Source organism: Dama dama, chromosome 12 (genome assembly GCF_033118175.1).
Source record: "Dama dama isolate Ldn47 chromosome 12, ASM3311817v1, whole genome shotgun sequence".
Lineage (NCBI taxonomy): Eukaryota > Metazoa > Chordata > Mammalia > Artiodactyla > Cervidae > Dama > Dama dama.
This window is the reverse complement of record NC_083692.1, coordinates 1,496,445-1,640,623: the sequence shown is the minus strand read 5'-3', so window position 1 is coordinate 1,640,623 and position 144,179 is coordinate 1,496,445. Positions and strand designations below refer to the sequence as shown.

Here is a 144,179-nt window from a genome sequence, read left to right as displayed (position 1 = left end):
GAGGGATGTGGGGGAGGCATGGGAGTTGGGGATTAGAAGGGGAAACTGGAGGCTCAGGCCCTGAGCAGTGGTGTTCCCCTCCTGCTGCTCACCATGGCCAACAGTGAGGCCTGTGCCTTGCTCTTGTCAACACTGGGAGATGTGGCAGCTGAGCCAATCACCACCTACCATGGCCTGGCCAGATGGAAGGAGGGTAGAACCCATCAATACTGCCCACATTCTCCCAGGCAAAGAACTGGTCTCATCCCAGGCTGTTGGGGTCCTTGCCCCAGCAGGATCCAGGGGTACCCTCAGAATGAACGGCGTGGGCAAGACAGAGAGAGAGAGAGAGAGAGAGAGAGAGAGAGAGAGAAAGAAAGAAAGAGACCAGACCGTGATGTGCAGCAGAGTCTGGCAGTTGCTTTATTTTTCACTGTAGCCTTTATACCCTAAGTTGGTACATTTCTAAGGGGGAGATAAGCATACAGACTTAGTTTAACATTACATCAGCTTGTCCTTTACGAAACCAGGTGTTCTCTGTATATTTTTTGTTTATGAGAGTCTTTTCCCATAGATTTTTTATACATTATCTCTAGCCTTGAGCTTAGCAGAAAATAGAAAAGTGGCAGTCTCTTGGTACAGCACGTTGTAACATAGTAGAAATACAATCCTGTTAACACAACAGTCAGTCTTTTTGCAGAAGTTCTCAGCTAAATTTATCTAAGAAGTTTAGCACACAAAGACTCTGCGGCTCCGGTGAGGCAGCCCCTGTTTAGCACTCCTGGTTAAAATTAACAATTATATTTCTAAACTCTTATTTTTCTAGATCTTCAACTATATTAACAATAGTTTTCACTGTACAACCTCAGCACATTAACATCAATCAAACATTGATCCAATACCCACTTTTAAAACAACACTTTTTGTGTTCTCTAATAGGGCTTCCTCACCCCCCAAAGGGCTCTGTGCCTATTAGGGCCTTTTTTAAGGTTAATCTCTATGTATAACTTTAAGCAACTTCAGTAGTCGACCCTGTCTTTTCTGTGGTTAATCTATTTTCTTTCTATTAGGTGTCATCTCCATGGGAACTAGATAGGATTACATTTTGACAGAACAGAAATGCGAAGGACTGCAAAAACAGCAGATATAGCACAAAACAGGCTCTTAGTCTAAAAGTTAACTACCTGCAAGAAGTCACCAGCTAATCTCTTGCAATGGGAGCACACATTTATCAAACAAGCCAGAATGCCAGCAAAAAGGGTTTGAATTGAAGCATTTCTTTCATCCCTGGCCCCTTCATAGGGTACCAGTGTCTAGGAGATTTATTAATTAGGGTTTTAAGTTGGTCTTTATTCAGTGAAAGAGGAGCAGGAGAACTCTCGGCAGGCAACACAAGAATCTGCAGCAGGGCAAACAAGAACAACAGCAGAAAAAGGGGGGAGGATGCAGCGTGGGGTAGAGGCCGAGGCCAACCTGGAGGGTCCCTTGTATCCTGAATGGCCTTGCGTGTCAGTTTTTTTCCTCATGACCTCGTCATGGATGGGATCCTGAATGGCCTTGCGTGTCAGGTCTTTTCCTCATGACCTCGTCATGGGTGGGATCTCCCACAATGGCTCCCGGCACCAGGCTATGCTGGTGAAAGGGCCCAAGGAAGCTGTCGCTCAGTTTGGAGCAAACTGATTATTTGAAGAATTGTTTTGCTAATTGATAAATGAACTTTTTTCTTTCAAGAAATTGATTTTATAATTGTTCTAAAATTGCCACCCTTATCAGGTGGTGCTAGTCGTAAAGAACCTGCCTGCATTGGCAGGCAGGAGACATGAGACTTGAGTTTGATCCCTGGGTTAGGAAGATCCCCTGGAGGAGGGCATGGCAACCCACTCCAGTATTCTTGCCTGGAGAATCCCATGGACAGAGGAGTCTGGCAGGCTACAGTCCACAGGGTCTCAAAGAGTCGAGCACAACTGAAGCGACAACAGACATAACACACACATCATCAAGTAATGAAAATAGAGAAAAAATATTATAAACTTTTGCAATCTCTCATAACAGGATTACCACCTTTTGGATCCCACTGGATTCTCTCAACCCACCATTCTCCATTTTATGTTACAGAACTCTTTGTTAAATAGATTCTCCTTGCACTTCCTTGTAATTTCCCACTAAGGAGAATTTAGAAAGATTCAAGAAATTAGAGAAAGACAGCACAGGACTGGATGCAAGTTTTAGAACTGCAGGGCAGCCTGAGAGAACCCCATAACTTCACTGACCAAAGCAAGTGATACTGAGAAAGAGCTGTAAGGTGGGAGCTGGGACTTAAGGCAGTAAACCACAGTAAAGGGAGAAAGAACACCTGGAAGACAGAGTCTAAGAAATACAGAAATGCAGGTCAGAACTCAACAATCTTAACAAGAGCTGCTCTGTTGACCCAAGGACCCATAAGGAAACATCAAGAGATGAGGCTGTGACAGTAACTTAGCAGTTTGTGGATAATATTCCTCAAGAATGGTGCTCAGATCTTGGCAACGTGGCAGTCATCCTGCTCATTCGTTTCAGAGCATCGTTATTTACTATCTCAGGTATTCCACGCTGAGGTGCTACCTCTTATCCCATTTTACATAGGCTTAAAACCATATTAACCTTTTAACTTTTTTCTCAACCTCTCTAAGCAGATTAACACCAAAAGAAAAGGTCCAGAAATGTATACAACAGTCTCTTAACAATATTTACATAGGGACAGGGGCCAAGATGTCAGGAGAACATGAAGACAGAGTTTTAAAATATAATTCTACATACTTCTTTTATTATTTGAATGTATGTTCATAATTTTTGAAAAACAGAAAGTCTGTTTAGGCAAAAAAATCCCAAAACCAACTTGTGAATTCCACCGTCCAGAGATGATGTTCATTTTGGTATGATTAGTTTTAAAAAATAGTTTTACTTATTTATTTTGCTGCACCAAGTCTTGGTTGTGGCACACAGGATCTCTGATCTTCACTGTGGCATGCAGGATGTAGTTCCCCAACCAGGGATTGAGCCTTGGTGCCCTGCACTGGGAGTGTGGAGTCTAGCCACTGGACCACCAGAAAGTCCCTAGTGTGGTTAGCTTTTCAGGAGATTTTAACTTTTGTTCTATCTTTTAAAAAATGGTCATTGTTATTATTTTTAAATTTTTGTAATAATTGTTATATCTCACTTTTTTTTCACTGCCCCAGTGAAAACATGGCATAAAAGGAAACAGCACAGCGGAGGCAAATGTTCATATCTAGTTTTTGTCAACAACTACTGTCCCAATATGTTTGGGCTGTCACTTTTACTTGGATTTCTTGTACTTTAAACTTGAGGTAAAACTCAAAGCCTTTAATAAAATCAGCATTTTGTCTGTGATGTAGCCATCAAGATTTTGCCTCACCTTTTCCTTGAAGTCTAGGCTTTTACAAAAATAAAAAAACCTAAAGACTAAAATTGGGGTCCCAGATATCTTAAAAGAAATCAAGTTATATGTGAGTACCATAATTGGAAACGTTATGCATTAAAAAATATTCTGATACTGCAGAGAGCACAAGAAGGGTTTAATAGAAAAAAAAACCAAGTAGTAAATGTAATTACAAATCACAGTTTGATCACATATCAATTACGTAAGTGAAAGTCACTCAACCCTGTCCAACTCTTTGGGACTCCATGGACTATACAGCCCATGGAATTCTTTAGGCCAGAATACTGGAGTGGGTAACCTTTTCCTTCTCCAGGGGATTTTCCCAACCCAGGGATCGAACACCAGGTCTCCTACATTGCAGGCAGGTTCTTTACCAGATGAGCCACAAGGGAAGCCCAAGAACACTGGAGTGGGTAGCCTACCCCTTCTTCACTGGATCTTCCCAACCCAGGAATCGATTCCAGGTCTCCTACATTGCAGGCAGATTCTTTACCAACTGAGTTATGAGGGCAGCCCAAGTACTTACTATGCACTAAATTCCATATATCTCCTCTCACGAGTTGGATACAGAGTTATTCATCTTCCTTAGTTCCCCACAACACAGATGATCACAAATTCTACAAAACTACAGCATATTAAAAAGCAGAGACATTACTTTTCACACAAAGGTCTGCCTAGTCAAGGCTATGATTTTTTCAGTGGTCATGTATGGATGTGAGAGTTGGACTATAAAGAAAGCTGAGTGCAGAAGAATTGATGCTTTTGAATTGTGGTGTTGGAGAAGACTCTTGAGAGTCCCTTGGACTGCAAGGAGATCCAACCAGTCCATCCTAAAGGAGATCAGGCCTGGGTGTTCATTGGAAGGACTGGTGTTGAAGCTGAAACTCCAATACTTTGGCCACCTGATGAGAAGAGCTGACTCATTTGAAAAGACCCTGATGCTGGGAAAGACTGAGGGCAAGAGGAGAATGGGATGACAGAGGATGAGATGGTTGGATGGCACCACCGACTCAATGGACATGGGTTTGGGTTGGCTCTGGGAGTTGGTGATGGATAGGGAGGCCTGGTGTGCTGTGGTTCATGGGGTCGCAAAGAGTCACACACAACTGAGTGACTGAACTGCATTGACCTGAAGGAGATGTTAATATTTCTATAGCACACAGTCCCAGCTGAAGACCGCAGTGATGTGCAATCTTCCCCTCCCCCATGGGCCACTTCCTCTTTTTACTGTTTTTCACTTAGAAAACAGAGAGGACTCTTGATGCCACACAATGCCATACTGTTACTTGAAGTGGTTTTCTAGGTATATTAAGCTGTCTGCAACTTTGCATACCATTTTCCTCATCTGAAGAGTCAGTGAATATCTTATGACTTGTTCTTGCAGAAGCGGGCCCTGAGTCAAGGATCTGGATGTATTAATCTGTGATTTAGGGCTTCCAGGAGAAACCAAAAAGGTCGTGGGGATGAAGGATGGGAAATGAGAAGAAGCCAAATGAGGGTGTGATTTCAAAAATCCTACACTCAACCTATGCCCATGGGAGCTCAGAACACAGGAGTGCATGGCAGAGATTGTCCTGCCTTGTAGCAAGGAAGCTGGCCTTTGGTATTCCATATCAGCCTGGCTTTGCTTGGACACAGCCTGGACGATGTCAGGAGTGTGAAGAAGGGTGAAACATAGAATGCCAAGGTACTGCCAGCTCACTCCAGTGCCTGAGGGTAATTTGCAGCCCTAGGGATAATGCGCATGTGCTAACTGATAGCAGCAAAATATGAAAAAGCTGGGGACGGACTCACAGACCATGGGTGGGGCATCAGTTTGCTACTGTGGGTTTCCTGTAAACTTCCTCTGCTGGGTGCACAGCACATGTAATCACAAACTTTCACTGTAAGTTATAAGTTTCTGACCATAAAGAAGGCAGAGTGCCAAAGAATTGATGCTTCCAAATTGTGGTGCTGGAGAAGACTCTTGAGAGTCTCTTGGACTGCAAGGAGATCAAACCAGTCAATCATAAAGTAAATGAACCCTGAATACTCACTGGAAAGAATGATGATGAAGCTGAAGTTTCATTGCTTTGAGGTGAAGAGCCGACTCACTGGAAAAGACCCTGATGCTGGGAAAGATTGAAGGAAGAAGGAGAAGGGGACGATAGAGGATGAGGTGATTGGGTGGCATCACCAATTCAATGGACAAGAACTTGAGCAAACTCCGGGAGATGGTGAGGGACAGGGAAGCCTGGTGTACTGCAGTCCACGGGGTAGAAAAGAGTTGGACACAAGTTGGTGACTGAACACCAAAAACAAAGCATTAAAGTGTGAGTGAATGCCACTGAACTCAGACTTGAGTTTAAATCCTAATTTCACAAATGGAAAGGGAAAAGTCATGTTTTGTTTAAGTTTTAATTCTAACTCCACAAAAGAAATTGGAAAAGTCATTATTACTGTCTTGATTCTTTGTCACCATATCCATAAATGGGAGAATCATCTTTACATCAAACGTTTACTCATTTATTTGGTCAATCATTCATTCAGTGAATATGGAGTGTCTACTCTGAGTCAGGTTCTGTTCCAGGGTTATTCTGAGAAGGGGACTGTGGTAAGAAGAGCTCCGTAAAATGTAAAGCTCTAGGCAACTGCTTTATTTCCAGTGGTTGTTTATTTTCACAGCTCACTAGAACACATAAAATTGCCTAAAACCACAGCAGGAGATACAAGGAAAAACTTCTTCATACTGAGCTGGTGGGGGAAAAAAACAACAACAACTATAGAGTTGTTTCCAGAGTGTCTAGACCTGCCTCTGTCACAGTTCATCCTTTTTCAAATCTCTTAACATTTCTTATGATTGGTTTCCCTATCTATAAAATGAAGAGTTCTCAGCTACTAACCAGTGATTACCTGTTAAGAGCTCTAGGAGAGGGAGTTAGTGGTCAAGTTCAGGGCTGGCAGACTGAGGCGGGCACAGTCCCTAGGACTCCAGTGTGGATTAGAGGCTTCAACTCCAGTCACATCTAGCACCTCCTGTTTATAACAACTGTTTAATGGTAATCTTTTTACTAATTTGATTATGAAAGCTAAGCAACTTAGTACGTGAATGGTCTAGCCTGGCTGCACTGGCTACTGTAATGAAGTGTCAGATGCTCACAACTGGTCTAGGATCTCTGTCGCCCATGACACTGACGACTGAGAACTGCTTTATACGCATGGCTCCAGTCCAGACACGGTATTGCTTGCTGTGGTATGATTCTTTGAAATGGTGAAAAATCTCTAGGTAAAAAACCAAAAGCAAACAAACAAAAACCCCAAATATATATCTTCCTTTGAGTTGCCTAGTAGTTGCCTTCTTGGAAAATTCAGCATATATGGGTCTGGCATAGTAAATGATCAGTAAATAATCAAGGAAAAAAATTAAAATAATTGCAAAACAAAACTCACCTCATCATGTGACTGTAAAGCCCAGATTACAAGCAGGGTTTTCAAAGATAGAGAGGAAGAAAGAAACAGAGTGGGTGTATAGGCTGGGGTCCCTGGCTCAGCCCTTAAATATCTAGAGGGACCCCATCAACGGAACAAGCAAAGGCAGCCCTATTAATTTTCAAAACTTCTCCCAGAGAGACTTACTGCCATTAGGAACCAGTTTTCCGGAAAGTGAGAGTTGCTAATCTAATGACTAGGGGGAAAAAAATACAACCAAGGCAACCAACTTGGCCCCTCCCCTTTCTCAGAAAACGAAACTTCAGAGAAAGACTCCGGACTGCAAAGTCCCCTTTCTAGCCTGAAACAGCGCTTTCTGCCCAGAGACTTGTGACAAGCTACCACGGGCTTGGATTTTGATTGGGCAGTTGATAAACTAAAATAACGGGTTAAAGGGAGAGAAAGCCTGTGATTTCCGCCAGCCGGTTGGTGGGAATGGGGGCCCTGACTCCGGCTCCGTGACCTTGGCTCTGTTCTCCTCTGGGCGCTGCCGCCAGCCTGGCGCGCTCACCGTGAGCCCCCACGCCCGCCCGCCCCGCGCTCTGCTTCTCCCTTCCTGCCCCGACCTCTGGCTCCGTGGTACTCTTTTCCCGCCCCGGGTAGCCAGGCACCCGGGCTCGGCTTGTTCAAGCTCAGTCTTGAGCAGACCATCAAGCCGCGGCGAGCCAGAAACTGGCAGCCGCTGGGGCGCAGGCCTTCTCTTCCGTTCTCACAGGGCCGCTACCCAGAAGGGGCAGGGCGGAGCAGGAGACAGCACCACGGTCGTCGGCAGGCTGCTGGGTGCGTGGGTGGGGGCTGAGGCCGCCGGGCTCTGCTGTGCAGGGCTGCCTGGTGTCACCCCAGGGGTTCTCTTTTCCTGGGCAGAGCGGAGAAGGGACAGGCTAGTCGCGAGGTCGGTGGTCTGTCGAGAGACAGGCGTTTGTGGGTCCAAGATAAGGACCACCTCAGTCAGCAGGTCAGCGCTTTAAGTAGAGCCTTCATCACTGGGCACTGCTCCCTCCTCTGGGCTCCCACCGTTTTCCTCTGGGCACCACACTTCCTCACTAGGTTCAAGGACTTGTATCTAAATCTAAATATCTCACACTGTTGTGTGTATCATTTTTGTGGCATCTTAGGTGTTTTTTTTTGGTTAAAGCTTTATTGAGGAATAATTCACAAACTGTAAAATTCACCTATTTACAATGTACTTCAGGGGGTTACAGTATATTCATGGAATTGTGAAACTATCTTCTCAATATTAAAACATTTTCATCACCTCCAAAAAGAAACACAGTACCGATTAGCCATCACTACCCATTTCTCCCCAACCACTCCCAGCCTAAGGAACCACTAATCTTTCTGTCTGGATGGATTTGCCTATTCTTGATAAATCATATAAGTGGAATCATACAGTATGTGGTCTTCTGTGACTGGCTACTGTCACTTGTTATATAGTATTTTCAAAGATCATCCATTTTAGCAACTACTGGCACTTTATTTCTTTTTATTGCTGAATAATATTCCATTGTATATTGCACTACATATTGTTTAGTCATTCATTAGTTATTGAGCATTTTGGTTGTTTTGATTTTTTGGCTATTAAAAAATAATACTATTATCAACATTTATATGCACGCATGAACTGAACTGAACTGATGTGTGCTAAGTCATTTTGGTCATGTCTGACTCTGTGTGACCCTATGGACCGTAGCCTGCCAGAATCCTCTCTGTCCATGGAATTCTCCAGGCTAGAATACTGGAATGGGTTGCCATGCTCTCCGCCAGAGATCTTCCTGACCCAGGGATCGAACCTGCATCTCTTATGTCTCTTGCACTGGCAGGCAGTTTCTTTACCATTAGCACCACCTGGGAAGCCCCATCAATATGCATGTTTTCTCTTGGGTGGAGTGGAATTCCATCTAGGAGTGGAATTGCTGGGTCATATAGTAACTATATCTTTAAACATTTTGAGGAACTGCCAGGCTGTTTTCCAAAGGTGCCACACCATTTTACCTTCCTACTAGAAGTATATGAGACTCCCAATTTTCCTACATCCTTGCCAACACCTTGTTTTCTTCCCATTTTATTGTGATATAACTGACATACAGCATGTAAGTTTAAGGTATTATATCACAATATGATTATGACAGTAAGTTTAGTGAACATTCATAATTTCGTATAGATACAAAATTAAAGAAATAGAAAAAATGTTTGTCTTGTGATGAGAACTCAGGATTTTCTCTCTCAACTTTTATATATAACATCCTACTGTTCATTATATTTATCATGTACATTTAATCCCTATACATATAACTGGAAATCTGTACCTTTTGACTACCTTCACTGAATTCTCTCTTCCACAACCCCCTGCTTCTGAGTAACCACACATATGATCTCTTTTTCTATCAATTTATTATTGAAGTATAATTGACAATGCTATATTAGTTCCTGTTACACAATGTAGAGATTTGATGTTTCTATTCACTTCAAGATAGTCACTGTGCTTATACTGTCAGCATACAAAGATATCACATAGCTATACTATACATTTTATACCCATGACTTATTTTGCAACTCGAAGTTTGTACCTCTTAATCTCCCTCACTGATTTCTTTCCTCCCTTACTCCCTCCTTTCTGGCAACCACTAGTTTTTCTCTGTAATTAAAATTGTTTCTATTTTGTTAAGTCTGTTCATTTGTTCTGAAGTTTAGATTCCACATATGAGTGAAATCAGACAGTATTTGTCTGTCTTTGACTGATTTCATTTAGTACAACACCCTCTAGGTCCATCCATGCTGTCACAAAAAGCAAGATTTCATTCTTTTTTATGGCTGAGTAATATCCATTATATAAAAATATATGCCACAACTTCTTTATCCACTCATCTATTGATGGGCATTTAGGTTGCTTCCTATCTTGGCTGCTGTGAATAATGCTGCAATGACAGAGAGGGACATATACCTTTTCTAATTAGTTTTCTTTGGATAAGTTTGTTTTCTTTGGATAAATACCCAGGAGAGGAAATGCTGGATTATGAGGTAGTTCTAGTTCTATTTTTCATTTTTTGAGTAATCTCTATACTATTTTCCACAGTGGCTGTACCAATTTACATTCCCAGTTCACAAGGGTTCCCCTTTCTCTACATCCTTGCCAACACGACTTATTTGTTATCTTTTTGATACTGGCCATTCTAACGTGTGAGGTGATATCTCACTGCAGTTTTGATTTGCATTTCCCTGATGATTACTAATGTTGAGCATCTTAAGTCTGTAGCCATCTGTATGTCTTTGTTCGAAAAATGTCTATTCAGATTTTCTGATCATTTTTTTTTTTTAATTTTTATTATTATTATTTTTTTTTTTCCAGTGGGTTTTGTCATACATTGATATGAATCAGCCATGGATTTACATGTATTCCCAATCCCGATCCCCCCTCCCACCTCCCTCTCCACCCGATTCCTCTGGGTCTTCCCAGTGCACCAGGCCGGAGCACTTGTCTCGTGCATCCCACCTGGGCTGGTGATCTGTTTCACCATAGATAGTATACATGCTGTTCTTTTGAAATATCCCACCCTCACATTCTCCCACAAAGTTCAAAAGTCTGTTCTGTATTTCTGTGTCTCTTTTTCTGTTCTGCATATAGGGTTATCGTTATCACCTTTCTAAATTCCATATACATGTGTCAGTATGCTGTAATGTTCTTTGATCATTTTTAAATCAGTTTGTTTCTTTTTTATCTTTTGTTATGTAAGTCCTTTGTATACTATGAATTAACCCCTTATTGGATATAAATTTGCAAATACCTTCTATTCAGTAGGTTGCCTTTTCATTTTGTTAATAGTTTCCTTTGCCATGCAAAAGCTTAGATGAAGTCCCATTTGGATATTTTTGCTTTCATTTCCTTTGCCTGAGGAGACATAGCCAAGGAAATATTACTAAGAGTGATGTCAGACAGCTTACTGCCTTTATTTTCTTCTAGAAGGTTTCTGGTTTTAGGTCTTATATATAAATAAGTCTTTAACCCATTTTGAATTCATTTTTGTGTATACTGTGAGAAAGTAATCCAGTTGTTTTTTTTGCATGCAGCTGTCAAATTTCCCCAACATCATTTACTGAAGAGGCTATCTTTCCCCTACTGTACTATTCTTGCTTCCTTTGTCCTAGATTAATTGCCTATAAAATGTGGGTTCATTTCTGGCCACTGTGTTCTATTCCTTGGTCTATTTGTCTGTTTCTATGCCAGCAGCATACTGTTTTGATGACTGTAGTTTTGTAGTAGAGTTTGAAATCAGAGCATGTGATACTGTCAGCTTTGTTCTTCTTTCTCAAGATTATTTTGGCTAGTCAGGGTCTATTATGCTTCCGTACAAATTTTAGACTTATGTGAAGAGTGCCACTGGTATTTTGATAGGGACTGGACTGAATCTGTATATTACTTTGGGAAGTATGGTCACTTTAGCAATATTAACTCTTCAAATCCACAGACACAGAGTATCTTTCCATCTGCTTATTTCATCTTTGATTTTTTTTTTTATCACTGTTTATAGTTTTCTGAGTACAAGTCTTTTATGTCCTTAGATATATTCTTAGGTATTTTATTCTTTTTGATAGGACTGTAAATGGGGCTGTTTTCTTTCTTTTTTTCCTCCAGCATCACAGCAGGGTTTAATGTTTCTTTGGGACTGTTTCCTTAATTTTTCCTGACAGTTCATTGTTAATGTATACAAATGCAACAGATTTCTGTGTATTAATTTCATATCTTGCTACTTTACCAAATTCATTGATGAGTTCTAGTAGATTTATGGTGGTATCTAGGATTTTCTACATATAATATAATGTCATCTGCAAACAGTGAAAGTTTTACTTCTTCCTTTTCAACTTGGATTTCTTTTTTTTCTTTTTCTTGTCTGACTGCTATAGTTAGGACTTCCAATACTACACTGAATAAAAGTGGTGAGAGTAGTGGTGAGAGTAGGCATCTTTATCCTATTCCTGATCTTTTAGCTTTTCATTAGTGAGTATAACCTTAGTTGTGGGCTTGTCATGTATGGCCTTTATTATGTTGAGCTATATATTCCCTCTATACCCACTTCATTGAGTTTTTAATCACAAGTAAATGTTGAATTTTGTCAAAATCTTTTTCTGCATCAATCAAAATTATCATATAATTTTCATTCAGTTCAGTTCAGTTGCTCAGTTATGTCCGACTCCTTGAGACCCCATGAACCGCAGCATGCCAGGCCTCCCTGTCTATCACCAACTCCTGGAGTTCACCCAAACCCATGTCCATTGAATCAGTGATGCCATCCAGCCATCTCATCCTCTGTCATCCCCTTCTCCCCCTGCCCTCAGTCTTTCCCAGCATCAGGGTCTTTTCAAATGAGTCAGCTCTTTGCATCAGGTGGCCAAAGTATTGGAGTTTCAGCTTCAACATCAGTCCTACCAATGAACACCCAGGACTGATCTCCTTTAGGATGGACTGGTTGGATCTCCTTGCAGTCCAAGGGACTCTCAAGAGTCTTCTCCAACACCACAGTTCAAAAGCATCAATTCTTCTGCACTCAGCTTTCTTTATAGTCCAACTCTCACATCCATACATGACCACTGAAAAAACCATAGCCTTGCTTAGATGGACCTTTGTTGAGAAAGTAATGTCTCTGCTTTTCAATATGCTGTCCAGGTTGGTCATAACTTTCCTTCCAAGGAGTAAGCATCTTTTAATTTCATGGCTGCAATCACCATCTGCAGTGATTTTGGAGCCCAGAAAAGTAAAGTCTGTCACTGTTTCCGCATCTATTTGCCGTGAAGTGATGGGACCGGATGCCATGATCTTAGTTTTCTGAATATTGAGCTTTAAGCCAACTTTTTTACTCTCCTCTTTCATCAAGAGGCTCTTTAGTTCTTCTTCACTTTCTGCCATAAGGGTGGTGTCATCTGCATATCTGAGGTTATTGATATTTCTCCTGGCAATCTTGATTCCAGCTTGTGCTTCATCCAGCCCAGTGTTTCTCATGACGTACTCTGCATATAAGTTAAATAAGCATGGTGACAATATACAGTTAATGATGTCCTGTGAATGCTGACCCATCTGTGCATCTCTGGGATTACCTGATCATGATATATGATCCTTTTAAGGTATTGTTGAATTTGATTCTCTAATATTGTATTTTGTAAGGATTTTTACATCTATGTTTGTCAAGGATTTTGGCCTAAAATTTTCTTTTTTTGTGATATTTATTTGGTTTTGGCACCAGGATGATACTGGTCTTATAAAATGAGTTCAGAAGCATTTCTTCTCCTGCAATTTTTTTCGAACAGTTTGAGAAGGATAGATGTTAACTGTTCTCTAAATGGTAAGTCATCTGGTCATGGGCTTTTTTTTTTTTGGTTGGGAGCTTTGGAATTATTGATTTAACTAATTTCATACTAGTAATTGGTCAGTTCATATTTTCTCTTTCTTCCTGATTCAGTCTTGGGAGGCTGTACATTTCTAGGAATTTTTCCATTTCTTCTAGGTTGTCCATTTTATTGGCATATAATTGTACCCAGTAATCTCTTTTTCATTTTGGTTTTCATTTATTTGGGCTCTCTCTTTTTCCTGATGGGTCTGGTTAATGGTTGATCAATTTCGTTTATCTTTAAAAAAAAAAATTCTGAAGTTTCATTGATCTTTTCTGTTTTTCAAGTCCCGATTTCATTTATTTCCACTCTGATACCTTTATGATTTCTTTCCTTACACTAACTTTCGAGTTTTGTTTATTCTTCTTTTTCTAGTTCCTATATATATAAAGTTAGGTTGTTTATTTGAGATTTTTGTTATTCCTGGGGTAGGCTTGTATCACTATAAACTTCCCCCTTAGAACTGCTTTCACTGTGTCCCATAGATTTTTGGATCACTGCGTTTTCATTTTTGTTTGTCTCCAGGTACTTACTTTAAGATGTGATAATTTTATTTATTTATTTTTGGCCATGTTGCAAGGCATGTGGGATCTTAGTTTCCGGAACAAGGACTGAACCTGCATCCTCTGCATTGGAAGCACAGAGTCTTAACCACTGAACCACCAGAAGTCTTGTCTCCAGGTATGTTTTTAATTTCTTCTTTGATTTCTTCAGTGATCCATTGATTGTTTAGTAGCATATTGTTTAGCCTCCATGTGTTTTTTTCCCCTTGTAGTTGATTTCTAGTCTCATGGCATTGTGGTTGGAAAGATGCCTGATATGATTTCAGTTTTCTTAAGTTTGGTGAGACTTCCTTTGTGGCCTAGTACATTATCTATTCTGGAGAATGTTCCACGTGCACTTGAAGGAATGTGTATTCTACTGCTTTTGCATGGAATGTTCTATATATATCTGTTCAGCTGTTTTAATATAGTGTTTAAGGCAGTGTTTCCTTATTGATTTTCTGTCTAGATGATCTACTGATGTATGTGGGGTGTTAAAGTCCCCTACCATTATTATGTTACTGTTGACTTCTTCCTGTATGTCTGCTTATATTTGCTTTATGTATTTAGGTGCTCTGTGTTGGGTGGACACTTGTTATCTGTTTTTTTTTTTTTTTTTTTTAATTTTTGGCCATGCCATGTGGCTTGTGGGACATTCGTTCCCTGACTAGGGATCAAACCCTGGGCCAATGGCAGTGAAAGCAGTGAGTTGTAACCACTGGAGCACTGGAGAATCCCCATATCTATCTTTTTAATTCTAGTCATCCTAATCGGTGTGAAATGGTATCTAACTATGGCTTTGATTTGCATTTACCTTATGATGATTAACGATGCATTATTTTTAAATTACAAAATAATTTTAAAGAAGTATTTTCATGCTGAGGTTTTGAGAACTTTAACTATCTAGGTCACATGTCCCAATATCACAGAGACTAGACTCAAACCAAATCTTTCTATGGCTAATGCTTGGGCTCCATACCCTCTTTTCTAGAACAGAATCTAGGATAAAACTTCACTAGCTGCCTCTGTTGGAAAGGGAATCCTGGTCAAGATGAACCTCTGCATGGACTAATTGGTTCATTCATTTCTTATTTACTATTAGAAACTCAAATATACAAAGAGCTTTTTAGTCTCTCCATTTTTACTCTGAAAAGAAAAAAAAAGTGTTTTCTTGAGATCCTCATAATGGATCTTGGATGAAGCAGTGACCCTTTCTCGTTGGTTAATGATTTTGTGCTTCTCTTTATGTTAGCGCCGCCTGTGCTGAGCAGCAGGGGAGGGCCTGCAGGGCGGCCTTCTGACGGTCAGCTGCCAGTGGTAGAAAAGAATTCTAATAGTGTTATATCTCCTGCTCCAGTAGCCGCTGGAAGACAGGAATATACAATGGGGAAAAACAGTCTCTTCAATAAGTGGTGCTGGGAAAACTGGAGAGCTAGTGTAAAAGAATGAAATCAGAATACTTCCTAACACCAAACACAAAAATAAACTCAAAATGGATTAAAGACCTAAATGTAAGACCAGAAACTATAAAACTCTTAGAGGAAAACATAGGCAAAGACTCTTTGACATAAATTGAAGCAAGATACTCTATGACCCGCCTCCTACAATAATGGGAATAAAAACAAAAATAAACAAATAAGCCCTGAAAAGTTAAAGTGTTAGTCGCTCAGTCACATCCAACGCTTTGTGACCCACGTAGCCTTCCAGGCTCCTCTGTCCATGGGATTCTCCAGGCAAGAATACTGGAGTGGGTTGCCATTTCCTTCTCCAGGGGATCTTCCTGATCCAGAGATTGAACCTTGGTCTCCTCCATTGCAGGCAGATTCTTTACTGTCTGAGCCACCAGGGAAATTAAACTTAAAAGCTTTTGTACAGCAAAGGAAACCATAAACAAGAAGAAAAGACAATCCTCAGAATGGGAGAAAATAATTGCAAATGAAGCAACTGACAAAGGATTAATCTGCAAAATATACAAGCAGCTCATGCAGCTCAATATCAGATAAACAAACAACCCAGTCAAAAAATGGGTAGAAGACCTAAAAAGACATTTCTCCAAAGAAGACATACAGATGGCCAATAAGCACATGGAAAAGATGCTCAACATCGCTCATTGTTAGATACAATGAAAAGTGAAAGTGAAAGTCGCTCAGTTGTGTCCGATTCTTTGTGACCCCATGGACTATAACAGTCCATGGAATTCTCCAGGCCAGAATACTGGAGTGGGTAACCTTTCCCTTCTCCGTCTCCTGCACTGCAGGCAGATTCTTTGCAAATTAAAAACTACAATGAGGTATCACCTCATACAGTCAGAATGACCACCATCAAAAAATGTACGAACAATAAATGGGGGACAGGATATGGAGAAAAGGGAACCCTCTTCCACTGTCAGTGGGAATGTTAACTGATACAACCATATGGAGAACAGTATGGAGATTTCTTTAAAAACTAGGAACAGAACTACCATATGACCCAGCAATCCCACTACTGGGCATATACCCTGGGAAAACCGTAATTCAAAAAGACACATGTACCCCAATGTTCATTGCAGCACTATTTACAATAGCTAGGACATGGAAGCAACCTGGATGTCCATTGACAGGTGAATGGATAAAGCAGATGTGGTACATATATACAATGGAATATTATTCAGCCATAAAAAGGAACAAATTTGAATCAATTCTAGGGAGGTAGATGAACCTAGAGCCTGTTATAGAGTGAAGTAAGTCAGAAAGAGAAAAAAAAATTCTGTATATTAATGCACATATATGGAATCTAGAAAAATGGTACTGATGAACCTATCTGCAGGACAGGAATAAAGATGCAGACATAGAGAACAGACTTATGAACACAGCCAGGGAAGGAGAGGGTGGAACTAACTGACAGAGTAGCACTGGAACAGATACACTGTCATATGTGAAACAGCTAGCTAGTGGGAAGCTGCTGTATAATGCAGGAAGCTCAACCCAGTGCTCTGTGACAACCTAGAGGTGTGGGGTGGAGCAGGGTGGAGGGTAGGAGGGAGGTTCAAGAGGGAAGGGACAAAAAAAAAAAAAAAAAAAAAAGAGGGAAGGGACATATATATACTTACGGCTGATTGATGTTCTTGTGTGGTAGAAACCAACACAACATTGTAAAGCAATTATCCTCCAATTAAAAATAAAATTAAAATTTTTTTGATAGTATGATAGACCCATGTTGTTAAAAAGATGAATAAGATCGTATCCAAGATGGTAAAGAATCCACCTGCAATGCAGGAGACCCCAGCTTGATTCCTGGGTCAGAAGATCTGCTGGAGAAAGGGATAGGCTATCCACTCCAGTATTCGTGGGCTTCTCGGGTGGCTCAGCTGGTAAAGAATCCACCTGCAATGCAGGAGATCTGGATTCAATCCCTGGGTTGGGACGATCCCCTGGAAAAGGGAAAGGCAACCCACTCCAGTATTTTGGCCTGGAGAATTCTGGGTCGCAAAGAGTGGGACACGACTGAGTGACTTTCACTTTCACTTGTAAGAAGCTCACAACTAGTGGGGAAGAGATGTGAAAACAGTTATAATACAAAGAAAGAAAGAATGTAGTGAAGGGCCCTGCTGGTCCAGTAGTTAAGAATCTGCCCTGCAATGCAAGGGACATTGATTAGATCCCTGCTCTAAGAAGATTCCATGTGCCAAGGGGCAACTAAGCCGGTGCTCCACAATGCTGAAGCTGTGCCCTGGAGCCCAAGAACCGCAACTACTGAGCCCACGTGCCACAATGACTGAAGCCCGCCCGCCTAGAGCCCCTGCTCTGCAACAAGAGAAGCCCCCATAATGAGAAGCCTGAGCATCGCAACCAAGAGTGGCCCCTGCTCGCCACAACTAGAGAAAACCATGCAGCAATGAAGACACAGCACAGTCAGTAAATAAAAAGATCTTTAAAAAAATAAATAATAATGCAGTGAAATAAACTCTATGACAGAAATTTCTGCTAGGTGCTGCTGGGGCATAAAAGAGGAAATAACTGACTTCTCAGTAGCTTCCTTGGAGTCTCGAAGATGGAAAATTGAACTTTCAATTTATATTAAGTTCCACTGGGGTTCTTGAAGATTAATACCTCTTGTTAAGATTAATACCTCTTATAGATACTTATATCTCTTGTTATAGTTCAAGACAAAGTTAATTTGAAGGGGCATTATAAACTATTTTCTGCATCAATGTTAGTGCAATAACAATAACAATAGCTATGAGTATTTATTGGGTGCTTACTATATGCCAGATACTTTACATAAATTATCTCTTCTAATCCTCGAAACAATCCTATGAGGTATGTATTACCGTCTCTATTTTTTTTATTTATTTAAAAATTTTTTGGCCTTGCCATGTGACTTGTGGGATCTTGGTTCCTCAACCAGGGATGGCACTTGTGTCCTCTGCAGCAGAAGGGCAGAGTCCTAACCACTGGACCACCGGGGAACTCCCTATTATCTCCATTTAACATATGATAAAATTGAGGCTTGGAAAAGAAAAGCAACTTTGGCTTATGACTATATTTTCGTTTTCCACTCCCCCCCCCCGCCCCGATTACCAATTACATGGTAAAACCTGGTATGTAGTTTAAAAATTTTTTATTAGTGTATAATTGCTTTCCAATGTTGTGTTAGCTCCTGCTGTGTGACAACATGAGTCAGCCGTATGTAAACACGTATTCCCTCCCTCTGGGGCCTCCCTCCCACCCCACTGCCCCCATCCCACCCTTCTAGGTCACCACAGAGCTGGTGTGCCGTTTGTTAAACATCACTGTCTACTGCCCCCTTGCCCAAAACTTTATTTTTGAATAGTGAAATAAAATCTTGAAATGCCTTTTTGTGAGATTTTGGACCTCTTGCTAAATAGGTTTTGGAATTACAAACTTTGGAGGTGGAAGGGAAGCCTCAGGAATTCATATTTTACAGATGGAAGAACTGATCCCAGAGGAGTTAGACATCTTAGCCAACGTTACTCATCGTTCTGGAGGGAGACAAGGCTTGTCTCTCCTAACCCACTATTCTTGCCCCAGGGCCAAAGACTCAAGAATGTGCTGACTTCAATGTTTAGTACAATCACCTTTACTAAGCATTGTTAAACATTTTAACCAACAACAAAACATTCAAGATGAAACACACTTTTTTTTTTTTTTTAACTTGGGGACATGATTTCTAGGTGATCATCGGCATTTCATAGCCATTTATTTGACAAAGAACTTGCCCCAGTGAAGGTTGTGCACCGCCACGGTGAGCACAAGACTGCACAGCGCAGCGGCTGTTCGTGACTCAGGGAGGGGCAGACGCGCAGTCGGACGGTTAAAATAGTCACGCACAACATGGGCACAGGCCTACTGCGCGGCACCAATGTGTGAAGCAATGGTTCTCAGCTGGAGGATGGGTCCCACTCCCATATCCCCAGCAGACATTTGGCAAATGTCAGGAGATAATTTTGATTCTCACAACTTGGGGGAGGGGGTGGTGATACTGGCATCTAGTGAGCAGAGGCCAGAGATGCAGCTAAACATCCTCAAATTCATAGGTCAGCTCCCCAACAACAAAGACTTAGGCAGCCCAAAATGTCAACAGGGCTGAGGCTGAGGTGGTATACAGGCAGCAAAGTATTTTCTACAAGGGACTGGTTATGGGAGAGTTTACTGAAGAGATAAAAGATTGGGGTGAGGGAGGGAGGGCCCCCAGAAGAATCAGCATGCACACAGCCACAGAAGCAGGCATGCAGGCAATCGCATACACTGGTGGGAGGGTCACGGGCGTAAGGCTGGACAGCTAGGTAGGAGCTGACACAGGAGGAAGCAGGCTGAGTGGGAGGAGCCCCTGTGAGTGAGAACCACGGGTCCTGTTCTGGCGCTTCACAGGTCACTCAGGAGCACAGGCTGGGTGCCGACCGCTGCCAGCGAAAACTGTCAAAGTGTTTAAAATGAGACTTCTATCATCTTGCGTCCTTATGGTCTGGGGTTCTCCAGGCATTTTACTTTCTCAGAGACAGAGTCATTTCAGTGCATAGGTTGTTTCAATGGAATGTAAGCTCTCAGGTGGAACAGCTCTCTACTAACACCACTCAGCTGGGTCTCAACGCTGTAATGAAATCAGGAGCAGGGATGAAGTGGTTATTCCTCACGCATTAATCTTACAGGCAGATGATGACGTTCCACTTTCGGGTAGCAATGTAGGCCAGAAATGGGGATATGTGACCCTTAAGATTAGACTGCCACCTTGAATCTAAATGAGTTGTTTTCCTCTCCCGGCCAAAAAACGGTGGGCAGGGAGGCTGTTTCAATCAGGGTTTCTCTTTCTCTTAACCCAACGATGACCAAAGCAACTGACAAACTGTCACGGAATCAGCCAGACCTCGCTCTGGCCTTCCTGTATCCCCAGTTACTGAACTTTCCCTCCTTCTGTTATCTCTGGGCCCATTCTTAGCAAACTAACAAGTCACAGACTCCTGATCTGCAACCATCCTAGAGGTCTGTTGAGGTCTGGTCCAAGTGTCTATCTCTGCCCCCTGGTGGCCTGATGATAGAGCTTCATGGAGGTGAGCAACCTTTTAAGTTAGCTGGTTTCCTGAGTGTAATGTGGAAAACTGGATCACAGAAGAGGGCATGGATTTTACAGCATAAAAGAAAATTCATGGAAAAAGTTAACTTGTGGCAGTTTATAGCTTCTATATTCTTTCCAGGCCTTGGAATAATTGAGAATTTAGAGAAGAGATTATGGCAGTAAGTATTGAAATCCACCACAAACTTTTGAGAAACATTAACTAAACAAAAATATACTTTCCTTCTTAATGTAATCATGTTATTATTTTATATTGAAAAAATTTAATTTGCTCATTATGCTATCACACTTGGTATTTTACACTTAAAGTTGAATTGATTAAACATATTAAATTGAATTCCTTCAAGATCTCTTCAGAGCTAAAATAATGCAGTTATACTCTGAAGTTAGTGTTTTCTTGATTGTCATATAGATAAAAGAAGATGTTTATTCACTACAACTACAGGAAAGTAAAAAAAAAACAACTCAGATTCATCAACATGAAACTGTGACATGAATTATCATTTCCATTAGTTACCACTTCTTATATAGTTTAAATTATATGTATATTAATCATTAAGATCAGGTTCTAGTTTCCTCTATCACAGGACCTTTAGATTTGCTCTTACCCTTCTCTGTCCTTAGGTGTTGAAACAAAAAAGGTGTAAGTATCTTGTTTATAATTTCTAGAGAAAAAAGCTTCCATTATTGCCTATTTCTACTACATTCTTATTCTTTTACAGTGAGGTCAGTAAAAATAGATACTTTTTTCTAATAAGAAAAAAAATTGTGTAATTGTGAACCTCCCCTTATTTCAAAATTTCAAGCAGAAGCTGGAAAGGAGTGAATTAAATGACTTAAGATCTCTTTCAATTCTGAGCTCTGATAAGTCAAAAAATTCATAATTCTCCCTTCTTATGTGAAAATGGCAGGATTTGTGAAGCATATGTCTTGCTAGTATGGTAACTCTGCCATGTGATTTGTCCTGTACAGATGAATCATATTTCTCTGTGCTTTTGGTTAATTCTTCAGAAAATCTGCCCATCAAAGCTTTAAAAAATTACTTTGAAGTAACAAAAACTGAGAAAAAAATGCTCTTAAATATGCAACAAATGTCCTTACTAAACAACAAATTCCCTTAAATATTTTATTAATTATGATTTCAAAAATCACAATTCAAAAATCAGGAAAAAAAATCTCAGGGAAAAACTAAGTATTTCTTCTGCAAGTTTCCAAGGACTTCATTACTCCTTGCCTTTTCTCTGTTCTAGAAGAATGCGCTTGGTGAGTGGAGAAGGATGGCTTTCTTAGACAGGCTTAGAAGGATGAAATCAATCCCTGACTTGGATTTTATCCCTCTGCCTTAAGGTTAGACTTTCCATAAGGGTCTGTCAGTGGGTGTGATTTCCTAAGATTTCCAGGTAGAGCAATGTCAGAAACTTCTTTGACTTCCAATTGCATTCCTCCCTCAAGAGCAGTAGGAAGTTTTTTATAGGTTTTTTGCCTCACAAATTTGACCCATTTGATAAGTTCAACTGCATAAAACACTGGTTGGCTTTCTGGTGACTAAATGATTATTAGGATAATGGGCTCTTGGTCCTACAAACAGTTCAAACCCAGGCTTCATCACTTAATTACTAGGTAACCTTGGCGAGTCCTTTAACCTCTCTAAGCTTCAATGTCAGTTGGCGCTAGTGGTAAAGAACCCTCCTGCCAATGCAGGAGACGTAAAAGACATGGGTTCAATCCCTGAGTCGGGAAGATCCCCTGGAGGATGGCATGGCAATCACCTCCAGTATTCTTGCCTGGAGAATCCCATGGACAGAGGAGCCTGGTGGGCTATATAGCCCATAGGGTTGCAAAGAATCAAATACGACTGAAGTGACTTAACATACAATCTTCAATCTCCTTAAAAATGGAAAAATATCTATCTCATAAACTTGTTGTTGTGCAGCCACTAAGTCACGTCCAACTCTTTGCAGACTCTATATAAAGTTATATGAGGATTCATTTATACACAGTTATTTTCCACAATGAAAGATCAATAAATATTAGCTAATAAGATTAAGAGAATCCCTTGTTTTATAGCAGTGGCTATACTCTTGAAAGTCAGGATAACTGGCAAAACCTCAATTGGCAAGATGAATTCACATGAAATACATATATTTCATATCACAAAATTCACCCTTCTATGGTGTACAATTCAGTGGCTTTTTTCATATTCACAAAGTTGTACAACCATCACCATTATCTAACTTTAGAACATATTTATCACTCCAAAAGAAATTCCATACCATTAGCAATCACTCCTCATTTCCCCCTTGCTCCAGCCCTAGCAACAACTAGTCTACTTAGTTTTTCAAATTTTAGTGTTACTGGTGTACAGTTGATTTACAATGTGGTGTTAGTTTCAGTTGTATGGCGAAGTGATTCAGTTATACATACATATATATTCATTCTTTTTTAGATTATTTTCTCTTACAGGTTCTCACAGAATATTGAGTAGAGTTCCCTGTGTTATACAATTGCTGTTACACAATTATTGGTTATCTATCTTATATATGTAGTAGTGTGTGCATATTCATCCCAAGCTCTGAATTTGCCCTCCCCTTAACATTTCCCCTTTGGTAATCAAAAGTTTGTTTCTGTTTTGTAAATATGTTCATTTGTATCATTAAAAAAATTAGATTCCACATACGAGTGATATTCTATGATATTTGTCTTTCTCTGACTTACTTCATTTGGCATGATAATCTCTAGGTCCATCCATGTTGCTGCAAATGGCATCATTTCCTCCTTTTTATGGCTGAGTAATATTCCACTGTATATATATTTGGAACCAGTCGGTTGTTCCACGTCCAGTTCTACCTGTTGCTTCCTGACCTGCATACAGATTTCTCAAGAGGCAGGTCAGGTGGTCCCATCTCTTTAAGAACTTTCCAGAGTTTGTTGTGATCCACACAGTCAAAGGCTTTGGCATAGTCAATAAGGCAGAAATAGATGTTTTTCTGGAACTCTTTTGATTTTTTGATGATCCAATGGATGTTGGAAATTTGATCTCTGGTTCCTCTGCCTTTTCTAAAACCAGCTTGAATATCCGGAAGTTCACGGTTCACATATTGTTGAAACCTGGCTTGGAGAATTTTGAGCATTACTTCACTAGCGTGTGAGACGAGTGCAATCGTGCGGTAGTTTGAGCATTCTTTGGCGTTGCCTTTCTTTGGAATTGGAATGGAAACTGACCTTTTCCAGTCCCGCGGCCACTGCTGAGTTTTCCAAATTTGCTGGCATATTGAGTGCAACACTTTCACAGCATCATCTTTCAGGATTTGAAAGAGCTCAACTGGAATTCCATCACCTCCACTAGCTTTGTTCATAGTGATGCTTCCTAAGGCCCACTTGACTTCACATTTCAGGATGTCTGGCTCTAGGTGAGTGATCACCCCATCGTGATTATCTGGGTCGTGAAGACCTTTTTTGTGTAGTTCTTCTGTGTATTCTTGCCACCTCTTCTTAATATCTTCTGCTTCTGTTAGGTCCATACCATTTCTGTCCTTTATTGTGCTCATCCTTGCATGAAATGTTCCCTTGGAATCTCTAATTTTCTTGAAGAGATTTCTAGTCTTTCCCATTCTATTGTTTTCCCCTATTTTCATTAATATGTAAAAGAATGATAAATTTAAAATTCTTTCTATACAACTGTAGGAAATAAGACTAGAAATAAGAATTTGCAACATGGCTGATTCAGGTCAATGTATGGCAAAAACCACTACAATATTGTAAAGTAATTAGCCTCCAACTAATAAAAATAAATGAAAAAAAAAAAAAGAGTTTGCAACATGTTGTAGAGAATTTTGAATTCTGGGGCCCTTAAGAAAACACAAAACTTATTTTGGTAGACTATGGAGAGGAAAAAAAGATTTTTGAGCCAGAGGAGGGTTAGCAATTATCATTTCTATCAGTATTATTAACTAGATCTTGCAGCTGATTAGATGATGGAGAATGAAGAAGAAAACAGCCAAAGGTAATTCAGATTTCAAAAGTGAGATGCTGGTAGTACAATAAATAGAAACAGAGAGGTCAAGTTGGAGAGACTAACATGGAAACGTACATGACCATGTGTAAAACAGATAGTCAATGGGAATTTGCTGTATGTTTCAGGAAACTCAAACAGGGGTTCTGCACCAACCTAGAGGGGTAGGATGGGGAGGGAGATGGGAAGGAAGGAGGTTCAAAAGGGAGGGGACATATGTAAACCTATGGGCGATTCATGTTGAGGTTTGACAGAAAACAACAAAATTCTGTAAAGCAATTATCCTTCAATTCAAAAATAAATAAATTAAAAAAGAAGGAACTGATTGAGAAAGAGAGACAAGTTCTATTTAAGTCATGTTGAATTTAAAGGACACATTTGTGGGTTCAGAGATTCAGATGTGGGAGTCACATTTGTAGAAGCTGTATCTGAAGTTATGGGAACGAACAGCTCACTTGGCAAGACGAGAGTACAGAACCAGAAAAGACTTGAAGACAGTTCTGGTGATTATTACTCAGAGATAAGGAAGAGAAACCAGCTAATGCAGGGGAGTGGTCAGAGGCAAGAGAACTAGGGCAGCACTGGACCACAAGAGTCAAAGGAGAGACTCAATACATCAAGGAGAATGAAAATTAAGTTATTAAAAGAGTGTTTAGTAAATGACACAGCAAGCTTAAAGAAAACACTTTCTACAGGGTGCTGGGGTAAAGGGTCTGTTACAAGAGCAGAGATTCAGAAAGGTTACCTTAAGTAAAGAGTCATCCTGAGGATAAACATCCATCCGTCTAACGCATTTGTTGAGCCCCTACTATGGCAAGGCACTGTGTTAGGTGCAGGAATCCAGGAGAAGCCAAGGGACAGTGCTGTGGTTAATGTAACACAGTCACTCCCCGCATCTGTTTGTTTCTATAGAGTACTTCTTGTCTCGATCATCTAACTGATTCTTTCCTGACCCTACATATCTGCATTCTTTTTTTTTGGCCTTACGTTTAAAATTCATCTTCTAGATTCTGTTTTTTTATGATTCTCCATGACATGACCTTTTTGTCCCAAACTCTCCCTCATGGAAACCTTTAAGCTTCTGCTTCGATTGTCAATTTCCTGATTCTCTCTCTTGTTTCCAGAGTTAAATTCACAAGAGGTTCTGTTTTCCTATACCATCTTTTTTCATTGAGTCACATCTTGGGTTGTTGAACAGCCTATGGAATAGGTCAGAAGCCCACCTGTATTTTAATCACCTGGGAGAAGGAGTGGAGGTCACAAGCTATACGCAGACTTGACCTTTAGCATGGACTATGGGAATGACAGCAACTGTGATCAATATATCTAGTAGGTACTGGGGGTGAATCTTAGTTTAAAAATCTAGCTGTGGGAAGAATAGAGCATAGCCTTTTCTATAATACTGCTTAATATTGACTTTGAGTCCCTATACCTGTTGCTGGAAGGAAATTTAACTTGTAATCTTTGAAGAGAGGCATCCACACTGATGACTGCTGAAAGTTCATTACTTACTCTGATTAAGAAGGTATATGAAAGACATATTGAAATATCCTCCCCCTACCCTCTCCCCAGCCCTTCTCTACATACATAAAAGGACTGGATAAATGGTCAAAAACAATTTAAGTGTTGGTTTTCAAGTGTTAGAATAAAAACAGTGATTTTTTTTCTTCTTTCAGAAATTCATCCAACTCAAAACTATAAAGAGAATGAAAAACAGACAAAATAGACAAATGAAAACAGATAAAAATAGTCTGTAAGCCTGGACTACAGCCCAGTATAGTGAAAGTCAAACAGGAACATGATAATGGATGCCTAGGGATGCAGATTTTATACACTGTGAGAGTACTATTGCTCTCCAAAGAAAGTGACCCAAGACCAAAAAGCTCTTGTACTGAACAACAAGAACAGGCAAGCAGACCAAAGTTGGAGCTTTTTTTTTTTTTTTTTAAAATTTCCATTTGTCACGAAGATTTGAGGTATAGGGAAGGTGAAGCTGAACAAGGACAAATAGTCATGCCTGTAAAAAGCAGTCTGTTGGTAAGGAACAGTGAAGGACGTAGACTCTGCATTGTAAGAAACCCTGAAATGCTAATCATGGGGAAAAGCAAGGGCTGTAAGAACTCATGCACATACTGGTTCATAGAGCAAATGACCTTAAATATGGTCCTGCTTCCATCCTCTTGAAAGTCTCTTGCAAACAGCCGAGGAAGAACTCAGCTCATTTAATGTTTAAAAAAACAAAAAGTAAGTAGCATCCATAAAAAAAAAGAGTGGGGAAAAATGTCCAGAGCAAAGCACTGAGAACTTTGGAAGTAGAGAATATGAGAAGGAAATTAAGAAAAATGTGGGCTAAAGGGAGAGGCTCTTATATTTGTCTGATAGACGTTGCAGAAAGACTGAAGAAAATGGTGGAGGGGTAATATTCCAAGAGAGATGGCTCTATTAGGTCCAGGCAGGCAAGACCCAGGATTGAGGAGATCCAGTGTCAGGGGTAAAGAACACAGGCCACACAGGGCAACCAGGGAGCAAAAGTCTAGGAGCTCAAGCCAAAGCATTTGGATAGAAAGAGGTAAAAATATAAGTGTCGAAAGAGAGCAAAAGAGTCATTGATGAGTATGGAATCTGATGAATGGTGAGGCAAAGCATTTTTAGCCATGTTCTCTTGGCTAGAACAGATCTGAATATGAGTGAAATTAAGTTTACAAGTAGAGGCAAGCACAAAGTTATGACTGGTAATGCAGGGTTAGAAATGAATAGTAAAGAGTTCTGGATACTTAGATTCTTGAGGGGATGTACAGCAGGTAAGAGACAACTGAGGTCTTAGGGTCAGAATCCTTTTTGGACTCCTTTGATTCTACGACTGACTCTCAAGTCAGAGCAAATTCTGAGTTCTAGTTTTCATTTCAAGAGCATGAGAGTAACCTATGGACTAATCGTCAGGGATTCTGCCTCAGAATAAATTTTCCATTTATATTTAAGTTTTTCATCCTGTGGAGGACACAATACACAAATTGAAAAATAGTATATGTACATTTAACATTTCTTTTTCCTCCCATAATAATGTTCCTCACTTCTGTCTGCCTAAGATCTGATCTTTTGAGTCCCGTCTTATATAGCCTATATATTCCCATTGACCACACCCCCTAGTCATACATCAAGGACCCATCTACCATGCTCTCCTAAAACATACTTAGCTCTACTATACAAATTATCCTCCTGTTTTGAGGAGGTTTCATCTCAGTCTCCATTTCTGTACTCCTGAATCAGAGCCTTTCAGCCTTAGCATTTAGGAAAGGGTAAGAATACACAGCCCACTCCAGTATTCTTGCCTGGAGAACCCCGTGGACAGGGGAGCCTGGCGGGCTGCTGTCCACGGGGTCGCACCGAGTCGGACACGACTGAAGCGACTTAGCAAGAACACACAGAGTTGGTAATGGCATACGCTGGGAGCAGCCGATCTTGGCATTTGGAAGTCTAAGCTAGGGGCAAAGTCATTTCAGGAACCCTGGAGGAAAACTCTGGAAGAAGGAGAGCCCTGGGCTGTCAATGGTGACAAGGTCCTCCACACAGCTAAGTCAGACAGATCCCACAGCGCCCTGAGACTCCAGAAGTTCAGTTCTGGTAAAGATATGGCCTGTGAGATGGAACTCCAGACTTGGTTTCAGGCCACCCTCTCCTTGCTGATTCCAGGACAGAGACAGGCTCAACCCAAGGCTAGTGCTCAGATGAGGAAGAAAGAATAAAGGTGAGTGGAGTGGGCAGGGAAGTGCCACTGCTAGACCTGGGCAAGGCTCCCACTCTGACCCTCCTCCAGCTATATTCCTCTTTATAAGATAAAGAGTCCATGTCTGGACACAGAGCACACGCTCCCTCCCATAAATATTTTAAATTACATGCCATGCACCCAGGACTCTTAAAATTCTCTATTCAAGAGATTCTGTGTCCACTGTTAGGACCTCCATAGCTCCCATAGGCAACTGCGTGCCCAAAGGGCAGCCGTGTATAGGGGTGTGTGTGTATGCACGTATGGAGCTTTGTTGTGTGGACTAGGTTGTCCACATACATGCTTATGAAGTATGGGATAGGGTAAGGGAGTTGGGAGGTTAAGAAAAATGGGCCAGGGACTTCGAGTAGTGCTTTGCCATGACCTACAAATGCAAGTGAAAACCCAGATGTGAGCAGTTCAAGGGCAGAGCCTCTATCTTACCCACTTCTATGCCCTAACAAGTTTGGGCATTAGAACAGAGCTGGAATTATTTAATGTTTACTTCATCAGACTCTTAGGTACTGATATCAAATCCACTTCTGCTGGTTACTATTTAATAATAGCAGCTATAATACTGTGAATCATTTATTCTGGGAAACATCTGGCAATACTGTGAACCATTTATCCTGGAAAACCTGCCACTAGAAAACATCTTGAAATGCCAGTTAAAATGTAACAAACATCCTTTGTAATGCATACCTGAGGGTACAAGAAAGTAAAGAGAAATTCCAAAGAATACAGACTGGAAAGCAGTGAGATGGGCTGGAGTCATTGAGAGCTGTATCAGCACTGAGAGTTTTTGTGTATCTCAGGAAAACCCAGATTTAACAATTAAAAAAAAAAATTTATTTATTTATTTTAACTTGTGGAAAATTGATTTAACAATCTTTAGACCCACATAAAGTAGGGAGTTGGACCTCAGACCCTTAAACAATGGTAACACATTTGAAGGGTTACATCCTCAGTGAAGGAGTGACAAAGAAAAATAATAAAGGACCTTTACTATCTTGATCTGGGGTCTGAGTGATAAACAAGAGTGTCCGCGGAGAATTTTTAACCACAAGCTTGCCCTCCTACAGGGTTAGGCTTAAAATTTACAATCCCCTCTATGACCTAGCTAGTGGTACAGAACCCTCCTGCCAATGTAGGAGATGTAAGAGAAGCAGGTTCTATCCCTGGGTCAGGAGGATCCCCTGGAGGAGGGTATGGCAACCCACTTCAGTATGCTTGTCTGGAGAATCCCATGGACAGAGGAGCCTGGCAGGCTACAGTCCACAGGGTCACAAAGAGTCAGACACGACTGAAGCAAGTTATTTAGCATGCACGCTATGAGCTACAGATTTGAAACCAATAATATTAACATAAAATGGCAGAGGGTTGGTGTAATTTGGATCTCCAAGCAGAAATAAACACGGATATTCCCTGTAGGGACTTACCTTTAATCTAGGCAAAATATAAAACAGAAGAGATTTATAAACTAAATTATACTAAATTACACTGCTGCTGCTGCTAAATCGCTTCAGTCGTGTCCAACTCTGTGCAACCCACCAGGCTCCCCTGTCCATAGGATTTTCCAGGCAAGAGTACTGGAGTGTGTTGCCATTGCCTTCTCTGAAATTACACTGAATTACACTAAAATTAAGGACTTCTTTTCATGGCAAGACACTATAACAGGTATGAAAAGACAAGCCATATACCAGAGGTGGGAGAAGATATTTACAAAACAACCAAAATAGAACTAGTACCTGGAATATATAGAGAACTACTCTGAATCAATAAGACAAACAGCTCATTAGAAAAATGAACAAAAGACTTAAGACACTTCTCTAAACAAAAGATGACCCACAAGTATGTGAAAAATGTTAAACTGCATTAGTTAATCACAAAAATGCAAACTAAAGCTATACTGAGGTACCATTACACATCAGTTGGTTTGTTATAAGACAGAAAATATGACAAAAATAGATGTTGGTGAGGATGTGGAGCAACCAAAATGTTCATGTTCTGCTAGTAGAGTATAAATTGCTACCATTGTTTTGGCAAACAGTTTGGTATTATGTGGTAAAGGTAAAGGTGTTCATACCTCATGATCTATCAATGCTATTTCCACATGTATAATGTTTACACATGTCCACAAAAAAATACAGAAAAGACATACAATAACACATGTAAGAATGTTATTAATAGCATTGTGCATTTTTTTTTACAAATTGAAGGCAACCCTGCTCTGTGCAAATATATTGGTCTCATTTCCCCAAAAGTATTTGCTTACTTTGTGTCTCTGTGCCACATTTTGATAATTCTTATAATATTTCAAGCTTTTAATTTAGTATACTAATATCTGAGATATTACATATTATTATATAATATGTAATTATATGTATTATTAAATTTCTAGCACAGATATTATATTATTTGTGATTAGTGATCTTTGATGTTATTGTTGTAACTGTTCTGAGGCCCCACAGATCACACTCGCATAAGACAAGGACACTTAATAAATGCTGTGTGTGTTCTGACTGCTACAGATGGGCCATTCCTTTGTCTCTCTCCTTTTCCCTGGGCCTGCCTATTTCCTGAGACATAGCAATATTGATATTTGGCTGACTAATAACCCTACAATGACCTCTAAGTGTTCAAAGGGAAGGAAGAGTCACATGTCTCTCACCTTAAATCAAAAGCTATAAAAGATTTAAGCCTTGGTGAGGAAGGCATGTCAAAAGCCAAGACAGGCTGAAAGCTGGGCTTCCTGTGCCACATGGCCAACTTGGGAAGGCAAAGAAAAATTTCTTGAAGGAAACTAAAAGTGCGAGTCCAATAAGCTGTGAAAAGTGAAAAAGCGAAGACAGCATTACTGCCAATAATGGAGGAAGTTTTGGGGGTCTGGGTAAGAGATCAAACCAGCCACAACAACCCCTAAGTCAAAGCCTTCATCCAAGCAGGGCCCTAACTCTCTTCGATTTCAGGAAGGCTGAGAGAGGTGAGGGAGCTGCAGAAGAAGAGTCTGAGCCTAGCCGAGGGGGACACACAGCTCCAGGAACCATCTCTAAGACATGAAAGTTCCAGGTGAAGCAGCCAGTGCTGAGGTAGAAGCTACAGCAAACTGTTCACAAGCTCTCACTAAGATCATTAGTGAGAGTGGTCACACTAAACAACAGATTCTCAGTGTAGATGAAGCAGCCTTATATTGGAAGAAGATGCTACTGAGGACTGACCCAGCTAGAGGGGTAGTCAGTGGCTGGCTCCCTAGTTTTCAAAGGCCAGGATGTGTCTCCTGCTAAGGGCGAATGCAGCTGGTAACTTTAAGTTGAAGCCAGTGCTCATTTACCATTCTGAAAATCCTAGGGCCCTTAGGATTTACATAAATCCACTCTGCCGGTGTTCTATAAACAAAACCTAGATGACAACACATCTGCCGACAACATGGTTTACTGAATATTTTAAACCCACTCTTAAGATCTACTGCTCAGAAAAAGATTCTTTTCAAAATATCATTGATAATTTGTCTGATTACTCAAGAACTCTGATTGAGATGTACAATGAGATTCATGTTGTTTTCATGCCTGCCAACAGGACATGGAACAAGGATAATTTCAACTTATAAGTTTTGCCATTTGAGAAATACATTTCATAAGGCTATAACTGCATTAGATAGTGATTCCTCTGATAGATCTGGGCAAAGCAGATTGATAGCCTTCTGGAAGGGATTCACCACTGTAGATGCCATTAAGAACACTGATGATTTGTGGGGAGAGGTCAAACTATCAGCATACACAGGAATTTGGAAGAAGTTGACTAAAACCCACAAGGAAGACTTTGAGGGGTTCAAAATTTCAGTGGAGGAAGTACCTGCAGATGTGGTGGAATATCAAGAGAACTAGAACTGGAAGTGGAGCCTAAAGATATGACTCAATTAACTGCAGTTTCATGGAACTAAAGAGCTTCTTGATCAAGGTGAAAGAGGAGAGAGAAAAAGGTGGCTTAAAACTCAACATTCAGAAAACTAAGATCATGCATCCAGTCCCATCACTTCATGGCAAATAGATGGGGAAAAAATGGAAACAGTGACAGACTTTCTTTTCTTGGGCTCCAAAATCACTGTGGATGGTGACTGTAATGATGAAATTAAAAGACATTTGCTCCTTGGAAGAAAAGCTATGACAAACCTAGACAGTGTATTAAAAAGCAGAGACATTACTTTGCCGAAAAAGGTCTGTATTATAGTCAAAGTTATGGTTTTTCCAGTAGTCGTGTACGGATGTGAGAGTTGGACCATAAAGAAGGCTGAGCACTGAAAAATTGATGCTTTCAAACTGTGGTGCTGGAGAAGACTCTTGAGAGTGTCTTGGACAGCAAGGAAATCAAACCAGTCAATCCTAAAGGAAATCAACCCTGAATATTCATTGGAAGGATTGATGCTGAAGCTGAAGCTTCAATACTTTGGCCACCTGGTGCAAAAAGCCAACTCATTTGAAAAGACCCTGATGCTGGGAAAGACTGAGGGCAGGAGGAGAAGGGGATGACAGAGGATGAGATGGTTGAATGGCATCACTGACTCAATGCACAAGAGTTTGAGCAAACGCTGGGAGACAGTGAAGGACAGGGAAGCCTGGTGTGCTGCAGCCCATGGAGTTGCAAAGAGTGGGACACAACTGATGCACTGAACAACAAAAACAACTGGCGGTCTAGTGGCAGTCACCTTCCAATGCAGGGGATGTGGGTTTGATTCCTGGTCAGGGAGCTGAGATCCCACATGCCTGGCGGCCAAAAAACCAAAACATAAAACAGAAGCAATATTATAACAAATTCAACAAAGACTTCAAAAATGGTCCACATTAAAAAACAAACAAACAGACAAAAAACAACTCTAACAGAGAAGTTGCCTGTTATGGATGAGGGAAAAACGTGGTTTCTTGAGGTAAAATCTATTCCAGCTGAAGATGCCGTGAAGAGTGTTGAAATAACAACAAAGTATTTAGACTATGAAATAAAATTAGTGATAAAGCAGAGGCAAGGTTTGAGAGGACTGACTGCAATTTTGAAAGAAGTTCTAGTGTGAGTAAAATGCTATCAAACAGTGCCGCATGCTAAAGAGAAGTCATTCGTGAAAGGAAGAGCCAATCAACGCAGCAAACTTCACTACTTATTCCAAGAAACCTCCACAGCCACCCCAGCCTTCAGCAACCATCACCCTGAACAGTCAGCAGCCATCAACACAGAGGCAAGACTCTCCACTAGCAAAAAGACTCCACTTGTTGAAGGCTCAAATGATGGTTAGCATATTTTAACAAAAAAGTATTTTTAATTAAGATAAAAATTTTTTAGTCATCATGCTATTGTACATGTAATAGATTACAGTAATAACTTTCATATGCACTGGGAAACCAAAAATTTCATGTGATTCACTTTACTCTGATATTCATTTTATTGTGGTCACCTGGAACCCAACTCACAATATCTCCAACATATGTCTGTATATAATATAAAAGAACATGAGTAGGAATGTTCCTAGCAACACTATTTATAATAGCTCCACACTGGTAACTACTCAAAAAGTTTATCAACAATATAACAGAGAAATAAATTATGGTATATTTACACACTGGATATTACACAGCAATGAGGATGAATGGATCAAAACTATATAGAATATGAATAAATTCCAAAAATATAATGTTGACAAAAGAGGTCAGCAACAAAAGATTTATATAAAATTAAAAAACAGGTAAAACTAGTACATTGTGTTGGAAATCAGGATGGGGGTCAGTCTTAATGAGGGATAGTGACTTGAAGCAGGCATACAGGGGGACTTCTGGGATGCTGAAAATGTTTTTCTTTTTTTAATGCTGTTTTCAATTTTATTCTTTTTTCAAATTAACTTTTTATTTTATATTGAAGTATAGCCAATTAGCACTGTGACAGCTTCAGGTGGACACTGAAGGGACTCTCAGTCCATATACATGTATCCATTCTCCGCCAATCTCCCCACTCCCATCCAGACTGCCACATAACTTTGAGCAGAGTTCCCTGAGCTATACAGTAGGACCTTGTTGGTTATCCTGAAAATGCTTTGTTTCTTGATCAGGGTCATGATTACACAGATATATTCATTTTGTGAAAAGTCATTGATCTGTATACCCTTATGATTCTACATTTTCTGTATAAATGTTATTTCTGGAATGTGTTTTTTTAAAAAGGAAGGGTGAAGGGCCTGGATGATATTATGGTTGATGGTATTATGCCAACAACTGAGGAATCTGACAGATCTTTCAATTCTTTGCACATGACTTCCAGAAAACAAAATGAAAGGTAATAACTAATAGACCAGATGTTTAAAGTAAAACTTTCAACTGATACAAGGAGAAAGTGAGTGGAAGAAGTGATATACAATGAAACACATTTCTTTGACTGGGTACTCTTTCTTCTTCTGCCTTGGTTCTCTATTAAAGATTAATAATGTTGGGAGTAGAATAAACTCTGATGTTAGAGAACACTGCATTTACTGATCACTTTCAAAGAAGAGATGATAGTGCTTTTACTCTGGCTGCACCAATTCTCAGCTCCTTTAGGAACAGAGCCCACTACCCTGAAATGCTGAAGTGAGCAACAAGAAAGAGAAACTCATTTTAGCTGTTCTTTTTCAAAGGTATCTTCCAACCTCTCCTCCAACACTGACTCAGACAGCTACGGTGAAGTGAATGATTTGATCACCCAAATATCCTCCAAAGTGCAGATACAAGATATTACTATGGAATTACACTGCCCACTGTGTAATGACTGGTTTCGTGATCCACTAATGCTAAGCTGTGGCCACAACTTCTGCCAATCTTGTATCCAAAATTTTTGGAAGCAGCAAGCAAATGAAACATTCTGTCCTGAGTGTAAGATGTTATGTCAGTACAGCAACTGTACATTTAACCTTGTACTGGAGAAGCTAGTAGAGAAGATTAAGAAGCTACCCCTGCTCAAGGGCCATCCACGGTGCCCAGAGCATGGAGAGAACCTGAAACTGTTCAGTAAGCCAGACGGGAGACTAATTTGCTTTCAATGCAAAGATGCTCGATTGTCTGTGGGGCAGTCTAAAGAATTCCTGCAGATCTCTGATGCTGTCCGTTTCTTCACGGTGGGTGAGCCCTGGGTCTTGAACAGTCTTGAGCAATTCCTTAGGAAGGCTGGGAAAAATCATTTGTTGGACTTCTTTCAATACCACCCCTTCATTCAAGTGATTATTAGAAAGCTCAGAGTGCTCAAAAAATACAACGTATCTTGCAAAGTTCTTTCTCTGCAGTTGTCAATTATAGGGAAGCAGTAAAGGAGCTCTGGCCTACTTCCTCAATCAATCAAACATTTACCTAAACCTAGCCTTGACAGCATTCTACCAGAACACTGTACAGAACATGGACATGTAAAATATTGCTTTTGTTATAAAAGTCTTGAAATTTAGACAAGTTTAAAGTGAACAAAACAACAGAAGGAATATAAGACAGTCTACTGCTGAGAGCTAAATTTTTGCCACATTTGTAATTCACAAATGTTTAGAATTTCAGAGATTAGAGAAAACTGAAATGGTCAGGGGAGGCATGGTGAAAGAAAGCTTGAACGGGGGGCAATTATTTGAATTGACAGAAGGAAGAAACAAGTGTTCTCAGAACAATGTAAGTAAAAGTAGAGATAGCAAGAACAGTATAAATATAGTAGAAAATGTACAGAGTTCTGTTATCTTCCTCAAAGCCCTGTAGTTAGCTAACAGGAAGATAAAACTTAGTTTTTCTGCAGTTTGTAATTTTCTTCACAATTTTTGGAAGAGACAGGAATTATGATACGAGGGAAAAGGAGACTTTTGTAGCAGGAGCTTGCTTTCTTTCCCCCTGACACCCTGGGGCTTTGGGGTAGATGTTCCTTATGGCCCTTTATCTCCCAATTAGCAGGGGTTAATTCTTTATGGTATCCCTAGGAGGAGCTTACCATCCATCAGGGTCAACTGGAGGCAACCCTGAAGGAGCTTCAGTCCCTGAAGAATATGCAGAAAGATGCTATTGCTGCTCACAAGGTGAGGAACAGGGTAGACGGATCATGAGACAGAACTGGAATTGTACCCTCCTTGTAACTTCAGCTATGTGGGTGGAAAGGTATCTTTACATATATAACAAAACGCTAAATGGCACCTGGGCTATAGAAGTAGAAAACAGACATTGTAAGAGTGGGAAGAAATATGGCAGAGGACTAGGTTCCCAATAGCTGATCAACAGAGAGAGCAGACTGACCTTTCCCCTAGATAAGCCGATCCTTTTCGTGGTGCAGTCACTAGGTGACTGCTATGGGGCTGTGATCTGTCTGATCTTTCCTATTATCTATGGCAAAATAAGGAATTTATTTTTAAAAAATCCACTAAAGATTGCAATGTTCAAAGAAATACCTTTCTTTTCTTTGGGTTTAAAACCAGGCATCTCTGAACCAAAGTCTCTTAGATTGCTGGCTTTCTCTCTGATCTAATCCTTCTTAGCTTTTCCCAAACTAAATAAAACTACTGCTTATACTTTCAACTTTACAGGAGCTCTAGGACAACACTAATGGTTAGGGACTTGGCAAATCAGTTCCTAGGTTGGGGGAATAATTTGGGAGTTCTGTTTCTTCATTAATTATTCTATAGAGGAGAGTCTTCTCTGGCATTTGGCTTCTGGAAGAAGAAATAAATATAATGAGGGAAAGAAGAAGGATAGATGGAAATAATGATGTCTCAAGAGAATCGTGTTCCTGTTCTAAGAGTTCTTAGTTCAGCTATTACAGTCAACACTCATTCATTCAACAAATATTTGAGTGGTGCAGGATTATGCTAGATATTGTATTCCAACTATGGTGGGAGACAGATGTTAATTAAATAATCCCACCAATAATAAAACATCACTGTGATAATTACTACAAATTACTATAAATATACAGTATATCAGAGTATATAAATGGAGAACCTAATCTAGACTGAAGTCACTAAAAATTGAAATTAAAAATTTCTTATTAAAAATTGAGAATTTAAAGGATAAGTGTTATCTTTAGCCAAGTGAACTGGGTGAGGGGAATATGAAGGAAATGGCCTGGAGAATGTTCTATGAAGAGGAAAGAGCATTACAGAAAAGTTCTTGATACAGGAAGCTACTTACTATGTTAAACAGAAAGAAGGCCAATTAAGATGGATCTTGGTAGGCAAGATGAGACCGAAAAGGCAGATAAGGCCTAATCATGTAGGCCCTTGTAGATAAAGTTATGAATTTTGAATTTCATTCTGTGCATAATTGAGAAGTCATTAAAGGGTTTAAACAGGACATGGTCTCATCTCATTTTGAAAGCATCAGTCTGGTGGCTGTGGGAGTGTGGACTGGAGAAAGGCAATGACAAGGATAATGGTTAGAAGACGACTACTGTGGTGATCCCAGGGAACGATGATGGCTTGGACTAAAAAGGCAGTAGAGACCGAAAGAAATAAACAGCTTCAGCATATGCTTTGGAAATAAAAACTACCTGCATGTGGTGACTGATTAGATATGAGAGGCGAGTGGTGATATCAAATAGACAGTTGGATATATGAATCTGGAGTTCAGAAGTTGGTCTAGGCTGAAAAGAAGTCAGTGTACAGACTACACTTCAAAGTTGTGAGAGCAGAGGCTCTTACCGAGAATGAGAGTGTAGAATGGGAAAGGTAAAGAGCCTAGGACAGAATATCAAGTCATCTAATATTCAAAGCTTGGTTAGAGACACAACTAACAAATGAGACTGAGAAATAGTGGTGAAATAGGTAAAAGGAAAAATGGAAATGTCTGACCTAGAAGACAGTGAGAGTTAAGACTATTTTAAAGAGTACAATTACAGTGGTTGACCATAGAATATAAGCTGGATAAGAGGGGACATGAAGACAGAGAAGTTGATGAACAGAAATGGAGGGGTCAATGAATAGGAGGATTCTATGAAATCCAGTAACTGTTGCAACAGTGGAACCTGGGTAGGTAAACATAAACAGTAATTCTGGAGATGGTACAATTGCCGGGGAAGATAAAACCCTCAGTGTGATTAAAAGAATGAGTAGATAAAGGTAAAAATCACTAGAAATGATGATGAGGAACTGAGAAGCCAGGCTGTCAGATGGCTTACCCATGAGGAAGCTGAAGTCACCTAGGAAAAGAGCTCCAGTGTAGCAGCTATCAATTTCAGGTGCTTCAGACATTGCCCATCTCTGGCTTCTTTTGTATTGTCCTGGCAGCAGGAATGGTACCTCCTCCAGTTCCGATTTCTTAAAAAAGGACAGTTCTTCCAGCCTCCTATGGACCCAGTCTAACAGCATCACTTGGTAGATAATGGTTTGTACTTCTGGATAAAAGGGTATTATTGTTCATTTTAAAATGTTTGATTAACCCCACAGTCTTATTTAAGATGGCATTAGTTACCAACTCAGTTTTGCAACAGGAACCTAGAGATGACTTTTGATTATTTCAACCCTAATTATTAAACTAGCTGGGAAAGACAGAGTAAGTTTCCCAAAGGCCTCCTTTTAGTACAGTTGAATGTTGATATGCAGTATTTATATGCATTTTCCTATTATGGTATTTCCCAAGTTGTGTGAGTGCTGGTGGTGTGGGCCCCCATCCCTAAATCCTAGTCTCAGTAATTACCATGGTGATGATCATGGAGGTTTCCAGGAAAACAAGCTACATCTGCAGCAACACATCTCCCTGGAGTTTCTAAAGCTGCATCAGTTCCTGCACAGCAAAGAAAAGGACCTTTTAAGTGAGCTCCGAGAAGAGGGGAAAGCCTTGAATGAGGAGATGGAGCTGAATCTGAGCCACATTCAGGAACAGTGTCTCCTAGCCAAGGAGATGTTGATGAGCATCCAGGCACGGATGGAGCAGCAGAACCCCTTCGACTTTCTCAAAGTGAGACTCCATACCAACATGACTATGGGTACAATAGAGGGGGGAAGAGAGGGTTGGAAAGAACGTACAAGCAGATTTGCCCTTCCAGGAGGGGAAAAAAATCTGCTGTAGTGATTTTAAGATTCCCTGGGAGAAAAGCAGAAGGTTCCTTTTGCCTTATACTCAACTGAACATTTTCACACACCTAGTAAAGAATGCCATTAAAAGCAATATGCTTTAATATTTCCCCATAAAGAACTCTGAAGCTTTATTTCTCAAAAATAAGAATGCTGCCACCTAAACTGTATCTTTTACTGGCTCTCAGCAATAATAAATTGACCTGTCTGAAAAGCTGTTTGCCAATCTTTGCTACCTGACGCTTCACCTCTAAAGTGGCATTAGTTACCACCTTAGGACTCAGAAGCTTTATTTAGCCGTAGTAAAGAAAGTGGCCTTGGGGTGGGAATACCTATTGTGTTGTTCTCCTGAGACTATGTGGTAGTATAGGTAAAAACAGCTTAACCTTAATTTTTTTCTTGTTTCCTGTCAAAAGAAACTCTAGAAAATCAGAGGAAAGTAAGCCAGTTTATCCTGGGATAGATGAAGGATGAAGATCAGAAAAGGCATTTGGAGGATGAGAGAAGTTGGTGGCAATGGGATGGGGGCCATCTGCACAGGACTGCAGTTTTGACCATCAAATTCTGGTGGTGGCCAGTAACACCAAACAAATTTCTGGAACTGATGAACATGCATCTAACCTTTCCATTTCTCCTTCCCTCTTCTAGGACATCACACCTCTCTTGGACAGGTAAGTGTTTCCTTGTGGTATTAACAGCCTGCCTTCAGTCCCTGGAGGATGTCTAAGAATAAACAATTTACATCCCCTGCAGCCTGGAGCAAGGAATGAGAGTGCTGACGCCCAAGGAGCTTGTCTCCAGAAAGCTGAGCCCAGGCGTGTTCAAAGGGCCCATCCAGTACACGATGTGGAGGGACATGCAGTCCGCCCTCTCCCCAGGTATCAGAGGGTAGGAGCCACTGGTTCCTGGGGCTCCCAATTTATGTTTCATTCTCAGGACCTCTTCTGTGGCCCTAACAGTACGTTGGAGTCTAGACGGAGGGAGGAGTGAAGTTTAGCCAAAAGGCTAGTTGGTACGACTGAATTTCTTCTCTTACTGCTATCTAAGAATTCAGGATTTTATACTTGTGAACAGAGTCTGGTGTTAGAACTAACTTCTCAGCCTATTATTTTGCTTAACTGTTCTATCAAATGTAACAACCAGTATTTCAATATTTTTCTAAAATAGTTATATAAGTCTCTGAGGCATCTCTGCCCTGAAGGTGGAAGTTACTATACATATTCATCACATGTATGAGTACAGTTCCTCTTGTGGTTAATGTTCATAACATAGAGTATGTCATTGTAGGAGATTGTTTAGAGATCTTAAGTGCTTCAAAAGAAAACCAATTATTTCAATAGCTGTGACTAAGTTTTTGTCATCCTGCAGATACTAAAAAAAAAAAACAAAAAAAAACTGAGCACAACAAAAGAACACAAACAACATTTCAAGAACATAAAATAAAGTTCTAAATAAAAATAGTTACAGAAGTAGAGCTCTAAATAAAGTTTTCTATAGACTCATTATTGTTTGTAATTGTAATTGTTTGTATTGTTTGTAATCTGATTTAATGAAAATCACACATTTACCCCCGCTAATTTTTCCAGGTAGCTGACAATGAAAAAAATCAGCTTTACTGAGGTATAATTAACATAGAAAAAAATTCGTTAATTTTAACGTACAATTTGATGAGTCTCACAAATGTACACACTTATGTAAAGATCTCCAAAATCAAGATATAGAAAATTTCTATCATCCCCCAAAGTTCCTGCATAACCCTTTGTGGTCAATCTTTTTCTTCTATCCTCAGCTGCTGATAATCACTGATCTACTTTATATCACTTTACTTGTCTTTTCTAAAATCTCATACATATATAGTCTTTTCTGTTTGGCTTTTTTCATTTAGCAAAATGTTTTTTGAGATTCACCTATGTTGTTGCATGTATCAATCACTGTATTTTATGGATACATCACAATTTGCTTATTCATTCACCAACTGATGGACATTTGGATAGTTTCTAGTTTATGGCTAGTAGGAAGAAACTTGACTATTTGTTTATAAATCTTTTTATTTTAATTTCTTATTAAAATTTTTATTTTTATTTAATTGATTTATTGGCTGCGCTGGTCTTTGTTGCTGCACCCGGGTGTCCTCTAGCTTTGGTGAGCAGGGGCTACTCTTCGTTGCAGAGCTCGGGCTTCTCTTGCTGCAGAGCTCAGGCTTCCCTCGCTGCAGAGCTCGGGCTCTAGGGCACATGGGCTTCAGCAGTTGCAGCACCTGGGCTCAGCAGTTGTGATGCACAGGCTTAGTTGGTCCACAGCGTGTGGAATCTTCCTGGACCAGGGATCGAACCCGTGTCCCCTGAATTGGCAGGTGGATTCTTAGCCACTGGACCACCAGAGGAAGTCTGCCCTTTAATTTCTTCAGGGTAAATATATAGTGATGGGATTGCTGGGTTGTATGTTAAGTATATGCTTAACTATAAGAAACTATCACATTTTTTTCCCTTAAATGGTGGCATCATTTGAATTCCCACCTCCAATGGATGAGAGTCCCAGTTTCTCCAAATCCTTGCCAAAGTTTGATAATGTCTATCTTTCCAATTGTTTTAAATCCATCAAAGAAAATATTTTGTTCAAGCTCCCAAAACAAATTTGAGAAGTTATGCTGGATTTAAATTGAAACAAGCCAAGCTAAAACATGGAAATAAAGTTTTCATTTGGTGGACGCTGAAACCAATGTATACGTTGGACCCATCCCGTGTGGCATTTTTCGAGTTTTTTTAAGGGTCTACCAGGCTAAACCGTTCATTGCCTTACTGCTTTTGCTTTGCTTTCCCACTTTCCTTTCTTGCACTTTGCCTTCAGCTTCTTCTTTTTTTTTTTTTTCCCTGCCTCTGGTTCATCCACATGGAGTACTATCCATGCTGGTCTAGAAGACTCTTTTTGTTTCTCTTAATATCAGTCTCCATTTTTATGTCATCTTTTTAATCTTTTACTACAAGTTGAGTTTTACTGTGACAATGTTTGGATATCACCACAGTTTTATCTTTTTTAAAAATATTTTTCCTCATATAGAATTGTGGGTTGATAGACTCTACTACTTTAAAAAAGCCACTCCATTGTTTTCTCACTTGTATAGTTTCTGATGAGATGTCTATTATCATTTTTATATCATTTGTCTGTATGTACTATCTTTTTTTCTCATGGGTTACTTGTAAGATTTAGTTTTTTGTCTCTTCTTTTCCACCAAGTTGATTATGCTGGGTCTTGGTGTGTTTTCTTGGATCCATGGGTTTATAATTTTCATCAAGTTTGGAAAAATGCTGGCTATTACTTTTTCAGCAGTTTTGTACCACTCCATCTTTTCTTCTCTACTTCTGGAACTCTAATTTTACATATGTTCTTGTTGTTCAGTTACCAAGTTGTGTCCGACTCTTCGCAACCCCATGGGCTGCAGCACACCAGGCTTCCCTGTCCCTCATCATCTCCTGGAGTTTGCCCAAGACCACTGCCTCGGTGATGCCATCCAACCGTCTCATATTCTGTCACCCTCTTCTCCTTCTGCCTTCAATCACATTAGACCACTTAAAATTGTCTCACTTCTCATATTTTAAGCCTTTTTTCTGTGTTTCATTTTGAATAGTTGCTATTGCTATTCAAGGTCTCTCATCTTTTCATCTGCACTGTCTAATCTTCTGTTAATCCTGTTTAGGATGTTTTTCATTTCAGTTACATTTCTTCAAAAAGTTGCATCTTTTTATATCATCAGTTTCTCTCTTTACCACGTTCACTCTTCATCTACATTCTCAGGCTAATGAGAGATATTTGTAATATCTGTTTTAATGTCTTTGTCTGCTAATACCACCACTGTTGTAATTTCTAACATGTTTTTATTGTGTGAGTTTTCTCCTGACTGTGTGGATTATATTTTCCTGCCGCTTTGCATGGCTGATATATATTTTTTCTTCTTAATAAATTTTATTTTTTAGAATACTTTTAGATTTACAGAATAATTGAAAATATAGCAGATAGCTTTCATATACCTCATCCCTAGTTTATATTATCTTATATTTAGTGTGATACATTATTTACAATTAATGAACCATTACAAATACATTACTAGTAGCTAAAATCAATAGTTTATTTGAATTTCCTTAGTTTTTTACTTAATTTCATTTTTCCATTCCATGATCCCATTGAAGGTGCAACATTACATTGAGTTGTCATGTTTCTTTAAGCTCTTCTTGGCTGTGACAATTTCTCAGGCTTTTCTTGTTTTTTGATGATTTTGACAGTTTTGAGGACTGCTGGTTCTGTATGTTGTAGGATGCCACATTAGTGCAATCTGTCTGATGTTTTTCTCACAATAATAGTAGGGTTGTGAGTTACTGCGAGGGAGACCATGGAGTTAAAGTGTCATTTTCATCATATCAGGCATACATTCTGTTGGCATAGTCTATGACTGTTGATGCTGGCTTTAATCACCTGACTGAGGTAGTGTAGGTTATTTCCCCTCTCATTTCCATACTGTATACTTAGGAAGCAACTTACTATGTGCAGCTCACACTTAAGGAATGGGTAGTTATGCAACTTGTCTCTTCTGGCTGTCAAACATGATCGGTTTTACATTGCTATTTGCTAATTTTGTTGTAATCCTTTAAGCTCTATTGATTTAACTTTGGCATTTACTGAAGTTATTTGAAATAACTTTGCTCCTTTTGACACTTTAAGCTTTGTTGAGCCTTTAAGCTTTGTTAGTATGTTTCAAGAGAAGCGTTTAATCTGGGGCTAACTCTGCCAATTTTCTAAGATATTACCCTTCTGAGTACTCTGTCTGATGTTCCACGTTATAACGTTCTTCCATTCTGACTGGCAGGATTGAGAACTATTCCCAGTCTTGTGTGAGCTCTGCTTTCTGGAGATTCGCTCTCTAGGTTTAATGAGTCTCCCTGCAGTCACGGGGCGATGCTCAGTCCCAGCCTGGAGGGAACCCCTCTGTGGACGTTTGACCTCTCTGTGCAGCTCCCTCCTCTGTTACTCTGCCCTGAAAGTTCTAGCTCTGAGAACGCAGTGTTTTTCTTCTTGTACCCTTTGCCCCCAAACTTCACTTCTAGCATCATTTAAAGCACAAACTGACTTTCCCCTTACTTTCGGTATAATTTTACATTTAAGAAAATCAAATGGGACTTATTTAATATATGACTATTTTAATAATAATGTAACTATGGTCAAACCTTGGTAACATATACTTTATACTTCTTATTTCTAGGCCTTTGCTTATTCTTATTCGGCAGATTCTTATTTTCTTCTTTCTGGCCTTGTAAATGAGGCTGTTGCTTTAAGACAGGGGCTCATACTTTTTCTATAAAGAGTTAGATAGTATATATTTTAGGTTTTGGGGGTTGTTTGGTCTTGTCAAAACTATTTAACTATGCCACTGTAGTGAGAAAGCAACCATGGACAATATGGCCATTCATGTATTTCAGTGCAGGGAATTGTTTCTATCTTAAAATATTTTAATATATTTTCTTTAGTTTTGTGTGTATCAATAAAATATCACCAAAGTTCATTCCTTCATTTGACATACTCAGAGAGGGCCTACTACATGCTGAGCATTAAGTTGGGCTCCAAGGATACAGAAATAAAAGACATAGTTTCTGCTCCCCAGGAGAGTCTTGAAGACCAAGTTAGAGTCTGCTGCAACCTTCTAGGTGAAAAATTATTAAGATGTAAGCCAGAGGCATGGTAATGGAACATAAAGAATAGATTGCAGAGACAGAATTCTGAGCTGAAATATACAGGACAGTAATTAGTGGTAAGGGATAGAGAAAGGTGATGTCAAGGATGAAAACACAGCAGATGCAGATTTTGGAGGGTGCTGATGAGTTCAATTTTGGCCATATTGTGTTGACCTATAGAACAATTAAATGAATATATTCAAATGGATAATTATTCTAACTAGAGCTTAGGAGAGAGGCCAGAGCTGGAACAAATAGTATTGAGTGGGGGTAGCTGAGCTATTGATAAATGAGATTACCTAAGGAAAATGGGAGCATACAGTCAAGGAGAGAGCATGTTATACAGAATAACAACAGATGAAGGTCAATTAAGCCTCAGAAGGGACTGAGGAATTATCTGGCAAGAGAAATAAGAGAAAAAACAGGAAATAAAGTCCCCATGGAATCTAAAGCAAACAGAGTGTCAAGGAGAAGGGAAAGATCACTCATACCAAATGCAAAGATCAATTTAGAAAATAACTGGAAAAGAGATGCTTTTAATAATTGGTGGTTTTGACAGGGGTGATTTCAAAAGAGTGGAATGAGTATAAGTTATTATATATTGTATAGGGTTCAGGAACAATTTGGAATGAGGCAGTAATGAAGTGAATAGATCACTCATTTGAGAAGTTTCAATAAGAAGGGAAGGTGTATATGTGGAAGCAAAGACAAAAGAGGACTTCTAAAAACATACTGACTGGAAGCAGCCTGTGGAAGGGCAGAAATCAATAGCATAAAAAAGGGAATAATTGGTGAACGTTGGGAAGAGTGAGAGCTACAGAAGAGAGATGTACTGACTTTACATAGCTTTCTCCAAAACTGGAGAGGAGATAAAGACCATAGAAGCAAACAATTTTGTGAGACAGGGTTTGCAGTATGAGTAAGAAGAATTGAGGGATTCATCTCTTCATCTATTCATTTATAAAATGTACTGTAGTTTCTCTGTGAAAGAGGAGATGAAGCCTTCTGCCTGGAATTGAGGAGCGAAGTGGTGGAACAGTAATTTGAGGAGGAGTTGAAGGTTTGAAATTGCTGTTGTGAGGAAGTGGAGAGGCTTTGATTTAGGAAATATAAGAGTTTGGGGCAGTGCTGATGGCCAAGCATAGAGTAGAAATAATCAATTTGTAGCAGTATCTGTATGCATAATTTTGTGATTTTCATCCTGCAATGGTGAGGAACTGGGATGTGAATTTGAATAGCTGAATAGATCCAAGGTTGGAGAGCTGCATGGCAGATGCTACAGAAACAGAAACATAAGAGGACAAAAGTGTTGAGGTTATTGGCAACAAAGCTATCAATGCTAAACTGTTTAGGGAAGAATTTTAAGCCAGGAAGCAAAGAGATTAGGATAATAAAGAGAAATATGGGGAGTCTAGAGACATTAATGAAGTCAAGTAATGGTTGTAGGGAGAGATGGGAGTGAGAAAGCTCAAAAAATAAAGAGTACGGCATACCTGAATTGAAGATTTTAGAGAACGAACAGTTCCTGATGACTACAAGTTTCAGAATATAGTCATTGATATGGGCAGCTTAAATGTAAAGGAGTCAAAAGTCATTAGCAATAAAGTCACAGACATGCAAGAAGAGAAGGGCAGCTATATCCAAAAGACAGTAAAATCCCTCAAAATGATGGGCTAGATTTGACGTAGGAAAGTAAGGCCAACCCAAAATGCAGGGGGTATAACCAAGAAAAGTTTGTAGATGATAGCATTAAATAGAGACAGGAGAGAAATGTGAAAAGGAATGACAAGAGCCTGAAATGAAGAATGATTTTTTAACATGAGATTGAGGAACAGAGCACAGGTCTGGAAGTGATGGTGGTGACTCTCTGATTTCCAGCATCTGAATTTAGAAAATGAATAGTCTCTTGAACTTCTGGAAACTGTTTTTCAGTTAGCTTTTTTTTTTTTTGGAAGAATCAGTCTGGATTACATTAAATTAACGAGGTGATAAGAGAATTCTGTAAACTGAAGATGTATGAGAGTTAAACGGGGAGGTAGATCCAAAGGGCAGAGTGGAAATGGTTGGGTGGGAACAGCTGGAGGAACAGCTGAAGGCAGAGGAAGTAAAGAACAGAATAATGAGGATAAAAGTACAGTAGACGTTAAATCATTAGAGAGATCTACAATCTGGGTATTTATGCAAAGGATAACAGGAATACGAGGCATGGTGAAATTAGTTGGTGTCAAAGATTCATATGGAACTCTAATTGCAGTTCATTTAATTGTTTAACAAACAGTTACTTGAATACCTAGAACAGTTTCAAATTTTGAAGATAGATGAGGAAAGAAAACAAAGTCCCTGCTCTTCCAGAGATTACACTCTAGTGGCAGAGACAATTGAGTAATTTCACATACTGATGGCTATTCTGAAGAAAACAAAGCATGACACACTCAGCAAATAATAATTTATGACAGAAAAGAAAGCAGGGTAAGAATACAAACCATGATACATGGATGAACATGCTACTTTAGATAGAGTGCCCAGAGAAAATCTCTTTGACCAGGTTCTCCCTGTGTTTTATTGTAGACATTTCTAAACATACTGAAAAGTTTAAAGAATTTTACAGTAAATACTTCTAACCTAGCTAGATTCTATCAATAACATTCTATTGAACTTGCATGAATAAAGATATGAATGATGTGAAGGAGTAAACAATGTGGGGAAAGAATGTCCAGGGACAGGAATAGAAAGTGTAAAGTCCCTGCAGTAGGAATGAACTTAGTATGTTCAAAGAAGAGCCAAAAGGTAAGGGTGGTTGGACCAAACTGAATTGGGGGAGGGAGGTGGTAAGAGGTGGGAGATGAGGTCAGAGAAGTGGGTAAATCATGCAGGTCTTGTCTCTTCAATAATGACTCTGGATTTTACCTTGGATGATGGGAAGCATAAGAGTATTTTGAGTTGGAGAACTAGATGATCTCATTCTTGTTATTGGCAGAATAGGCTGCAGACAGGCAAGAGTGGAAACAGAACAGTTAAAAAGCTACTGCAGTAGTTCCAAGACACTGGTATCTGTGGAAGTTATGTCTATATATTCTGAGTAGGCTCAGAATATATTCTGAAAGTGGAGCTGACAGAACTTACTGTTGGATTGAATATGGCATAAGAAGAAAAGCTGCGATGCAAAGCTGACTCCTAGGAATCCTCAAAGCGAGGGCAGGCTAAGCTAGCTGGTGATGTCAGAGGCTTGGTGATGAGAGCAGACTGGGGTTCTAAAAAGGTTAGCAGGAATTCTTTATGATACCTCCAAAGAAATTACAGTCCTCACATCTGAAAAAATAACAACCCTACATGAATGAGGATCAATCTGTGACAGTGAGAAGATTTGGCCTATGTGGAAAATCTTCAGGATTCTTCAAAGTCTCTTTGTTAGAAAGAAAAAGTCTCTGGGATGATGGAAAAGACTCAAGCTTTTCTGAGAAGAGAGAGCGAGGTTGGATTGTTCTTGCTTCCAAGGATAAATAAATCCATTAACAATAAATGTGTTACAAATACAAATGCATATTTGTATCTTTGTCTATGATTTGAACAGTTTTTGGGTTTCCTTTATCAAATTTTGTGCCAAGGCTCAATTATCTCACACTTAGAATTTGTGTCACCTTCTTGCTAATATGCTTCCAACCTCTCTTCATTTAGAAATTCCTTTTTTATACTGCTGTCCATTGATCTGTCTAAACCACTTGTCAAATTACCTGTGATGAAGGACCAATTTTATTTTATTTTTTCTTTATTTTTTATTATTATTATTTTTTTTTTCCAGTGGGTTTTGTCATACATTGATATGAATCAGCCATGGATTTACATGTATTCCCAATCCCGATCCCCCCTCCCACCTCCCTCTCCACCCGATTCCTCTGGGTCTTCCCAGTGCACCAGGCCGGAGCACTTGTCTCGTGCATCCCACCTGGGCTGGTGATCTGTTTCACCATAGATAGTATACATGCTGTTCTTTTGAAATATCCCACCCTCACATTCTCCCACAGAGTTCAAAAGTCTGTTCTGTATTTCTGTGTCTCTTTTTCTGTTCTGCATATAGGGTTATCGTTATCACCTTTCTAAATTCCATATACATGTGTCAGTATGCTGTAATGTTCTTTATCTTTCTGGCTTACTTCACTCTGTATAATGGGCTCCAGCTTCATCCATCTCATTAGGACTGGTTCAAATGAATTCTTTTTAATGGCTGAGTAATATTCCATGGTGTATATGTACCACAGCTTCCTTATCCATTCCTCTGCTGATGGGCATCTAGGTTGCTTCCATGTCCTGGCTATTATAAACAGTGCTGCGATGAACATTGGGGTGCACGTGTCTCTTTCAGATCTGCTTTCCTCAGTGTGTATGCCCAGAAGTGGGATTGCTGGGTCATATGGCAGTTCTATTTCCAGTTTTTTAAGGAATCTCCACACTGTTTTCCATAGCGGCTGTACTAGTTTGCATTCCCACCAACAGTGTAAGAGGGTTCCCTTTTCTCCACACCCTCTCCAGCATTTATTGCTTGTAGACTTTTGGATAGCAGCCATCCTGACTGGCGTGTAATGGTACCTCATTGTGGTTTTGATTTGCATTTCTCTAATAATGAGTGATGTTGAGCATCTTTTCATGTGTTTGTTAGCCATCTGTATGTCTTCTTTGGAGAAATGTCTGTTTAGTTCTTTGGCCCATTTTTTGATTGGGTCATTTATTTTTCTGGAATTGAGCTGCAGGAGTTGCTTGTATATTTTTGAGATTAATCCTTTGTCTGTTTCTTCATTTGCTATTATTTTCTCCCAATCTGAGGGCTGTCTTTTCACCTTACTTATAGTTTCCTTTGTAGTGCAAAAGCTTTTAAGTTTCATTAGGTCCCATTTGTTTAGTTTTGCTTTTATTTCCAATATTCTGGGAGGTGGGTCATAGAGGATCTTGCTTTGATTTATGTCGGAGAGTGTTTTGCCTATGTTCTCCTCTAGGAGTTTTATAGTTTCTGGTCTTACATTTAGATCTTTAATCCATTTTGAGTTTATTTTTGTGTATGGTGTTAGAAAGTGTTCTAGTTTCATTCTTTTACAAGTGGTTGACCAGTTTTCCCAGCACCACTTGTTAAAGAGGTTGTCTTTTTTCCATTGTATATCCTTGCCTCCTTTGTCAAAGATAAGGTGTCCATAGGTTCGTGGATTTATCTCTGGGCTTTCTATTCTGTTCCATTGATCTATATTTCTGTCTTTGTGCCAGTACCATACTGTCTTGATGACTGTGGCTTTGTAGTAGAGTCTGAAGTCAGGCAGGTTGATTCCTCCAGCTCCATTCTTCTTTCTCAAGATTACTTTGGCTATTCGAGGTTTTTTGTATTTCCATACAAATTGTGAAATTCTTTGGTCTAGTTCTGTGAAAAATACCGTTGGTAGCTTGATAGGGATTGCATTGAATCTATAGACTGCTTTGGGTAGAATAGCCATTTTGACAATATTAATTCTTCCAATCCATGAACACGGTATGTTTCTCCATCTGTTTGTGTCCTCTTTGATTTCTTTCATCAGTGTTTTATAGTTTTCTATGTATAGGTCCTTTGGTTCTTTAGGTAGATACACTCCTAAGTATTTTATTCTTTTTGTTGCAATGGTGAATGGTATTGTTTCCTTAATTTCTCTGTCTGTTTTTTCATTGTTAGTATATAGGAATGCAAGGGATTTCTGTGTGTTAATTTTATATCCTGCAACTTTACTATATTCATTGATTAGCTCTAGTAATTTTCTGGTAGAGTCTTTAGGGTTTTCTATGTAGAGGATCATGTCATCTGCAAACAGTGAGAGTTTTACTTCTTCTTTTCCTATCTGGATTCCTTTTACTTCTTTTTCTGCTCTGATTGCTGTGGCCAGAACTTCCAACACTATGTTGAATAGTAGTGGTGAGAGTGGGCACCCTTGTCTTGTTCCTGATTTCAGGGGAAATGCCTTCAATTTTTCACCATTGAGGGTGATGCTTGCTGTGGGTTTGTCATATATAGCTTTTATTATGTTGAGGTATGTTCCTTCTATTCCTGCTTTTTTGGAGAGTTTTAATCATAAATGAGTGTTGAATTTTGTCAAAGGCTTTCTCTGCATCTATTGAGATAATCATATGGTTTTTATCTTTCAATTTGTTAATGTGGTGTATTACATTGATTGATTTGCGGATATTAAAGAATCCTTGCATTCCTGGGATAAAGCCCACTTGGTCATGGTGTATGATTTTTTTAATATGTTGTTGGATTCTGTTTGCTAGAATTTTGTTAAGGATTTTTGCATCTATGTTCATCAGTGATATTGGCCTGTAGTTTTCTTTTTTTGTGGCATCTTTGTCTGGTTTTGGAATTAGGGTGATGGTGGCCTCATAGAATGAGTTTGGAAGCTTACCTTCTTCTGCAATTTTCTGGAAGAGTTTGAGTAAGATAGGTGTTAGCTCTTCTCTAAATTTTTGGTAGAATTCAGCTGTGAAGCCATCTGGGAAGGACCAATTTTAAAAACTGATGTTTGTAGAATATAAATGTTATTTGAAAAAATGGAGTTAAAAAAATTACAAAGTGCAAGCTCAGTTTTTTAACTAAATTGATTGATATAAAATTACTCTGTCAGATTTCTATGACAGTTTCTAAGAGCTTACTCTTAATTTCTCTACCATCCTGTCCCAGACTGGCAATTATACAGTCTGTGAATCACAGTTGGATCATCAGTGGCATTAACCATTCCAGACCTCAAAAGTTCCAGTGTCTATTAAACCAAATGCAAACTTCTACCATTGTCCTCTAAATTCTGTATCAGTTAGTTCAGTCTCACCTGCTCCTAACAGGCAAGCCCTTATCTTCTCTATCATGCAAGCTGCTGTTTTTAACTCATTCTGTTTTTGCCATTGTTTACCCAAAGCATCCTGATACATTTCATACATGTTGCATAACTAAATACTTATTAAATACTAAATACTTATTAAATAAAACTAAAATACTTATTGCCTTAGAAATCTTTTTTTGGGCACACTTACCGAATCTTTATCCTTTCAGCGTTTGTTATTTTCTTACATGTATTAGTACAGATTTATATTATCTGTAATTTTTATTAGAGTATAAATTGCTTCAGAGTAAAGTCTGATTTTTTACCACAAATATAAAAAATGTCTAGAATGTAGCTACATGGATATCAAAACTATATATATATACATATATATATATATATAGTATTTAGGTTATTATCTGCCCATCTAGGCATATACGGCATAGGGAAATAAAGCACATAAATACTGTCTATGGGAACCTGCATTCATCCCTTTTTCCCCACACCCTGCTTTCTCTTATTTTCTTACTAGGCCTATCTCCATTAACTCTGGACCCTAAAACTGCTCACCCAAATCTAGTGCTCTCCAAAAACCGAACCAGTGTGTGGCATGGTGACATTAAGCAGGTAATGCCTGATGATCCAGAGAGGTTTGACTCAAGTGTGGCTGTGCTGGGCTCAAAAGGCTTCACATCTGGAAAGTGGTACTGGGAAGTAGAAGTAGCAAAGAAGACAAAATGGACAGTTGGAGTTGTCAGAGAATCCATCCTTCGGAAGGGCAGCTGTCCTCTAACTCCTGAGCAAGGATTCTGGCTTTTAAGACTAAGGAACCAAACTGATCTAAAGGCTCTGGATTTTCCTTCTTGCAGTCTGAAACTGAGTAACAACCTCAACAAGGTGGGCATATATCTAGATTATGAAGGAGGACAAGTGTCCTTCTACAATGCTAAAACTATGACCCACATTTACACCTTCAGTAGCACGTTCATGGAGAAACTTTACCCTTACTTCTGCCCTTGCCTTAATGATGGTGGAGAGAATAAAGAACCACTGCATATCTTACATCCACAGTAATCTGTCATACTATTGTGTAAATTCAGAGAGTTATTAAAGAGGTATTGAAATAGTTTACCAGTCTCACTGGTTTCTCTTCCCAATGTATGGGGAACTCTGGAAAATGAAAAGAGGATTCACAAATTGAATTCCATTCTCAGTATTCTAAATGGATTTCATTGGAGCTTTTTGAGATGTTATTCTAATTCTCTGGGGTCTACTATGACACAGGAGCCACTTTCATGAGCATGCTCATCATCCTTTTTTACCAGAGCAAAATGCAACTTGAGTTTGTGATGTTCGGGAACCCTTTTCAAACATGATCAGAAATTCTATCATGAGGTCCTTATTCTCCAACATAATGACTCTTAACAGATTATTTTCAGATGTGCACTCTTCTTCCTATTTAATTATGCTCTTATGTAAACTTTACAAAACATTTATTTCCTGGAAACTGTTACTTTAATTAAAGGAAAACTGTTCCTGAGACTTAAAAAATAAGATGGACTGGGCCAGTTTATAATCTGGTCTTGAATTCTCTCCAGATACTTTTTTAGTCCAGCAAATCTCTGACTCTTTCTCAGTTTCTTTTTCTTGGTTTACCTATCTGTGGAACACTTGTTTTTCTGTATTCAAATATATTTAAGTATATCCATTTACTTTAGACTATGTCCTTGTAAACATTCCTGCCTATAATTTTTTTTTCCTGCCTATAATTTAAACAGCAGAGTATTTCATCTTGTACACTCCAATATATTAATTCTCTAGCTTGTTCCTTCTTTCTAAGCATTACTAACCTCAGCAGTACCCTTGAGGCACCATCCCTGTCTCCTTTCCACAGAAGTCCCATCTAACTGGGCTTCATTCTCTATATCTGACAGTTTTTTGGGGAGGGATGGAGGGCAAGGGAGCAGTGCCTAGGATCTGCAGCACGGCCTTCTAAAATTACAATCAGCACAGCTCTCTTGGCAAGGTAAAAGCCCCCATCCTATCTGTCACAGGGAAGGGGACCCACACCACAGGGCAAACAGCCATGACATGTTATGGCTACATTTAAGAAATGTTTTTTTGTTTTTTAAATGAATTCATTTAAACTGGAATGTAATAAAGACCTATTCTGTACCTGGAACCTTGCTAGATGTTTTGAAGGATATAAAAGTATAAAAAAAAAAAAAGGTTCACCTAGGAGGACTTAAAAGAAATTCAGGTGCCTGGACCCCATTTAAGACCAATTAAATAAGAATCTCTAGCAGTTGGGGCCCAGGCATTTGTAGTTTCTAAAAGCTTACTAATGTGTCCAGGGCAGAGAACCACTGAACTAAAGGAACATGATTTCTCTCTTTTTAAAATCTTTTAAAAAAACTTTAAACATAGAGAAAAATTGCATATTTGTATGATAAACTCCCATATACTCTCCACCTACATTACCAATCATTAACATTTTGCCATATTTTCTTAAGTCTCTCTTCCTGACATCCACCCCATATAATTTTGTGTGTGTCTATAATTATTACTAATGTCATTTTTGCTCAGCTACTTTAGAATAAGTTGCAGGCATTAAGATTCTTATTCCTAAATACATCTGCAAGTATCTTCTAAGAACCAAGATATTCTCTTACATAATCACAGTACTAAATTATCAAATTCAGAAAACTTAACATTAACACAATACTACTTACTAGCTAATATACAGTCCATATAAATAAGTAAATATTTCTAATGGTGGGATTTTAGGCACTATGGTTAAAAAAAAAAAAAAAAACCCTCAAGTAATATGACAAAGAATTTGGGGGAAAAATGAGGGTCTAGTTAAGTCATATACAGGCAAAGTTCTAGATAATTGACATGTAAAGTCTGTCCTTTGGGACAGACAAGTGCTACAGAGTTCAGAGAAAGGGGAGGTCAATATTCACCAGCAGAGGAGGAGAAAGTTCAAAGGAAAAAAAAGACGTGATTAAGTTGGACAAAAGGAAAGGTAAGTAGGAATGAATGTAAATTCTAATCTAGACTTGGACAATGTATTTTTAAAAATGAATGTTTTGTGGTAATGGTTGCATAGCCACACAAATGTACTATAAATAGTGTTAGTTGCTCAATCCTGTCTGACTCTTTACAACCCCATGGACTGTACCCTGCCAGGCTCCTCTGAATTCTCCAGGCAAGAATACTGAAGTGGGTAGCCATTTCCTTCTCCAGGGAATCTTCCTGACATCCGGGAGCAAACCTACATTTCCTGCATTGCAGGCAGATTCTTTACCTGCTGAGCCATCAGAGAAGCCCATACTATAAATAAGTGAGCTGTATACATAATGGGCAATTTTTATGAGAAGTATATTATACCACAGTAAAGTGTTTTTAAAAGAGGGAAAGAAAACAGTGAATGTTTTATTCAGATCACCAGGGGAATTACAACAGGCCACAGATGTATACATATTTTCCACTATCTGTAGGAATCAACCTTTAATACTTTTTCAGATACGCTACTTCAGCTTTACAGTATTTGTCTTAACACAGATGACACAAATTTTCCCACAGTTTTCCCAGATAATTGGTTATTCTATATTGAGTAATTTGAATCCAGTTACTGAGAACTCAGGTTACAATTAAAAGTAGGAATTTTTTAAGGAGTATGAATTATAAAACACCAATATAGGATTGCCCTGCTAGAAACAGACTCTGAATGCATGCGTGCCAAATCATTTCAGTTGTGTCCAACTCTTTTGTGACCCCCATGGACTATAACCTGCCAGGCTGCTCTGTCCAAGGGATTACCCAGGCAAGAATACTGGAGTGGTTGCCATTTCCTCCTCCATGGGCTCTTCCTGACCCAAGGATCAAACCAGCGTATCTTATGTCTCCTGCACTGGCAGGTGGGTTTTACCACTGGTGCCACCTGGGAAGTCCAGACTCAGAATAGCCTTCACTAGGAAGCATGACTGGGGCTAGCTTATATACTGTTTTCTCTCATGCCACAGGAGATGAGGCTGATAATATCCAAAAAATGAAGTAGAGGATAAAGAGGCTCCAGTCAGTGTGTTGGGATTCACTGAGGTGAGAACCTCAAAAGGAAAATGCCTTGTAAAATACATTCTGAAGAGTATATCTAATGCAATGTACAGTTTGGAGAATAATACAAAAAATTCCACTCATTAATTCACTATCTAGCTTTGGAAATACAACAGTATTGAAAACCTTTGAAGGCCCCTATGTTTCTCTCCCAGCCCTGAGTTAATCACTATTCTATGTTTAGTGTCTGTTTTTTTCTGTTTGTAAATAATTCATAAATACATTTTTCCAACAAATGTATTGTTTAGTTTTCCCATTCTACATGTATGTTTAGTTTTCCCATGTATGTATTCCTAGAAAGTATAGTTTCATTATGCCTGTTCTTTGAACTTTAAATAAATGGAATCATGCTGCATGTCTTCCTTAGCTTTTTTAAATTCAAACTTTTGTTGTATTCCAGTGTATGAAAATTAAACAATTTAAATATCCAAACTACTGTTAATAAGTAAGTAGTTGTTTTTAGTTGATTTATTTTTAAAATTATCTCTGTTGCTACCCTTATTAGCAACAATGCTGCCATACACATTATTGGATATGTGTACCAGTAAATGGGAGCAAGAATTTGTCTAGGTTTATACCTAATAACCCGGGAGACCTGGGTTCGATTCCTGGGTCGGGATGATCCCCTGGAGAAGGAAATGGCAACCCACTCCAGTACCCTTGCCTGGAAAATCCCATGAACGGAGGAGCCTGGTAGGCTACAGTCCATGGGGTCGCAAAGAGTTGGACACGACTGAGCGACTTCACTTCACTTCATACCTAATAAGCAGCAGCACATAGGGCATGCACATCTTTAAGTAAGTAACGCTCAATAGTTAGTCAAATCGACTGTGCCAATTTACACTGCCACTATCAGTAGGAGTCCCCATTAATCTAGGGCTTCCCTTGTGGCTCAGCTGGTAAAGAATCCGCCTGTAATGCGGAAGACCTGGGTTCCATCACTTGGTTGGGAAGATCCCCTGGAGAAGGGAAAGGCTACCCACTCCAGCATTCTGGCCTGGGGAACTCTGGGTCGAAAAGAGCTGGACATGACTGAGCGACTTTCACTTTCACTTGTCATTTTTATTAGCAGGAGGGTACATATGTAAGGTGGATACATAATGGTATCTCATGGTTTTAGCTTGCATTTCCCTAATTACCACTGTGGTTGAGCATCTTTTGAAAAGTTTATTATCCATTTAAGTTTCCTCTTCTGTGAAATGCCTATACAAATGTTTGCCCAATTTTTGCATAAGATTGTCTCTCACTGATTCATAAGATTACTTATATGTTCTGGATACCAATCCTGTTGGTTGTCTGCACTGCAAATACTTTCTCTGACAGCTTAATACTTTTTTTTTTTTTTCCTGTTTCTAAATTTTATTAGTCCTCCTTTTAAATTCTTTTTTTTTTTTTTATTATTATTTTTTTTTTCCAGTGGGTTTTGTCATACATTGATATGAATCAGCCATGGATTTACATGTATTCCCAATCCCGATCCCCCCTCCCACCTCCCTCTCCACCCGATTCCTCTGGGTCTTCCCAGTGCACCAGGCCGGAGCACTTGTCTCGTGCATCCCACCTGGGCTGGTGATCTGTTTCACCATAGATAGTATACATGCTGTTCTTTTGAAACATCCCACCCTCACATTCTCCCACAGAGTTCAAAAGTCTGGTCTGTATTTCTGTGTCTCTTTTTCTGTTCTGCATATAGGGTTATCGTTATCACCTTTCTAAATTCCATATACATGCTCTGACAGCTTAATACTTTTGTGTCATTTAAAAAAAATTCTTCTCACAGGTCAGAGACAGTCTCCTGTGTTTTATTCTACATATTTTAAAGTTTTGCCTTTTATATTTAAGTGCTTAATTAGTCAACCAGCTAGAAAGTAACAAGTATACATGTGCACGTATCTGACAACACAATTTCAACATATAAAGCAAAAATTAACAATATATTAATAAATCTGCAAATAACTTGGGAGATTTTAACATGACTCTCTCAGTAATTGATAGAAGAATCAGACAGTATGATTAACAAATTTGACTCAGTGAACATAGGTTAGATAGAACACTGTACCCAACATCTGAGAACATCCAACAGCTGCAGGACATTCTTTGTAAACACACACAGGACGCTGACCATATATGTCAGTCAGAAGGAAAGTTTCAACAAATTTAAAAGGATTATAATCACACCAGTTATATTCTTTGATCTTAATTCATTTAAACTAGGTATCAATAACAAGATAACTAAACAGTCACATGAACTTGGAAATTTTTAGCATTTTAAATAACCCATGGATCAAAAAAAATCCTATTGAAAATCTGAAAATATTTTTAATTGAATGATAATAAAAAACGACATCTGAAAAACTGGCACACAGTTTAAAGTAAATCGATAATCTTATATATGCATACTAGCAAAACAAAGTATGAAAAAAACTCATCTCTTTCAAGAAATTAGAAAAAGACTAGCAATTTAAAGCCAAGAAAAAAATAATAAAGCCAAGAAAAGTAGAAGGAAATTATAAGGGCAGGAATTAACAATATACAAATGAAACATATGAAAGTATCAAAGATGTCACAAGTTTGTTCTTTGAAAAGGTTAATAAGAACTACAAACTTCTGGTAAGACTAAGAAATGAAAGGAAGGCACAAGTAACTAGAATCACAAATGAAAATGGAACCACTGCTACAGAGCCTGACATTACAAAACATCACATGAGTTTTTATTGCATGCTCAGTCACTCAGTCGTGTGTGACTCTCTGTGGTCCTATGAACTGTAATCTGCCTGGCTCCTTTGTTCATTGGATTTCCCAGGCAGTGCTCAACTTTATACCAATATGTTTTACATTTTAGAATAAATTGACCCCATACAGGAACAATGTAGCTTATCAAAACTGATGTGGGGGAACTCTGAAGAAAAACATAACTTGAACACTGGTGATACATTAGTATATTAAACAAACTTTTGAAAAAAAGGTTTTTGGGTTTTCGTTTTTTGCTTTTTTTAGGCCTGCAATGGCAGCTGTGGAATCCTAACCTCTGGACCACCAGGGAAGTCCCTTTTAAAACGTGCTAATGATATTTTTGTTTGTTTAAGAATTCTTCTCTTTTAGAGACTCCAATTGAAACATTTATTTAAAAGAGATAAGATGGGTTTTGTTTCAAAATAACGACACAGCACAAAACCTTTGTTAATACTCAGGGTTTAAAACTCACAAGCAGGATACCTTCCTCCTCGGCCGAGTCAGGGAAAGCTTAGACGACTCTTTACAATTCCACAAGCAGCTCCGCACAGCTGGTAGGGGACCAGAACCTTCTCCGTTGTGCCTCAGGCTTTTCCGAGGCATTACTCTGACAGCCAATCATGGAGCTTGGCTTCGAACCCGGGACCAATCAGTGACCTCACCTTCCGCCCCGCCCCCCCCGCCCCCCCCCACTAAGTCCACGCGTGTGAGGAGCGTGAGTCAGCGCCATGTTTCAAGGGCAGCGGGGCTGGTTCTGTGGCAGCGTCAGCCACGACTTGAGGCAGTTTTGGGGTAGGAGGTTGGGCAGAAGGGGTGGGCGAGGTGGTGAGGAGAGCACCGCTCCTCTCTCTGGTACCTTGGCCCCAGGGCATTTGCTGGGCTCACGCTGTGCTCTTGCCTCCACAGTGGCTGAAGGGGGGACTATCAGTGACCCGAGGGTCGCCGACTTCTTGTTCAGCTGCGATGCCTCACACCCAGACACGCTGAGGTACCTGAAGGTCACCTGGGGGGTACCTTTTGGGTCATGAGGAACCAGGAGTTGTCGCTGGAAGTCGCCGTCGGCTAATATTGATAATAGGAAGAGACTGGAAACGAGCAAATTTTCAGTCCTGTCTGGATGTGCGGGGAGGGGGAGGGGCAGGCGCGGGAATAGCTCACGGTCCCTTTTTTTTACTGCGGCTAAGGCCTGGCCTCCTACCTGCTCCTCAAGTCTTTTCCCGACTTCAAGTTGTGTTTTTCCAGCAGACTCTCCCACACCCGTGGGATGCCTTGTAGAACTCTCCTATTCGGTATATTTAAACCAAATCTGATTGCCTGTTATCTTAAACGTTGTGTTCTGAAAATGTTGGTAATTTTTTGAGTAATAACGCCTACTCCCATTAGTCTATTAATTAATCCAATTAATCCAAGGTCAAACACCATGTACCGTGCTCCTGTAAATGTTCTTTGTTCTTGCTGCCACTATTTTAGTACACACCGTAAATTGTCTCTTGCCCTGATATCCCAGGAACTTTCTGAGAGGTTGCTCCGACTCCAATCTGTCCACCTGGGAGCCCTCTTAACATTGCAGTGGGATTATGTTTACAGAACAGAGGTCTGATCACGGTTCTGGCTCCCTCCGTTTCTCACCCCTTCACTCCCCACCCTCCAGTCTCCAGATCACCTACAGATAATTCTGTTTCCATTCATTTATTCGTTCTTTTGAAATGTTGAATACATTTTTGTTTATTTCATAACCTAAATTATTTCCTTTCTCCTAGAATATATCAGAGTCTTGATTACATAGAAGATAATGCTACAGTTTTTCACGCCTGCTATCTCTCTGCTGTAGCCAATGCTGAAATAAAAAACTCGGTGGCTTTAGGTCATTTCATTCTTCCTCCTGCAAGCCTGCAAAAAGGTTAGCAAAGATCTTTCATCTCTGTTAAACCGCGAAATCCTGCTATGTCATCCAACTTTACTGATATTTGTTATTCATCAGAACTTTTTGTTTTATGTCATTTAATATAAACAGAAAAGCATGTACTTTGGATCATATTGCCTTGGGTGTGTATTCTTGATTTGTTTATCATTCAGTCTTACATTCACCGAGCTCCTGCTGTGTGCCGCGTTTCAACCAAGGCGCTGGGGATTCAGTGGTGAATAAGACTGATGAAAATATTGTCCTCACATTGTTCACTGGCGAGAATCCAGCACTTAACTAATTTTTGTGGCCTCCAGCAATTTCTCCCCAGTTGTTTTGAGGATAATATATTAAGTAATCTGACCTGTGAGTTTATAGTAAATGCTCGTAGCTAGTTTTGACTCTCACCGTTATTTTTTGTTTTTTTTTCCCCCCACTGATATTTCAAGATTCATCGTGATAATAAATCCATGTATTTGTATTGCTTTTATATTATTTAAAGTACTTTTACACATTAATTACTTCAACAACCGTATGAAGTAAAGAGCAAATGAATAGATTGCTTCTGAGATTGGTTCTTTCAGCTTTCCCTGCTAGGAACACACATTCTTAGCCTGTTCTGTCCTAATCCTACTATATTTTATCAACTAGCATTAAATATCCCATTTTTGTAGATCTTATTATTACCCAATTCTTGATGTGTTTCTTGATGTGTATGTGTCCATCCCTAGAAAGACAGACTGAAAGTAGTACAAATTTAAAAAAATTAAAAAAAAAACAAACTTGAAAAATATTTCTGTAGAAGAGCTTTGGGAACTTCGAGGATTGGCTTTCTTCCATAGTTGATGTCCTGGCAAAACCTAGTTATAACTTAAAAAATAAATTGTTCTAAGTGGTTATGCAAATAAATTAATGACTGGATAGGAGAATTGATTTACTTAAAATCAGTGAATACCTACCTTCAGGGAGCTTATATTATGGAATGACTATCTGATCTAAGTTACCACTCCTATCACATCTTTGAGTTTAACAACGTATATTAGAATGTATTCGACTTAAAAAAAAAAATCCGTTTTAAATGAAAACATGCTCCTTTTTAAAAATTAAAAGTATGCATTATTATTCACCTAGACTGGGATAGAAGCGTGAAAGGCAAATGTAAGCAACATACTAATTTTAAGTTTCCTAATACCCACAAGTTAATAAAAAAAGATGAAATTCATATTAAGAATATGTTTTATTTAACATAACTAGAATATTATTTCAATATATACTCAGTATAAAATTATTGATAAATTTTTGCATTCTATTTTTTGCTACTGGATTTGAAATCCAGTGTTTATTTTAAACGTACAGCACATCTCAAGTTGGACTAACTAAACATTTCACATATGTACCCACATTTATCTAGGTAGCTGAGGTTTACAGGAATCTTGACAGCTTAGGTCTAGAGGAATGTTAACTTTTTGTCCTTGAGTGGTGGGCTACTGTGGAAACCTGAGATCATTGATTTAAGATGATGTCAGTCCTTTGACATGCTGAGCATTGTAGAATTCCTACACTATCATGCCCAATAGACATGTTGCTCATCCTACCTTCGTTTAACAAACTAAACTATTGAATTATTTAAGCACTCACAAATTCAGGAATTTTGTGCCTTTTATTTTGACTGGACAATTACCTTTATTAATGCTTGGCCTAAACACACTGACACCTTATGAAAATATCATAGCCGAAAAAGTTTAGAACAATGATTCACATAATGCATTGGAATCATCTGGAGTTTGTTAGAAATGCAAGTTCCCAGCTTCTCCTCAACAATCTGGTTCAATAGGAGTCCTCATTTTAAACAAGTATCTTAGGTACTTGTGATACAAGTGCAATAATGCAGACCTAGAAATTTGAAACCTAAACAAAATTCAGTGAATTCTACAAAGTTACTTTTTGAAAAATAATATTGGATTTATTTTTCTTACTATAGAAATAAGGAGAAAAATTGGTAGTTTTATTTGGGAACAAGACCAACATTTTCTGATAGAAAAGGTAAGAGTAAATTAAGGTATACAGTTTATACAGAATATACAGTTTCAAAAAAACTTGAAAGCTGTGTGATCTTTAAAATATGTACTAGTGATGTGTTAGTTCCAGTGACCCAGAGTAAGGAATCCAGAGGGCATATTTTTATTGAACATTATCTCATTTGGCATTGTTTTTACACTAGTAACTTTAGTGAAATTGAGATTTTTGTATGAATAAAATAAAAAGCTTGAAAATTTTCATCAGTAATATTAAGGGAATAATAAGTACACAGTATTTACCAGTTCTTTGCTGCCAGTGTAGATACTATTTGATTAATTTCTTGTTGTACTATTTGTTAAATGTTATGAATAATACCTCAATAAATGTATGCAATACTGTAAGTTTTTTAGCTTTTGTCATCCTGCCTCACATTTGCCATGTTTTTTATTTACTTCAGAATCTTTATGCAAGGCAAAATTGGGATAAGAATTTATCCAAAAAGAATAATGATGGTGATGGATTATAATATTTTAAATAAAAAAAAAAATCCGTAATTCCACAGTGATACTCCAAAAGCATAAAGAAAAAAAGAACAGAGGAGCAAAAGGAAGAAAAAAGGCAGAAAGGAAAGAGGGAAGGAGGGAAGTAAAAGATGGGGTAGGGAAAATTTCCTTTCAGAATAATAGGTAATAAATGTAGAAAGGATGATAGGGTAGAAAATTTGCATGTTACCACTCCCAGTAAAATAGTTGATTTGGGCAAAGGTCATAAATGGATGCTAAAATCATTATCTAAAATGATCACCTCACAGATTACTTATTAATTACAAAGGCAAACATTGCTTGTACCTTTACAATGGAGGGATCTGGCAGACACCAGCTTAACCAGCTGATCAAATTTAGCATCACCAATTTGAAACAACCTCTTGTTATGTTCAGCTCAATGTCATATAATAAAAAGGACACAGTATAGGGGATTCCCTGGAAGTCCAGCATGACACCGCACTCTTATTGCTGAGGGCCCAGGTTCAATCTTTGGTCGGAGAAATAAGATCCCAGGAACCGCCAAAACAACATCAAGAAAACACAGTATTATCTTGTGTTCATGTTCAAAGTTCTGAATCTAATTATGAGCAAATATGCTAATCCTTGACTTGTTAGAGTGTTCCAGGGACATAGATGGTGGTAGAATGGTTATTATTTGATAATAATTATTGAGTATACTAAAAGGCCCTTGAAGATCATTAATTACTCTGTTTTAGAAATGAGAAGACTGAGGTAAGAAGGTAAGACCTCTGACTTAGTTCACATAGCCAGATATTAGCAAAGTGGAACCAAATTTTCTCAGCTTCAGCCCAATCCAGTGTTTTTTCTAATGTATTAGTAGCATATGCCTGTATTGACTGTTGACTCTAGAAATTGTATGATTATATGATAAAGGATTTTGTTCTTTCAAATATTGATTGATATTGAGTATTAACTAATTAAAATAATAAAACCATGGAATTTTAAGTAGAAGTTACCTCTTTTAATGGCAATAGCAAGGGTAAATCTGGAAAGTAATTTGGGAAACATTATTATTGTTTAGAGTGGGCTTGCAACCTATATATAGAAATTTCCTAATGGAATATTATGTAAATATATTATGTGATAGATACCAGAATCTGAGGCCTGTCAACTTTAACATAATCTTTTGGAAAAGCTTTATATATGTTTAGTTCTTTTGTAACTCCATAGCTAAATGTTTCACTTTAATTTTAAAGGGGAAACAGTTTGTTCAGCTTACTTCATATTTTTGATTTGTAGCTTGCAGGATGCCTAGGAGTTTTCATGTCAAAGATTTTAAGAAAGTTTAGATCAATAACACTTTTCTTGGCTGCTGCTGCTGCTTCTTTTTTTTTTTTTAAACCAAAGCATTGTATGACCACATTAGGGAAAATTTCAAAAATCAATAAGAGAATAAAATCAGTCAGTTTTACTATCTAATATGAGCATAGCTTATATTTTAAAAACCCAGGTCTCCTTTCTGTATGTATCTCTAAAAATAGATAATTCTGTGTGTGTGTGTATATACAAAATTTTGTGTTTTTCCTATGAAACGGAATGGATCTGAGTCTGTAGATACTTTTGTGACTGTTGCTATATATAATGCCAATTTACTTTTTAAAAAAATGTTATTGATTGCATGATTGATATGGCTGATTTTTTAAAATGTGATTTCTTTTGCTGTCCACAGCATGATGAAGTAACATCAAATGAACTAAAGGCCTTTAGGGAAAGCAGTGTACTAGCAACAGATCACAAGAAAGAATTATCCAAAAGGTACTGAATTTGTATACTTCACTGATTTGTATACTTCATTCAATATAGACACCTTTGAACACTGTGTCTTAATCTCATTTAATCTTCAGTCTTCTTATGACATTGGTATCATTATCACCATTGCCATTTTACGGAAAAAGAGATCAAGTATATAGGTCAGGTCAGTTCAGTTCAGTCGCTCAGTCGTGTCCAATTCTTTGTGACCCCATGGACTACAGCACGCCAGGCTTCCCTGTCTATCACCAGCTCCCGGAGTTTACTCAAACTCGTGTCCTTAGAATTGGTGATGCCATCCAACCATCTCATTCTCTGTCGTCCCCTTCTCCTCCTGCCTTCAATCTTTCCCAGAATCAGGGTTCTTTTCTAGTGAGTCAGTTCTTCGCATCAGGTGGCCAAAGTATTGGAGTTTCAGCGTCAGCATCAGTCCTTCCAATGAATATTCGGGACTGATTTCCTTTAGGATTGACTGGTTGGATCTTCCTGCAGTCTAAAGGACTCTTGAGAGTCTTCTCCAGTACCACAGTTCAAAAGCATAAATTCTTCGGCACTCAGATTTCTTTATAGTCCAGCTCTCACATCCATACATGTCTACTGGAAAACGATAGCTTTGACTAGACGAACCTTTGTCGGCAAAGTAATGTCTCTGCTTTTTAATATGCTGTCTAGGTTGGTCATAGCTTTTCTTCCAAGGAGTAAGCGTCTTTTAATTTCATGGTTGTAGTCTCCATCTGCAGTGATTTTGGAGCCCCTCAAAATAAAGTCTGTCACTGTTTCCATTGTTTCCCCATCTATTCGCCATGAAGTGATGGGACCAGATGCAGTGATCTAAGTTTTCTGAATGTTGAGTTTTAAGCCAACATTTTCACTCTCCTCTTTCACTTTCATCAAGAGACTCTTTAGTTCTTCACTTCTCTGCCATAAGGGTGGTGTCGTCTGCATATCTGAGGTTATTGGTGTTTCTCCCAGCAGTCTTGATTCCAGCTTGTGTTTAATCCAGCCCGGCATTTCTCATGATGTACTCTGCATATAAGTTAAAGAAACAGAGTGACAATATTCAGCCTTAACATACTTAACGAACTAGTCTGTTGTTCCATGTCCGGTTCTAGCTGTTGCATCTTGACCTGCAGATACATTTTTCAGGAGGCAGGTCAGGTGGTCTGGTATTCCCATCTCTTGAAGAATTTTCCAGTTCGTTGTAATCTACACAGTCAAAGGCTTTGGTGTAGTCAATGAAGCAGAAGTAGATGTTTTTCTGGAACTCTCTTGTTTTCGATGATCCAGCAGATGTTGGCAATTTGATCTCTGGTTCCTCTGCCTTTTCTAAATCTAGCTTGAACATCTGGAAGTTCATGGTTCATGTACTATTGAAGCCTGACTTGGAGAATTTTGAGCATTACTTTGCTAGCATGTGAGATGAGTGCAATTGTGGGATAGTTTGAACATTCTTTGGCATTGCCTTTCTTTGTGATTGGAATGAAAATGGACCTTTTCAAGTCCTATAGCCACTGCTGATTTTTCCAGATTTGCTGGCATATTGAGCACTGATAGCTCAGTTGGTAAAGAAGCTGCCTGCAATGCAGGAGACCCCAGTTCACTTCCTGGGTCTGGAAGGTCCTCTTGAGAAGGGAAAGGCCACCCATTCCAGTGTGGTTGGGCTTCCCTTGTGGCTCAGCTGGTAAAGAATCTGCCTGCAATGTGGGAGACCTGGGTTTGATCCCTGGTTGGGAAGATCCCCTGGAGAAGGGAAAGGCTACCCACTCCAGTATTCTGACCTGGAGAATTCCAGGGACAGTCCATGGAGTCTCAAAGAGTCAGACACGACTGAGTGATTTTCACTCACTCACTCACTGAGTGCAGCACTTTCACAGCATCATCTTTTAGGATTTGAAATAGCTCAACTGGAATTCCAACACCTCCACTAGCTTTGCTTGTAGTGATGCTTCCTAAGGCTCACTTGACTTCGCGTTACAGGATGTCTGGCTCTAGGTGAGTGATCACACCATCATGGTTATCTGGGTCATTAAGATCTTTTTTATATACTTCTTCTGTGTATTGGTACCACCTCTTCTTGATATCTTCTGCTTCTGTTAGGTCCATACCATTTCTGTCCTATATTGTGCCCTTCTTTGCATGAAATGTTGCCTTGGGATCTCTAATTTTCTTGAAGAAATCTGTCTTTCCCCTTCTGTTGTTTTCCTCTAGTTCTTATCATTGATCACTAAGGAAGGCTTTCTTATCTCTCCTTGCTATTCTTTGGAACTCTGCATTCAAATGGGCATATCTTTCCTTTTCTCCTTTGCCTTTCACTTCCTCAGACAACCATTTTGCCTTTTTGCATTTCTTTTTCTTGGGGATGGTCTTAATTGCTGCCTCCTGTACAGTGTCATAAACCTCTGTTCATCATTCTTCAGGCACTCTATCAGATCTAGTCCCTTGAATCTGTTTGTCACTTCCACTGTATAAGATTTAGGTCATACTTGAATGGTCTAGTGATTTCCCCTGCTTTCTTCCATTTAGATCTGAATTTTGCAATAAGGAGTTCATGATCTGAGCCACATTCAGCTCCTGGTCTTGTTTTTGCTGACTGTATAGAGCTTCTCCATCTTCAGCTGCAAAGAATGTAATCAGTCTGATTTTGGTGTTGACCATCTGGTGATGTCCATGTGTAGAGTCTTCTCTTGTGTTGTTGGAAGAGGGTGTTTGCTATGACAAGTATGTTGTCTCGGCACAACTCTTTTAGCTTTTGCCCTTCTTCATTTTGTACTCCAAGACCAAGCTTGCCTGTTACTCTAGGTGTCTCTTGATTTTCTACTTTTGCATTCCTGTAATGAAAAGGACATCTTTTTTGGGTGTTCATTCTAGAAGGTCTTGTAGGTCTTCATAGAACCGTTCAACTTCAGCTTCTTCAGCATTAGTGATTGGGGCATAGACTTGGATTACTGTGATATTGAATGGTTTGCCTTGGAAGCGAACAGAGATCATTCTGTTGTTTTTGAGATTGCATCCAAGTACTGCATTTTGGACTCTTTTATTGACTGTGATGGCTACTCCATATCTTCTAAGGGATTCTTGTCCACAGTAGTAGATATAATGGTCATCTGAGTTGAATTCACTCATTCCAGTCCATTTTAGTTCACTGATTCCTAAAATGCCAATTTTCACTCTTGCCATCTCCTGTTTGACCACTTCCAGTTTACCTTGATTCATGGACCTAACATTCCAGGTTTCTATGCAATATTGTTCTTTACAGCATCGGACTTTGCTTCCATCACTAGTCACATTCACAACTGCGTGTTGTTTTTGCTTTGGCTCTGTCTCTTCATTCTTTCTGGAGTTATTTCTTCACTGTTCTCCAGTAGCATATTGGGCACCTACCGACCTGGGGAGTTCATCTTTCAGTGTCCTATCTTTTTGCCTTTTCATACTGTTCCTGGGCTTCATGAGGCAAGAGTACTGAAGTGGTTTGCCATTCCCTACTCTAGTGGACCACATTTTGTCAGAACTCTCCACAGTGACCCATCCCTATAGGGTGGCCCTACACGGCATGACGCATAGTTTCATTGAGTTAGACAGGGCTTTGGTCCATGTGATCAGTTTGATTAGTTTTCTGTGATTGTGGATTTCATTCTGTCTGCCCTTTGATGGATAAGGATAAGGGGCTTATGGAAGCTTCCTGATGGGAGAGACTGACTGAGGGGGAAACTGGGTTCTGTTTTGATGGGCACCTCTTGGAGGAGGTCACCATTAACCCCACCACAGAGTGGCCATTACTTACACAGGACTGGGAAACAGACTCTTAGAGGGTACAAACAAAACCGTGAGCACACCAGGACCCAGGAGAAAGGAGCAGTGATCCCACAAGAGACTGACCCAGACTTGCCTGTGAGTGTCGTGGCATCTCTGGTGGAGGTGTGGGTCAGTGGTGGCCTGCAGCAGGGTCAGGGGCACTGAGTGCGGCAGTACGTGCACAACCCTTCTGAAGGAGGTTGCCGTTATCCTCATCACCTCCACCATAGACTGGCCTCAGGTCAAACAACAGGGAGGGAACACATGGGTAGGTAGATGAAGTAATTTCCCCAAAGTCACACAAACTTTTATTAAGTGGGGAGCAGCAGGATTTTAACTGGGTCAGTCTAATTCCAGAACCCATGCATTTAGCAATATTATACTAGACTATCCTTACAGAGAAGAAATGGGATTTTTTTTATTACTGTGATATTATTTTTAAAATACATAATAATAAGGAAATAAACTATTAGTAATTTTATTAGGATTGGAGGATTAGAAAGAGGATTCCCCTCTTTCTTTTCCAAATTGTTTATAATGTGGCTACTTTGGCTTAAGAAATTAAAGTTATATTTTAAAAGACAAACAAACATGGACTTGGTGTTGTGTTAGGGCTAATCCGTGAGAGGCTCCCTTGTTTCAGGCTTATTCACTGTCTAGTCCCAATACTATATTTTCCACTTCAGTGGCTTCCACATGTTCACAGGGAGCATTAACTATTGAAAGTATGGGATTTAGCTGCTGAAATAAAATGACCTTTCTTCAATATAAAAATTAATGAGTCTAATTTATATAGTGTAGTTTTTTTACCTTCAAATTTTTTTCCCATAATTTTTTCTTGTTCCTTTTGTACCTCCTATATGGTTTTCCTTAACTTGATATGCATTGTTACCTGCCTTAGCACAAAGTTGTGTATTTAATTTTAGTGAACTATTGCTTCATGGTCCCGTGACTTATAGATAATCCACCACTTAACTTTGAATATCCATATTCTAGGTCTTTGTATTAAAAAGCAGAGACATTACTTTGCTAACAGAGGTCTATCTAGTCAAGGCTATGGTTTTTCTAGTAGTTATGTATGGATGTGAGAGTTGGACTATAAAGAAAACTGAGTGCCGAAGAATTGATGCTTTTGAATGCTGGTGTTGGAGAAGACTCTTGAGAGTCCCTTGGACTGCAAGGAGATCCAACCAGTCCATCCTCAAGGAGATCAGTCCTGGGTGTTCATTGGAAGGACTGATGTTGAAGCTGAAACTCCAATACTTTGGCCACCTGATGCGAAGAGCTGACTCATTTGAAAAGACCCTGATGCTGGGAAAGGTTGAGGGCAGGAGGAGAAGGGGACGACAGAGGATGAGATGGTTGGATGGCATCACCGACTCAATGGACATGGGTTTGGGTAGACTCTGGGAGTTGGTGATGGACAGGGAGGCCTGGTGTGCTGAGGTTCATGGGGTTGCAAAGAGTCGGACACAACTGTGTGACTGAACTGAACTGAATCTCTATTCATAGAACTCCTTTGAACTTGTTATGCTTTTTGAGATAAGAAACTGGTAAGGTTAGGAAGAAAAATGAAACTGAAAAGGTGAGACCATGAAGATATTAAGGAATTAGTAAAGGAGAGAAAAGTTATCCTAAGTGACCTTGTAAGAGAAGAATGGGAAATAGAAATTTTTCTTTATTTTTTTTCAGTTTTATTTATTTATTTATTTTCTTTACAATATTGTATTGGTTTTGCCATACATTGACATGAATGTGCCATGGGTGTACATGTGTTCCCCATCCTGAACCCCCCTCCCACCTTCCTCCCCATCCCATCCCTCTGGTTCATCCCAGTGCACCAGCCCTGAGCACCCTGTATCATGCATCGAACTTGGACTGGTGATTCGTTTCAAATATGATAATTTACATGTTTCAGTGCCATTCTTCCATATCATCCCGCCCTCCCCCTCTCCCACAGAGTCCAAAAGACTGTCTCTTTTGCTGTCTCGCATACAGGGTTATCGTTACCATCTTTCTAAATTCCGATATATGCGTTAGTATACTGTATTGGTGTTTTTCTTTCTGGCTTACTTCATTCTGTATAATAGGCTCCAATTTCATCCACCTCATTAGAACTGATTCAAATGTATTCTTTTTAATGGCTGAGTAATATTCCATTGTGTATATGTACCACAGCTTTCTTATCCATTCGTCTGCTGATGGGCATCTAGGTTGCTTCCATGTCCTGGCTATTATAAACAGTGCTGCGATGAACATTGGGGTACACGTGTCTCTTTCAGATCTGGATTCCTTGGTGTATATGCCCAGCAGTGGGATTGCTTGGTCATATGGCAGTTCTATTTCCAGTTTTTTAAAGAAATCTCCACACTGTTCTCCATAGTGGCTGTACTAGTTTGCATTCCCACCAACATGTAGGAGGGTTCCCTTTTCTCCACACCCTCTCCAGCATTTATTGCTTGTAGACTCTTGGATAGCAGCCATTCTGACTGGTGTGAAATGGTACCTCATTGTGGTTTTGATTTGCATTTCTCTGATAATGAGTGATGTTGAGCATCTTTTCATGTGTTTGTTAGCCATCTGTATGTCTTCTTTGGAGAAATGTCTGTTTAGTTCTTTGGCTCACTTTTTGATTGGGTCATTTATTTTTCTGGAATTGAGCTGCAGGAGTTGCTTGGATACTTTTGAGATTAATTCTTTGTCTGTTGCTTCATTTGCTATTATTTTCTCCTGTTCTGAAGGCTGTCTTTTCACCTTGCTTATAGTTTCCTTTGTTGAGCAGAAGCTTTTAATTTTTTTTTCAGAAGCTTTTAATTTTAATTAGGACCCATTTGTTTATTTTTGCTTTTATTTCCATTACTCTGGGAGGTGGGTCATAGAGGATCCTGCTGTGGTTTATGTCGGGGAGTGTTTTGTCTATGTTTTCCTCTAGGAGTTTTATAGTTTCTGGTTTTACATTTAGATCTTTAATCCATTTTGAGTTTATTTTTGTGTATGGTGTTAGAAAGTGTTCTATTTTCATTCTTTTACAGGTGGTTGACCAGTTTTCCCAGCACCACTTGGTAAAGAGATTGTCTTTTCCCCAATTGTATGTTCTTGCCTCCTTTGTTGAAGATACGGTGTCCATAGGTGCATGGATTTATCTCTGGGCTTTCTATTTTGTTCCATTGATCTATATTTCTGTCTTTGTGCCAGTACCATACTGTCTTGATGACTGTGGTTTTGTAGTAGAGACTGAAGTCAGGCAGGCAGGTTCCTCCAATTCCATTCTCCTTTCTCAAGATTGCTTTGGCTATTCAAGGTTTTTTGTATTTCCATACAAATTGTGAAATTATTTGTTCTAGTTCTCTGAAGAATTCCATTGGTAGCTTGATAGGGATTGCATTGAATCTATAGATTGCTTTGGGTAGCATACTCATTTTCACTATATTGATTCTTCTGATCCATGAACACGGTATATTTCTCCATCTATTTGTGTCCTCTTTGATTTCTTTCACCAGTGTTTTATAGTTTCATATATATATATAGGTCTTTTGTTTCTTTAGGTAGATATATTCCTAAGTATTTTTTTCTTTTCATTGCAATGGTGAATGGAATTGTTTTCTTAATTTCTCTTTCTGTTTTCTCATTGTTAGTGTATAGGAATGCAAGGGATTTCTATGTGTTGATTTTATATCCTGCAACTTTACTATATTCATTGATTAGCTTTAGTAATTTTCTGGTGGAGTCTTTAGTATTTTCTATGCAGAGGATCATGCCATCTGCAAACAGTGAGAGTTTTACTGCTTCTTTTCCAATCTGCATTCCTTTTATTTCTTTTTCTGCTCTGATTGCTGTGGCCAAAACTTCCGAAACTATGTTGAATAGTAGTGGTGAGAGTGGGCACCCTTGTCTTGTTCCTGACTTTGGGGGAAATGCTTTCAATTTTTCACCATTGAGGATGTTTGCTGTGGGTTTGTCATATATAGCTTTTATTATGTTGAGGTATGTTCCTTCTATTCCTGCTTTCTGGAGGGTTTTTTTTTTTTTAATCATAAATGGATGTTGAATTTTGTCAAAGGCTTTCTCTGCATCTTTTGAGATAATCATATATTTATGTTTCGATTTGTTAATGTGGTGTATTACGTTGATTGACTTGTGGATATTGAAGAATCCTTGCATCCCTGGGATAAAGCCCACTTGGTCATGATGTATGATCTTCTTAATAATGTTGTTGGATTCTGTTTTCTAGAATTTTGTTAAGTATTTTTGCATCTTATGTTCATCAGTGATATTGGCCTGTAGTTTTTTTATGTGGCATCTTTGTCAGGTTTTGGTATTAGGGTGATGGTGGCCTCATAGAATGGGTTTGGAAGTTTACCTACCTCTGAAATATTCTGGAAGAGTTTGAGTAGGATAGGTGTTAGCTCTTTAAATTTTTGGTAGAATTCAGCTGTGAAGCCATCTGGTCCTGGGCTTTTGTTTGTTGGAAGATTTCTGATTACAGTGTCAATTTCCGTGCTTGTGATGGGTCTGTTAAGATTTTCTATTTATTCATGGTTCAGTTTTGGAAAGTTGTACTTTTCTAAGAATTTGTCCATTTTTTCCAAGTTTTCCATTTTATTGGCGTATAGTTGCTGATAATAGTCTCTTATGATCCTTTGTATTTCTGTGTTGTCTGTTGTGATCTCTCCATTTTCCTTTCTAATTTTGTTGATTTGATATTTCTCCGTTTGTTTCTTGTTGACTCTGGCTAATGGTTTGTCAATTTTATTTATCTTCTCAAAGAACCAGCTTTGGCTTTGTTGATTTTTGCTATGGTCTCTTTTGCTTCTTTTGCATTTATTTCTGCCCTAATTTTAAAGATTTCTTTCCTTCTGCTAACCCTGGGGTTCTTCATTTCTTCCTTTTCAAGTTGCTTTATGTGTGGAGTTAGGTTATTTATTTGACTTTTTTTCTTGTTTCTTGAGGTAAGCCTGAATTGCTGTGAACCTTCCCCTTAGCATTGCTTTTACAATGTCCCATAGGTTTTGGGTTGTTGTGTTTTCATTTTCATTTGTGATTTCTTTTTTGACTTCTTCTGTGATTTGTTGGTTATTCAGCAGTGTGGTGTTCAGCCTCCATATGTTGGAATTTTTAATAGTTTTTCTACTGTAATTGACATCTAATCTTACTGCATTGTGGTCAGAAAAGATGCTTGGAATGATTTCAATTTTTTGGAATTTACCAAGGCTAGATTTATGACCCAGGATGTGATCTATCCTGGAGAAGGTTCCATGTGCATTTGAGAAAAAGGTGAAATTCATTGTTTTGGGGTGAAATGTCCTATAGATATCAGTTAGGTCTAATTGGTCTATTGTATCATTTAAAGTTTGGTTTCCTTGTTAATTTTCTATGTAGTTGATCTATCCATAGGTGTGAGTGGGGTATTAAAGTCTCCCACTATTATTGTTAATTTCCCCTTTCATACTTGTTAGCATTTGTCTTATATATTTCAGTACTCCTATGTTGGGTGCATATAGATTTATGATTGTTATATCTTCTTCTTGGATTGACCCTTTGATCATTATGTAGTGTCCATCTTTGTCTCTTTTCACAGCCTTTGTTTTAAAGTCTATTTTATCTGATATGAGTATTGCTACTCCTGCTTTCTTTTGGTCTCTATTTGCATAGAATATCTTTTTCCAACCCTTCACTTTCCGTCTGTATGTGTCCCTTGTTTTGAGGTGGATCTCTTGTAGACAACATATATAGGGGTCTTGTTTTTGTATCCATTAGGCCAGTCTTTGTCTTTTGGTTGGGACATTCAACCCATTTAAATTTAGGGTAATTATTGATAAGTATGATCCCATTGCCATTTACTTTATTGTTTTGGGTTTGAGTTTATACACCCTTTCTGTGTTTCCTGTCTAGAGGAGATCCTTTAGCATTTGTTGGAGAGCTGGTTTGGTGGTGCTGAATTCTTTCAGCTTTTGCTTGTCTGTAAAGCTTTTGATTTCTCCTTCATATTTGAATGAAATACTTGCTGGGTACAGTAATCTGGGCTGTAACTTATTTTCTTTCATCACTTTAAGTATGTCTTGCCATTCCCTTCTGGCTTGAAGCGTTTTTATTAAAAGATCAGCTATTATTCTTATGGGAATCCCCTTGTGTGTTATTTTTTGTTTTTCCCTTGCTGCTTTTAGCATTTGTTCTTTGTGTTTGATCTTTGTTAATTTGATTAATATGTGTCTTGGGGTGTTTCACCTTGAGTTTATCGTGTTTGGGGCTGTCTGGTTTTTCTTGGACTTGTGTGATTATTTCCTTCCCCATTTTAGGGAAGTTTTCAACTATTATCTCCTCAAGTATTTTCTCATGGTCTTTCTTTTTGTCTTCTTCTTCTGGGACTCCTATGATTCAAATGTTGGGGCGTTTAACATTGTTCCAGAGGTCTCTGAAGTTGTCCTCATTTCTTTTAATTTTTTTTTCTTTTTTCCTCGCTGTTTCATTTATTTCTACCATTCTATTTTCTACCTTACTTATCCTATCTTCTGCCTCCGTTATTCTACTGTCAGTTCCCTCCAGAGTGTTTTTGATCTCATTTATTGCATTATTCATTATATATTGACTCTTTTTTATTTCTTCTAGGTCCTTGTTAAACCTTTCTTGCATCTTCTTTTTCCTTGTCTCCAGGCTATTTATCTGTAACTCCAATTTGTTTTCAAGATTTTGGATCATTTTCACCATCATTATTCGGAATTCTTTACCAGGTAGATTCCCTATCTCTTCCTCTTTTGTTTGGTTTGTTGGGCATCTATCCTGTTCCTTTACCTGTGGGGTATTTCCTCTGCCTTTTCATCTTATTTATGTTGCTGTGTTTGGGGTGGCCTTTCTGTATTCTGGCAGTTTGTGGTTCCTCTTTAGTGCGGAGGTTCCTCGCTGTGGGTGGGGTTGGATGGGTGGCTTGTCAAGGTTTCCTGGTTAGGGAAGCTTGTGTCGTTGTTCTGGTGGGTGGAGCTGGATTTCTTCTCTCTGGAGTGCAATGAGGTGTCCAGTAATGAGTTTTGAGATGTCGGTGGGTTTTGTGTGTGACTTTGGTCAGCGTGTATATTGAGGCTCAGGGTTATGTTCCTGTGTTGCTGGAGAATTTGTGTGGTATGTCTTGCTCTGAAGCTTGTTGGCCCTTGGGTGGTGCTTGGTTTCAGTGTAGGTATGGAGGTGTTTGATGAGCTCCTATCGATTAATGTTCCCTGGATTCAGGAGTTCTCTGGTGTTCTCAGGATTTGGACTTAAGCCTCTTGCCTCTGGTTTTCAGTCTTATTCTTACAGTAGCCTCAAGACTTCTCCATTTATACAGCACCGATGATAAAACATCTAGGTTAATGATGAAAAGTTTCTCCACAGTGAGGGACACCAGATAGGTACACAGAGTTACATGGAGAAGAGGAGAGGCAGGAGGGAGATAGAGGTGACCAGGAGGGGAAGAGGGGGAATCAAAAGGGGAGAGAGCAAGCTAGCCAGTAATCACTTCCCTATGTCCTCTCCACAGTCTGGATCCCTCAGAGATGTTCACAGAGTTACACAGAGAAGAGATGAGGGAGGAAGGAGACAGAGGTGGTCAGGAGGATAAAAGGGGGAATCAACAGGAAAGAGACAGATCCAGCCAGTAATCAGTTCCCTAAGTGTTCTCCACAGCCCGGAACACACAAAGAGATTCACTGAGTTGGGTAGAGAAGAAAAGGGGGAGGGGGGAGATAGAGGCGACTTGGTGGAGAAAAAGGCGAGTCAAAAGGGAGAGGGAGCAATCAGGCCAGTGATCTCGCTCCCATGTAAAAATGGGTACTGAAGATTGGGTTCTTAAAGGTAGAAAGTTGATAACAAATACCAAAAAGCAAAGATTACAAATATAGAGTAGAGGGTAGATGCTCAAAAATACAATATTAAAAGAAAGCAAAACAAAACAACAACAACAACAAAACAAAGTCACAAAAATTATGAAATATATATGTGACGTTTGCTTTAAAAATAGGGTCTTTTTATTTTCAAGGTAATAGTAGGTTATAAAAATGAAAATTAAAGGAGTAATAGGGGACTTAAAAGTAAAAAAAATTTTTTTTTAATTTAAAAAATGATAATAGTATCTAGGACTTTCTCTGGATCTGTTGTGCACAGTGTGCGGTCAATTCATTTTCAGGTAGTTCCTTGGTCCGGCTTGTACTTCTCAAGGTCTGTAGGCCCCTTCCTACATAGTCGGTGGTAACTACAGGGTTTTAATCTGTTGCACCTGTCACTTCCAAAGCGGTTCCCTCTGTTTATTTTAGCTTCTTCTGTTTACTGGTCTCTTCAGTGTCTAATTTCCGCCCTGACACAAGGCAGGGTGGTGGTGGTCACTTATTTAGGCTCGCTTGTTCAGCCGTGCTGTGGGGAGGGAGGAGCACTGCAAACAAATATCACTGATGTGTGTGGGGAGTGCTCCTAGTGTCTCAGCCACACTGGGTTTGCCCCCACTCATGGCGTGTGTGCTTTCCCAGTCTACACTGCTCAGGCTCTAGGTTGCTCTGCCGGGAACTGTCTGATGCTGGCCCTGGGTTGCATGCATTCCCCAGGTCTAAGCCGCTCAGGTTCAGGTTCTCGGGTACTCCACAAAGGCGCAGAGTTGGTTGGGCCTGCGTTCTGTGCCCATCCCAGGTCTGAGCAGCTCAGGTGACCAGGTGCCTGGTGAGCACAGTCGCCCCCAGTTGAAGGCTGCAACTTATCACCTCCCCCGTCTCAGCCACTCGGTTTTCTGGGTGTACAATGGGCACGCCTTCTCAGGTGTGCTGTGTGTCTCTTCTGGGGAGCTGATCTTTGGCCGCGACCCTCCCAGAGGATGTCGACCATCCAGAATCCCAATAAGTCTTGGTTAGCAACGAAGTCTGCTTGCAGTTTGGCATGGGATACCTCTCTGGGGCTGCGATTGCCCCCTTCCGACTCGGGCTGCCCTTGCCTGTCTGTCTCCGGCGGGTGATGGGCCAGTCTGCAGCCGGCTAGCTCTGCTCAGTCCTTTGTTCTGTGAGCGGGCCTGGCAGTGTCTTAGGTTAAGGCTTTTCATGGGATAGCTGTCCCACAGTCTGGGTTACTATCTCAAGCTGCTGCTGCTGCTGCTAAGTCGCTTCAGTCGTGTCCAACTCTGTGCGACCCCATAGACCGGCAGCCCACCAGGCTCCCCCATCCCTGGGATTCTCCAGGTAAGAACCCTGGAGTGGGTTGCCATTTCCTTCTCCAATGCATGAAAGTGAGAAGTGAAAGTGAAGTCGCTCAGTTGTGTCCGACTCTTAGCGACGCCATGGACTGCAGCCTACCAGGCTCCTCTGTCCATGGGATTTTCCAGGCAAGAGTATTGGAGTGGGGTGCCATTACCTTCTCCGACTATCTCAAGCTAGTTCCCTCAGATTGCCCTCAGGGCATTCAGGCCTGGTCCTTAGCCTAAGCAATGCAGTCCACTCCTCCCTGTCACGCTCCTGCTTGCTAGCGGGGGATGCAAGTGTCTGGGCTGCTGTTCCACTGGGAGTTGCTGTTAGGCACGTAATCTGTGGGTTTTAATTATTTATTTATTTTTCCTCCCGGTTATTTTGCCCTCTGAGATTCCAAGGCTTGCCACAGACCCGCTGAAGAGAGTGTTTCCTGGTGTTTGGAAACCTTTCTCTTTTACGATTCCCTTCCGGGGATGGATCTCCGTCCCTACCTCTTTTGTCTCTCTTTTTATCTTTTATATTTTGTCCTACCTCCTTTCGAAGACAGTGGGCTGCCTTTCTGGGTGCCTGATGTCCTCTGCCAGCGTTCGGAAGTTGTTTTGTGGAATTTACTCAGCGTTCAAATGTTCTTTCAATGAATTTGTGGGGGAGAAAGTGGTCTCCCCATCGTATTCCTCCTCCGTCTTAGGACCGCCTCCTGGAAATAGAAATTAAAAAGTAACTCCCAGTGATTCACTTGACTAGAAAAGATAACAGATGTGTTTTTATTTTCCTTCAAGAAATGGTTGTCCTGCAAAATGCAGAAGCATAAGGAAAAGATTGATAATATGACTACCAAAACTATTTTAAACCTGTGCCTGGAAATAGAAATATAAGCCAAGTTAAAAGAAAAATATATACTTGAAAAAACTTTTGACGAAAGCTATTTTCCTTAATATACAAAGAGAGCTTACGAATCTGGGGGAAATATGTCTAATATTTTCCAGTAACAACAAAATAACAACAAAAATAAAGGTAGATGTGTGTCTTTTTGGAACCACCAGAGCATGTAATATTGAACACTAAATGGTGAACTAGATATTGAACACGTGCCAAATGAAAGACATTGATGAGCTAAGCCATTCACAGTATTTCATTTGATTCTCACAACTCTGTAAGATAGAAAAATAGTATTAGCCTCATTTTACAATTGAAGAAACAGGTTCGGAGAGTTAAATAATTCACCCTGTATTGTTTAAGTAGTGAAGGTAATTTGAAACCAATTCTGAGAGTCCAAACTCTTAATCACTGTGCTGTTTTTCTTTCTCAGTATGTTCCCGAATCTTCTGAAAATAGCGTGAATTTTTGCTTATTTTTCTTGTTCTTATTTTATAATAAATGTAACGCATCTGGTTTGTCAAAATGGAAAATACTAACAAAAAGAATAAAAAAAAATTTAAATTGTAAGCAAACCCACCACTCAGATAACCACCATCAACATTAGTACATTTCTTGCTAGTTTTATACAGATACACACATTAAGTGGGCTTCCCAGGTGGCACTAGTGGTAAAGAATCCATCTGCCAATGCAGGAGATGTAAGAGATGTGGGTTCCATCCCTAGGTTGGGAAGATTCCCCTGGAGGAGGGCATGGCAACCAACTCCAGTATTCTTGTCTGGAGAATCTCATGGGCAGAGAAGCCTGGTGGTTGAGAAACCAGACACATGGACACAGAAGTCCAAAGGGTTGCAAAGAGTTGAACATGACTGAAGTGACTTCCAGGTACACATTAAGTAGAGTTGAGGTCAGACAGCAGAGAGTCTGTCTCTTGATTTTCTGTTTATTATTGTATGGGCAGTTCTCCATTTTGAAAAACCTTATTTGATATTATGTCTGTAATGGCTGTATTGGCATTTATTCTTATTGTCTGTTTAACCATCTCCCTTTAAATTAAAAAAAATTTATAGTTTGCTACTCTTGTAGCACCTTAATAAATATCTTTTTAAAAATAAATCTTTCTCCACTTTTTAGACAATTTTCTTTCATTTTTTGGCTGCACCATGCTGCTTGCAGGGTCTTTGTTTCTCGACCGTGAAAGTGCAGAGTCCTAGCCATGGGCAGCCATGGAATTCCCTAGATAATTTTTCTTAATGTAAATTATCAGATGTGGATTTTATGATATTAATGAAACATGAATGTTTTTAAAGGCCATGATGCCTATTGTTAGTTGCTTCCCATAAAAGTACAAGTTTACAAATCCCACCAGGTGTTTGTCTCACTGCATCCTCATCAGTATAGTAATAAGAAGTCTTGTGCTAACTTAATAGATGAAAAATAGGATCTTGGTTTAATTTGCATTTTTATTAGATTACTAGTAGGTTTGAATCTTTTTAAATTTATTAGCATTTTACATGTCCTTTTCTATGACTTAGTTTTACCCTTTCCCCATTTTCTACTGGGAGTCTTACTGTTTTTCTTGTCAACTTGTCTGATATCTCTATATAATAGCTATATTATCCTTTTTGTCACATTGTCACATATCCAGTTTGTCACATTGTTTCCTCAGATGTTTATCTGGCTTATATTTTTTGGAGACATAAGTTTTGAATTTTTACATTGTTAAGCGAATCACTTCTTTTTCTTTTACTGCTTTTATGTTCAGGAAAGTCCTTTCCCATTTAGATATCAAATAAGTTTTTTATTCTGCAGATATTCATTTTGTATGTGTTATATGTTAACAGTTGAAGATAAAAATTTATTTTTGTCTTACAAATAAGTTTCCACCAGTTTTTTTTAAAGTCACAAACATCTCTGTTTATTGAACACAAACTTGGTGAGCAATGGTGCCAGCAGTTTTTATCCATACTTCAAATAACCGTCACAGAAAATGTAAAATTCACTGTTCTTTCCCCATTTTTAGACTTCTGCCAGTTTTTTAGAGAATAAATCTATCTCCAGCTGATGTATGATTTCCTTTGTCATATGTTGTTTTTAGTATTTCTGGAGATCTGTTTTTAGGCTATGTTTTATTCCATAAATCTGTGGATTTGTTTTGATATTCTTCTAAGTTATATAACTTAAATACAATCTTCTTTTAAGTTATTTAACTTTATGTATTTTAATACCCAACAAGGCTTGTAAATACCAAACTCATTGCTCTCCTTTTAAAAATATTTTCATGCCTACTTATTATTTTCTATTGTCAAATTTTATTTTTAATAGATAATATATTCATATGGTTCAAAATTCAAGATACACAAAAGGGGAAACTATGAAATATACTCTTACTTCTGATGCGGGGTAGCTCCTCTTGGCCATTGCTCCTGCCTACCTAGATAGCATACTGGAAAGCAGAAACATTACTTTGCCAACATAGGTCCGTCTAGTCAAGGCTATGGTTTTTCCAGTGGTCATGTATGGATGTGAGAGTTGGACTATAAAGAAAGCTGAAAAAAAAAAAAAAAAAGAAAGCTGAGCACCGAAGAATTGATGCTTTTGAACTGTGGTGTTGGAGAAAACTCTTGAGAGTCCCTTGGACTGCAAGGAGATCCAACCAGTCCATTCTAAAGATCAGTCCTGGGTGTTTATTGGAAGGACTGGTGTTGAAGCTACAATACTTTGGCCACCTGATGTGAAGAGCTGACTCATTGGAAAAGATCCTGATGCTGGGAAAGGTTGAGGGCAGGAGGAGAAGGGGACGACAGAGGATGAGATGGTTGGATGGCATCACCAACTTGATGGACGTGGGTTTGGGTGGACTCCGGGAGTTGGTGATGGACAGGGAGGCCTGGTGTGCTGTGGTTCATGGGGTCACAAAGAGTTGGACACGACTGAGTGACTGAACTGAACTGAACAGATGACAATATACTGGCTTCTAGATAGCCTGTTTCCCTCCCAGAGGCAACCAGTATTATCAGGTTCTTGTGTATGCATATACTGGCAAATTCAAGTAAATATTCTTCCTTTTCTTCATAGATAGTAATATTCTATAACCGTTGTTCAGCACCTTTCCTCTTTGCTCTTAATAATTTACTTTTTAGATCATTCCATGTTAACTACATAAAGAATGTTTTCATTTTTGTGCTATGTAGTGTTTTATTATATGGATTTACCATAATTTATTTGACTGTTTTCCTATTTTACTGGACTTGAGGTAATTTCTCATTTGCTGTTAAAATCAGTGCTTCAGTGATTGATCAAGTAATGTCACTTTGTATGTGTGCAAGTGTCTGTGGAGTAATTCTTTGAAGGGGGATTGCTGCATCAGGAGTGTATACATTTTGTATCCTTGATCAGTTCAGTTCAGTTCAGTTCAGCAACACGCCAGGCCCTGTCCATAACAAACTCCTGGAGTTTACTCAAACTCATGTCCATTGAGTCTGTGATGCCATCCAGCCATCTCATCCTCTGTCGTCCCCTTCTCCTCCTGCCCCCAATCCCTCCCAGGATCAGGGTCTTTTCCAATGAGTCAACTCTTCACATGAGGTGGCCAAAGTACTGGAGTTTCAGCTTCGGCATCAGTCCTTCCAATGAACACCCAGGACTGATCTCCTTTAGGATGGACTGGTTGGATCTCCTTGCAGTCCAAGGGACTCTCAAGAGTCTTCTCCAACACCACAGTTCAAAAGCATCAATTTTTCGACATTCAGCTTTCTTCACAGTCCAAATCTCACATCCATACATGACCACTGGAAAAACCATAGCCTTGACCAGACAGACCTTTGTTGGCAAAGTAATGTCTGTGCTTTTTAGTATGCTATCTAGGTTGGTCATAACTTTCCTTCCAAGGAGTAAGCGTCTTTTAATTTCATGGCTGTAGTCACCATCTGCAGTGATTTTGGAGCCCAAAAAAATAAAGTCTGACACTGTTTCCACTGTTTCCCCATCTATTTCCCATGAAGTGATGGGACCAGATGCCATGATCTTTATTTTCTGAATGTTGAGCTTTAAGCCAACCTTTTCACTCTCCTCCTTCACTTTCATCAAGAGGTTTTTTAGTTCCTCTTCACTTTCTGCCATAAGGGGGGTGTCATCTGCATATCTGAGATTCTTGATATTTCTCCCAGCAATCTTGATTCCAGCTTGTGCTTCATCCAGCCCAGCGTTTCTCATGATGTACTCTGCATATAAGTTAAATAAGCAGGGTGACAATATACAGCCTTGACACACTCCTTTTCCTATTTGGAACCAGTCTGTTGTTCCATGTCCAGTTCTAAGTGTTGCTTCCTGACCTGCATATAGATTTCTCAAGAGGCAGGTCAGGTGGTCTGGTATGCCCATCTTTTTCAGAATTTTCTGCAGTTTATTGTGATCCACATAGTCAAAGGCTTTGGCATAGTCAATAAAGCAGAAATAGATGTTTTTCTGGAACTCTCTTGCTTTTTTGATGATCCAGCAGCTGTTGGCAATTTGATCTCTGGTTCCTCTGCTTTTTCTAAAACCAGCTTGAACATCTGGAAGTTCACGGTTCACGTATTGCTGAAGCCTGGCTTGGAGAATTTTGAGCATTGCTTCACTAGCGTGTGAGGTGAGTGCAACTGTGCGGTAGTTTGAGCATTCTTTGGGATTGCCTTTCTTTGAGATTGGAATGAAAACTGACCTTTTCCAGTCCTGTGGTATCCTTGATAGGCCTTGTCAAATTGCCCTCCAAGAGTTTAAACCAGCTTACATCCCAATTGACTTTATATTTACATGGCTAGGGTAACCAGACATCCAGATTTGCTTGGGACGGTCTTGGTTTTAGCACTGAAAAGCCCATGTCTGAGAAATCCCTCAATCCAAGGTAAACTGGGATAGTCACCATTCTTCTATACTTTCTCTGACACAGTGTGATAACATATTTCTACCTTCACATTAGCCTTTTGCTAACATATGTTACCCCTTCGCTCTTCTTCACCTCAGCATATCCTGGCTTTTCTTTAATCTTCCTCTACAGTGCCTGGTAGACACATGCTACTTTGGAAATATAGACCTTGTTAAGACTTATCCTGTAGTGTGGCTTTCCAGATGTGCTATGAGTAAAATCGTGTGAAGACTGTTTGCCAAAGAAATATGTAATTTATATAAAAAAATAAATTTTATAAATAAAAATGGGTTTTGCATGCAGAAATTTTTTACTATATGTATTCATTCTTTTTTAAAAGAAATTATTTATTTTTGTCTGTGCTGGGTCGTTGTTGCTGTGCACGGGCTTTCTCTAGTTGCAGCGAGTGGGCTTTTCATTGCAGTGACTTCTCTTGTTGTGGGGCATGGGCTTGGCATGAGGGCTCAGTAGTTTCAGCACAAGGGGCTTAGTTGCCCCATGACATGTGAAATCTTCTCAGACCAGGGATTGAACCCATGTCCCCTGCTTTGGCAGGTGGATTCCTAACCACTGGACGAAGTCCTGTATTCATTCTTAACTAATATTTTCTTTAACGGCTCCTTGTGTTTTGTGTCATTTTTTAAGAAACCATTCTATGAGATTATTGTTGTTATTATTTTGCTAAGGTTTTTCTTAATGATTTTTTTTTATTTTTAAATTGAAATCTTTGACACATTTGGAATATATCTTGGTGTAAGATGTGAGGTTTGGATCTCACCTTCTTTTTTTTATTCAGATAATTACCTACTTTTGTCTGTTGGTTGAATAATTTATCTCCCCCCTGCCGCTGTATTGAAATGCCACCTTTATCCTAGGTTAAATCCCTTTAAGTATTTGGGTCTACTTCTGGACTTTATTATTAATATATTCTGTTACATTCATTTGTCATGCAACAGTATCACTGTTTTAATTATTTATAATATGATTTAATATCTAGAGCTAGTTCCTCCTCCTTATTCTTTTCCAAATTTTCTTAGTTAACTATTCTTCCTGATTTATTTTTCCATCTGAATTTTGATGGAATTTGAACCAGCATATTCATATTAAAAAATTCCTGTTGTTATTTTTAGTGACATTACAAAAATTATAGGTTAATTTAGGGAGACTTTGACGCTGAATCTTCCTCTCTGAGAAAATGGTATATTTTCCCTCGCTTGTTCAAGTTTTCTTTTGTAGACCTTAAAAATTTTTTTTCAGGTGACTTCCCTGGTGGTCTATTGGCTAAGAATCCATGCTCCCAATGCAGGGGGCCCCAATTAGATTCCTGGTCAGGGAACCAGATCCTACATGCTGCAACTAAAGATCCTGCATGCTGCAACTAAGATCTGGTGTAGCCAAATAAGTAGATAAATATTAAAATTTTTTCCCATACTTTCTTCATATAAATCTTATATTTCTTTTAAGACTATTCCTAGGTATTTTTTCATTTTATTATAAATTTAATCTTATCTCCTGTTAGATCTTCTAACGTGATTGTTCATGTGAATTTTAGAATTATTTCGTCTTGAGCACTAAAATCCCTTTGAGAATTGTGTTAAATTTGAGAATAATTGATAATTTTCAGTATTCCTATCCAAGACAATGCCTTTTTTTGTTTTTATTTTTTGATATCTCAGTAAGGTTTCCCAATTTTTCTACAGATAGAATCAGAAACTGCTTATTATGTTATTCCTAGAATTTTTATGAACTTTGTTGCTATAGTGGATTGGATCATTTTTTCCATTTTATTTTCATTAGTCATCGCTGATACATAGAAAATTTATTTATTTTTGAGTATTTGTCTTACATTTACCCACTTTAAGTTTCTAAAAATATTTCAGTTTTTTCTCTTGGCTTTTCAGGGTACACATTTATATCATTTGTTAATAATGGAAGTATTTTTTCTTCCTTTTCTCTATATAGCTCTTCTATTTTACTAGCTATCTCTTCTGTTTCTTGCTTTTCCCTCCCCCATCTCTTTCTGTTTGGCCAGAAATTTTAGAGCCATGGTAAATAATAACAATGATAATGGGTATCCTTGTTTAGTCCCCGACTTTTCTGGGAACATTGTTTTGCTTTATTTGTAGAACTCTTCGTAAATGAGCTATGGTTTCTCTGTTTTCATTTCTTTTCTTTTAATTTCTTGGCCATGCCTCATGGCATGCAGGATCTTAGTTCCCCATCCAGAAATCAAACCCATGACCCCTGCATTGGAAGCACAGGGTCCTAACCATTGGACTGCCAGGGAAGTCTCCAAGCTATAGTTTCTTTTAGATGGACTTTTAAACAAATTGAAAATAAAGTCTTTGTTATCACTCAGTATAATAAATTTAAGGATGATCTCAATTTTTTTATTATTGAAGTTTTTATTCTCATATAGTTGTATTATCTATGGATTATATATAGTCTGACTATAATAAACATTGCTATTTGGCTTTTAGAAAATAGTATATTTTAGTTGAAAACTGCTTAGCTCTGTAAAAATTAGAATATAATTAATTATACTATATAACCACACTCAGAATAATTTAACTTTTTCTCTTTTTAACTCAGAAGTCACTTAGTGTACCTCACGTTTTTTCCCAGACATCATTTTTTGCTTAAAATGTGGAAGTGCTAATTAATAGAGTTCCAGTTATTTGAACACAATAACAGTAAATGTTAACGATTATTTAAAATGGAGCCTTTTCTTTTAGAGTATTTAAAATTACATGTGTATTTATGTATTTTATCTAATTATAAAGTATTATTGAATTATTATGATTTCAAGAATAATGGGGGAAAGACCGGGTCTCTATTACTCAATAAATACTTGTTTTGTGAAGCAGTCAAGAAAACCAAAAATATCTGTTCAGTTCAGTTCAGTCACTCAGTCATGTCTGACTCTGCAACCCCATGGACTGTAGCATGCCAAGCCTCCCTGTCCATCACCAGCTCCCAGAGTTTACTCAAACTCTTGTCCATTGAGTCAGTGATGCCATCTAACTATCTCATCCTCTGTCGTCCCTTTCTCCTCCCTCCTTCAGTCTTTCCTTGCATCAGGGTTTTTTCAAATCAGTCAGTTCTTCACATCAGGTGGCCAAAGTTTGAAGTTTCAGCTTCAGCATCAGTCCTTCCAATGAACATTCAGGATTGATTTCCTTTAGGATGGACTGGTTGGATCTCCTTGCTGTCCAAGGGACTCGAAAGAATGTTCTCCAGCACCACAGCTCAAAAGCATCAATTCTTTGGTGCTCAGCTTTCTTTACAGTCCAACTCTCACATCCATACTTGACTACTGGAAAAACCATAGCTTTGACTAGCTGCACCTTTGTTGGCAAAGTAATGTCTCTGCTTTGGAATATGCTGTCTAGGTTGGTCATAACTTTTCTTCTAAGGAGCAAGCATTTTTTAATTTTATGGCTGCAGTCACCATCTGCAGTGATTTTGGAGCCCCCCAAAATAAAGTCTGTCACTGTTTCCCCATCTGTTTGGAAGCACAGAAGAAGTTCATGGTTAATGTTTTCACCCAATAAGACTGAAATCTTATCACAGAGCAATACATTGCTATACATATTGCCTGGAATAATTTCCTTTTTTTAATTTATTTTTATTAGTTGGAGGCTAATTACTTTACAATATTGTAGTGTTTTTTGCCATACATTGACATGAATCAGCCATGGATTTACATGTGTTCCTCATCCCGATCCCCCCTCCCACCTCTCTCCCCATCCCATCCCTCTGGGTCTTCCCAGTGCACCAGCCCTGAGCACTTGTCTCATGCATCCAACCTGGGCTGGTGATCTGTTTCACACTTGATAGTATGCTTGTTTCAATGCTATTCTCTCAGAACATCCCACCCTCGCCTTCTCCCACAGAGTCCAAAAGTCTGTTCTGTACATCTGTGTCTCTTTTTCTGTTTTGCATATAGGGCTATCGTTACCATCTTTTTAAATTCCGTATATATGCGTTAGTATATTGTATTGGTCTTTATCTTTCTGGCTTACTTCACTCTGTATAATGGGCTAATTTGTATAACAAGTCCAAAAAACAAATATAAATATGACTTTCTATATGTTTCATTTTATAGCACAGAAAAGCGTTTTATAAGGACTCCAGTTGTAGAAAAGCAGATGTACTTTCCTCTTCAGCACTATCCAGTGAACAACATGGTAACAGGTAATTTAAAATAAAATTTACAGTCAACTCAAGTAGGGAAGAAACAAGGGAATACCTTGTACAAAGTATAACTCCCCTGTCATACACACTAATAGGAGACCTCATTCACACTTTAAATAAATTAATCTGCAGAACTGACCCAAAATAGGCCCTGTATTTCCTGTTTTAAAATGCTGGTCTATTGACAAGGTGGAAACACATTCCTGTTTACATAAGACGGTTCCAATTTGTGCCTGTTGTCCTGGCATCAACTTTTGCTCTTAAGTGTCCCGATTTGGAAGATTAATTGTATAAAATGTTAGTGTTAGTTACTCAGTCATGCTCAACTCTTTGCGGCCCTCTGGACTGTAGGCCCCTAGTTTCCTTTGTCCATGGCATTCTCCAGTCAAGAATACTGGAGTGGGCAGCCATTCCTTTCTCCAGGAGATCTTCCCGACACATGGATCAGGTCTCCTGCATAGTAGGCAGATTCTTACCATCTGAGCCACCAGGGAAGCCAGATTAATTGCTTGAACAACCCTAATTATGTGGTTTCCTTTGAGAATCTGATGAAATATATAGGTCCCTTCCTCTAAGCATACATGCATACAAACATAACACATAAACTTTACATATAATTTAAAGAGGCTCACATGTGCCCAGAAGCCCTTTCATGGGTCACCCAGATGTTGACAGACTCCATATTTAGGTTTTCTAGTGCCCAGCATAAAAAGAAGACAATTAATTGAGGCTGACATTGAGAGGGTGCAAACGAAGGAACTAGTTGAAAAGTGGCTGTTGAAATTTGAATAGTGCTAAGTAAGGCAAAGTAGGAAATATTATTTGAATAATTTGATGTGGGTAGTATTTAGTAGGGTCATTGTTAATTTTAAAAATAGAGGATTTAAAAAATTTGTTTTTAAAACACTACGACTAAAATGTGTAGACTTTTGATGTGTCATTATAAAATCATTTGTATATTTATCATTTTATCTTTTTTAGCAGTGTCATAATTACCTCTTGTAACTAGTTTACAAATTCCTAAATGTCTTCTATCATATTACTATTCCTCTAACTAAGTTTATCTATCCATTTGTTTTATTAGTTTTTTCCTTCTATTCATTTGAGTAATATAAATGGCCTTCAGAAAAGCAATTAAGAACATTGAATGTGTAGTTTGGGGCTAAGTGTTGGAGATACCAAAGAAAACTTCTATTCCGACTATGACAGTAGAAAAAGTCAGTTCTGGAACTCTTAGGAGCAGTCGTTGACGGCAAAGGACCGTGAACCAAGAAGAAGTGCAGCTCCCCTTTGCATAGCAAGTGTCTGAGCTCCAGGGCCCAGTATGCGAGGGCTTTAAATAACAGATGCTACAGTTCTACATACACACTCTGCAGTTGGGCGAGTCTGCAGATGGGGACCACAGATAGAGGCGGACACTGAGTCTCCAGGGCCAGCTCTACATTGTAAGTGGACTTCTGACTGCTGAAGGGGTTGGCATCCTTAACCCCCACATTATTTGGAGGGTCAACTGTACTTAAGTACTGTGATTGGGAGTAGCTGATTGCTGCCTAGATTTTTCCCTAGATCTAAATATTCAGATAAGATGTAGGTACCTTAAACCATGGATGGTTATGGTATAGTATTGGTATTGATTTTGCTTCAGGCAGCTCCATCACCACATACTAAATGTCTTTTGCTCATTTGGATTTACTGACTGTTTGATAACATAAAGACCAATAATAAATATTAAAATCAGCCATACAATAAAGACAAATGCTTAGATTTGGATAAGCAACAATGTTGTTCTATATCTCATTGCCATCTTACTGTTTAAAAAGACATGGCAGTGTTATATAAAACAAACTAAAAAAGAACTGTAGGGATGTCCCTGGTGGACCAGTGGTTAAGACTCAGTGCTTCCAATACAAGGGGCCTAGGTTTGATCCCTGGCTTACCAGGTGGCGCTAGTGGTAAAGAACCCACCTGCCAGTGCAGGAGATGTAAGAGACATGGATTTGATCCCTCAGTCAGGAAGATCTCCTGGAGGAGGAAATGGCAACCCACTCTAGCACTCTTGCCTAGAGAATCCCGTGGACAGAGGAGCCTGGAGGGTTACAGTCCATAGGGTCACAAAGAGTCAGACGCAATTTAGCACACAGGCAGAGAACTAGATCCCACGTGCCACCACTAAGATCCAGTGCAGCCAAATAAAATTATTAAAAACTGTAAAAATAATCATTAGTTATCTTTAAAGTATAATTTTAACCTGTGGTAATCTGGTATTGATTTTACTGGTAGAACTAAAGTAAAATCTTCTAATTTTTTAATTTGTGAAGTTGAATAATGATTTTTTTATTTCTAATACTGCATTAAATTTAAAAATAGTACTTTTTTGGAAGAAAGCTTTATTTTAAAAATAATTTAATTGTCTTTAATTTTGACATAAAGTGACAGCCTTTCCTTTGTTATCATGCCCATTTGCCTGTACAGGAAGAAATAACTTCTTGTTGAGAAAATCAGCTTGTGTTAATTGAAAATGTAGGGCAGTGGTAATCTAATTGAAAATGTAGGGCAGCAGTGTTCTAATTTAGGCAGCGGTATCAATATTTGTGACTATAACTTTACTGTCTCTTCCTCAAAATGGGTCGAGTTCAACTCAGTGAATGTTAAATCTCTTAAATCTAATGTTTGGTTTTAGAAAATACAAGTTGAAGCTATACCCTAGAACAGGGTTTCTCAGTCCTGGAACTGTCATATATGGCATTTTCAGTTCAGTTCAGTCACTCAGTCGTGTCTGACTCTTTGCAACCCCATGGACTGTAGCACGCCAGGCTTCCCTGTCCATCACCAACTCCTGGAGCCTACTCAAACTCGTGTCCATTGAGTCGGTGATGCCATCCAACCATCTCATCCTCTGTCGTCCTCTTCTCCTCCTGCCTTCAATCTTTCCCAGCATCAGGGTCTTTTCAAATCAGTCAGTTCTTTGCATCAGGTGGCCAAAGTATTGGAGTTTCAGCTTCAGCATCAGTCCTTCCAGTGAATATTCATGACTGATTTCCTTTAGGATGTACTGGTTGGATCTTCTTGCTGTCCAAGGGACTCTCAAGAGTCTTCTCCAACACCACAGTTCAAAAGCATCAATTCTTTGGCACTCAGCTTTCTTTATGGCCCAACTCTCACAACCATACATGACTACTGGAATAACCATAGCTTTGACTTTGACGGACCTTTGTTGGCACGTTAGGCCAGATAATTCTCTGTTGTAGAGAGCAACCCTGGCCGGTGCCCATTAGATGCCAGTAGCATCCCAGCCAGAAACCTGCCCCTCCCCACCACATGACCCCCATGTTGTGACAACCAGAAGTATATCCAGGTGGTACAAGTGTCCCATAAAATATCAAAGTTTTTTGGGTCTGTTTTTTATTTTTTGCTTTTGACTGGAATTAAGTTCTCTCCATCTGCTGTCACTGGTTATCACCATAATAAAAAATTCTGATTAACAGCTCCATATGTGGCTTCCCAGTGGCTCAGTGGCAGAGAAGCTGCCTGCAGTGCAGGAGATGCAGGAGACGCTGGTTCAGTGTCTGGGTGGGGAAGGTCCCCTGGGGGGGGGGGGGGGGCCCTGGCAACCCGCTCCAGTTCATGGTGGGAAAGCCTGTGGACAAAGGAGCCTGGAGGGCTGTGGTCCCACAGGGCCGGAGAATCAGACGTGACTGAAGCAACTGAGCACATACAGTTAATAAAAAGGAAAAGCATAACTAATAGTGATAAATATCTCGCAGGCAAAAAATTTCAAGCCCAGACCCCCTTGCATTAAAGTGTGAAGTCTTAACTCCTGAACCACCAGGGAAGTCCCCAAACCAAAAAGTTCTGATAATTAAAAGTTTGGGAACTTATAAGAGATACTTTATTAGTTATCTATTTAGTTCAATTCAGTTCGGTCGCTCAGTTGTGTTCAACTCTTTGTGACCCCATGGACTGCAGCATGCCAGGCCTGTCTATCACCAACTCCCAGAGTTTACTCAAACTCATGTCCATTGAGTCGGTGATGCCATCCAGCCATCTCATCCTCTGTCGTTCCCTTCTCCTCTCGCCTTCAACCTTTCCCAGCATCAGGGTCTTTTCAAATGAGTCAGCTCTTCTCATTAGGTGGCCAGAATATTGGAGTTTCAGCTTCAACATCAGTCCTTCCAATGAACACCCAGGCTTGATCTCCTTTAGGATGGACTGGTTGGATCTCCTTGCAGTCCAAGGGACTCTCAAGGGTCTTCTCCAACACCACAGTTCAAAAGCATCAATTCTTTAGTGCTCAGCTTTCTTTATAGTCCAACTCTCACATCCTTACATGACTACTGGAAGAACCATAGCCTTGACTAGACAGACCTTTGTTGACAAAGTAATGTGTCTGATTTTGAATATGCTGTCTAGGTTGGTCATAATTTTATTCCAAGGAGTAAGCATCTTTTTATTTCATGGCTGCAGTCACTGTCTGAAGTGATTTTGGAGCCCCCCCAAAATAAAATCTGCCACTATTTCCGGTTTCTCCATCTGTTGGTCATGAAGTGATGGCACTGAATGCCATGATCTTTATTTTCTGAATGTTGAGCTTTAAGCCAACTTTTTTCACTCTCCTCCTTCACTTTCACCAAGAGGATCTTTAGTTCTTCTTTGCTTTCTGCCATAAGGGTGGTGTCATCTGCATATCTGAGGTGATTGATATTTCTTCCAGCAATCTTGATTCCAGCTTGTGCTTCATCTAACCCAGTGTTTCTCATGATGTACTCTGCATATAAGTTAAATAAGCACGGTGCCAATATACAGCCTTGATGTACTCCTTTTCCTATTTGGAACCAGTTCCATGTCCAGTTCTAAGTATTGCTTCCTGACCTGCATATAGATTTCTCAAGAGGCAGGTCAGCTGGTCTGGTATGCCCATCTCTTTCAGAATTTTCCACAGTTTGTTATAGTCCGCATAGTCGAAGGCTTTGGCATAGTCAATAAAGCAGAAATAGATGTTTTTCTGGAACTCTCTTGCTTTTTCGATGATTCAGTGGATGTTGGCAATTTGATCTCTGGTTCCTCTGCTTTTTCTAAAACCAGCTTGAACATCTGGACGTTTACGGGTCACGTACTGTTGAAGCCTGGCTTGGAGAATTTTGAGCATTACTTCACTAGCGTCTGAGATGAGTGCAATTGTGTGGTAGTTTGAGCATTCTTTGGCATTGGCTTTCTTTGGGATTGGAATGAACACTGACCTTTTCCAGGCCTGTGGCCACTGCTGAATTTTCCAAATTTGCTGGCATATTGAGTGCAGCACTTTCACAGCATCATCTTTTAGGATTTGAAATAATTCAACTGGAATTCCATCACCTCCACTAGCTTTGTTCATAGCGATGCTTCCTATGGCCCACTTGACTTCACATCCCAGGATGTCTGGCTCTAGGTGACTGATCACACCATCGTGGTTATCTGTGTCATGAAGATCTTTTTTGTTCAGTTCTTCTGTGTATTCTTGCCACCTCTTCTTAATATCTTCTGCTTCTCTTAGGTCCATACCATTTCTGTCCTTTATTGAGCCCTTCTTTTCGTGAAATGTTCCCTTGGTACTCTTAATTTTCTTGAAGAGATTTCTAGTCTTTCCCATTCTACTGTTTTCCTCTATTTCTTTGCACTGATCACTGAGGAAGGCTTTCTTATCTCTCCTTGCTATTCTTTGGAACTCTGCATTCAGCTGGGTATATCTTTCCTTTTCTCCTTTGCCTTTCACTTCTCTTCTTTTCACAGCTATTTGTAAGGCCTCCTCAGAAAGTCATTTTGCTTTTTTGCATTTCTTTTTCTCGGTGATGGTCTTGCTCCCTGTCTCCTGTACAATGTCACGAACCTCCATCCATAGTTCATCAGGCACTCTGTCTATCAGATCTAGTCCCTTCAATCTATTTCTCACTTCCACTGTATAATCATAAGGGATTTGATTTAGTTCATACCTGAATGGTCTATTGGTTTTCCCTACTTTCTTCAATTTAAGTCTGAATTTGGCAATAAGGAGTTCATGATCTGAACCACAGTCAGCTCCTGGTCTTGTTTTTGCTGGCTGCATAGAGCTTCTCCATCTTTGGCTACAAAGAATATAATCAATCTGATATCAGTGTTGACCATCTGGTGATGTCCATGTGTAGCGTCTTCTCTTGTGTTGTTTGAAGAGGGTGTTTGCAGTGACCAGTGCATTCTCTTGGTGAAACTCTGTTAGCCTTTTCCCTGCTTCATTCTGTACTTCAAGGCCAAATTTGCCTGTTACTCCAGGTGTTTCTTGATTTCCTACTTTTGCATTCCAGTACCCTGTGATGGAAAGAACATCTTTTCTGGGTGTTTGTTCTACAGGGTCTTGTAGGTCTTCATAGAACCATTCAACTTCAGCTTCTTCAGCATTACTGCTCCGGGCATAGACTTGGATTACTGTGATATTCCAAGGTTTGCCTTGGAAATGAACAGAGATCATTCTGTCCTTTTTGAGATTGCATCCAAGTACTGCATTTCGCACTCTTGTTTACTATGATGGCTACTCCATTTCTTCTAAGGGATTCTTGCCCACAGTAGTAAATATAATGGTCATCTGAGTTAAATTTCATCCATTCCAGTCCATTTTATTTCGCTGATTCCTAAAATTCGACATTCACTGTTGCCATCTCGTGTTTGATCACTTTCAATTTGCCTTGATTCATGGACCTAACGTCCCAGGTTCCTATGCAATATTGCTCTTTATAGCATTGGACTTTGCTTCCATCACCAGTCACATCCACAACTGGGTGTTGTTTTTGCTTTGGCTCCATCTCTTCATTCTTCCTGGAGTTATTTCTCCACTCATCTCCAGTAGCATATTGGGCACCTACCGACCTGGGGAGTCCATCTTTCAGTGTCCTATCTTTTTGCCTTTTCATACTGTTCATGGGGTTCTCAAGGCAAGAATACTGAAGTGGTTTGCCATTCTCTTCTCCATTTATATATTGCTGTGTAACAAATTGCTTCAAAACTTAGCAGCTTAAGACAGTGAACACTTATTATTTCATAGTTTCTGAGGACCAGGAATCCAGGAGCATCTTAGTTGGATGGTGGTAGTTAGTTGCTAAGTTGTGTCCAACTCTTGCAACCCCATGGACTGTAGCCTGCCAGGCTCCTCTGTCCATGGGGTTTCCTGGGCAAGCATACTGGAGTGGGTTGCTGTTTCCTTCTCTAGGGTATCTTCCCGACCCAGGAATAGAACCCAGGTCTCTTGCATTGCAGGCAGATTCTTTACTGACTGAACTATGAGGGGAAGCTTAGTTGGATACTTATGTCTAATAATCTCTAGTAAGGTTGCAGTCAGTTTGTCAGCCAGTTTGCAGTCATTTCAGGGACAGGAAAATCTATTTCAAAGCTTATGCATATGGTTGTTGGCAGGCTTTGGGTTCTTGTTGGATTTTGGAAAAAGGCTTAGATCTCACCAAGTGGGCTTCCATAAGGGCTGTTCACAACATGGTAGCTTGCTTTCCTCAAAATGAGAAATGCAAGTGTGAGAAAGAGTGTGTCAAAGACAGAAGCCAGTGTCTTTTCTATATCCTATTCTCAGAAGGGACGTATCATTACTTCTGCCAAGTGCTGTCAAGTCATATAGAACAACCCAATTACAAACTGGGAGGAGTCTACACAAATTCATGAATACCAGATGATAGGGATCATTCAGGCCCATCTGAGGGGCTGGCTACCACAGATTCATATAGAATTGTCCAACAAGAATGCCTTTCCTAGGAACTCTCTTTTCTTCTTCCCAATTATTTTGGGTTACATTTTCTAAAACATGAGCTAGTTCCTACCTCCAGCAGTTGCTTTGGGAATGAATACCTGACTTGAGCTGGACCAATCACAGTTCTTTGGATTTCTAGACATGGAGTGCAGCAAGTCATGTCATTCTTATTCAAGTGACCATAGCTCTAAGATATAAAACGTGAGAGCTACTGGTGGCCATGTTTTCTACCCTGTAAAGAAAGTCAGCTTGTGTTGAGAAGAAAATTAAATTAATATGTATAGGAAAAAACTGGAGATCATTGAGATGGCTGTGAGAGCTAGTTATTTCTGAGGCTTAGCACCATGTATGCCTTCCTCATAGTTCGGTTGATACGGCAGTGTCTTTCCAGTAAACTCACCTTCAGCTATTTTATTTATTTATTTTTTTTAATTTTTGAAATTGATTTTTATTGGAGTATAGTCGTTTTACAGTGTTGTTTCAGTTTCTGCTGTATAGCAAAGTGAATCAGCTATGTGTAGATGTATAGCCCCACTTCTTTGGATTTCCTTCCATTTTGGTCACCACAGAACATTGAGTAGAGTTTTCTGTGCTATGCGGTAGGTTCTCATTAGTTTCCATTTAAGCTAGTTTAAATTGAGTGTCTGTCAATTTCAGCCTAAAGTCCTAACTACTTCAAAACTGCCACAATAATCCAGTTTTACATCATAAATGTCCTATCCCTCTTTAACTTGCAGGAATAATTTTATTAATATAGTAATTATTTTAAAAATTTCTATCCTCCCACATACCTTTAGAAACGTCACATAGTATGTATGTGCAGTTAATTAAATGTTAATATTTTAATGCACTAGTTTATTTTACATAGAAATCTAGCCATTAGGCAAGGACCATGAACAATATGGAGGATAGTAATAGTGCTTTAAGAGATTTTCTAAAGTAAATGGTTATGTTTAAAATATCTTTAAAGATTGTAATGAATTTTATGTTATTGGCCTCATAGTTAATTTATTAACTGAATTTATTATCTATTATTATAAACAATCAAACTGTATAGATATACTATTGATGGTGGTGGTCTAAATTCAGTCATCTCTGAGCTCTAGCAGAATTTTTTTTCATATGGTATTTACTTTTAAATTAGGTTTCAATATTAGTATAAACCACAAACATTTATATTACACATAAAACATTATCACTCAGATAAGCAACTGCTATCAAGGTAATATTACTCAAAATCATTGAGTCTGTAAGCTCTTTCCATTCAGGTTTTCTTTTTGATTCTCATATCTATTTCAGATTATTAATGACATCAGGATTACTCACACCTACAACCTTTGTTGACTAAGTTGTGATATCAGTTTTCTTCTTAATTTTTTATTAAATACTGTTATCTCAGTGTTAGCAATGCAGGAAGGTGTCACTTGCCCTACTAGGGAAGATGAGCTAGATTTTTGTGTTGTTAGTAGCTAGCTGGATAGAGAATTCTAAGCAGTTATACTCTAAACCAGACACACGTCCAAGTTATTTTGGTCTAGGTACTTTTAAGTTCCAGCCCTAACCTGTACATCACACTCTCTGTAGTCAAAGTGGCTAATGAAGTATCTGGTGTTTTAAAAAGAGTATAACGCTAAGGGTAGTGGTGAAGAGGGGAGGAAGGTGTTCCCCGATAGTTACCACGTTTTATGGAGAATATTCTCATTGGTATTTCTTCTTTTTACTTCTTTTCTAAAAACATTCTTTGGAAATCTTAGCTCTAATAAATCAAAGACCTTGAAAAGGAGATAGTATGATAGAATTTCCAATATATATATTCTATTCTGTAGGTTATATATCAATTGATGCCATGAAGAAATTTCTTGGGGAGCTACATGACTTCATTCCTGGAAGTTCAGGTTATTTGGCATACCATGTTCAAAATGAAATTAACATGTCTGCTATAAAAAACAAACTAAAGAATAAGTATTAAGTTAAATATTGTCCTTCTATCTGGGCATTTATTTTCTGTAAAATATTACCAAAGATGTGCATATTTTTAAATTCTCCTCTTTGGGACAGGAGGTTGGGGGAATGGGGAAGAATTCTTTCTTCCTCAAAATGTACTTTAGGAAATTCAGAATCATTTTGGCTCTCTGTTTTGACATTTGGGATGGCCTTTTCCCCCAGCTTGTAAGGTTATGTCCACCAATTCTGAGTGCACAGTTGTTATGGAGTAATTGTCGATGAAACATACTTCATGAATTCTCAATCTCTCTCTCTCTGTCAGATATTCTTTTTACTTTAATGTTCTATTAGCTATATATATATATTTCTAGGTTTAATGCTGTAAATGCTAAGTTTTATGATTCTGGTCATCTTATTTTGATTAAAATCTCAGAATGTGATAGTTGAATTACTGTTTCTGGCTTGAAAAAACATGTTAAGAAGTAAATAATTCACACTTCATTATATGGACAGTTTCTGATAATCAGTGTATCAGAAGTGATTTAATGTAAACAAATGTTACGTCTTCTGAAATGAACCCACAAGATACCCTAGAATCACAGTGCTAGAAAGGACCTTAGATAATACTGGGTCTAACTTGTTTGTTTTTAATGAGGAAATGAAGGCCTTGACAAAGTGTCTTGCTTAGAGTGACTAACTGGAGGCTAAACTGGGACTGGAACACGGTCCTCTTGATTTTTCAGGCCAGTCCTTCCCCACTCTCCCTCATGGTATGTGATATAGTCTATATCAGATATAATAGCAAATCTGCAAAGGGGACTCAGAAACAAGTCAAGCATGCTTGCCTTATCTTCTGAATAAGCTGAAATAGTGTTGAGATTTAATGGTTTCTAGTGCTTTAGTGATTTCAAGAAGGCAACTTCTTTCCTTTTTAAAAAAATTTTTGGCCATGCTACATAGCATGCAAGATCTTAGTTCCCCCACCAGGCATCAAACCCTCGTCCCCTGGAGTGTAAGTGCTGAATTTTAATCACTGGACAACCATGAAAATCCCAGGCAACTTATATTTATTTATATGATCATGCTATGTGGAATCTGGTGGGTTGGTTACATTTTAAAAATTTACTTTCAATAAGAAAACCCCAGTACTTTCTTCTAGGAAGTGCATACCAGTTGTAGAATTATCTAAAGAAAGTGAACTTTTTTTTTTTTTTTTTTTTTTTTAGTGTTTGGGTTATTTGTGTATATATATGGGCACCAGTTTTTCATTTATGAAAAACTCAATAATATGAAATTTTTAGACTAATCTCAGCATTAGCTGAGAAAGTTCTATTTTTCCCATATGATAATTTTTCCTTATGTCTTCATATGTGTAGTTAAGTTCTTTCCTGTGGGTAAATTCTTCTGAACACCTAAAATATATTAATTATCCTTTTCCTGAAATGTATTAAATATTATCTCTCCTGAATACTCAGTCACATTCAGTCAGTCATGTTTCTTATATAAACACTGAGCCTATCTGTGCACACGGAGTTAATTATTAATAGGGTTAAGTAACTTTACACCAAGTCATGTGCATTGGGACTTCTTGGAATTGTTTGGGTATTTTCTGATATATGTAGTATGCACATATTTACTTGGTAAATCAAAAACTACAACAAAAGTGATTCCTAGACAAAAGTGATCATATCTTTAAGTATATATAGAAAAGGTCAGATGTAACTATATATCCTTGAAATAGAACCAGAAGCAATAAAATCAGTTAATAATATAAGCCTTTTGGGAATTAGAAGCATGTGAACAAATAAAATAGGCGAAGATAAACTTTTGTTAAAAGTCTGTTGTTTTCTGTTGGTGGGATTGCAAACTAGTACGACCACTATCAAGAACAGTGTGGAGATTCCTTAAAAAACTGGAAATAGAACTGCCATACGACCCAGCAGTCCCACTGCTGGGCACAAACACTGAGGAAACCAGAATCGAAAGAGACATGTGTACCCCAGTGTTCATTGCAGCACTGTTTACAATAGCCAGGACATGGAAGCAACCTAGATGTCCATCAGCAGATGAATGGATAAGGAAGTTGTGGTACATATACACAAAGGAATATATTACTCAGTTATAAAAAAGAATGCATTTGAGTCAGTTTTAATGAGGTGGCTGAAACTGGAGCCTATTCTATAGAGTGAAGTAAGTCAGAAAGAGAAACATCAATACAGTATAGTAATGCATATATATGGAATTTAGAAAGACAGTAACAACGACCTTATATGCAAGACAGCAAAAGAGACACAGATGTAAAGAACGGACTTTTGGACTATGTGGGAGAAGGCGAGGGTGGGATGATTTGAGAGAATAGCATTGAAACATGTATATTACCATATGTAAAATCGATGACCAGCGCAAGTTCAATGCATGAAGCCTGCAGGGTGCTCAAAGCCGGTGCTCTGGACAACCCAGAGGGGTGGGATGGGGGATTCAGGATGGGGGGACACATGTACACCCATGGCTGATTCACATTGATGTATGGCAAAAACCACCACAATATTGTAATAAACCTCCAATTAAAATAAATAAATAAATTAAAAAATCTATTGTCTTAATGGGAAGTGAAGGCAGAATGATTTTTTTATTGCTCATTCAAACTGTTTTTTTTTTTTCTTTTTGCCTTCATGTATCTAATAGATTGCCTCTGGTTCCCATTTTATTAAAAACACTCCCCCACATTAGAACTTTTGGTTATTCCTCGACCCTTTTGCAAACATGTCTCCTCTGATGCTTTTCACTATTAGGCACAGTCATTCCTCACATCGTTTATTTAATGTATAGTTCTTAGTTCATCTTATTTCATTGTTCATGATCAGATTATTTTTCTTTTTAGCTTTTGGTAGGGTTTTGTGTCATTAGATAAGTTATGAGTTATTGGCAGAATCTGCTATTTACTTCTGAATGTCTCTTTGTTTCCCTTTCTTCCATGATGACAGAACTCCTAATTTCTGTCCAGGCACATGCTACCTAGAATAAAGACCATATTCTCAGTTTCACTTGAAATTAAGCATAGCTAGGTTACCAATGGATGCATAGTAGAAATGGCATGTGGGAACCTTGCTTTAAGATACCTGGCATGTTCCCTTTGTTTCCATTCCTTCCAATCATTTTTCCTGCGTCTTTCATCCTGTTGCTTGGAATGGGGATGTGATAACTACTGTTTGAACCATAAAAGCATACTCAGACTGGCAAAGCATTAGACTAAAAGGAGCCTGGGGTCCTGAGGACACTGTGGAGATATCTGCCACCCCAGCCCTGGGTTGCCTACCTCTAGACTTTCATGTGACCGAGAAAATGTCTTCTTTGTTTAAGGCACTTTATTTTTGTGTCTCTTTCTGCCAGACTAACCATAAATGAGGCATAAGAACAGGCTACTGACCTTGTTTTATGGGAGATAATTGTGTGGAAGATAACTAGTTCTTTACATCTGTAAAGTGTTAATCTTGAAGTTATAAAGGTGACCTTAGTAACATAGCATGTCTTTTACATTTATAGCAGCTTTACTTAAAAAAAAAAAGGTTCTTTCAAATGGAATGTTTAGTTACACTATTACTCAGCAGTGTGGAAAACCTGAAAATAAACTCAGTGTTTAATAATTAAGTAATAGAATGTACCTTAAAATCATATTTCATTGATTTAATGGAATAGCCATTTTTTCTCTTTAACATCTTTATTAAGATACAATCACATACCACACAATTCACCCATTTAATGGGTACAACTTAATGGTCTTTAGTGTAGTGACCGAGCTGTGCAACCATTACCACAGTCTGATTTAGAGCTTTTTCATCGCCCTAGAAAGAAACCCCTTGCCTATTAGGTCAACAGCCATGCTGCTCTTCCACACCTACACCCTTGACTGAAGGCAGCCACTAGGTCTACCTTCCGTCTTTATAGATTTGCCCACTCTGGACATTTTTTGTAAGTAGAATCATGGAACACATGCTCTTCTGTGACAGATGTCTTTCACTTAGCATGATGTGGAGTTTACTCATGTTACACCTTGAGCTATCAGTACTTTATTTATTTATTTTTTATCACAAAGTAGTATTCTATTGTATGGACATTTAAGTAGAAAAAGATAGCTATTTTGCTTTGCCAGGCAAAGGGAGACACATTGGGCTTCTGCCTCAAAAAACTGTGTCTTCAGGAAATTGTATAGTCTTAAATACATACTTTAGACAAGAACAGGGGCTAAAAATCAATAATCTAATAAACATCCATATCAGGAAACTAGAAAAGAAAAATCACCAGCAACTCCCAAGGAAAATAGAAGGAAGAAAAAATATAGATAAGAGGGGAAATTAATGAAATAAGAAACAAATCTATAATAGGAAGGGACAACAAATCAAGAAAATGTTTACTTTGAAAAGACTAATTAAATTGATACATTTCTAGCAAGACTAGTTAAAAGAGAAAGAAGCACATAAAACCAGTATCAGAAATGAAGCCGAATTTAAAAATTATGAGAGAAATTTGACCAAATTTATGCCAATAAGTTCAAATATTTAAATGAGCTATCTAAATTCCTAGGAAATCTGTTTTACCAAATCTGACATGCAAAAAATAGGAAATATCATTAGTCCTACAACTATAAAAATTATGAATTTACAAGATAAAAAGCTTCCTATAGCCCCATGAGTTACTAGTGTTGTGATCTTGGAAAGCTATGTACCTATTTCCCCATCTCAGAAATGAAGGTAATAACATAATGTTAGGGCTTCCTTGGTGGCTCAGTGGTAAAGAATCCACCTGTCAATGCAGAAGACATAGATTCCATCTCTGATCCAGGAAGACCCCACATGCCTTGGAGCAGCGAAGCTTGTGTGCCATGACTATGGATCCTGTGCCCTACAGCCTGGGAACCACAGCTACTGAGCCCACATGCTAGAGTCTGCAGCCTGTGTTCCGCAACAAGAGAAACCAGCACAATGAGAAGCCTGAGCACCGCAGCTGCAGAACAGCTCCTACTTGCTGCAACTAGAGGAAAGCCCTCGCAGCAATGAAGACCCAGCGCAGCCAAAAATTAAATAATTAAATTTTAAAAGGTAGCGTCATGTCATAGGTAGTACTTTGAGGATTAAATTCTGATAGAAGTACTTTGCACATGGTCTGGTAGTTGACACATGCTCAGTGTATGCTGGCCGTTGAGTCTCCTTTACGGTCTGTGTGTGTACCACTAAATGCAAAAATGTGTCCTGTGGGCACCCTGCTGTGTCTGTTCTGAAAGGTAAAAGGGCCTGGTTTCTCTTTTTTCTGAAGTAAAAGTGCTCAAGGGCAATAGATGCATCTTAAATTTTAAAATAAATCTTTTTCAATTCTGGCTTCCTCCAGAATTATATGGGCTTCCCTTGTGGCTTCCCTCCCTGGTGGCTCAGCTGGTAAAGAATCTGCCTGCAATGCCAGAGACCTGGGTTCGATTCCTGGGTTGGGAAGATCCCCTGGAGAAGGGGAAGGCTACCCACTCCAGTATTCTGGCCTGGAGAATTCCATGGACTCTCTAGTCCATGGGATTGCAAAGAGTCGAACATGACTGAGTGACTTTCACTTTCAGGGTATATGCCTGGGACTGCTGGGTCCCAGTGGTGGGACTGCTGGGTCATATGGTAGTTTTATTCCTAGTTCTCTCTCTCTCTCTCTCTTTTTTAAAGGAATCTTCATACTGTTCTCTATTATTTGATAAAAATGAAAATATAGGCATGGGTAAATGTAACTAGGAGAAAGGAGAGAGCTCGAGTGGACTCACAGGGTATCATTGCACTCGCAGTGAGGAAGACTAGAAGGATGTCTGTTTCCTAAATTGGTGTGGCATCTGCTTCTTGCCCTTTAAGCCACGGCGACTGACCCACACTCATTTCATGCTCCAGGTAACTTGGGCTTCTTTTTTCCTGGGTCAGCTTCTCTTGCTCTGGTCTTCTTTTTGCCAGATGTGAGTCCTGGCTCCTCACTCCTGTTCTGATTCTGCATCTGGATCTGCTGTTTGTAATTAGATTGCCCCGAGGTCTGAAGAGTCTTTAGAATGTAGAATGCATATAACTTGACATTCAAAGAAGTCATAACTCTGCAGATTAGGCAAAGAAATCTAATGTCTTCTTGGTGGATATAGCCTCATCCTTTCCCTTGTTGAGTGGATCACCCCTGGCTGTTGCCACAGCCCTCTTAGCTGACAACTGGTCTGGTTCAGCCACTGCCCCACCATGAGTGGGGAACTGGCCCCTCTGAGGGTCAGATGCTGGAACCAGCCTTTCTGTAGGGTGAGACAGTAAACATGGATTGGCTCTGTAGAAGGATGTGAGTGGAAGCCTTGATGTTCTGGGATTTTCTCCATTACAGTGATTTCCCAACTCCCTTGTAAGTTTACTCAACCTCAGCAGAGATGTATCCTCAATGTGGGAGCAGATGCACACAGGAGCCATCTGACATGAAGGTGTAGCTTGACGTGCTGGACAGGGCAACAAGGGTTTCTGTGATAGACCCAGATTTTATAGTTTTAGCTGCAGATTTCATCCTGATTATCAGTGTCTGTAGAGACCTTCCCTAGTTCTTTGCCTCTGTTTTGTGGATATTCTTATCATTCTGTCTTCTCATCTGCACCTTAACCTCCTTCAGTTGGATCCAGTTCACTGGGCATCTTTGAGTCTCTTCCCTGTTCCAGGCACTGTGTGGGGCTGAGTGACGTCTTGTAGTAGCTGGTGGGTGGCCGAGTGTGTCTGGTGGGTAGTTCCTTTCTTCCTTCTCTAAAGCCGGCCAAGCACTGGGTGTGAGAGAGCTCTATGTTCCACAGAGTCAGGATATGATGGGGATGGTGATTCCAGACCTCATTCTGGGAGAATTTGGGATGATACACTTCCATTCTGTGTGGTACCTGTGGCTGGGTAGGGACACGGAGAAGGAGGAATGGCCGCAGGATGGGAGGGGGGACAGAGTGGCTGTCCCAGTTTACAAATACCTTACAGTTTCTTACTGTGTGCAAAGCTCTCCCACATGTATTCCAGTACTTTATCACTCCCTGTGAAATGATATCCCTGGTCCCTTTTTACAGAGGAGGAAACTAAGGATTTAAAAGGGCTACAAGACAGTTCACAACCTCATAGTTAAACTGCACCTTCTACTTTTGGTAACCCTTCCTCATGCTGCTCCAGCCACAGTGGCCTCCTAGCTGTCTCCCAAACAAGCCCAGCGTTCTCCTGCTTTAGTGCCTTTGTTTTTGCTATTCTTTCTGCCCAGAAAGCTCTTCCCCCATTTATCTACCACATATATACAAATGCCCTCTGCTCCAGGACACTTGATCCCCCTTCCCATTTTTACTTTATCCACAACAATTTCTACCCTCTAACATATTCACTTGTTAATTTTATTTATTGTCTGTCTCCTTCAGATAGTTTGTAAACACCACGAAAGCTGGGATTTTTGTCTTTTATTAACTGTTGTGTCCCTAATGCTTTGCCCTACTCTTGGCATGGAAGAGGTCCTCAGTAAAGAGTTGTTGAATGAATGAATGAAGGTAAAGATCCAAGGGCCAAACCCAGTCCAGCTGACTTCAAGTCCTGCCTTCTATTGACATTACATGAGGCCACTGGATTCTGAAATGATATACAGATTGATGCAGATGTGTGTTGGCATGACTGGTGGAGATGGCAACTTACCATCCTGGAACGCCTTCAAATAGGTCAATTTCTTTTGGCTCTAATACTTTAGAATGTAGAATGCATATAACTTGACATTCAGAATTGCCATAGCTCTGAAGATTAGGCAAAGACATCTAATGTCTTCTTGGTGGGCATAGCCTCATGCCAACGTGCAATCTATACAACTGTATAAAGAGGTTTTATCCCAGTCCCAACTGAGAAAACACAGCCACATGCTGAAGTGGGTCTCAGGGCCTGTTGGCTGCTGAGTTGCGGGGGAGCGAGTCACTTTGGTTCTCTTTGCACAGTGCTCATTGTGGTCCTCAGAGCTGCCAGCCATGTTTGGTGGGCGAGAAAGAGAGAAAGGAGTGTGTTATAGAAAAGAGGAACATTTCACTGTGTCTCCTGCCTCAGAAATACAGGGATCAAGGAACCTGTGGAGCAACATGGGAGCATAGGGGTTTGTGTGCTCTGAGAGGCTCTTGTGAGAGACCATGACTCCCTGCTCCAAAGGAAGTTAGGGAACTAGATTTCTGAGTCAGAACAGTGGATGCCAGGGAGCTGATGGTGTACTAATCTCATTATGAATCTGAGAACTCAAGGGTGAGTGTACAAAAGGTCATGGTGTGACTTTGGACCTTGGTGGGGGCCCTGGGAGTTTGGCCCTTTTAAATCCTTTGGGCCAAGGTATTTGCACTGGGGGAGTGAGTGACTCCTTTGTTCTCTGGCTGCCTCCTTTAATGAAGTCTTTTTTCCTCAAGTGAAACTGACTGACTGGAAACAAGTTTCTAAAACACTGGGCACAGGATCCACCATGTTACCTGGCCTGCAGAGGGCAAGTTTTATCCAGAGTTGCATGTTCAAGAGAAGGTCAGCCCAGGAGAAGGGAACAGTTTGTGTTCAATAGCCCAAGGTCACTGTGTCACAGACTCCTCAGAGCTGGACCCGAGATGGGCTTAGATCTGCTAAGACCTTTCCCGCCTAGAAAGTCCTCAGAACTGTAACCGCCTCATGGTGGCACATGAACAAAGAGGCAGGAAAAGGAGAGGAACCAAGGGTTCTTGAGATTCTGCAAGTACCCTCTCAGTTACTTTATTATTTCTTAAAAATATATCTATTTATTTATTTGGATCTGAAGAGTCTTAGTACGCGGGATCCTCAATCTTCATTTTAGCATGTGGGATCTAGTTCTCTGACCAGGGATGGAACCCAGGCCCCCTGCATTGGGAGCACAGAGTCTTAACCACTGGACCACCAGGGAAGTCCTCCCTCTCAGTTACTTAAAACAGTAATTTCTTCTCAGTTGTCCAAAACCTTACCAAGTGTGTTTTCTCTGTTTCTACTGATGAAGGAACTAGACCCAGACCAGTAGACTCAGCTATGAAAGTTACAGAGCTCATCAGGGGTAGAATTAGATTGCAAACTTGAAGCTGACTTTCTTCTGGGATACACATGGCCACCTCCTGCCGAGGCTAAGTTAGAACCAGATACACATCCACTTGAAACTTTCTGAAACTGGGCCTGGGCTCCAAGATCCACATAGCTCAGTCCTGTGGTTGAGATTTCCTTGAGAGACTGAATATACAAACAGATAATACCCAGACCATGTGTGAAAAATAGAACTCCGGCTGACAATCTGCAGAAAGCAACCCAGGAAACTAACTTACTATCTGCAACTCAGACTTGTAGGAAGTAAGCCCTCTGTCTCCTGCAGCCAGTCTAGGAAGCCAAAACCCCTGTGACCAATGACCCAAACAGCCAAGACTTGATTCATAACTGACCACTTCCCTCATCCCCCACCCCTTACTTCCAACCTAGGGCCAACTGGAGACAGTCAAATATACACCCCTACCCAGCCAGTGTCCCTTGTCCACCTCTCTCACCTACAGCTGTCCTAGGTTGGCAGCCTCTAGCCAGGGCATACATGAAGCCTTCCTCTTTTTCCACAGTGAAACTTTCCTGCTCCTCTACCTGCTTTTGCGTCCCTGCCAAATACAAGTGATGGTGGCTAACTCTCTTGCTATAGTTAGCCTTGAATAAAAAAAAAATGAAAATGTTTTAATTCACAAAAAAAGATGTCCATCAACAGATGAATGAATAGAGAATATGTGGTACATATATATGATGTGATACTACTCATTCCTAAAAAAGAATGAAATAATGCCACTTGTTGCAACATGAATGGAACTAGAGATGATCATACTAAGTGAAGTAAACCAGAAAGAGGAAGACAAATACCATATGACATCTTCATATGTGGAATCTAAAATATAACATAAACAGACTCACAGACATAGAGAACTGACTTGTGGTTGCCAAAGTGGGTGGGCAAGGGATATAGTGGGAGTTTGGTGCTAGCAGATGCAAACTAGTATATACAGAATGGAGAACAACAAGGTCCTACTGAATAGCACAGGAAAACATCAATATATTAAACATACTGTGATAAACCATAATGGAAAAGATATATATATAAAAGAATGTTTATATATGTATAACTGAATCACTTTGCTGTACAGAAGAAATTAGCACAACATTGTAAATCAACTATGTTTCAATAAAAAATTAATTTAAAAAACCCTTTGCTTGTTCACATTTGAATGGCCTTCATTTATCCTTGCTCTTAAGTAATTTCCTGCAAGGAGGTTGCCTAACTCTTCAGACTACACTAATATAGTAGTTTCCTTTGATATGAATCTTTTTGGTGTTTGTGTGTCTTATATCCATAATGAAGCATTAGGCTTTTTGACAGAAGGTACACTGATATTTTCTCTAATGTCTTCTCAAAGAGCAGCACAATCCTATCTACTTAGTTAAGTTGCTCAGTCGTGTCTGACTCTCTGCGATTCCATGAACTGTAGCCCACCAGGCTCCTCTGTCCATGGGATTCTCCAGGCAAGAATACTGGAGTGGGTTGCCATTTCTTTCTCCAGGGGCTGTTCCTGACCGAGGGATTGAACCCAGGTCTCCTGCATTGCAGGCAGACGCTTTAACCTCTGAGCCACCCTACTTAGTCAACACTAATTAATATGTAGTTGATGAGTTTATTTTACTTCCATATTTCCATTTCTGTGGCACAGGCAAGCTAGATGTTCACAATTCTTTTTGCTTTTTGGGGGAGCATACAAGAAAATGGTATTTCTCAGGTTCCATGAGGTTAGGCTGGGAATATTGGATTGAATTCTGGTCAATGAGAACATGAGCAAAGGGCTTCCTTTACTTTTTCTCCCCTCCTTGTGACTAGAAGCAAAGAACTCCAAGATGGTAGAGTTGGAAGGTGGAAGCTCCAGAGATGCTCAGAGTAAATCATCAGGGGACTATTGCCTGACCTGCCTCCAGTGGTGAAATGAACAAGAGATGGACCTGAGGTGAACCTCTGAGATATTGTCTCCCCTCACCAAAGTGTTCATGGAACCTTGATTAATAGTACAGTCTCCTTGTTTCATAGATCACTGGGGAGGTCTGTCTACTGTGCCCTGTACCCTCTACTAAAACTTTTACCAACATAAGCAATTTAATGATATTTTCGCCATTGCAAAATGTGTAATTGGTATGATCACTTCAAATACACACGCCCAGGGTCCGTTTCACAGGCACACAGGCTATGCGGTTGCATGGGGCCAGTGTGCTTAGAAGGGTCCCACATTTAATTCTAAGCTCTGATATTGCTGTCTTAAAATTCTTAAGTTTTGAACAAAGGGCCCCATATTTTCATTTTGCACTGGTCCTTGCAAATGATGTAGCCAGTTCTGATTGGGTGAACTGAGAAGCGATTAGAAGTCAGATCAGCTGTGGTAAAGGTAGGGTAGATTGTTCTTTCAATCATGACAAGACTCAATATTTAAATCCCAGAATTTGGGATTTCCCTGGTGATCCAGTGGTTAAGAATCTGCCTTCCAACTCAGGGGACAGAGGTTTGATTCCTGGTCAGGGAACTAAGCATTTCACATGCAGTGGGTCAGAGCAGCCCAAGAGCAGCAACTCCTGAGCCTGTGGGCTCTAGAGCCTGTGTGCCCCAGCTAGAGAAGACCATGTGCTGCAGTGAAGGCCCAGCACAGCCAAAAGTAGAAGAAAAAACTAAAAAAAATCCTAGAACTTAATGAATTTGAGAATAACACTTTCATGTTAAAATTTTTCCAAGGAGCTTCCCTGGTGGTTCAGTGGTTAAGACTCCAAGCTCCCAATGCAGGGGGCCCAGGTTCGATCCCTGGTCAGGGAACTAGATTCCATGTGCTACAACTAAAGATCCTGTGTGCTGCAACTAGGACCTGGAACAGCCAAAAAAAAAAAAAAAAAAAAAATAGATAAATAAAAATAAATATTAAAAAATAAAACTTTCCCATAGCCCTCCATTATGTAAAATTCATGCTAAGATCAGAAAATCATGACCCAGAAGAAACTAAGGAAGTCCTGATTTTTGTTCTCCACAAGGCTGGTGCTGTGGGGAAACATCTCTTCTGGAACATCCATGAGTGTGGGAAAAACTGGCATATATCTTGTAGGTCAATACATTTTCTAAATTTACTTTTCATGTTAATATATACATATGGATGTCTTGGGCTTCCCAGGTAGTGCTAATGGTAAAGAACCCACCTGCCAATGCAGGAGATGTAAAAGATACAGGTTCAATCCCTGGGTCGGGAAGATTCCCTGTAGGAGGGCACGGCAACCCACTCCAGTATTCTTGCCTGGAGAATCCCATGGACAGAGGAGCCTGGTGGGCCATGGTCCATAGGGTTGCACAGAGTCAGACATGACTGAAGCAACTTAGCATGAACACATGGATATCTTAAATCTGACTAAAGTGAAATAAGGTATAAAAATATGAACATGGTATCAGTTCAGTTCAGTCGCTCAGCCGTGTCTGACCCTTTGCGACCCCATGAATCGCAGCACGCCAGGCCTCCCTGTCCATCACCAACTCCCGGAGTCCACTCAAACTCATGTCCATCAAGTCAGTGATGCCATCCAGTCATCTCATCGTCTGTCATCCCTTTCTCCTCCTGTCCCCAATCCCTCCCAGCATCAGGGTCTTTTCCAATGAGTCAACTCTTCACATCAGGTGGCCAAAGTATTGGAGTTTCAGCTTCAGCATCAGTCCTTCCAATGAACACCCAGGCCTGATCTCCTTTAGGATGGACTGTTTGGATCTCCTTGCAGTCCAAGGGACTCTCAAGAGTCTTCTCCAACACCACAGTTTTATCAATTCTTCAGCACTCAGCCTTCTTCACAGTCCAACTCTCACATCCATACATGACCACTGGAAAAACCATAGCCTTGACTAGATGGACATTTGTTGGCAAAGTAATGTCTGTGCTTTTTAATATGCTATCTAGGTTGGTCATAACTTGCCTTCCAAGGAGTAAGTGTCTTTTAATTTCATGGCTGCAATCATCATCTGCAGTGATTTTGGAGCCCCCCCAAAATAAAGTCTGACACTGTTTCCACTGTTTCCCCATCTGTTTCCTATGAAGTGATGGGACCAGATGCCATGATCTTAGTTTTCTGAATGTTGAGTTTTAAGCCAACTTTTTCACTCTCCTCCTTCGCTTTCATCAAGAGGCTTTTTAGTTCCTCTTCACTTTCTGCCAGAAGGGTGGTGTCATCTGCATATCTGAGGTGATTGATATTTCTTCCAGCAATCTTGATTCCAGCTTGTGCTTCTTCCAGCCCAGTGTTTCTCATGATGTATTCTGCATATAAGTTAAATAAGCAGGGTGACAATATACAGCCTTGACGTACTCCTTTTCCTATTTGGAACCAGTCTGTTGTTCCATGTCCAGTTCTAACTGCTGCTTCCTGACCTGCATATAGGTTTCTCAAGAGGCAGATCAGGTGATCTGGTATGCCCATCTCTTTCAGAACTTTCCACAGTTTATTGTGATCCACACAGTCAAAGGCTTTGGCAAATACCTTAGTTCATTGAAAAAGTGACTTGTATTTCAGAAGTTGATTTCTTATATATTTGTTATAAATTTTCAATAAATATTTATCTTTAAGTCAATTTATCTGTCTATAAAGTGGTAGTTATTACCAAAATAAAAATTGCTTGTAACTCTAAAAGATATTTCTGTCTGCAGTTATACAGTTGTATATAGGTTAACAAATAGCAAATCATTCATTTGGGAATTCTGTAACCTTATTGTGAAATGTTCTCTCGTAGTAAGAACTTCAGACAAGAATTGCTCTAACAGACCCAGTTGTAATAAGACTCAGTTATATCACTTATTTGAAAGTATATCATTCATTTCCATAGAGTTGTTGCAGAAATTTTTAAAACTAAGTTGGTAGTGGACCTTAATTAAAATATTGCATATAATTTGGCCTAGCAATTATTCTACAGGGAAATTATTTCTTAGAGTAAAAAGCACCTTTCATTGGGAATGTAGTTTAACAAACGATGTTGCACAATGATATTAATAAATATTAGGCATCATTTATGTGCATATCAGAGTAAATAATAATATGATTTGTTGAATTTATAAAACAAAAGATATCATTAAAATATTTACATGTATAAGATGAGACTGGAAAAAACTGATGGGGATATTCACAAGTCATGGTTTTTTAATATATTTTCCTAGAGATGATAGTGGGGATAGGAAAGTTAGGGGGAAAGGGAAAGGATTTAAATTTTTGTAAAAGTAAGTATCTGCTATAAAAGCACAAGTGTTGTCCACCTCAAACCTTACATATATACTCATATTAGAAATGATCAATATAAAAATGATCATCATTGTTAATTATGGAAACCACAGAGTAAATTGTTCTATTTTTTCCCTTTTTTTTGAGATTGTTCAGTGTATTATAATAAGTTTTGCTATTCAGGTAATCAAAACAACAAACAATAAATTTGGACACAGAAAATTGTAATGATTAGTTGTGTGTTCTATTTCTAGAGTTATATAAGTTTCAAAATTCCATGTTTATATAATAATCCCTCATATAGACAGGCAACAGTTCATTGCAGAAATATGACCTGTCACCAGTACTCAACGTTAAAAAATATGATGAAGCTTGAACCTGCTTTTTAAGTTTATTCCCATGAAAATATATGTAAGTTCTGCTCACATTTATGTGGAGCTGGCTACTTCCACGTGGATAGGGGACTGTCAAGAGTCTTCTCCAACACCACAGTTCAGAAGCATCAATTCTTCGGCACTCAGCTCTCCTTATAGTCCAACTCTCACATCCATACATGACCACTGGAAAAACCGTAGCTATATCTTAAATGTTTCCTCTTCATGCTCTCACATCTCCTAATGGGTCTAGTTCTTCAGGGAAGGTCAGCCTCTTCTCTACCACTCAGAGAAGTTGACCTCCCATGGGTCTGGGTAGCTCTCTCTTCCATAGCAAGCCCACATGGACATTCTGGTCCCTCAGTTAGATCTGAAGAAGAGGAGCTGGTTTGGAGAAACCTTTCCCAGAAATCTCTTCACATACTTAATCAGATATTGACAAAGTGGTGGTTTAATTTTAGCTTTTCTCTTAATGCTCAGTGTAAAGCTGCCTTAGGTACTTTTCCAGAGGTGGAGGGTGACTGACAGAACGGGATTTGAGCACTCCTGCCTCGGTCCTTGTCCATGGTACCTTCCCATATCAACATTACCCTCCCTTCATGCCTAAGCACCCCAATTAACAATGACTACATCCCAGCTGACCCAGGGGTTCTTTAGTTGTCTACCTCCCTGAACCTCTTCAGAGAAATACTAAGTGAAGTGAAGTGAAAGTCACTCAGTCGGGTCTGACTGTTTGCAACCCCATAGACTATATGGTCCATGGGATTCTCCAGGCCAGAATACTGGAGTGGGTAGCCATTCCCTTCTCCAAGGGATCTTCCCAACCCAGGAAATGGACCCAGGTCTCCCGCATTGCAGGCAGATTCTTTACTGTCTGAGCCACAAGGGAAACCCAAAGAGAAATACCAAAGAGACTCTGAAATGAAACAACAGAGCTCTAAATCTCAGCCTTGTTTGGAGGCATGCATGCTAAGTTGCTGGAGTCGTGTCTTACTCTTCGCGACCCTATGAACTGTAGCCCGCTAGGCTTTTCTGTCCATGGGATTCTCCATGCAGGAATACTGGAGTGGGTTGCCACGCCCTCCACTAGGGGATCTTCCCGACCCAGAGATTGAACCTGTGTCTCTTATGTATCCTGCATTGACAGGGGGGTTCTTTACCACTAGCACCCCATGGGAAACCCTAGTTTGGAGGGGCCTTTGCCTAAAGATACAGCCATTCAATTCTCCCTATACCTCCTCCCCTCAGGTTCCAGAGGTTACTGTGGCTCATGGTCAAGGGCAGTGACCTTTATCCTGACCTCTGAAGCAACCTCACAAGACATAGATTTGCCCCTGAAAAGATGATAAGGCCCTTCTTTCCCTAAAAAAAAAAAAAAAAAAAAGAATTCTCTCTAAAATTGGAGCTGAGGGTCTGGCAGAGGGAGTACGGGCTTTGGGGACTGGAAGATTAGTGTTAGCATCCCAGCTCTGGTCCATGTGCTTGAGAGGAGCACCCAAGCTCCCTGAACCTCATTTCCTCCTGTGATATGTCCTACTGTTGTTGTGAGAATGATATGAAATGCTTTCTGTTAAGAGTTGGCCCAGGATGAATGCTCTGTATTCATTGGGTCTCCCTTCCCTTATTTTATCAGCACAACCTTGGTGAAATCTCTTTTCAAGTCCCTTAGGTCTTAAAGCTCTTTTTGGCATGTTTGACATGGTCTGCTTGAAAACAGGCACAAAGCCTTTCCTTTTGATGATTTTCTAAGGAAAAGAACAAAGATATTCTGGTTTTGATTCATAAGAATGAATTTATAGCTTTTATATATGTCCAACACAATTTCATTCTGTCCCACCCCTTTGTATGTTTTGTATGTATGTTGGCTCTCTTCACATAGTTAATATCTGTCCACATGCACTGGTCCACCCCATTAGCCTGTGGGCTCCTGGGGAACTGGCACGTGTCCAAGTTGTTAGGATGGAAAAGAACTGTTTTTCACCCTTGTAGCATCTTCTGGCTGGTCTAAGAATTAAATTGACATGAGACAGATTAACAGGAGAAAATTGAATTTAATTTCTTGGGTACGAGAATCCCACATGTGTGAGAGGTTCAGAGAAAAGTAAAACCAGGTAAAAATGCCATCCTGAGCTAAGGAATGGGATAGGGACTTGGGGCTCTCAAGGACAGGAGGGTCAGTCACAGGGCGGCAAGAAGAAGAGCACATGTTTGGTAATTAAGTGTTTGCCCTGCCTTACAGACAGCAACTTAGATCAAATTTATCCCTGAAAAGAACTCTTTTCCTGGGAAAAATCTCCAGTTTAAATTCGTCTAGGTTAGTTAAGGGAGGGGAAGTAGCTTCTCTTGAGTCCAGAGGGTCTCAATGGCCACATGTCAAGGTGGCACATCTTGGGAAGGCCTGTTCTGAACCCCCACAAAGTCACCTTCACATTCTCAAGTTCTGGCACAAGGCCTGACTCAGAACAGAAGGTTGTGCAAGTTTGCTGAGGGAATGAGGGAATGCCTGGAACGTAGCTACAGCTATGTGACCTGGAAAGATTTTGTTCACGTCTTCCCTGGCTGACAGTTGGCTGCCTTGAATTTTATGCTGCATTTAGACATTTCTTTTGCCTGGGTTTTCCAGGAAGAAATAACATCAGTTGTAAGAAATGAATATATTCAATTTATTTGCCAGTTCCTTGGAGGAAAACACTCATCCACGATCAATTCTGTTGATTTGATCAGATCAGATCTTCCTTATTTAGAGGGCAAAGGCTACACTCCACTCCCCTCCCTATTGCTTGCCACATTCAGTTCAGTTCAGTCGCTCAGTTGTGTCCGACTCTCTGCAACCCTGATGCTGGGAAAGATTGAGGGCAGGAGGAGAAGGGGACAACAGAGGATGAGATGGCTGGATGGCATCACTGACTCGATGGACGAGTTTGAGTAGACTCCGGAAGTTGGTGATGGACAGGGAGGCCTGGCGTGCTGCGATTCATGTGGTTGCAAAGAGTCGGACACGACTGAGTGACTGAACTGAACTGAACTGATAGCACTCCAACCACGCCTATGTACCTTATAAACACCATATCCTTTAATCCTGAAAACAAACCTGCAAGATTGTTTGATTTGCCCCCCCCACCCTGATATACTATTATATATGAAAAGTTCTAAACATGCAGAAAAGTTGAAAGAATTTTTTCATGAATACCCATAGACTCACCACCCAGATTCTACAATGAACATTTTGTCATACTTGCTTATGGACTTCCCTTGTGGCTCAGTTGGTAAAGAATCTGCCTGCAATGCAAGAGACCTGGGTTCGATCCCTGGGTTGGGAAGATCCCCTGGAGAAGGGAATGGCAACCCACTCCAGTATTCTGGCCTGGAGAATTCCATGGACTATTCATGGGGTTGCTTGCTTGCTTTATCACACACTCTCCATCTGTTCATCCTGCTATATTTGTCAATCCACCTTATTTTTGGTGCATCTTAAAGTAAGGACAAATATATTTTCAGTCTTTATTTTACAGATTCACAAAGTTTTAGAGAGGTTAAACATTTTGCAAAAGGCAACATGGCAAAGTGGTAGAAATAGCATTTAAATTACCCATCTGCTTACTGCAGAATCCATTGATCTGTCTGCTCTACCATCCTGCATTTGATCAATACTTGTTGAATGACTTAATGAATGATGTCGTTTGTGAAGAGCATCAGTAAATAAATGCTGGTTTACTGGCAAAAGAAAAGTGCTGTGTCCACATTTTGAAGGTTCCCTTTGATAATTAAATAAATATTACTTACTGAACTATGAATTTACATTAGAATTTACATTAATATGGGGGAGGTAGACAATTTAAAAAAACAAATTTAAACATTGGAAAACTTTAGAAAGTGATTATTCTGTGAAAGAAGTCAAACAGGATGAGGGTCTCGGTAGGGTCTGCATGCTGAAGCTGACACTGGCTGGGCAGGAGGGAGAGGGGAGCACCCAGGAAAGTGATAGCAACTCTGGGGTGAACCAGATTGTGAGCAGATGCCAGCCTTGAGGGACAGCTGGAGGAAGTGTGCTTTGCCCAACAGGAACAGCAGGTGCAAAGTCACTGAGGTGAGGATGATTTAGGTATGCGTGGGGGAGAGATTTAGGTCATGCTGAGCAGACCAGGGTCAGAACAGATGAGCTTGCAGAGAGGGTACAGCTGGCCTCACAGGCTGAGGAAGAAATCTTAAATGTAAAGAAAGTGAAGTCACTCATGCTAAGTCGCTTCAGTCGAGTCCGACTCTTTGTGAGCCCATGGGATGTAGCCTGCCAGGCTCCTCCATCCATGGGATTTTCCAGGCAAGAATACTGGAGTGGGTTGCCATTTCCTTCTCCAGGGGATCTTCCTGACCCAGGGATTGAACCCAGGTCTCCCACATTGCAGGCAGACACTTACCATCTGAGCCACCGGGGAATCTCTGGTGTAAATACAGGTGCAATAGGAAACCGCCAGAGAATTTTCAGAATGGCGAAGTGCCAAGATATGTAAAGATTACTCTAATTCACTATGGGAACCAGACTTTAGGAGTCAAGAATCAAAGCAAGGTACCTGTGTAATGGGCAGAATTGTGTCCTCCCAAAATTTACATCTTGAAACCCTAACCCCTAGTACCTCAGAATGTATTTGGATCTTTACAAAGGTAATTAAGTTAAAAGGGGTCATTAGGATGGCCCCTATTTCCATGAGATTGATGTCCATATAAGAAAAGATTGGGTTTCCCTGGTGGCTCAGATGATAAAGAATTTGCTTGCAATGCAGAAGACCGGGATTCAATCCAGGGTCAGGGAGATTCCCATGGAGAAAGGAAAGGCTACCCACTCTAGTATTCTTGCCTGGATAATTCCATGGACAGAGGAGTGTGGTGGACTACAGTCCATGGGATCGCACAGAGTTGGACAGGACTAAGTGACTAATACTAACTACAAAGAGATTAGGACACAGACACACAGGGACGATTATGTGAAGACACCGGGAGAAGATAGCTATCTACACACTGAGGAGAGAGGATTCAGAAGAAATGAACCTTATTGAAAATTTGATCTTGGACTTCCTGCCTCCGTAATTATGAGAAAATAAATTTCTATTGCTACAGACACCCAATTTCTGGTATTTTGTTATGGCAGCCCAGCAAACTAATACAAGTAGTTCATGGTCTATTTGAGCGATGATGGTATTGCAAAGAGAAGTGGTAAGATTTAGGATCTATTGGAAGCAGAACCAACAAAATTTGCTGATAGACTGAACATGAAGGAGAGAAGAGTCAAGGTCAGGGGTGACTCTTAGGATCAGGTTTGAGCCATTGGTTGGGTGGAGGTAGGGAAAACTTGAGGAAGAAGTCATTGGGGTGGAAGTCTAGAGTTCTGTTTTGGACAAGCTAGGTTGAGCAATTGAGCAAGCAATGGCATATGAACTCTGTTGAGCCCTCCTGGTAACTACAGAAATAACCGATTCCACTGAGCATCTGATAGGTGCCAAGAACCATGGGAGGAACTTACGCTAAAAGAGAAGAATACAATGTAGACCTTGTGATCCTAAAAGCCAAGAACTTGTTTTAAATCCTCAACCATGTCCCACAGGATTGAATTTTTCTAGTGGCCAAAGTCAGAAAAAGAAGTCCTGACCAGAGCTTCAAAGATAAAACAAATCTTGGGGGTGTTTTTGGGACCAGGTGTATGTAATGCTTGTCTGAGTAGGAGTCAAGAATGTGACACTGCCTACATAGTCATGTTAAATGATCAGAACTTAACTGAACATGTTTTTGTTAAGATGATTTCATTTGTCTAGGACGCTGCATTCTTAGAACAAAGAAAGTCAGGGACAGAAATGTATTATAAGTTTTCCACCTTCAGACTCAACCCACCCAAGTCAAGTTTCACTAGGTTCTTTAGCCTGTTATTGTATTTTACCTTGTTTTTAATTTGATTTTACTGTAAATTACTTCATATCTGTTTTCTAAATAAGTGGTAATGTTGAGAAGATGTAATCAAAACCCATGGTTTAAATGACAGTAAAAAAGCTGCATTACCCCTGAGATCATGAGCAAATGGTGCTTGACACCCATTAGAGTGGTGCCAAGATGATGGAGATGTAGTCCTCTTTTTGTCTTCTTAGGAATGGAGAAGCAGAAATCCATACTGCCTTGGCTTCTTGCTCTAGGCCATAGAAACTTGGCCAACATGTTTTGTCCCAGGTATGGTTCTGGGTCTTGGGCAAGGTCCTAGCCTAGCCCCTGATGGCAATTCTTAGGTTTAAATTTTTTTTGGCTCAATTTTTCTTTAGCTCAAATTCTTTAGCTCAATTTTCCCCTTTTTGCTTTCCATGGTAACATTTGTTTTACTTTTCCCAATCTTTTCCAGGATCCTCTTAGTTAGATAATGATGAATATAGAAATTTTGACTCTGACTTTTTTTAACTTAAAGTTGTATTGTGAACATTTTTCAAGTCATAAAAAATTGTTTGACATTATATGCCAATGGTCATTGAATATTTCATCATCTGGACACATACTAATCTAAGCAAGATTATAAATTATTTCTCTTTAAAGATAATGGTGCAATTAGTGATTGCAATGCAAATTTGAATATTTTTGACTCTACTAAACAATGACATTTTTATGGACAAAGCAATATTTCTGGGCCACATATTTTAATTCTGTTCACCATTTGTTCTGTCTATAATTCTTCTCTCCTTCATCCCTTCTCCTATGCTTGATACTCACTACATGCCTGCATGCTAAGTCACTTCAGTTGTGTCTGACTCTTCGTGACTAAGGACCGTAGCCTGCCAGGCTCCTCTGTTCATGGGATTCTCCAAGAAAGAATACTGGAGTGGGTTGCCATTCCTTTCTCCAGGAGATCTTTCCAATCCAGAGATCAAACCCACATCTCTTAGATCTCCTGCACTGGCAGGCAGGTTCTTTATCACTAGTGCCACCTGGGAAGCCCATAATGGATGTAGCATTTTTATAGATGTTTTGACTTTATGCTTTGAAATGTGAATAAATTTTATGTGAATTATGGTAAATGTCTATGTATTGCATTTATTCATTTTTACTTCAATTGAATTTCAATCATTATATTAATAATTAAATTAATTAGCTAATTCAAATAAAAATAAAAATATAGCTTGGTATTAAATGAAATGAATACAGAAATACTAGTATTTTCATTGCATACCAGTATTGAGATCATTAGTTGCATGGAGTATCTTTGCAAATAAATCTTTCCACAAGATTATAGAATTCCATGCTCCAGTATAGGGGGTCATGTGAAAAATTCTCCCACAGCTCAGGGCTGTGATTCTGAATAATTTGCAGCCATCCTTCCACCAGACTGTCAGAGCTGTGTCAGCCTTAACATTTCCTTCTTTTCCAAAGTTGTCAGGAAGCTCACAACTAAGTTTTGTGTGCAAATGCTACAGACTTTATAGAGGCAGTTTTTTCATATTTTTGGGGGTACTTTTCACTAGGTTCTTTATCCTGTTATTGTATTTCACCTTATTTTTAATTTGATTTTACTGTAAATTACTTTGTACCTTTTTTTTTTTTTTTAAATAAGTGATAATGTTGAGAAGATATAGTCAAAATCCGTGGTTCAAATGACAGGAGCATAGAGTTAAATTATCTTTGGTCAATTGACCAGGTGACGGCAGTGTATTCTCTCCTCTCAGTTTTTGCATTTTCTTACATTAAAAAAAAGGCCATTGAGCAATAAGCCTGCACCAATATTCCATTGTCAATGAACTTGCCCCGCCTTTCCCCTGGTTGATGTGTAAGGTTTTTGCAGTTTTGATGTTGATCTTATTTATTAATGATGGAGGACCAGGGCAGCCCCCCTTTGCCATAATGTCAAAGATCCCAGGTCCATCTGCAAACTGCTCATAGGCCATAGGCCAGCTGAAGACCCGTTTTAACGGGTCTTGTGAGTTTCTGCTTCTCATCCTTTTCAGTTACTTCCCAGGCACTTAGCACGGCCTGCGGACTGCTATCACGGGGAAAGGGGTGCTGAGCTCAGTGGTGGCACGGTAGTGTAGGCCAGATTGCGGTGTACATCTATGAACACTGAGAGGTAGCTATGTTTTGGACATGGCCTGGCACACAACAGGTAATTCAATAAATATTACAGAAGGGAGGAGGGAAGGAGGAGGAAGAAAGGTAGGAAGGAAGGGAGGGGTGGAGAGAGGGAGGAAGAAAAGGAGGGAGGAAATGCCATAAAGTGAGAGAAAGCTCCTTACTCATAAATGATAAGTGGGGAAAGAAAAAAAGTGACCTTGATGTCTTCCTTTGGTCTGTAAAAGTATTATTACTTCTAGAGATTTCTCACATTGCTTGCACACATGGTATACCTAGAAATGTCTCGTAGCTTGAACAAGCAGTGTCCTCTTCCTTATTCACTCTGTACCCAAGCACTGAAAGCAGTCCTAATACTATGCTTCAAAAGAAACAGTGAAAAACTTCCCAGTGATCACATTATCTATGGATGCTGAGAGTCACCCACACAGTCCTTCTCCTCTCTGCCGGGGGCAGAAGAAATCCAGTAGCGGGTTCTTTCTGTTCTCCGCAGTAGGTGAACACACGACTGGCTGGGATCTGGCCTCTCTCTCTTTTCTGGGATTGTGGCACCTACACCACCTCACACATCTGAGAATCTACGATAACTCTTCTCCCATACGATATAACCTGGACTCTGTGCTCTTCCTGATTCATCATCCTAAACCTGCAATCTCTCCCCACAAAATAAACAACAACAACAGCAAAAATCCACAGTCTTAGAAGAGGGGAGAAACACGTCTCTTCAACTTCCTTGAATTTGCCATTTATTTTTCTCATTATTAACCTTCTCACAGAAATCACAGAAAAAAATAAGAGAAAAAAAGTAGAGTCTCATACCTGATAAAGTGACTCAGAATATAATCCCTCTGTATTCTTCTGTCCCAACATCCTTCTGTCTAGTGTTTAGTAAACACTGGAATGAAATGTAGCAAAAACAGGGTAAGCAAAATTCAGCCTTGATTCTACCACTTGCAAACTGAATGGACTTGACAAGTTATTTCTCAGAGCTCTCCTTTATTGCTCTGCAAACTGGTGTAACAACGCTACTGCACAGAGCTGTTGGCGGACTCAAGATAATCCATGTAAAGCACCTGGAGCACGCTGGACTTTGAAGTTCTGGAGCTGTTGTTAATGCGCAGACCTCATTCATCTCTACTGAGTCGGAGAGGTGCTCTGCCTCCACCCAGGAAGCAAGCTGAAAGCACTGCAGAGGAAAAATGTGTTGAGAGGGTGCCATTCCCAGAACTAACAAACGTTCACTGGAAAGTCCCTTGGTGCCCATAAGCCATTACAAATCTACCAACCTTGAGTTCGTCTAAGCACGTTTTTAAGCAATTTATATTTTTCAGCTCATAAAACTTACTGGAATAACAAGTTCCACCTGTTAGTCATAGTCCATAAATCTCGCCTTCACTAACAGGACAGCCTTCAGGGAAGGTAATAAGACCCAAGAGAAGGAGTTCAGATACTGTTTTCAAGTGTGGGCTGAAATTGCCATTTTCTATCTGTAAAAGGGATTAGATAGATGGCTAACCTCTTTGATTCTTGGGCTCCTAAATATGAAGCAGGAATAGTAGAACCTAAGTCACACATGGGTCAGCCTCAGAGATTTTAACCCATTCTTGCTTCTTTCAAGAATGCTTTTTCCTGTAGATAGGTATCTACATGGCTTGCTTGTTCATTTCATTAAAGTTTTTGTCCAAAGCACACATATAAGAACTATCCCATGTCTATACCATAAACACCTAAAAAGCAAGACAAACTTATTTTAGACAGTGGACAATAAGCAGCAAAGTTACTGAGAGTAGGAAATAGTAAGGATGAGCTTTAGGAAGGCACTGGCTTTCTGCTGAGTTTGAATAAAATTATATGGGCTTTATGAAGGCACTGGCTGTTTGGGGTTAATTTCTGGAACTTTGGAAGAGGCAGGAAAAGCCCACACTAAAACTAAAATCTTGCTAAGTTGAAGAGACTAGGATAAGAACAATAGAAGACAGAGCTCACTGGAATTTGTGGGGAAGAATAACAGAAAGGAGAGTGCTAAGCAGAGAAAATCCTCCCCAAATCTGTATAAGTTTCCCTTTTCTGCCTTTGGATGAACGCTAATTTGTGTATGCACAGAGTTAAATTCTACACGACTGTGCAAAGAACAGCTGCTGGAGAGCTCTAAATGGAACAATTGCCATAGCTCACACATAGCTGGGAGACATTTGAGTTTCTACGAGCCAGAGCGGAGAGAACATACTGAAAACTGATGACCTTCAGTAGACCCTAGACAATACCCAATAATTGCAGAATATATATTCTTGTCAGGTGCACATGGAAACACTCTTAGATGATATGCTGGGCTATAACAAGACTAAATAAATTTAAAAGGACAGCAATCACATGGATATATGCTCTGACGTAATGAAACTAAAGTATAAATCAGTAACAAAAAGATATCTGAAAATCCTAATATTTGTAGATTAAGCAACAAACATGTAAATATTCCAAGAGGCAAAGAATAAATCATAAAAGAAAATTTAATGGAATGAAATAAAAGTAAAACATAAGAAAAATTGTGGGATGCAGCTGAATCAATGCTTAGAGAGAAATGTATGCCTATATATTCTTATAGTTTTTAAAAAGAGAAAGGCCTAAAATCAATTATCTAAAATTTCACCTTAAGAACAATGAGGGAAAAAAAGAGCAAATTAAACCCAAAGTAAGGAGTAGAAAGAAAATAATAAAAATGAAAGTGGAAATCAATGAGATGGAGAATGAGAACACAGTAGAAATTTTAAATAAAAGCAATAAACCTGAATGAATTGACTCTTGGAAAATATAGTTAAAAAAAAAAACAGGGTTTATCTCAGGAATGTAAGATTGGTTTATCACTAGAAGATCAGGCAATATAATTCACAGTATTGAGAGACAAAAAAAAAAAAAAAAAACCAATGCAAGTATTTTTTTGAGCTAGAGAAAGTATTTGAGAAAATATGACATCTGTCTCTCAGAACACTAGAATCGAAAGGAAACGTCTTTAACATGTCAGGGTAATCTGCAGCAAATAAATGAACAAACGAAACTCTTCAGTGATATGAGACTGAGTGCTTTTCTCAAGACTGGGATAATCTCATCAATTCTATTTAACAATCTATTGAAGAGTCTAATAAATACAATAAGATAATAAAAAGAAATGAAAGAAATACAGACTGAAAAGGAAGAAGTAAAACTTTTTATTATCAGATGATATTATTACATACATAGAAAATCATAACAAATACTCAAAAAAATTTCCAGAATTAGCAAATTTAGGAAACAATGTAATCAGTAAAACCCACTTGCAATTATATTTAATAATAACAAACAATTTATAAATAAAATTTAAAATGCCATATGTGATAATATCAACAACATAAATACTTAGGGATAAATTTAACAAAATATGTGTAAGACCAGGATACAGGGAACTATAAAACACTTTTGAGAGTAATTAAAGAATTCCTAAGTAAATAGATAATTCATGTTTACAGACTAGAAGATTCAATATTTTTATTTTATTTTTTTTTTAACCGTCCCTAGTGGTACACACTTTATTTATTAGAAGTTCAGCTTTCTTTAAGTGCAAAAAAATGCCCTTGAAGTAAGAAGATTCAATATTTTTAAAATGTCAGTTATCCCCAAACTGACCAGAAAGTCAATGTAATTCCATTCAAAATCTCAGCAATTTTTTTAAAGAAATTAATATGATTTTAAAATGTATGTGAATGCAATATACCCAGAATATCCAGAGGAAATCTGACACAGAACAACATTATACAGCTAATTTCAAGACTTGCCACAAAATTAGCAACTTTCTCTGTAAAAGGCCAGAGAGTAAATATTTAAGGCTTTGTGTACCATATACAACTCTTTAAAGATATAAAAGCCATTTTTAGCCCATAGGCTGTACGAAACAAAATATAGACTGGATTAAACTTAGAGACTATAATTGGCTATATGACGAAACAGTGTGGAAATGATGTAAGGATAGATACACATGTCAGTGGAACATAATAGAGCCTGGAAATAGACCCACACATATATGGTTGACTGATTTTTGGAAACAGAGCCCAGGTAACACAATGAGAAAGACATTCAGCTGCACTGTCCAAGAAGACAGGGTTGGAGCTGGAGATATAATTTAGAGGCAGGAGTCTACATCTTATGGTTTTATAAGCCTTCAGCAAGAGGAATAATCAATCATCTTTCAGTCAAGCATTCAACCTTCTTTACTGTCTCTAAATCCCTTATTGGTTGCTTGGTTGTTTACTGCTATTCAATGCTAAAATCAGAAACACAGAAAAGTAACCATAACATGGTTTTACAACTTCTGAGAACACGCTTAATGAAATCCTAATTTCTACCCTGCCAAGAAACCTGCTGCCCTTTCTCAGTATTTAAGAAGGCTCCTTTACAACTGGACCACTCCACATCTTCATCCACTCCACTAAGTCACACATCCCCAACCCTGTCTTCTCTGGCAGCGTAGCCGAATCTCGTCCACAAGCCAAGATTTCACGAACAAAGACCTGTTCACTCTCTGGAAGGAAAAAAGAAGCCCAGGTCTCAAAGACACAAAGTCCTACTAAAAAGTAGAAGGAAACATGGGTTTTCCCCAGTGACGAGACTGCTTCCAAGAAAATAAGACCTAGTTAATTTTTGTGTGTTACTTTATTGATTTTTCAGAAAATCAATTGCCTTATTGTCAGAATAAATAAGAAAATAAAAACAACTCATAATCTCACCCCTTGAAAATTAATGAATTAATATATTTGTTATACACAGAACTAGAACTAATAGGTGAAGCAGAAATTGAAAGAAAAAAAATAACAACACATAATATGCCAACACATAAATGGGTAAAAGATGTGACAGCTAATTCACAAAAGAGGAGCTAAAAATTGATAAACAGCTTTACTCTTTCTGAAAGTCTCAAATGGGATTCTCTGGTGCCTCAGACGGTAAAGCGTCTACCCGCAATGCGGGAGACCCGGGTTCAATCCCTGGGTTGGGAAGATTCCCTGGAGAAGGAAATGGAAACCCACTCCAGTATTCTTGCCTAGAAAATTCCATGGATGGAGGAGTCTGGTGGGCTACAGTCCATGGGGTCGCAAAGAATCGGACATGACCAACCTAGATAGCATATTAAAAGCAGAGACATTGCTTTGCCAACAAAGGTCTGTCTAGTCAAGGCTATGGTTTTTCCAATGGTCATGTATGGATGTGAGCGTTGGACTGTGAAGAAAACTGAATGCCGAAAAATTGATGCTTTTGAATTGTGGTGCTGGAGAAGACTCTTGAGAGTCCCTTGGACTTCAAGGAGATCCAATCAGTCCATCGAAGGAGATCAGTCCTGGGTGTTCATTGGAAGGACTGATGCTAAAGCTGAAACTCCGATACTTTGGCCACCTCATGCGAAGAGGAAAAGACCCTGATGCTGGGAGGTATTGGGGGCAGGAGGAGAAGGGGACAACAGAGGATGAGATGGCTGGATGGCATCACTGACTCGATGGACATGAGTTTGAGTAAACTCTGTGAGTTGGTGATGGACAGGGAGGCCTGGCGTGCTGCCATTCATGGGGTCACAGAGTCAGACACGACTGAGCGACTGAACTGAACTGAACTGAACTGATATTTCACCTATTAAGTTAGTGGCAAACAAAAATACTGGCAATACAAATACAGTTGCAGACTCCAACATTTCTCTCAACAACTGATGAAACAATTAAACAGAAAACAGCAAGGATATAGAAAAGCTATCAAAACAAAGGTACCATAAACCCTTTGTTCTAAGGCTTATTCTGCATGCTAGGTCACAGTGACTGTAGACCTAGAGGAACACCCTGGAATTAAGTCTTGAAAGCCCAGTAACTCAGTATGAGTTTCACACACACAAGATCCTCCTAAAGTATACATGTTTACTTCAAAACAGATATTGATAATAGAAAAACTACAATAAGGTCCTGATGCTAGAATGTTTCTAATCATGTTGAACTGTTTTTATGAGATTATTTATTTTTGTATATGATAAACTACTTATATATTACTTATTATGGTAAAATAAAATAGGGAAAAATTAAAACTGACCTATAAGAGTGTTAAGGACTTAACAGAGGGACATACAATATACAAATTAACCATAAAGCAAGTAACCAGGAAAAGACTGTTAATATTACATTTATACAGATTAAATGTCCTTAATTTACCATTTGTCTTTCATTTTAAAGATTATTTGCTCCCAATTGTATGATTCTAGTGTTAAAAGTCTAACTTGAATTACTTTGCAGTAATTTATTTGACAGATCTCTACTGTGTAAATGCGTAATATAATGAGAAAAGAGATCTCTCTTTTTTAATGAAAATGTTAATGTATTAATACCCTGTATGGATGATGTTTGACATTTAGTGTTTACCCAAATATGTTAATATGTTTTTGAATATACATATGACTGGAGATGCATGTTCTACATTCTGTGGGATGATCATCTACTTCAACATAGACTATCCTTTTTATGGTGATTTTGTTGCCAATTTTTCAATAGGGAGTTTAGTGAGGCTTGCACAATATAGAGATTTTTAGTTACAAATCATATCATCTAGTATGTCACACTTACATTTTTATGTTTCAATACATTTAATTACTTTTTAAATAATCCTTTGCAATGACTCAGCATATAGCAATCGATTTACATGGAAAATAAACTGAAATAAACTTAAATGGATTTCTATTAGTTCAAAGTACTTATTGAAGAGCAAATAGTACATTTTGCTTGCTTAGACTGACCTACAGAGTATTATGTGTTGACAATTACTGGATTCAATATTCTTTGTAATTTATTCTTACAAAATTTCAGCCTAAAATTGTAAAATGTTGTATGTCAATTTACAGAAGTTTAATAAAGCTACTTTTTGCTGCAACACTACTTTTACACAGTCCTTTACACCAAGTTTAAATCCTTTCTTGTTCTAATTTTAATTAATACATAATTTAATTTGTTAATTTGTTTGGCTCTTCATTTATATACTGTTGTTTGTCTTTTCTGAGTTTCTAGGCTGAGTTCAATATTCTCCAGAATTAGGTGACTGCTCAAAGAACAAGGAGATAAGGCTCTTTTCCAGGTGTTGGAGATATGGCAGTGAATAAAGCAGAAAAAAAAAAAAAAAAATCCCTGCCCTTATGGAGCTTGCATCCTTACTGGGGGAAGACAAAATAAATAGAATAAAATTTAAATACCTTTAAGTTAAATGAAAATATGTGCTGAGAATAAGAATAAATTAAGGAAAGTGGCAGAAGGTGGGTGTTGTGTCCCGAGATAGAGTGACAGGCATGGACCATGACTAATGAGAATGTCTTAGTAAGCTCAGGTTACTATAATCAAATAGCACAGACCGGAGAACTAAACAGTAGACATTTATCTCTCAAAATTCAGTAGGCTGGGAAGTCAAAGATCAAAGTAGCACCTGATTCCGCTTCTGGTGAGAGCTTGTTTTGTGTCTTGTAGACAGCTGCCTTCTTGCTGTCCTCACGTGCCCTCACATGTTGGAAAGAGAGTGCGCTCTGGTTTCTCTTCTGAAAGATCCTATAATTCTGTAAGCTTAGGACTTCACCCTTATGACCTTATTTAACCTTATTACTTCTGAACATGCTCAGCCTCCACATACAGTTACACTGGGGTTTAGGGAAACACAAGTCCATAGCAGGGAGTTACAAATTTCTTCTATTTTAAAACATTCCTTTTTATATCTAAAAATTAGGCTTGCTAGAATTTTATAAGTTAGGTTGCCTAAAACGTTCATTTGGGTTTTTCTGTAAGATGTTGTAAAAAACCCATGTGAACTTTTTGACTGACCCAATGTTTAACATAATGCTTTTGCATGAAAAACATGATAAATAATTGTGAACTGTCTGGCTAAAGTATTTTAATGCTAGAGACTGTAGATGAGCATAGATATTACCAGCCATATCTGGCTACTGAGATGAGACTCTGGCTATGAAACATAGTGAAGTGTTCAGGAATGGGTTTGCAATATACCAATGGCTATTCGAAAGCTGAGACATTATATTCTGGTGATGGTTTCTAAGGATTAGCCATCCTGTTATAAAGATAGAATTGAATTAGTTAGCTTTCCTTTAACTATCATATTGTTTTAAAGAAAATAACAGCGGAGATGTGCTTAATTCTACCAGCAGTCACAGAGACAGACGCAGAACAGAGTCCTGACGCCAACTGCAGTGAGAGCTTTCCACATTTTTGTTTGTTTTTTGTTTACTAAGAAGAAAAGAATAGTAGGTTACTGCACGAATGAGCTAAGTGCTGTGAAATGATGGCTTTCAGGGTGCTCATTATGTAAAAACCCTCACTCATTTTCTACTGATTCCACGCTAGAAAGGTCATTTTGGTCAAGCTTATTTCCTTTCTGTCCTTAATAATAAAGACCATTCTCTCCACTAAGTATAGAAAGCTTTTTAGTACTTTTTTCCCAATTTGGTACCATGTGTTTTTATGGCCACATTTAGAAATTGGCTAATAAATAAGTCTAGTGAGAATGTATACTTAACAAGAACAATTGTTGCATTAAAAAATAAAATGATTCAATTAAAAAAATCTGGAATTGTGTCTTTATCTCCTTTGCTACTAGAGCTGCCTTTTTCCCCTTCTTGGTTTTGAAGCAGTTTATGGCCTTGTGAGGGCAGAAAAGTGAGGAGAGGCAGATTATTTTAGACTAGAGTATGTTTTCCTCAACTTCCATATTTAACACCGCTATTTCCACACTTCCTTTCACCTTGATTTATATCCTACAGAGTTCTCAAGCTTACCTGCTCCCTGTTTTCTTAAATTTGTGTTAATAGTAAGAGATCTATTGCTTAAATAAAGGTGCCTTTCCTCAGGCTAATGAAGCCTGAGCCAGTGTGGGGAGGGGAGGGCAGTGAATGCACTGCCTGGCCACTGGAAGGCTTTGGGGGAGGAGGAAAAACTGAGGGTAATGGCAGGTAGTGAGTAGATGAGGAGAAAGTTGGCTAGCATGACTAACCCTATGATTTTAGGAATTTCTAGCTGTCTTCTGAGTCCAAACATATACTCCATTATTCTTTTTTTAATTAGTTAATTTATTTTAGTTGGAGGCTAATTATTTTGCAATATTATTCTTTTAAGAGGCCTGAGATTCTCAGCGTTAACCACTTTGCTGCTGTTCAGTCGCTCAGTCATGTCTGACTCTCTGCGGCCCCATGGTCTGCAGCACTTATTTAGGGTGGAGTAAATATGATGAGAAAGGAAGGATGCATGTAAGCCCTGCAATGCATTGTGTTAGTCTTGGAAAGAGCTAATTCATTCGATAAGCTTATGACACTGTTGGGCTTCTCTGGTGGCTCAGACGGGAAAGAATCTGTCTGCAGTGCAGGAGACCTGTGTTCAATCCCTGGGTCCGGAAGATCTCCCGGAGAAGGGAATGGCAGCTCACTCCAGTGTTCTTGCCTGGAGAATCCCATGGACAGAGGAGACTGGCAGGCTGTGGTCCATAGGGTCGCAGAGGGTCGGACAGGACTGAGCGGCTAACACACACACATGATATCGTCATCAAGGGCCAGAGAAAACAAAGCACAGAATAAACTTTGGTGAAGATTGGTTGCTTCATGGTGTCTGACTCTGTGCGACACTACGGACTGTGGCCTGCCAGGATTCTCTGTCCATGGGAATCTCCAGGCAAGAATACCAGAGTGGATTGACATGCCTTCCTCCAGGGGATATTCCCAACCCAGGGATGGAACCTGTGTCTCTTACATCTGTGCACTGGCAGGCAGGTTCTTGACCACTAGCACCACCTGGAAGATTGGTTAGAACTCTCTTTTGGAGTTCCCCCCCTGCTGAGGGCAGGGATGAGAATGGTGATGTGATTTGGGGATACAGGCTGAGCAATATGCCTTAAGCATGCGTGGATGTCCAGGGCCCTCTCCTCATCACCCCACTCTAAAGACACAGATATGGTGGAACTAACTGGTGTTCATGAAGTCAAACACAATTCTTCCCATATATCATCTTTTCTTGGAGCTTGGACCCGGGCCTTTCACTTTTGCTCTGGAATTAAAATTTAACAGTAGCAGTGTAACTGCCAAAAACAGAATTGACATACAATTTTTATCTTGTATGAACCTAGTTCTTCAATTGCTCTTTCCACTCTGCCAATGAAAAGATTGAAGTAGTGTGAGTCTCACCAGAGTAGAGGCTTATTCAATTAAAACCAAGAAAATGATGATGCCAGGTCTCTCCTCAACCTTGGTTGAAATGTGATCCTTATAATGTCTGCACAAGAATCACTACGGGTATTTTCTGCATACGTAGATTTAAGCACTCTACCCCAAACCTAGAGGATCAGAATTTCTTTGGGGTTAACTTAGAATAAGAGCTTTTAAACAGTCATTCACTTTCATTTTATATACTACAGTTTGGAATCACAGTCACAAAGGCTTTCTTTAGTCTAGTATTTGAAAAAAGCCCTGTACTCTAAGACTTGGCACATATGTGTTCATTTGCTTTATTTGGGCTTGTGCAACGGTCAGAGTGTTGTGGGTGTATACTGGATCTACAGTGCTATTCTTCAGCAACCAGGACTGAGTGTAACACGGCAAAGCGCCATGTCAAATTCACCATAACTCTGGATCAGTATGGGTTTGTCTGAGTCAGAAAGGATCTGAAACATATTATCCCTATTCAGTTCCTCCTGGGTGAATTTCCTAAGATTGGAAATTTGTATTTAGTCTCTTTCATCATGGAAAATTTCAGTCTCCTCCTTCTTTCACAAATTTATACTGTTTCTGAAAGATACTCATGTGGTCATAGAAGAAAACAGTCTCATACTCCAAGTTGCTCCTCACACATTTCCTTTAGAAACACTTCATAAAGAGAGATTTCTCTTCAAGCCTAAGGCTCCTTGGGTAACTATTTTCTTTCAGCCCCTTCATTGAAATTTCCTGTGAAATGCTACCAGAGTGAACTGTAGTTAAAATCTCTCATTCTTCACGTACGGAGCTGTAATAAAGTGATGGTGGCAGTAATTATATTACTCAGCTATTTTTAGTTTGGGAATGGGGCTGATATAAACCATCATAACTACAGAGAAAATGATATTCAGTTATGAATCACTACCAGATGTGTGAATTTATATCTTCAGGTTTAATTTTTCTATAATATTCCTAATGCAGTATATTCCTTATCCACTTTTTAAACTGATTTTCTTTCTATGGGTAATGGATTTAATTGCATTAAATGTTCAGAAGATCCCAAAATTAATAAAATATGTATTTGTACTCACAAATTTCACAATCCTTTTTTAATTTCTTTTTTCTTTTTTTAAAGAAATCATTCATGTGTTCATGTGTTCAAAAAGTATTTGAACATGTATTGCATTCCATGTACCATGCTGGTTGATATGGATACAAGAATGAGTAATATCTTACCTTTAAGATATTAGAAGGGCTTGCCAGGTGGCGCTAAGTAAGTAAGTAAGTGAAGTCGCTCAGTCATGTCCGACCCTTTGTGACCCCATGGACTGTAGCCTACCAGACTCCTCCGTCCATGGAATTTCCCAGGCAAGAGTACTGGAATGGGTTGCCATTTCCTTCTCGAGGGGATCTTCCCAACCCAGGGATCGAACCCGGGTCTCCCGCGTTGCAGGCAAACGCTTTACCATCTGAGCCACCTAACACAGAACAAATTGAGAGGATGCAGGTTAAACACCGCTGAGCTCCACTCAGCTCAAATCAGACGAGTCTACTGCCTCCAAAGCTGCTTTCCTAACGTGGGGGTTTCAGCAGCATGAGATAAGATTTGCTGAGCACCAGAGTAATCTTCCAAGACACTGATCAAAAACATGGTCCTATATTTTAAAAGCCCCAGAAGTGGTTTTAAAATGGCAGAAGCACCTCAGCCACTAAAATAAGCAAGATTCTAGTAAAATTACCCACACAACAAATCTTTTAACAGTTCAGCAACCAGTAAATGGAAAATGTTCCTTAAAATCTGCTATTTCCAATTATTCCAAAGAATCCTTCAACTGTAGTTAAACTCTATGAAAAATAATTAGTTGTCATAGAGCTTCTGACCACGTTGTGTGTTTCTTAGGAAAGAACACTGGTCTGAGCCAAGCATGGTGACCTTGGACCAGGCACACAGTAGGTGCTTCCAGTTCTGAGGCGGTGGGCTCCTCCTGAGTAGTGTCTGACAATTGGGCAAGTGTCACAAGACTGTACAGCCTGACATAAAAGCGATGCTAACACTCAGCTCTCCTAAAATCAATCCAAGAAAGAGATGACTAGTGTTAAAGGCGTACTACAAATACACAGGCCTGAAGCTTCAATAAATTAAAACAGCCCTTGTTAACATATACTGAACACATCAGCAAATACTGTTATATTGAAGTGTATATAGTCAGACAAATATTATATGTTACCACCTTTAATATATTAGAAGGTCTTGCCAGGTGGCACTAGTGGTAAAGAACCCGCCTGCCAATGCAGGAGACATGAGACATGGGTTTGATCCTGGGTCAAGAAGATCCCCTGGAGAAGGGCATGGTAACCCACTTCAGTATTCTTGCCTGGAGAATCCCATGGACAGAAGAGCCTGGTGGGTTACAGTCCGTGGGATCATGAAGAGTCTGACATGACTGAAGTGACATTGTGTGCACGCGTGCACACACACACACACACACACACACACGAATTAGATATCTCTGGGTAAGACATAAACAGGTTAAAAAAAAAAGAATTATAATCCCACATGCTAAGTCCACACAGTTTAAAATGCCATTCAAATATCATCCAGGCTACCTTTTATGATCATCTGTTTGTGGTGACAAGATAGCTACACTTACTCAAAACTTGGTTTGAGACTGATGGTGGGACATAGGCACCAATACATTTTGAAAATGTTTGTTGGTTACATAATCAGCTTTCTGTGGGTAGCAGGGCAAGCCTCCTACCCTGGTAAAAAAAATGATTTGAGAGATCAAGGGAAGGAGGTGAGTTTGAGATTTTTATGGGATTTAAGGGGTATGGTTAGGGTGGCGCTATTGGTAAAGAACTTGCCTGCCAATGCAGGAGACAGAAGTGATGCAGGTTCCATCCCTGGGTTGGGAATATCCCCTGGAGAAGGAAATGGCAACCCAATCCAGTATTCTTGTCTGGAGAACTCCATGGACAGAAGAGCCTGGTGGGCTACAGTCCATGGGGTCGCAAAGAGTCAGACACGACTGAGCAACTTTCACTTTCACTTTTTCAGGGAAAATGTTCTTGAACTATCCATAACAAAGGAGGAAACACTCAAGTCTGCTTAGAAGTTTGCCCAGATGTGGGGCAGGAGGGGAAATGAGAGGTGTTTGGCTTAAAAACTGTCAGCAGTAGTCACATAATGGAGTCTTAAGTCTTTTTTACAATTCACCCAGTTTACATTAGATAACTACCCATTCCTTCCTCTAAGGTTTTTATTTATTCCTTCCTCTAAGTATTTTATTATAATTGTTCATTTATATGCTTTTAAGGTAAAGCATCAGCTATATAGTAATCATTGTGTTCCTGGTTCAGTGACTGTTATGTTTAATATGTGTTTGTTGAAGGAATGAAGGAAGTGATAAGTCAATCAAAATTAACACTATCTAAAGATATTAAAAACCTAGGAATCAACTAAGAAAAAGAAGTCCCTTCAAGGGACTCAAAAAGCCCATGTGTTTAGGAAAGAATAAAAATGTCAGTGATTTGAAGTAATTCTGGGGAGATAAATAGAAATTTCTTCATGAAAAGGTTACTTTCTCTATTGAAAAATGTAAGCATGCCAGTTTCTAGTGACAATTACACTTGACTCCAGAGAACTAATCTCTAGTTTCAGGTGGAGTAAGCAGGTATCTGTAAGATGCCGTCTGAGGGGGAATCAGAAGTTTCAATTCTTCAAATACTTTGCCAATTTGTGACAGTTCTCAAAATTTTTATCGATAAAACTCTTCTTTTCCAGTAAAGCATTAATTCCATATGTCATCAATAAAAATACTATAATATGAAAAGCAAAAATTAAGATATTAACTTACTATTACAATATACTATATTTTATTGCCTACCAAAACCTGGGACTGGGGTAAGTGGAACTTACAGGTGGGACATATTGGATCAATAGAAATATCTTTTTGGCAGTCAGTTGTAGTATGTTAAATTATCCATTTCTTCCTAACAAACTAACTCCAAAACATAGTGATTTATCATTTCTGGTAGTTCTGTCTGTCGGCTGGATCTGCTGGGCTCCCCTGGGCTCACTCGTGTTGCTGTGTTCCGTTGCTGAGTTAGCTGAGGGCTGGGCTTCTTCACAAACCTGGAAGTCGTACCATCCAAGACAAGGAAGGCAGCAGTCTCAAGGTCTCTTAAGGCTCATGATCGGGAACTTAAAAAAAAAATGTCACTTCCACCACCTTTTTTCCACCACAAGTCCAGCTCAGTTTTAAGAGACTGGAGAATGGAGAAACAGACTCCATCTCTGTGTGGGAGGAGCAGCAGAGCCACTTTGCAAAGGAATGTGCACAATGTTCATCGCAGCTCTGTTTATAATAGCCAGGACATGGAAGCAACCTAGATGCCCATCAGCAGACGGATGGATAAGGAAGCTGTGGTACATATACACTGTGGAATATTACTCAGCCATTAAAAAGAATGCATTTGAATCAGTTCTAATGAGATGGATGAAGCTAGAGCCTATTACACAGAGTGAAGTAAGCCAGAAAGAAAAACACCAATACAGTACACTAACGCATATATATGGAATTTAGAAAGATGGTAATGATGACCCTATATGCGAGACAGCAAAAGAGACACTGATGTAAAGAACAGTCTTTTGGACTCTGTGGGAGAAGGCGAGTGTGGCATGATTTGAGAGGGTAGCGTTGAGATGTGTATATTATCATATGTGAAGCAGATCGACGGTCCAGGTTCGATGCATGAGACAGGGTGCTCAGGGCTGGTGCGCTGGGATGACCCTGAGGGATGAGAGGCGGAAGGAGGTGGGAGGCGGGTTCTGGATGGGGAACACAAGTGCACCCGTGGCTGACTCATGTCTATGTTTGGCGAAAACCACTACAATATTGTAAAGTAATTAGCCTCCTATGAAGATTAATTAATGAAAAAACATAAATGTGGGCAGGACTGGGTTGATGAGGGTCCGTAGGCACTTGCAGCTGCACTCTGTGCTGAAAGGGGTACAGGAGGATTTGAAGGGGTCAAAGCTAAAAGTAGAGTCTGACCATTAGGGAGAAACACATCTGTACCCGCCAGGGGTCTCAGGCCACTAACTGCATCAGCAAAAGGCATTCTTCCAGTTTTCATATCAGATGAAGGCAGAGTAAAGGTTGCAGGAAACAGATCTCGGACACATTTCTTACTGGAAGGCTAAGGCTCGATCATCTAGAAAGGGGTGGGTCCTAAGATGGAGCTGACAAAATGGAGACAGGTTAAGCCATATAAAAGAGTGTCTAAAATGTTTATGAGGTAAAATATAAATGATCAGTTTTGGTTTACCTCCTTCAAAATATTATAGTAATTTAAAGCCTAAAGCAACTCTGTGATATAGAAGGTTTTCCTCAAAGTTGTTCTTCTTAAACTCTGGTTAAGATAACCAAGGATTTGAACATTCTTTTTTGAAAATTCTAGGAATATCCACGTTTTCTTCTCTGTATTTATCTTTATGTGTATCTATTTATTCTAAGGGAAAATAGCTGAATTTATACACAATTTTGCTTTATTTTGTGCTTTCCCCCCTTCAGTGTAGTTAGTTTATGCTTGGGGGGTACTTTCTTAAAGTTAAGAAGTTACAGAGCTTAAAAGCATTAGTTTTCAAACCACAGAGACATTCTGAGATAAAAGGTTTAGACTATCATAGAAGATATGATATATTTAAGAATCTCTTCTCCTTTTTCATATAGATATAAAATAAAGATGAGATTGTAAGAAAAATATGACATAATATTACAAAGCTTCCCTCGTAGATCAGTTGGTAAAGAATCTGCCTGCAGTGCAGGAGACTAGGGTTCGATTCCTGGATCGGGAAGATCTCCTGGAGAAGGGAATGACAACCCACTCCAGAATTCTTGCCTGGAGAATCCCATGGACAGAGGAGCCTGGCAGGCTGCAGTCCATGGGATCACAAGAGTCAGACAAGACTTAGCGACTAAACCACCAACCACCAAAGGTTTTGTGAAAACTTTTTATATAATTTTTCCCTATCATATAAAATGCTCAGATACAATAATATGGGAAATGCTATGTCACCAAATACGTAGATGCCAATATGCAAGTGGTCCCTATTTTATTAAATTTCCCCAACATCCCAAAGGTCAATGACTATTCAAGATCACTGCAGATGGTGACTGCAGCCATAAAATTAAAAGATTTTTGCTCATTGGAAGATGACAAACCTAAACAGCATATTAAAAAGCAGAGACATTACTTTGCCAACAAAGGTCCATATAGTCAAAGCTATGGTTTTTCCAGTAGCCATGTGAGTAGTAGATGTGAGAGATGGACCATAAAGAAAGCTGAGCACTGAAGAATTGATGCTCTTGAACTGTGGTGTTGGTGAAGACTCTTGAGAGTGCCTTGGACTGCAGGGAAATCAAACCAGTCAATCCTAAAGGAAACCAGTTCTGAATATTCATTAGAAGGACTGATGCTGAAGCTCCAATACTTTGGCCACCTGATGTGAAGAACTGACTCATTGGAAAAGGCCCTGATGCTGGGAAAGATTGAAGGCAAGAGGAGAAGGGGATGGCAGAGGATTAGATGGTTGAATGGCATCACTGAATCAACGGACATGAGTTTGAGCAAGTTCCAGGAGTTGGTGATGGACAGGGAAGCCTGCTGTCCATGGGTTCATAAAGAATTGGACATGACTGAATGACTGAACTGAACTGAATGACTATGGGAAGACAGCAACATAAAGACATGACCTAAAATCATAAAGAGATGACATATGAGAAGCGATAGTAGTATTCACACTATATAGGGTTTTGCTTTTGGCAGAGGAAACTGTCCCAGTCAGCTTGGGCTACTATAAACAAAATGCCACAGTAGGGGTAGCTTAAACAATAGGAATTTGTTTCTCAGAGTTGTGGAGACTGGAAGTTTGAAGTCAAAGTGACAGAGGATCAGTGTCTGGTGAGAGCTCTCTCCTTGGATGTGTTAAAAAGAAAAAAAAAAAAAAAAGGCTCAATGTGAGAGTTGTGGGTAGTTTTATTTGGGGCAAAATCAGGGCTGTAACCTGGGAAACAGCAACTCAAATAGCTCTGAAAGTCTGCTCCAAGGAGGTGAAGAGAGGAGCTAGAACACATAGGAATTTTGTAACAAAGGGGAGCTAGTCAGGAATGCCATAAGATTATTGTTAGTTAAAGAAAACCAGATATCTCAAGTTAAGCAATTTAGTGCTTTTCTATGTATGGGAAGATGCAAGAGTCTGGGCCCACTGAAATCATTTTTTAATATTCATCTCACCTATCTGGGGCCAATATCTTTATTATCACATCCTGAGTTTCCCCAGGATTCACAGCTGGGGGCAGCATCAGATATTCTTTTTCACCCTGCCTTTCCGCAGAGTTCACCAGCTCATGTAGGAGGGCTGCAAACTTTGATGACTGTGGCATCCTTTGTTTACTGTTATGGCTGGAAATGTTCCATTTTTCAGGTTTTTGGTGTCTGCCTTCTTCCTGTGTCCTCACATGGCCTTTCCTTGGTGCCTTCCATTGGAGAGAGAGAGGAAGCAAGCCCTGTGATGTCTCTTTTTATAAAGGCACAAATTCCATCATGAGGGCTCCACTCTAATGAGGGCTCCACATCTAAACTTAGTTTGAGGGCAGGAGGAGAAGGGGGAGACATAGGATGGGATGGTTGGAAGGCATCATCAACTCAATGGACATGAGTTTGAGCAAACTCCAGAAGATAGTGAAGGATAGAGAAGCCTGGTGTGCTGCAGTCCGTAGGGTTGCAAAGAGTCAAACACAACTGAGGGACTGAACAATAACAACAACAAAGCTTAATTAACTCCTAAACGCCTTGTGGTTAAATATCTTCACATCGGAAGTTAGAGCTTCAATATATGAATCAAAGAGTGGGGGGGGGGGGGGTGGAGCCCAATTCAATCCATAAAAGAAACTTCATCGCTTTCTCTTTTAAAAACAACCCATATATCCTGTACATCTGTGTCTCTTTTTCTTTTTGCATATAGGGTTATCGTTACCATCTTTTTAAATTCCATATATATGCATTAGTATACTGTATTGGTCTTTATCTTTCTGGCTTACTTCACTCTGTAAAATGGGCTCCAGTTTCATCCATCTCATTAGAACTGATTCAAATGAATTCTTTTTAATGGCTGAGTAATATTCTATAGTGTATATGTACCACAGCTTCCTTATCCATCCGTCTGCTGATGGGCATCTAGGTTGCTTCCATGTCCTGGCTATTATAAACAGTGGGAGAAGGCAAGGGTGGTATGTTCTGAGAGAACAGCATTGAAACAAGTATACTATCAAGGGTGAAACAGATCACCAGCCCAGGCTGGATGCATGAGATGGGTGCTCAGGGCTGGTGCACTGGGAAGACCCAGAGTGATGGGGTGGGGAGGGATGCGGGAGGGGGGATCGGAAGGGGGAACAAATGTAAATCCATGGCTGATTCATGTCAAAGTATGGCAAAAACCACTACAATATTGTAAAGTAATTAGCCTCCAACTAATAAAAATAAATGGAAAAAAAAATAAAATTAAAAACAACCCATATGTCCTAACTAGCTTAAGTTAGAAGCCTCAGTAAAATACAGCAAAGATTCCTTTCAAATTCTAACCAAAGCTCCATCTAACAAACTGCTAAGGTTCATGCAGCTCTAACTCATACTGAGGTGTTAAAAGAGAGCGAGAGTTTTATTCCCAGGGCTTGTATATAGCAGGAGCTATATATACGGGGGAGCATGTGTCTTGCCTTTTTTCCTTTCTTGATCTACTTTACTCCAAGTTGCCGAAGAGCTACTAAGCTGAATATAGATGATGAACACTTGGGAGAAGTGGCGCTAAAGAGACATTGAACAGGATTTTGTATTGGTCAAAGTTGTGAAAGAGCCTTTTAAAAAACACAAACAATTCTAAATATCTATGCCAAACTGATGCTATGAATCTGTGAGTTTGTCAAATGGGCACATAATGGAGAAGGTCCAGGTCTGAAGGCCTACAGAATTGGCTGGCTTTGGATTTTACCATAGGCATTTATTCGCTGTGTGACCAACAGCACGTTGTCCTCAGTCAGCTCACAGGAAGACCATTCATTAAATGGGAGAATTAATGCAAGGCATTCAGAACATTTTTTCATCTAATGAATGGTTATTAAGCACACCAGTCATGGGCCAGGTTCCTTGTTATGTGTTGTGTATTGATTGGGGACTGAGAAGGAGCTGGAACCTGACTTTTACTTTATTATAGTAAAGAAGAGACAAAAATAAATAAACTGGAAAGTGCCTTGAGGAACTAAACAAGTTACCACCATGGTAGAGAAGAACACAGCTTGGAAGGAGGAGGAGAGAGGAGCAATTGACTGAGACAGTTGCGAACCTAACACTTCTCAGAGGAGATGATTTTAAGTGAAAATTTATGGAGAAGCGGGAGATACCCCCCCAACCGAAAAAAAAAAAAAAAAAGTCTAGGGTGGGTGAAGCTGACACAAGATGACTCTAAAACAGGAAAACTCAGCGGCAAGAAAGAGCACAAGTGTTAAATGCTGAAAGGACAATAGCATGGCTTGAGGGTGATGGTGTGGGGGTGAGAACAGAACCTGGCATGAAGGAAGTATCTACAAATGCTTTTAGCTTTTATTCTTGACATTTTTATGAGAAAGAAACAAGATAATGCATGAAAACTATCTAGTATAATGCTTGAAACATAATGGGTGCTCAATCAACAGAATTAATTGTAGCTGTTATTTTTAGCAGTCCTAGTAGCTTTGCTATTTTCTGAAAACAGTTTTTCTTGATTTGGGTCATATGCAGCAGTAAGCAGTGGCTAGAAGTAGGATCTTAGTTCCCAGACTGGAGGTCCTAACCACTGGCCCACAGAGACCAGCTGTGAGGGCCTGAGTCCCTCATTTATGCCTGCTTTGTCAAGAAAGAATTCAGGTGAGGAGGTAGAAGGTAAAGAGAAAAGTAAAATTTATTGGAAAAGAAAAGTGCATGTGGAGAGATGCACGGAACTCAGAGAGAAAGGCACCTTTGGGGAGTTTAAATCCTTTAAAAGTGTTGGGTAGTTAGAACAGGAGAAAGGAGTCCAGAATGGCGGTGGCTAAAAGACAAGGAAGGGAAAAACCCTCGAAAATAGAGCAAAGGAAGGTCTGAGGACTGGAGTGAGGACCTCAGGTAAAACAAACAGTACTCCTGGCTAGCCCAGTTTACATAGGGCAGACCCAGGGCGAGGAGAAAAAACATGTAAAAAGAGGAGCCAGAATTGGGCTAGGGACCTTTCTTCTCTTTGTGTCTTTTGGGTGAGCATGCCCTCATGCCTCGAGGGTGTATTTTCCTTTACTTTCTAAATAAAACTGAGCTCTAACACGGAGCTGTAACACTGGTCTGGCCGTCGCTTCAAATTTTTGCTACGATGAGACAGAACCGAGGAAACTACACACTCCCCCGACAAAAGGAGCAGCCTTCCGGATCTTTGTCTTCTTTCTGACCAATCATTCTGTTTTGACCCCTGTGGCTAATTTGCCTCTGGACCCTCCCCAGGGTGTGCTGCACCCCTCAGTTAAGATGAATCCCACTGTGGAGACTTACGGCAGGGGATAGCAAAACGTGTATGTCTGGCATCCCCTGCCTTTTTGACCCCATGAAGGATTTTGTGCATGCATAGTGTCCCCTTTGTGCTAAAGATGGGGAGTGTGTGACTTCTTGACCTTTCAACAGGGTTTAGTCCCACTCTGTCCTTGCCATTAAAATGCCCAATGTCTGGTCACTTACCCCATTAGTATTGATGGTTTTTATATCAGAGTGGGCTTGCTTGGAGAATCTCCATGGACAGAGGAGCCTGGCGGGCTACAGTCCATGAGGTCTCAAAAGAACTGGACATGACTGAGCGACTAAGCACAGCACAGATCTCAAAACATAGGCAGGAGTTCAGTCCTAAACACGACGTCCTGGAGTCCTTTGTCTTTTGCCTCAGGAAATGTAAACGGAGGGCTGGTAATAAATGTCCTGCCTGGAGCTCATCTTCTCACCCCAGGAGAGGTGACCAGGAGGCCAGTTGTTAAATACCTAGCCTGGAGCCCATCTCTCTTCTGCCTCAATCTCACTTTGAATGTCTCCTTTTGATAATCCTCTTATCTGTCTGTCTGTCTGTCAGTCTCCATGACTCTTCCTCTTGCTTTTCGTGCTTACCTTCAGAGTATCTATCTTAAGCTATCATACCCTCTAGGTATTCTACACATACTTGGTAGACTCTTTGGAATATTTGTTTCTCAAAAACATTTACACTTTTACTTTAACTTTTAATTTATTTATTAAAACCTATTTTTAAAGAGAAAAGACTAAATAAAAATTTTAAAATCAAGTTAGTTTGATCAGATACCCTATATTTGGTACTGAGAGGAATGATCATAACTCTGATTATCTGACAAAAATTAGGAGCCTTGGTCTTGTGAGTGGGATTTGGGAATGCCCCCAAATTTGTCACTTTTCAAGCATAGGGATGCCTGCTCCTCTCTGCAAACTGTCGTGAATGATTGATTTGAGATTCTGGATTCTTCAGAGCTTCTAATGCTTGGAGTCTTGATGGCATTTAGTCAGCCCTTTAATGTGATTCTAATGGTTTGTGTGTGTGTGTGTGAAAATTAACAGTAAATTCATTATGAAAACCTATTTACCACAGGGTTGACACCAGCAAAAGCCTGAGGCAGCTCAGCGAATTCTGGGACATGCCATCTGTTTCACTGAGCACAAGTCAGATCGTCCACATACAAGCTCACTCACTGGGGCTTAATAACTTCTTGCATAGCTCCTTCTCTCCTTGGGACATGCACATTCAGACACAGAAAACCATAAAGGCCAACTGTCTTCTTTAACCCTCCAAGGCTTAGTTAGATAAAGGGGAACTGTCAAGAGCCATAGCAACTAGCTATGTGAAAATAAAACAATAAGAAAAAGAAGAAAGAAAGAAGTCAATTTGATGATTTAATTCAAGATCCTATATTTCCCTGTATTGATGCTTTTGCATCAAATTTTTATGTATATTTAAAATAGAAGGTATAATTCGATTATACCTACTTGTTATTTTTTACTGTTAATGAGTTTGTTGAAGTGTAAATGGCCTCATATACTAATTGGGTGTTCTTCCTGTGACATATGCAAACTGACTTAGAAACTAACATATGCTGTTATTACTCATAATACATCAGCTTTGTCTGAAATATTTGTGCCCAAAATTACCATTTGGCATGTCTCCAAATTCAAATCCACCTTCTGCCCTGAGATGAAATTCAAGGATTTGTTTTCTGTTTTATATATTTTGGAGAGGCTGCTTTCACTGCTATAATAAGGCGTGTTCAGTGTTTACATTATAATGACTATTTATGGAGGTTTAATATGTTGCTTGTTGCAAATCACATCCGACGGAAGCTTGGCAAAGCAGCGCAGAGATGTGGGACCACATTCAACTATATTTAACATCATATCATGCAGTTGATCTTTTGAAAATCTATTTGCATTCCCACCAGCAGTACAAGAGGGTTCCCTTTTCTCCACATCCTCTCCAGCATTTGTTTGTAGACTTTTCGGCGATGGTCATTCTCACTGGGGAGAAGGCAATGGCAACCCACTCCAGTACTCTTGCCTGGAAAATCCCATGGATGGAGGAGCCTGGTGGGCTTCAGTCCATCGGGTCGCTAAGAGTCGGACACGGCTGAGTGACTTCACTTTCACTTTTCACTTTCATGCATTGGAGAAGGAAATGGCAACCCACTCCAGTGTTCTTGCCTGGAGAATCCCAGGGACGGGGGAGCCTGGTGGGCTGCCGTCTATGGGGTCACACAGAGTCGGACGCGACTGAAGCAACTTAGCAGCAGCAGCGTTCTCACTGGTGTGAGGTAGTACCTCATTGTAGTTTTTATTTGTATTTCTCTAATAATTAGTGATGTTGAGCATCTTTTCATGTGTTTGTTGGTCACCTGTGTGTCTTATTTGGAGAGATGTCTTGGGTCTTCTGCCCTTTTTTCTTTGATTGGGTTGTTTGTTTATGTGATGCTGAGCTGTATGAGTTGCTTATTTATTTTGGAGATTAACCCTTTGTCCGTTGCCTCATTTGCAATTATTTTCTCCCATTCTGAGGGTTCTCCTTTCATCTGGTTTATAGTTTTCTTTGCTGTGCAAAAGCTTTAAAATTTAATTAGGTCTCATTTGTGTACTTTTGGTTTTATTTTCATTACTCTAGGAGGTGGGTCAGAAAAGATTTTGCTGTGGTTTATATCAAAGAATGACCTTCCTATGTTTTTCTTTAAGAGTTTTACTGTGTCATCTTACATATAGATCTTTAATACATTTTGAGTCTATTTTATGTATGATGTTAGGAAGTGTCCTGATTTCATTCTTTCACAGACACCTGTACAGTTTTCCCAGCACCACTTATGAAGGGGCTCTATTTTCTCCTTTGTGTGTCTTGCCTGCTTTGTCATAGGTGCCCACAGGTGCCCGGGCTTATCTCTGGACTTTCTATCTTGTTCCATTGGTCTATATTTCTGTTTTTGTGCCAGTGCCATGCAGTCTTAATTACTGTAGTTTGTAGTACTCTCTGAAGTCAGAGAGCCTGATTGCTCCAGCCCCGTATTTCTTTCTCAAGATTGCATCAGCTATTCGGGG

At 39.4% G+C, this 144,179-nt stretch overlaps 2 protein-coding genes, 1 long non-coding RNA gene and 1 other non-coding gene across 4 annotated transcripts; all 4 read left to right on the top strand.

Annotated features, from left to right (window-relative positions):
- The first annotated feature begins 5,616 nt into the window (after positions 1 to 5,616).
- Positions 5,617 to 13,214, top strand: LOC133067147 (uncharacterized). The gene is made up of 3 exons (XR_009695207.1): positions 5,617 to 5,631; positions 12,845 to 12,997; positions 13,117 to 13,214. It is a non-coding gene; the product is annotated as an uncharacterized LOC133067147 (long non-coding RNA).
- Positions 13,215 to 13,840: 626 nt separating this feature from the next.
- On the top strand, positions 13,841 to 52,801 carry TRIM69 (tripartite motif containing 69). The gene is made up of 7 exons (XM_061158336.1): positions 13,841 to 13,942; positions 34,798 to 35,274; positions 36,106 to 36,201; positions 38,837 to 39,070; positions 39,835 to 39,857; positions 39,940 to 40,064; positions 52,260 to 52,801. The coding sequence occupies exons 2-7, from the start codon at positions 34,900 to 34,902 to the stop codon at positions 52,799 to 52,801; spliced, it is 1,395 nt and encodes a 464-aa protein (XP_061014319.1). The 5' UTR covers positions 13,841 to 13,942; positions 34,798 to 34,899.
- Positions 52,802 to 59,289: 6,488 nt separating this feature from the next.
- On the top strand, positions 59,290 to 97,507 carry TERB2 (telomere repeat binding bouquet formation protein 2). The gene is made up of 7 exons (XM_061158335.1): positions 59,290 to 59,371; positions 59,486 to 59,567; positions 60,340 to 60,479; positions 62,464 to 62,525; positions 64,737 to 64,822; positions 87,691 to 87,779; positions 97,365 to 97,507. Exons 1-7 carry the CDS (start codon positions 59,308 to 59,310, stop codon positions 97,505 to 97,507), a joined length of 666 nt encoding a protein of 221 aa, XP_061014318.1. The 5' UTR covers positions 59,290 to 59,307.
- Positions 97,508 to 109,304: 11,797 nt separating this feature from the next.
- On the top strand, positions 109,305 to 109,377 carry TRNAW-CCA (transfer RNA tryptophan (anticodon CCA)). Its single transcript has one exon. It is a non-coding gene; the product is annotated as a tRNA-Trp (tRNA).
- The last annotated feature ends 34,802 nt before the right edge of the window (positions 109,378 to 144,179 follow it).

Bases quoted from the DNA above. Each gene is read 5' to 3' on its own strand.
- TRIM69 (XM_061158336.1), top strand. From the start codon at position 34,900: ATGGAATTACACTGCCCACTGTGTAATGACTGGTTTCGTGATCCACTA. The intron at 35,275-36,105 runs GTGGGTGAGCCC...TGGTATCCCTAG, and splicing joins ATGCTGTCCGTTTCTTCACG to GAGGAGCTTACCATCCATCA. The intron at 40,065-52,259 runs GTATCAGAGGGT...TTTTCTTACTAG, and splicing joins GCAGTCCGCCCTCTCCCCAG to GCCTATCTCCATTAACTCTG.
- TERB2 (XM_061158335.1), top strand. From the start codon at position 59,308: ATGTTTCAAGGGCAGCGGGGCTGGTTCTGTGGCAGCGTCAGCCACGAC. The intron at 59,568-60,339 runs GTACCTGAAGGT...CCTTTCTCCTAG, and splicing joins TCACACCCAGACACGCTGAG to AATATATCAGAGTCTTGATT. The intron at 60,480-62,463 runs GTTAGCAAAGAT...TTCTTACTATAG, and splicing joins TCCTGCAAGCCTGCAAAAAG to AAATAAGGAGAAAAATTGGT.